The sequence below is a fragment of the Chrysemys picta genome, chromosome 22, assembly GCF_011386835.1.
Source record: "Chrysemys picta bellii isolate R12L10 chromosome 22, ASM1138683v2, whole genome shotgun sequence".
Classification (NCBI taxonomy): domain Eukaryota; kingdom Metazoa; phylum Chordata; order Testudines; family Emydidae; genus Chrysemys; species Chrysemys picta.
In genome coordinates, this window is record NC_088812.1 from 18,000,374 (window position 1) to 18,144,552 (window position 144,179).

The window sequence follows — 144,179 nt, forward strand, 5'->3', positions numbered from 1 at the left end:
TAGCTCAGATCAGACAAAAAAGCACGTGAAAAGAAGTAAATGTATAGTCCTAAGCCAACAGTTTTAAAACGTATCGTTTTTCTTTGTCTGCGGTATTTAATATGATCTTTTTAAAGTGTGGAAAGGGCATCATAGCTCTGGATTTGGTTCAAAGCAGTATTGCATGGAGAACGACTTTTGGTTTGGACACCTAGGTTGAACCAGGTTTGAAAAATTTAATATGCAAGTTGTAAAAAACAAACTAATAAAAAATCTCCTTTGTGGTACTGTAAATTAATATTTCAACAGGGAAAAGGCTGATTATTGCTCGTTTTAAGTGTAATTATTTGACATTAGTGCTGTGATAATTGAATGATTTAAAAGATTCATTATATATATACATATATATACATACCATTTCGCCTTTTCTGTATTAACAATTTGCAGATGTTTATCCCTTTCTTCTAACAGCATGTACAAGAAAAAATATCTATTCTGTAGATATTAAGATTGATTTTATACCAAAGACTACATCCCTGTAGAGAAATAGAAGCCTGAAGTTAATATATGTTTAGCAACACAACTCCAGAAACGCAATAAAAGTTAAAACCTCCCCTACTGTTTTTTAATTATGATATTAGATCAGAAGGCATGAGGATGTGAATTTATTGGCTTTAACAATTTTGTGTACATTTTCCTTATTTTTATGTAAAAAACATGGGTAGTCAAAAAGACACCACGCTGTTCGCGTTCATCTCACTTCATATAATTTTGTTTGCTTTGTGGCTAAACATGCACGCACTTTCTGATGCTGTTATTATCAGGGTAAAATATTAGCAATATTACTATATGCTCGATTGTATCATTTTTCTCGCCAATGTTTATATAATGCTCTTTCCCCAGCAGGTGTAATTTTAAAACCTGAAGGCTTTGTCTGTGTGTCTCTACGGGTTCCTATGTGTTTTATTCTTTGCTGCTTCTGGTGATTTTGTGGTGCTTTAAGAAAATACCTCCTGGGGAAGAAAAATATATTTAGAGGTTAGTAGGAGCTTGTAAATTCGTAACAGGGAGGCTAGGGTTTGGTTATAGGCTCCTCCATTTTGCTGCAGTTCAAGAAGTGAAGATATATATATTTTAATCCCTCCTTGTTTCAGTTAGCCGTTTGCCTCGGTTGAGCTTGGGAAATTGCATTGAAAGCTTAGCTTTCACTAAGATACGTGCCTGTGGTATGTTTGAAAAATCATCTGGAGCGGCTGTCTAGAATTTTCTGAATACTAACAAATCCCTCTGTTAAGGGCTGTTATGCTTAGGTGTCTTGGATTCTCACACAGTCACCATGTTATTTAACCAGCTCTTGGGGTGTGCAGATGATCTTTACAAATGATTAACAGAATCAAATCAAGGCTATGTGTGTGTGTGTGTGTGTGAGGAGTGGGGTGGGGAGGGAGGAATATGTGGTGTTTGATTTATTTTTAAAGAAAGTTCACTCTGTTGTAGAGCAAGACAGGTTAAGAGGTAGGTTGGTATGGTCAAGGCAGGTATAATTAAACAAGGCCCAGAGCTCCAGTGGTTTATATTCAGATGCAAGCCATCGCCTTCAGCTGGAACACCCCCTTTTTAATAAATAGAGTGAAGTTATTGTCCGGTTTGTGTCATCGTAACACCTTGGATTTTCCTTCATTCTATCTGGAGTGCATCTGTGCAGCCTAAACCATAGAATTTGCAGACAAAAGTTGCTGCTTGGAACTATAGTTATTTATGCTAATTACAGGGTGTCTGACAGAAACATAATAAATGTAGAAGGAGACGTATAGAAATATGTTTCTTCAGGCAGTATACAGTTTTACTCTTTGGGTTCAGGCTTGTTTTCATGCTGTTCTTTTAATTTACTTCTTTTTGAAATGTTCCCCCTCCCCTTTGGTTGACCTGTACTTCATATCACACCCCAAACCAAGATAACCTAATATGCCTTGGAGATTAGCATTTAGTGTAATTTAGAGATTTTTTTCCCCCTTCGGTTGCTCTAGACAAGCTTCCATCTGTGAATGTTTTTAATGGGATTCGTCTAGTGGAAACCTGAAATTTTGGAAAGACACCATAACACAGTTAAATAAATTGGTCCTGGGCTTTAATTGCGCTTCGGAATTTATTGTCTATTACCCCTACCTTCTGACACTAAGGAGTCTGGAATCCAAAGTCATAACTTCTAACAAAATTCTTAGCAACAAAGCGGTGTGTGTTTGTGTGTGTAGGAACACTTAAACAGGTAAAAACTTCTCTAGAGTAATTTTTAAACTGAATGCTCATTTTATTTACCTGTTCCCCTTTCCTCCCTTCATTTTGGCTTCAATTTAAATATTATGTCCATATAAAGGCACCTTTAGACAAGTCTCATCAGTAATATGTTGTTTTGAAGATCCTTTCTGTCCAACATGTTAAAAAAACCCAAGGAAATATGATATGAAAGTAGCCAAAGAAAATTGGAAAACAAAACAACAGCTAGCTGCATTGCTATGGGATCCACCAGTAATAGTTTGCTGAAATTGGCTTTTTTTTTCATTGAGTGGCTTTAAAAAGGTAAACATGAAAAATAAAAGACATGTAGGAGATCAGGAGATATTTTCTACTGACTTCAGACAGTCTGCTCTACATTCATGCAATCCAACCCATTGTGTACTCTTTTTTCATAAGAGAAAGGGGGAGGGTGTAAAAGAACAAAAGAAAGAAAGAAAAAATTTGGGAAGGCAGAGGAGAGGCGAAAAGAATGAAGGACAAGGAAAAAAATATAACAAGAGAAAGACATGCGGGGTGGGAGATGAACTTTATTCTGTTGAGGGATTAAAATCAAAGCGATATTCACTGCTCCTGTGTAAATTAGTGCTGTCTGTATGGTTAGTTTCGTTTTGTTTATGAAGAGATAACACAGCACGGCTTCAGATTGCTTCGATGCAGGATGTGTGTGTGTGTGTGTGTGTGTGTGTGTGTGTGTGTGTGTGTGTGTGTGTGTGTGTGTGTGTGTGTGTGCAGGGGTTAACCAGAAGGGAAAAGTAGATTATTAATACGAACTTGACAGTGTTAATTGAACCAAGTGGAAGCGGGGAATGCGTTTTTGGAGTCGCTGTTTGTCTGCCTGTCAAGGGTGGAGTGTTGTCTGCTAATCCCAAGGCCCGCACTGGAGTTTGTCGATCAAACCCCTTCTTGAATGTCTTCCTCTGGTAGCCAGTAACCCACAGAGAGTTGCTATTGCTATTTATAAAGAGCACCGCTTTCATCTTCCACACAGCTTCAGGGTGCAAATCCGGAGAGCTGCACTGGATCCCTGTGTGGAGCGCTGCCTAGTGTTCTTCAGGCCTTGAATTGCCACAAGGAGGTGGTGGGACTTGTGCATTTATTTATTTATTTATTTCCAATTGCTGTGGGACTCCAAACTAGCCTTTGATACCGCTAGTTTGTTAAGTTTTTTTTTTTTTTAAATTGCAGTGTCACAGAGCTGAAAAGACACGGTCCTGGGCTTTTTTTCTTTTGCATCTCCTTGAAATCAGGGAAAGATTATCAAAGCGAAACTACAAGATTGAGGGAATAAAGGTCTGCAGTTATGTGCAATCAAAACAGAGAAGGAATGGATTTCTGCAAACTGCACACGCTTATCTGATGCACACACACACACACAGACACACACACATACACACGACCAAAGTGACTGGAAATAATTTCGCTCCAAAAGGTGTCAAAACTAAATGTGTCAAGACGGTGATCAATAAAATAAACAATGGCGTTCGCTTTTTTAACGTCACATTTACAAATCTACATGATTTTTGTTGTATTTCCCCCCCAAAATTTGATATTGTTTATATTTTGCAGTGATATGTTGGTTTTGTTAAATGCACAGAAGTTTTTGCTTTCAGAATAATGGGGAGTGGAGGAGAAAGAGATATTAGACAGCCTACATGAGAAATGATAGTTCAACATCATTTCAGTAGAGGTAATCTTCCATTAAACAAGTAGCGAGGCATTTATGGAAACAGAATCATATCTGTTTAGAGACTATCTAGAACGTTCACAAATGTTGCAAGATAACCTTGTTGGGATTGATTGTGGAGCAAACCTGATTTTAATTCTAACGTTTACCTCCGGTTGGAAAGACTACTCCCTAAAATAAGTATATTTCAAAATATGTATTCATTTGCCCTGCATTGCGACTCGACTTTATTCATGAAACCTTACGCTTACCCACGTAGAAGGTTTGATGTGGACAAAAACATAAATGAACATTATTTTACTTCGCTACAGACTCAGAATTATGTTATGCAATTACACAGCTAAATGTTCTGATAATATTATGCTAAGCCATGTTTTTATTTTCCTTTAAGATGAGCTGCCTCTCTCTGTTTTGAACTGGGTAATTTCTCAAAGCATGCTGCTCCTTGAATGAAATAGGCTGGTACTGCAAACGTTATGATTCTTAAAAAAAAAAATCCTATGCAGCTCTATGGAGAGTAAACAATTCTATTTAATGAAAGTTTCCGTGTAAATAAAAGAAATCTTGGCCAGCAATGTTTTCCTTTGTGTAACACTAGAAATACACCATTCACAACTAAATTAGTGACCTTGTCTGCTTGTGTTAAGGTTACAAGAACTGTTTTTACTTATTTAAACCCTGTGTTTTTATAATCTCTGCTCGTTATGTATTTCATATATTGTATATTTTGTCATTCCCCCCCCCCAACATTTTTCCACTAGTCCTCCTTTGCACTCACTGCTTTTCTCTATCTCTCCCTCTGTATATAAAGTCCTCTCTCTCTCTTTCTTTCTGCATATATGTCCAGAGCCAACCATTCTTTTGTAAGGCTCCATTTACAATAATTCAGCCATGTACCAAAGACAAGATTCCTTTACACATCCACGTTTTTACATCACAGCATCTTAGCAATCTTACATAGTGAGTAGTCAACAAAAATGGAAATAGAGAAAGAATGATGAGTATAATTTTTTCCCTCATGAACATAAAAACAACCGTCACTAGAGACTTTTGATTGACAAATAAATTGAACTCAATAGAGGCCAAAGGGGACATTATACTCCTATAGGAATATTTGCCTTTAAGGACTCACATAAAGCATAGGATCTAAAACGGAATGAAAATAAATTCTGAGAGAGAACGAGATGATGACTTCAGATTTCATAGACTCTGTCCGAATTTGGATTTTCATACACACAGAGAGATCAATTTCTATTTAAAGTGGTCCTTTGATATAATTAAATACATTTCTAACAGAAACTAGGACAGACTTGTGCATATTTATTAAGAACTTTGGAATTAAGGTGCAGTCTTAATCTTTTCTCAGTTGAAACATGGGCTGTAAGTTTCTAGGGGTTGGGGGCTTTTTAAGCAACATCATATATTAATTCATATTTAGGCATGTATCTGTAGCCATCTGCTTTTTCTTCATGTTCAAATTTCCTATGTTACATACTGGGAGGAAAAGCATTCATGTCATGTGTGTTCACGGGACTTACATACACTGTCCATAATATATGTCACTGGTGCATGCTGAATCACTAACGGGCATATGCCCCTGTCTTTCTCTCTTTCTCTATCTCTCCTTGTCTATCTGTCTCGCTCTGCGAGAAACCACCATAACCTTCTGAGACTCCACTTTTCTTGTTCTTGCAAAATTTTGAGCATTCACCTTCATCCCACTCCAGTTACTATGAAATTCGAAGTGAATTGCCCTTCTCAGCACTAGATAATCCCCATTTTTGTTTCTTTTTTTTTTAAGTGGCTATTCTGTGTAGGTTATTCTTATCCTCCTCTTCCAGAGAAATCAACTAACTCCATTCTTCCAGAATCCAATGGGCGTGATCTATTTACCTACCTGCCTTTCTCTACAAAGGGAAGGTTATTTCTTTCAAAATGCAGACCGAATGTTAGGAATTTAAAACAAAAAACAGAACCCAAACTATTTCAATCGATTTGGCAAAAAAAAGTTTCCATACATTAAAATAATAATAATATAAGTGTCAAGTGTCCATTGTTGCTTGCTGTAAACATTCAGAAGGTTTTCCCGTTCCCAGCTACGCCTTATAGCCGAAATTCACTCTTACAGTTTTATTTAATGAAAGACACATTTATGAACAATCAAATGATCCTCGTAAAAATTTTATTGAAGGACATAAAAACATCCACGGCTACTAGCCGAACAATTCAGAGAGAATCTGCAAAAGCTGTCTTTTTGGGGGAGGGGGGCGGTGGTGGTGTTATTATTTTCCACTCATGTTTTACAAGGTTATCCTTTCCACTCCAGAAGACAGTTATTAAAAAATAGATATGCATGTGACCAACAGATTTCTTGCCCTAAAGCAGGCTTGACGACTATATTTCCCTGTAACAGATGACAAAAAGTCCATTTATTTTTAGGCTAAAAGAGCCTAAAATCAGATCCTTCCTTGGGTGGTGCTGAAGTATGATGGGAAACACACCTCTATTACACTTTGAACCAGTCCCTTTTTACTGATATTCAATTTAATGTATCCATTATAGAATACAAGCTGCAGAAGCAAAGGACAGACAGAGACAAATTACGTCAAGAAATAGTTCCTGGGATACCTTACACACATACCTTATAGGCTCACTAGCAGGACAGCTTTTTATGCCAGACATAGCCACCTCTGGCTAATGAAATGCAAAAGGAATAGCTTCTAATATCTGCATTATTTCAAGAGTTTTATGAAAAGCCAGGTCGCATAGTCTCTATTTAAAAAAAAAAAAAAAAAAAGACCTGCGGATTGATCCACACTGTATTTTTGGGTAAATACAATCACGTGAGAGCTGAGAGCCAATAGCAAACTGGGAAAGGCTGAAAAAATAATTACCTGCCCTGATTGTTCTATGAGAAGATAAAAAGTACACATACAGTTCATACAATAATCTTATGAATGTAAAAGAGGGGGGAACATGTCGGCTTCTGGTCCCATAAGCAACTATTATGTAGATTCCTTGATAAGTCATGAAAATGAAGAGCTCTTGGCATCAAGGTTCCCAGCCACTGGCTCTCACCCTGCAGCAGCTAGACCTTCAGGATTAGTACCGGACTGTGCCGATTTTCCATCCTGCAGTTTTGCCCCTAAACCGGCCGTTTTTACTACTTCATGGGCTCCCGTGCATTCTCAGTCTTCTGTGGTTTACCATCCGTATACCCACCAGCCTCACATTGGGGCTGACACCAGGTATATGCGCACTTGGTTGGAACCCATCTCAGGCGCTGTGTCCTTCCCTGGCTTCCCACCCAGCAGCAGGCATTACGGGCTGAAGCCGGACGCTTTCCCCGGCCGAAGGGCGGAATGTGGCCCGGTGGACGGGCGTAGTTATCCGGATTACATGTACGGATCCCCGGGTGATCTCAGAGACCGAACTCCGCAGACTATACCCTCTCCGGAATCGGAGGCAGTCGCTTCGAGCAAACACAAAGAAGAAAAGAACGAATTAGACCCTAGTAAGTTGAAGTCATTCTTGTTTACAACCGGGGAGGCATTACAGCCTCTAGTACAGTACTCAATAAAATGAAATTACCTTAGAGGGCCCTGTCCTAAAACTCCAGATATACAGGAAGACCTGGGTTTAAAAATTCCCCTAGTCTAACTTCAGGACAAAGTAGTTTCATTTTCATTTAAAAAAAAAAAACGATAGGGGGGAATCTATTTGTTTCTTTGGTAAAATATTCATAACCCAGCCTCCCCACCAAAGCTCCTGCCTCTCAGATATTTCCACTTTCAGTCAAGAAGAGTCCCTTCTAGTTGAGAGTTAATTCAGTGATTTGTGTGTGGGGGGTGGGGAGAAAAACACCTAGGGATAAATAGAGAGAGGTATATACATGTCTTTAAAAATGCCCACCTATGTAATTATTCATAAAATACTCCAAACATGTGGGAAGAAATGGAAAGGTGGTTGCCCTGAGAAAAGTGTTAAGGAGTGTGGATTATGGGAGGCAAAGGCATACAGAATCTATGGGCTAGATAAAGGCGAAAAGCAGCTTTAGGCAGGATATTGGACCGAACACTTGAAAAAAAGCCCATCTTCTTTAGTGCAAAAAACTTGAGCACTGTAGGGGATCTGATTAGCCAGATGCCCCTTGCACCATTACAAATGTAACCGGTCTTTTCCACTCTAAAATGTTCATCTCAGAATGACCATATGTCTCTTAAATGCAGATAGTTGCTTCTGACAGTATAGTGAGTGCATAAAGGCAACGCACATAGAGCAAAATAAAGTGTGATTCCAAATCTAGTGGAACTAGAATAAACGTCCAGTTAAGTCTGTGAGTGTGTATGCCTGTACACACACACATGTACACACACACACACATACACACACATACACAAGCATGCCATGTGTTTATTAAGACTTCTGGCCTAACAATCTGATGAAATGGTGATTTATAAATTATAAATTGTGAGTCTGTGGGTGTCGATGTATCCCCATATGTACCTCTATATGTATGCATTCATAGATATAAGTATCCATATGTGACTATATAAAGTAAGTCTGTGATAAAACAAGTAGTAGGATCAGGGAAAACATTCTCCTTTGCTGGTAGATGGCTCTATAAAAAGCCTACGGTTGGATCAAGGAGATGATTCTAACGATAAAACAGTGTATTTTTTTTTTCGTTCTAACAAAGTGGGGATGGGGTAGCAGAGAGAAAGGTCTTTTAGGCTTGAAGACTGTATTTTTTGGAGCCAATGGATTTATTCTGTGGCATCCTCCAAATATTAAAAAAAAAAAAAAAAGCTAGTCATTCCAGGACTGGTCTGGTTATAGAGAAGGTATTGGAGAGCAGAGGCTGTAAAGAGAGTTTATGGGCCTATAAAATGGTGGGAATTTTTACTTTTTATGACTATGTTCTTAGATTACTCCTGCTAGGGGATGATTATTATTTTAAACCCATTGCTACGGTTTTATTTACTGAAACTTTTATCTGAGAGCAATAGTAAAAGGAAAGGAAATGCCCCCCCCCTCCAAAAATAAACACATTCATGCCTTCTGAAGGTCACTTTAAAATATTTACCTACTTCCTAATTAAACAAGTTTATTTAAAAAATAATAATCTGGGTGTGAAGAGAGGGGAAGCCAGCTGTTGAAATTAATGATATTTTTTTAAAAAATCTTCTCTCTCAGGCAATCCCGTCGCAAATTGGATTCACGCACGTTCCACAAGGAAGAAAAGATGTCCTTATACAAAGTATCAGACCCTGGAACTGGAAAAAGAGTTTTTATTCAATATGTACCTCACACGGGACCGGAGGTACGAAGTAGCCAGAGTTCTTAATCTCACTGAACGCCAAGTCAAAATCTGGTTTCAGAACAGGAGAATGAAAATGAAGAAAATGAATAAAGAAAAAACCGATAAAGAACAGCAATAAAGTTGGCAAAGTCAAATCAATGCAAGAGAAAGGAGGAGAGGGGAGGGAGGAAGGAAAAGCCGTTTCTTTGGTTCGAAATGTTTCTGACTTTGAATGTGCTGATCAGTGTTTAGAATTAGTTAAACACAGCCAAGCTTTTGGGAGCACCATGCTTTTATAAAATGCAACTAAAATAAAATGATTTTTTGTCCTTTTCAGAAAACATAAAAGAAAAGTACTTGAATTTTTTTTTAGTATTTTATTTCGTAAGTTAAACTTATCCAGTGTTTTATTTTTTTAATTTCATGACTTTGTGAGTGCATATTTTGTACAAAAGAAAATGAGAAAAAAGGCTCAAAAATGTTCTGTCATAGTGTTGGTCTGGTGTACTTATTTGTGTATTTTATTCCTGTCTCAGACCCGTTCTGTAATATTGTTATGTTTGCTATAGTAGAACAGCTCTATGTAAATATATACTTAACGTTACAAAAAGAAAAAAAAAAGAAGGAAAAAAAAAAACCTTATCATGCAGGTGTCTTTTATTTAAACTCTACTTGAGAAACAACAACCAGAGTTTATTTTTCAACGGTATTCAAAACTATGTTGGGATTCTTAAAGGAGACACCCTCCTTGCACCAGTGAATTTAGCACTGATAAAAATCGCAGTCTGTTGAAATGGAATTTGAAATATACCTTATTACAGGAAGCAAATGAAGATGGGTGGAAAGAAAGGACGCTGCTTCCGCTCACAACATTTTGTATTTAATAGCATAATCATAAAATGCGTTTAGGTAAGGGTTATACGTGCCATAAATTTTTAGGTTTGGATAATTAATTGTAGTAATTTATGACCCCGGGCAATCGAAGTATATGTAAAAGATTAAATATGTATGCTGGAAAGGGGTGCTTGCGGCAACATTCCTCTGTTTGACATCCGCCTATATTGCAACTATTCTGCGTTGTCAATGAGATGCCACGGCTTGTAGGTTTCTTCATCTCCTTGCACCTCAGCTGACGTTATGTTGCAAAGTAAAATATAATCGATTGGGGAGGAATGTTAAAAAAATAAGAAAACAAGAAAATGTGTGTGTGGGGGGGAGAGAATTTTTCGGTCTAAATGAAATACGTTTCCCCCCCCCTCAACCTCCCGCCTCCCTTTCTTTCTGTACAGAGGTCTGGCTTGTCTGCTGTGGTAGGTAGGGACCAGTGCTACCAGTCTAAAATGGGTAGGAAGTTTCTGTTGTTGTAGTGGTTCGTGACAATTTTAAGTGGCCCAGATGGGTGAGAACAGGCTGTCACAATACATTTTTAGCTTGAGGTATAAATTGATGGGTGCTCAGAGGCTGCTCAAAGAGAGACAAGAGGGGGAGAGAAAGTATAAAAAATGATCAGCGGGGGATGCTTAATCATCCAAACTTGTTATAAGGTGCCTTTCTTTAATGAAATCAGGAGAGCAGGGTTCTAATCTTTCTAATCAAAAGCAGAGCGAGGTAGTAGGATATGCTTGTCGCCTTTGGCTTCTCAGCCTTCTCCGAAATAAAAAATCTGGAAGCCATTACCCACTGATCTTATAAAATATTGTCCTTTAATATTTCTTTCTTAACGTTTTGAGGTTTCCCCCCCTTTACTGATTTGTACTCTCGCTTTTATGGCATCGGGGCTTTTATTTAAGGTGGTATGGGTCCACCACAGTACCTCAGCTCGAGCAACATCCTGGAAACAGTGGCAGCTAACAGCTCAGTTCATTCAGAGCCCAAGTCCCCTGCTCTTTTTATGTTTGGAACGTCCTAAGGAGCCCACTGAAAAGTGCAGGTTAAAAGGCATTTTAGCAGCGCCAAGAAGGATGGGCCAAAAAAAAAAAAAAAAAAAAAACCCAACAGCAACAACAACAAAAACACAACCACCACCAAAACTGAATCCAGTCCAACCCAACCAAAAATAGTCCTGTCATTTCGTGTATATTTTCCCGTTCTCCTCCCCTTCTAAATCCGTCTGCGTGAACTCGATTAAAAACAAACAAACCACTGTTGGGATTTCAAAATGGATTGGCCACCTCATATTTGCAATGGAGAAAGTTCATCCCTTATATTGGACAAGTTCCCACTTTGGATGGGACTTTTAAATCAGCTTCGGGCCCACCTCTCTGGTGGCTATGTAATGAAATGCTTTTATTAACGTTGAAAAGAAATGATCCATGCGTCTCAGTTTTGAAACCCCCACCCCTCATTCAACCCGATCTCATTTCCAAAGAGACCATAGGTCGCTTACCCTCCCCCCAGCCCATCCTGCAGTCTTTACTCCGGCACAAGTCCCATTGGAGCTTATGGGCACGAAGGGATATGGCCCCTTTTGTCTCCGTCGAGGGTTTTCTTTTGTTGGTGATGGGCTGTTTTGTTTTAAATCCTGCTGCAGTTACAGTTCATGTGCAAGGCTCTTAACTGCAGAGTTGCCCCATAATTTTAAGTGTCACTTGGCCGTTGGGTGATAGTGGGGAATAATAACTGAGCAGGCATTGAAATGCTCTGCAATTGGAGAGTCTTACTCTTTCGATAAGAAAAAGAAAAGATGCAACGTGACTTAAAAAAAGAGAGAGAGAAGCACATTTTCAGAACCTTGCGGTGAGTATTGCTGGTCATGAATGTAACAATAATACTCAAATGGAGGATCTTCCTTGGGCATATGGTTTGCATCTCTGTGTATATATATTCCTGCTTCGTTTAAAGATGGCCCTTTTGTAACGCACACAAAAAAGACAGGATACTACAGCTTTGAAAGCTGTCCATAGGTACATTTCCGCAGGGGGGGAAAAAAGCCAGTTTTACAACTCTGTTTGTGTCACTGCTATGTGTGCTGAATAGAATTGAACAAAACAGGACCACAGAACTGGCTAGACGTCTGGGTTTAATTGTTTTATGGTTTAAATAAGGTGGGTGCTTTTCTCTTTGAAACCGGATTATTGGAATGTTTTGTCTACAAACTACAAACAACAGACCCCCTTGGCTCAGGGGAGAAAAATACCACCCTAAATTAAAACTGATAAAAGCACTGAAGGTTGAAGGAGAGAGATGGTACGCTGCTGTGTTTGTTTGTCAGTGTGTATACACGTTGTGCTTTTTTATAAGTTCCTTAGCAGAAAAAGAAGAAACAGAAATTATTTGTGCAAAAACACTACCCTCTTGTTTTTGAAGAAACAGTCACTATCTCATTATATTGCTAAGGCGGCATATCAAGCTCTCTGGGAAATCAGTAATTCGTGTAATTATTGGTTATAAAATGCCTTCTGATAAGCTCAGTATACCCATAGCCACTTCACAGTTTAGTCAATCATACAGTTTTCTTTGGCTTTATATATATATCTATATATATCTTTATATATACATCTAAATCAGATTATATATATAGATATAGATATAGATATATAAAATCTGATTTAGATGCTGAAGAAACCGCTCCTTTTCCTTTTTGACAGAGGGATTTCTCTCTCTCTCCCTCTCCCTCCCTTCCTCCCTCTTTTTTTCTCTCTCTCTATCTTGGTTAAAGAAAACGCAAGATGGCGCTGTTGTTCAATATTAGAAGTCGTTTGGCCCATTAAGTTACAACGCATCCTATTACACCTTTAGGCCTCTAAAAGGTTGTAAGAAAAACAAATCAAAACAAATATGTATAAATTCCCTCACCTATGACTTGTAAATTAGCTTATAATGTGTATCGGAAAAGCAAACACATTAGAAACTGTCAAGGTGATAGCAAAGCTCTGATTCTTAGGTAAAATAGTCTTTCAATAAATAGATTTTAAAAAAATATCAGTTAATTATATCTGATGAGACACAGAGCCCCTCAGTCCAGCATCAACTAGTAAATATATAAAATGCTTGCGGAGAAAGCTGTTTTGTTGAAGTCTTTTTCTTTATTAAAGCTAACACAAGTTACACCTTTTCAAGAATATGTTTCTGAAAAAAAAATGAATCCGTAACATTTTTTTTTGGTAGTAAGATCAGAACATTAACTCGCACCCATGACAAATACAATAAAAAAAATCTAATCCTACAATACAGACAAATTTATAAAGCTACATTCCGAAGCGTGGCGGCACACACACACAAACCAAAAAAACTGTAGACAAAGAACAGTACTTTCACTGGACCGTAAATGTCAAGATATTTTTAGGAAGATCTGAGAGTTGCACATAACTGATTTAATGAGAATGTTTTTTGCATGGACCTTGAAGGTAAACATTTATTGTTAAGCCCTCATACGGCTTGATAAATAGTCTGCATTATTTAGTGTATCTTTAGGTATCACACAAATGCACATTCGGCTAAAAATGCAGCTAATGTTTCAGTCACATAATTTAATTTCAAGAAGAGACTATCTGAATTCTCAGTCATTAAATATAAATCCACCGCCATGTATAGAATGTTTAGTTATTGGGTATTTAAAAGTAGGAATTAGGTTGATCATATCCCTGTAAAATGGTTACATTGACTATTAGCTGCTAATTAAGGCGTTTATATCCCCAGGTGCTTATTTCCCCCTTTAAATTGTTTTTAGGGGTTTAATGAGACATAACATTTTCTCATGTAAAATTCGACATGCTAATTCTACCCTGTTTATAATTATTGTTAATGTGTGGATAATATTTGCTCACCGCACACGTATCTTTTCATTTCAGTCATAACCTACGATATGGTTGGAAAATTGCTCTCCGTATATATATGTATATATGGGGAAAAAATCCAATCTGTGAAGCTTTTTGAAAGAGAAAATACAATCGTTTGTTTTATTTGGGGACACCTAATAGACATGGGAAGGTTGTTTTGTTTTCTCCCTCCTGAAAAGATGTCTACTTAAAAAAAAATACACCTAAATGCCAGTCTCACCAAATATTTTAACTAGTTCATGCCACTAAAATGAAGAATTGGAACCCTGGAAATATCTTCGTAAGTTTGCGTTAAAATGTATTTCACTCTTCCACACTTCAGAACAGTTGGCATTTCTTAGGTCTTTTCTGAAATTAATTAACTTGCATTTTCAAAAAGAACATGGGGGAAAATTTGAAGCGATCGCTGGAAATATTTGAAGGGAAAACGCTGACAGTTAATATCACTCCATAATTTATAGACGTGACTTTGATTTTTTCACTTTTAAAAAGCTGCAGAACAGCACAGGAAGGATTAATTTGCAAACCTTTTTCCCCTTCAAAATTTTAAGAGGAAGACTGCTGGCTTATCCTATATTTAATGGTCTGAGTTCCTTAATGCTATCATAAAATGAAGTGTCTCAAGTGAAAGGTTTCAATGAATGGTCATTTATAGTGAAGGGAAACTAGAGGGGGAAATAGGTGCTTTAGCAGCATCTGCAAAATTAAAACATGGAAACAACTGTCTGTGATTTAGAAACATGTCGATTTTTAAAGGCAACCCTAACCACACACACACACACACTGACACCCACCCACCCACACAGACACCCACACAAAAGAGAGTTCATACTTTCTGTCCCATTTTTCCTCTCTTTCTTCAAAAGTAGCTTTCTTAAATGCATTGTTTACTTTATTTCCTTGACATGATGCTTTCCTGTTATTTTCAGCGGTGGGTTTTCAATGGTTGGTCCAAAAGGAAGAGGAAAAAAAATCCCAGACTCTTCATTCATTTATTTATTTATTTTTAAAATAGGGCAACAATAACCAACCAATCAAACCAATTGTCTCCTATAGGGGCAGCTTCTCTTTTTGTTCTGTTTGTTTGTTCCATTTCGATTTTTCAACAACAAACAACAACAACAAAAATAGGAAGAAGGGATGCCAATGAGCTGAATAGGGTGCCGACTCATAACCCTACAGACGTAGTGTCAGAAGAGAAGAGACGAAAACCTCGCTGTAAATACGTAACCAACACTCAGTTGGTTTCCTGTTTGTCTTTAAACCCCATCAAAATATCGCCACGAAAATAATATTTCTATTGACACCGAATTGGTCTGGCTGGCGTTTCTTTTACCTGTTGAGGTTACCTAAATTGACCTCGCTGGCGCATGTATTTGCTGAGATAAGTGAAGAGGCTCGCTTGCAAAAAAGCACCTAAAGATATTAATGCGCACCTTTCATAACCCTCCTTCATTCATTAGATATGTTTTTCCCCCTTCCCCTCTGAAGGCTGGTTTTTCCACGTACCCTTCACCCCCTTCAAGACCCCCCAAATCCTTGTCATTTTCTTTCTAGCCTGTCTTGGTGTAGAAGAGTGATGAGTACAAATCGCGTGTGAAAGCGCCACACCATCGGGATTTTGAGGAATTTGCCTATGGTGTTAAAGGGAAGGAGCAACTTACAGACAAACTGAGAGAGAGCTCTACCTACCGACAGATACAAGAGAAGTCAAGAGCATTAAGAGGCATAAAGCAGCCGTATACACACTCAGGCACTATGAAACGTCTTTGAGAGCTCATAAAAAAAAAAAGCCACTAAACTCAGGACTTTATACAGTCCAGGGAGAGCCTAGCACTAATCTCCTAGAATTAAAGACTTTTTTTTTTCATGCGAAAGTCATGAGTTCCTACTTTGTAAATCCTCTTTTTTCCAAGTACAAAGGCGGTGAATCGCTGGAACCAACTTACTACGACTGCAGATTTCCACAAAGTGTAAGCAGGAGCCATGCTCTGGTTTATGGTCCGGGCGCTACCGCTCCCAGCTTCCAACACCCTTCACACCATGTCCAAGAGTTTTTCCACCACGGAACCTCCAGCATCTCTAACTCTGGATACCAGCAAAACCCATGCGCCTTGGCGTGTCACGGAGACGCGTCTAAATTCTATGGATATGAAGCTCTACCAAGGCAGTCGCTTTATGGTGCCCAGCAAGAGGCGACCGTTGTACAATATCCTGACTGTAAATCGTCTTCCAACAGTAACTCTAGCGAGGGACAAGGCCATTTAAATCAAAATTCGTCTCCCAGTCTCATGTTCCCATGGATGAGACCACACGGTTAGGACATTTTTTTCTCTCCTCCTTTAACTGTTTTTTCTTTATTTTATATCTTTATATCTATATATCTATATATCTATATATGAAAAAAGATAGACATAGCTGTAAAGTCTGAAAGAAATGAGCAGTTTTGTAATAATATTTCTTCTTCCTAGGAAGTCCTTTGAAAGCAAACAAGCCAGCAGTTACTAGAGAGACAGCAAGGTGATACTGTGCAAAGGGTTTAAATCACAATAAAGTAAAACTTGTTTTTTATTGCTTGCCTTGAGGATAGGCAATAAGATACAGCTCCCACGAGGTTATTTGCATGTTGATAATACACTGCTCTTTAAAATGTCATAGAGCCTTTCTTAACCGTTTGGAGACTTAGACTAAAAGGTAGGAACTTGCATAAGGAAATTATTCATACTTTACATATGTATGTTCATATATATATATATATATAAAACATTACACATATATAGGTATATATGTAAAGTATTACTCTCTATATAGCTATCTATCTATATCTATATCTCTCTCTCTCTCGCTCTCTCTCTCTCTATATATATATAATTAAATACAAGTTAAACTTAAAGGGGAACTTAGTTCAGAGCTGGGTGGGATGGAGGGAACATTCTACTGTCCTGGACAGGAAAAGATAAAGGGAGAAAGGAAAATGGACTTAACAGAACTTTGTTTGATGAAGTAAACTGCAACCATTCCTCATTTATACAGAATCCTAAATACTTCAAAGTACAAGTTTCTCTCCCCTAGCCTCAAGATTGTATATAATGCTTGTTAATTCAAAACATATGAAGGTTAGACTATCGAGTGCTAATTTTAAAGGACAATCTAAGCAATAAAGTTTCCCCCAGCCCCCAAGAAGACCCACTTGCCTTGTAAACGCTTTTAGGCTTTGGCCCAGAAAAGGCTTAAATTAGACATAAAGTGGGAAAACGTTATTTATCAAAACTTTGATTTACAGGCAACCACATGTCATAATTTCGAGCTATAAGATATTTTAGCAAATCTATGATTTTTTCTCACCGAGTAAGCACTATGCAGAAGGGAGTGTAAGGAGTCAGATTCAGATACATAAGCCCTTTTTCTTTTGTTGTTGTAAATGTCTATTTATGTAACTGTTTTCAATACACTTCCTGTGTATGTATATACATATACATATGTACACATCTCTATATGTGTATACACACCCACACACACATTGACAATACAAACACACAAGGGAGAGGTAGCTTATCCAACAAAAAGGCAGGTCCTCAGGGCTCAACTATATTAGGAAGCTGTGAACATATATTTAGTGAGCTACATTTGCAAAAGGAAACCACAGTTAGACATTTTGCAGAAGAGGAGTGGGCTGGGAGAGGTTGGATTAGTAATAAAAATATTTTTTAAAAACATAATTTGTTTAATTTGATTTAACACCACAGCTAAAATCCATCAAATATTAGGAAGCTGGGAGGATATATTTTGTGAATTACATTTGCAAAGGGAAACAAGAGGTGGATATTTTGCAGAAGAAGGGTCTGGGGTGGGAGGGAGCATGATTAGGGTTTATTATTATTATTATTATTATTATTATTATTATTATTATAAATAAATAGTTTGTTTTATTTCGGGGCTGCAGGCATAGAGAAGGGAAGACCACCAGTGTCTCTAGGAAAGATCAGGCAAGGAGTTAAAAAAAAAAGCACAAGGAGAGAGCTAACAAGTTATGTTGTTTGTGTTCTATAGCTCCCGGAAGGCGCAGTGGCAGGCAGACTTACAGCCGGTATCAGACCCTGGAGCTAGAAAAAGAGTTCCTCTTCAACCCTTATTTGACACGGAAGCGGCGGATTGAGGTCTCTCACGCCCTGGGACTGACGGAGAGGCAAGTGAAGATATGGTTCCAGAACAGGAGAATGAAATGGAAAAAGGAAAACAACAAAGACAAGCTCCCGGGGGCCAGGGACGAAGAGAAAACCGAGGAAGAAGGGAATGAAGAAGAGGAAAAAGAAGAGGAGGAAAAAGAAGAAAGCAAGGACTGATTTCTCAGCTCCTTGAAGTCTCGTTTTATGGCAGATGATAAATCGAGATGTTTACGACGGTCATTTGCTTTTATAGAGTATAGAATGGAGAGCCTCACACAGCAGTAACTACCTGTCAAACAGTTGTAGCCTTTTTTATTGTCATAGAACAACTTCCCCTACTTTTCTCTCTATATATATATATAGCTGCATTTTTGGTTTCATAAATATATAGTTGGCTTTATTACAACAGCAGGAGGGGGGAAAAAACCAACACAAACCAATCATTGAAGCAAATGCCACATCTCCAAACAGTAGATTCCCCCTACTCCCACTCCTATCTATCTAGATAGAGATATATAGATAGATATATAAATGTATGCATCTTATGTATTTGTTTTAATAGGTTAGAATAGTATTTCTTCTCTACCTTGGTTTTCCCCATTCATGATCCAAGGGGAAGTATGATATTGCTTTCTGGTAGTCTTAGCTTATTTTTAATATCTATATATATCTATATATCTTCAGTGCTAATACCCAGTTATCATTTAACTTTTAGCTGCCTGTCTGAATTGGAAGATTGGTGGGTGACTATAGGTGACACCACGCACATATTAGCTATATATGAATATATCTGTATGTAGATAATACCTATACGCCTATGTCTCGGTAGGCCAAAACATGAAGGCTAAGAGCCTAACATTTCATGATTTATATAGGCACTGTTTACCATTTCACTGTGTGAGCACTCGAAATTCTTAATATACTACCTAAAGGGAAACCTGCAATAATAAACAAATCTATTATCAACAAGGGGCTTACATATCCTAAATTTTACTTGGTCAGAATTTATTAAAGGAAAAGAGCGAGCGAGCTGCGTTTTGCCCTGATGCAAGCTACTAAGTAGCATAAAATAAAATGATAATAATAAAAAAAAACCTTGTAATGTACTTTTCACTACCTATAGAAGGAGTCATGCTTTCAAAGTATTTGTAATGCGGTTTTGTTGTATTTGTTGCTGCTTATTTTCTTGGAAAAAAAATTCCCAACAACTGAAACTGCCTAGTTGAGAACGCACAGTATTGTATTATTTTATTGTGCTTATAAAGTAGTGTAGAACTAAATTGCACTGAATGTATAGTTATCTATTTGTCTTGACTTATCTGTTAATGCAACATGCTCGGAAAAAAAGTCATTTGTTTTATGTAAAAGCATAGTTCTGCGTGTTCAAACTCTGAATGTAGCAATTTCTGCCAGAAGCCAATTTCTGGACACCGTGGATTTGTATTGTATACGTGAGACATTACGTAAATAAATAAATAATAATAATTAAAAAAAGATTTTAGAAGGGCTGAGTTGCGTAAATTGTTATGCATTAATTTAAAGCCATTCATACACACACATACACAGTTAGGAGATGCCAATGAGTCCCAAGTAATATTTCATACATTCAAGTTACTGGTCCCCATGCTCGCACAGTTCAAAACCAAGAGCCATCTTTAAGTTGCAAGGAAATCAGGATGTCTGACTCTTGGCACAACTACAATAAATGTGGGTAATTAGACATGGTGAATAAGCGGGGGGGGGGGGGCAAATAAAACCTGGTATTATCATTACCAATGCAATATTGTTTACTGATATGTAGTCTTAGGGTTTTTTTTTTAACTCCATTTTCAAGTTGCAAGCTTCCAGAAATATTCATTGTTAAAATTCTTCTCTTGGTATGAAACATGCCTACGCATGTCCACATTACCCTATAGTTCTTCCTTGGGGTGGATGGGGGAGGGGGGGAGAGGAGAGAAAGAACAATGTATTAAAAGTAAATAGCTTTATTTTACTTTCCTCAGCTGGGAACTTCTACTGAAAGGTCTCAAAAGTGTAACATTCTAGTCTTCCATAGCTCTAAAGTGCAGCAAATCCTTCACTCTTTCTTTCTTTGCTCAAAATGAGGTTACAATAACCCAGAAGATTCAGAATTTTTCATGTCATACGTATGTGCAATTTGCTACTTGCAAGCGATCGTTATAAAGCGATTGAGAGATTGGAAAGAGATTATGTATACATTAAAATGTGCTTTAACTACGTTGTAGAGATATTCATAAGCCATACTTGGACTGTATGCGAATATAGTTAACTAAGTGAAACCCTTATAAGCATCTTACGAAGAAAATTGTCATGAAAGCAATGAATAGCTTTTTCAGATGCAAAATCAGAAATTATTTTTATGAATAAATAAATCAATCCCAGTTATCTCTCTTGCACCTGAAGATGTCCAAGTGACACGACACTGAATCTCTTCCAATAAAACCTGAATGTGATGACTTCAGTTCTTCCCTTTGTAAAATAGGAATATTATAAATATGACCCTCAGCGTCATTTTGTTAAACCATATATACTGCTCTCGAAAATGTTTCTTTTTTTCTTGTCTGTTGATAAATGGACTACATCATATAGTCGTAGTGGGTATAAAAGTGACGGGTTGTTTACAACGATAGTATAGATAAGAAAGCACAAGATTCCTAAGATACATCCTGATGCCCTGAACTATGTCTGGAGAAGAGACTGGGGTTTGGGACATTCTTAACCCAAAACACCAAGATTAAAGGATTTAAATGCTTCAAATAATTGAAAATGTTGGACACTGCTCAGGAAGAGTATACAAGGAGGAAGAACTAGTTTATTACATATTAAACCTATACTGATATGTATAGCCATACACCCCCACAGATATAATGCATGTGTCTGTGCAATATGACTATGTGTAAGTGTAATTCTAGATTTCTCGTACCGTTTATGTGTGTATGCATATATAAATGCTCAACACACACACACACAAGGCATAGGCATATGGAATATGAATCTGCGTATGTTTCATTCTAGAAACCTAGTGCAGATTGTATGTCGTGCATGTATTCACGTTCAAAACACAAACACAAACAATGCATATGCATATGGAACAAGGACGGGTGACTGTCTCATTCTAGAATTCTAATGCAGATTGTATGTGTGCCTATTATTCATGTTAAAAACACAAACACAAAATGCATGTGCATATGCAATAAGAATGTGTCTATATAGAATTCTAGGGCAGATTGGGGGGTGAGGTAGAATTGGAATATCTATCTATCTATCTATCTATCTATCTATCTATCTATCTATCTATCTATCTATCTATCTATCTATCTATCTATCTATCTATCGAATTCTCAGTATACACTCCCTCCACTCCCGAATTCTAGAATTATACACAAGCGCACACACACTTCTATGTTATTGCACATTCTAGAGTGGACATAATATATTCATGCACTCATTTTCTCCATTAAAGCGCTAAACATAATACGGATCACTATAGGCTTTTCCATTTCGAATGTAGACACTTAAGGTAAACTGTTTTATTAGGCATAAAATAGGCTGGTTTATCTCAACAGAGGTATACTCTTCAGGGTTATTCATCTGCCATTTACAACACCGTAGTTTTCTTCCGCTTGGTTCAAGAGAATGGATCTATGCTCTTCACACCTTCTATAGCAATGTTAAGGAGCCTTTGCAGAAAGCAGCGTGTGCTATTTCTATACTTTTTTTAAAGGTCTTGACGAACTCATACTGTTCTTAGAGAGGTTCAAAGAAGAAAGATAACTTATCAAAGTGTTCTGTTTAAAATTGTTAAAAAAGCTGTATGCGCAGTCTATCCATCATATTTAAATCCACATCTCTAAGTAGTTTTATATGAACGAATATCACATAGCGACACTCATCTATCAAAGAGTTAGGAGTTAAATTATTGAAACTACAAGTGAAGCAGTAACTTTTGGGGTAAATGTTTATGCTGTCTAGTCAACACAACAGAGTCGCATCTTCAGTTGACATCCGGTTATTTTTGTAATCACTCCACCATTTCAAGAGAAAAGGAGAAAAGACCATTTTATGGGGTAAAGTAATTTGAAAGAAGATACGCTGTTCACAAAGTGGCTTATTCAGAAACAATCATTGCTTCAGTATTACTGAAATTAGACTCATCTACCCGCCTGAAGTGAGAAATATCCTATTTCACGCTTTTTATTAGCCAATCAAATTTCCTTCGGATCTCCATTTGTGATTTGTGAAAAATGTAATTCCTTAAAAAACTGAGTTTGAGCATATTGCTCATTTTGCCTTAATTTATTATTCTAATCATAGCAGCAGCTACATGACAATGCAGCCATTAGGCTAAAAAATTCGTTTAGATTTTATACTCGAAATGGGCAAAGATTATATTTTAGAGGCAACGAATTTCTCGGGCATTTATTTTATTTTATTTTATTTTATATTTTTTGCACTGCATGCAGATAGGCAGGAGGATGGGTTGAAAAAAAGACGAGGATGAACACGGAAAGTTTGAAAAACAAAACTTGGAAAGAAATGAATCCTTCCACATTTTCTAGCTGCCATATCCCCCCAACCCCCACACACACTTCTTCCTAGATTTGATCCCCTTTTACCTTTTCCAAGGGGTGTGGGGAGGGGAAATGATTTCGCGAATATTTAATTCAAGGAAAGAAGCGAGAGGCTATTTTTCCAGACAAGGCTGTTGGATAAAGGGAATGAGAATTAAATACTGAAGTCATGGGCCCTAATGTTTCAAGGGCGGGGGGAAATGTGTCGGACAGGTTACCCTCTGCCTTGCAGGGATAAAATTTCCTGTTCACTGTATGGATTCTATTCTCTGGTCTACTCGTTGGAAAATGAGGAGTCCATTGTGTTCTTAGAGCTGTTGTGGTGGTTGCTTCCCCCTCGTAACTTTTAACTACCTGTTATAAAATTTATTGGTGGTTTGTAAAGTGAATAAAGTAATTTCCCTTCCATCCGGTTGTATTACAACCTTTGTGTTGTTCGGATAGACAGACAGACAGACAGACACACTTAGCAAAAAAAAAAAAAGAAAAAAAAGAAAAAAAAAAGAAAGAAAAGCAAGCAAACCAGAAGTACCTGCAGAATTGAACTCTGGAAATACGGGAGTATGGTATGAAAATGCATGACAAATGACATGTTCAGTTATTGCGACAAAGTTGTATTTTTCCCCCAAAGCTTTCTGCCATGCCTGGCCCTGAAGCTAGGAGTTGGGATTGTAAAATGTTTCTGCAAGGGGAGAGAGGGGGGAAAGTGTAGCATTTAATCTAAACTAGCAGATCTGGTCTTTGCGGTTGTCTATTTGCAGACTTGTGGAGGTTTCCATAGGATCAAAGCAGGCCTGTACCCGACCAAAAAAAAAAATCTTTTGACTCCAAATCAATATTTTCAAGTGTTTGCATAGGCCCCAACTAAAAACTCAAAGAAAAATAATATCGCCTGTTATATAATTCATGCCCATCCAATCGCATGATTGACTGAAAGGACCAGACTCTGAGATGTTTCCTTGAGAACTAGTATTAGCTGAGATTTCCAATCACAGAGTGATTAAAAAAAATCCCTCCATGAAACTGTAAAATTGGATCGGAAGCTGTTAATTTAAAAAATCACACCAACATTTATGTTAAAAACGTGGGAGTTTATGGGTAAATACCGCATCAACTGCTCAAGTTTTGACTATTATTTGGAGAACTTCACTCGTTTCAAAATCTTAATATCCCAGGACAGGGTATGGAGTTTGGCTCATGCCAAAGAGCAAAATTATTATAATTTAGAAAGCCAAAGACGGGTTGAGGATAGCAAATTTGTGTTGAGCTTGCCAAGGAAAGTGGACACACCCTTTCCTAAGAATATTGTGTTGCAGACACGGTTTAATTCGGTTAGCTGGAGGAGCTTGCAGACACAAATAGTGTTATTTAGCTTTTCCTACATCCTGAAAATTAACACGGTTTTATAATGTTTTTATTTTTAAACCCTCCAGTTCACCCCTTTTCTTTCCTGCCTCTTTAAAGTCCACCCTTCCTCCATTTTGATCTCTCTAAGTAGCCCAATTAATTAGTGATAATAAAAATAAAAAACATTATATTGTGAAGGCCATATCTCCCTGGTCAAACAAAAAAGGCTCCACATTAAGACAGGCACTAATGCTCAGAAATTAAAATCTAGTGCGGGCGCGCGCGTGTGTATATACATATATAAATATATGTATTTATATATACCCAATATTAATTTGCTTGCTTTAATTGGGAGGAGGGGTGAAGAGAGAAGAAAAAATTACTAATATTAAAAAAAAGAATTGTATAAACATGGCGACAGACGAGAGCATTTGCACTCGTCACAAAAATGCAACGCATTCCTGGTTGTTTGCAGAAAATTTACAGCTAAGCAATAAAAGTTTACGACTGAATCACAAGTTGGATTGGCCACAGGAAGTCATGTGGACTCCATCCATGAACGTGAACTTTTTATTGTGGTTTCTCTTATGACTCTTTCACAGTAGTCCTCCCTTTAACAGTCCAAGCAGTGCCAGGGATAGGATGGTATTTTTCCCCCACCTAATTATTAGCATTATTATTATTTTTTTTTAAATCTAGATTTTTTTTCCCTCCTTGGGGTTGGAATTGTTGGTTGCTTTGGGCATTTTGGGAATAATGAGTTTACTGCTGCGTCTTGTTGCCGCCTCCTATTCTCCACCCCTAGGGGCAAAACGCAATACATTGCCTTTGGAGGATGCAATGATGAGGGGCACAAGGAGTTGTAAATACCTTTTTTTTAAGAGAAAAAAATAGATGCCTTCCCAAGCTTCCCCCCACCCCCTGTCCAACCAGAGAAGAATTATTTTGCTTTTGTTTTCCATCTTTTTTTTTTTTTAATCTTTCTGTGGAGCTGAGCTGCAGCGTCAGTGGAACAGAAAGAGAGAGAGAGAGAGAAAGAGAGAGAGAGAGAAAGAGTGGGAGAGGGGGAGACAGGCAACATTGGTAAGTGTTCCCTTATTGGCTAAAATGTGTAACTAATGATCCATAGCAATGGGTGTTAAAGATAATGATGCATCGTTTTGCGAGCGAGGGGTAGGCGAGGGGTGTAGCTTGGATATGATAGAATATGGTCAGGATCGGCACAAATGTAGTTAATTCGGTGAAAAAAGGGTTTACGGGTGGTGATGTCACATCGGTGGGGAGCTGGTTTGCTGGAGACAGACAGAGATGCGTGCTGCAGTCTGCCTTTCCATTTACAATGGGGCAGTGTTAACAGGGGTGGTGCTGTGGTGGGGAAGGGGTGGGGGGGGGAAGAGACATACTGAAAGGCCTAAGAAAAACATCTGATCTACTGGTTAAACTAAAGGAGCCGAAAGGGCTCGGTTGGAACCTTGGGGCGGTGGGGGGGTGGGAAGAGAACAGAGAACCCGGAAGCGACATTTTCCATGGAAATAAAAAATAATCCCAGTCCAAACTTTTAATAAGAGGCAATCATTGACTATCTAGCGCACATGCGCAGTGTAGGCAGCCAGCCGCATCCAGGAAGCGCCGGAGCAGGCTTTTTAGTGCCATTTTTAATGAGCAATTATGGGTTTGCTTCTATTTGTGTGCATCAGACACAGACTGGCTCGCCCAGCCCCCACGGGTTTCAACAAATGATTGAAATGGAGGGGGAGATGCCGCCTTCCCCCTCAGAGTTTTTTTTATTTTTAAGTACTTTTTAAATTTCGAGATCGTCCTTTATTCACAAACTCCGCCTTCTGGTCTAAATAGACTTTAAAAATATGATTACGGTGATTACATTGTATTCTTTCGTCCCAGAAGGAACCATTTCAAATATTTATTCCACCCTCTGTTTTTGTATAGTAATAACTTTCTTCTGGGATATTTTTATATTGGTTTTCATGTTGTCATATTGTTATAATTATAACTTTGTTTAAAATGACGCTGATCTTTACATTTTATGCTGTCTTCAATTTTTCTCCTGTCTTCTAATTTCTCGAAATAATTGTTGTTCAGTTACAACCTATGTAATTTAAATTATAATCTCTTTCCCTATACTTCCCCCCTCTTTCTCCTTCTCTCGCTCTCTCCATTCATTTGTTCACTCGTTCCAGAGAGAACAATATATGTGATGTGTATTGGTTTAATTTAAGAATGTATGTAATGTATTAGCTTAATTTCCTCGAAAGTATATATCTCCTTTCTTTCCTGACATGACAGCCCCTCATGAAAAAAAGCATCTATAGATTTGTAGTAGAAATTCCTGTTGGTAAAAGTTACAGTACAAAACAATGTACCTAAATAACAACATGAAGTAAAAGATAAGCCAGACATTGTTGTGACTAAGGGTGGGATGGGGGAGGGGTGACAAAGACAATTCTTGCTTCCTGTCTCATTATAAATTACTACTGTCCCCCTTTCCATATTAATACAATATGTGGAAAAAGGCATCTAGAAAGGACTCTGCGTTAAAGTTGATTTGATTGATTCGTAAAACTTGCCACTAGTGAAGTATTTAGCATTTTCTGCCCTTAAATAAATAAATAAATAAATAAATAACCTCTTCTGTATTTCAGTCTTTCAAGAGACTACATAGGGGTTTATTATTACCTAATGTGATAAGTGTTTTGGAAGTTACCAGGGGATGATTCTTAATTTCATTTCTATGTTTCTATGTGTGACATAGATTGCAAAATTTTAAAACATTAATAATATGTTTATATCCTACTGTCCTTCTAAAATCCATCTATCTATGCCTGCATTTTATTCTGAAAATTATCTTCTTCTTTTGGTCTGTTTAAACCACACCACTCTCCTCACCAAAATGCTTTCGCTTTTTGGTAAGCGCAAAGAGGTATTTTAATTTTTTTTAAATGCTTCATAGAGACAATTTCTGCGGCATACGTTTCGGAGGCATTTTTTAAAAGGAAGAATCAATTGGATTATACTGAATTAAGATTTTTTTTTAAAGTAAGAGATACAATTTTGTGTTCGGTTTATTCACTGAAAACACATTGTGTCAGCCCTTGTCTGCAATCCGTATAGTCATAAAGACATTTTCTGAGCAAACAATGACTGTTTATTGGAACCAGCTCATTACAGAAGTAGTATCTTTTAGGGGTTCCAGTCTAAATACATCTGCATTCTTCTCTTGAGTTGTGGTTAATGGGACCAAAAATCTGTTCCCTTTCCTTCGATATATTATTGCAATAGTTGCATTTACTGTTTACAATAACCACTGTCAGCTCTGCAAGGCCTGGAATTGGGTATACAAAACAATTTTTGATGTATTGATTTTCTACTTAGGCTGACGGATTGTCATCGTTCATATACTGGCAATGCTGAGAAACATTTTAGTACGTATAGGAGGAATAACGTAATGATTTATATTCTCTGAGTTTTACAGACTAAAACAGAGGAAATAAATTGCTTCTTTTATCTATAGCATCACTACACAGGAGGGATTATAATAAAATCACCACGTGTTATTGACATATACTTGAAGAAAAATAACAGCTTTCCTACAGATAGAGCTTGTATAAAAGTGCAGGATTCTACCACATTCTTGAAATGTAAATTATGTTGTTGTAAATGTTCATATTTTATTATATTATAAATATATCAAATATGAGCATTTAGGCTCTATAATTAATATAATGCATAAGAATGTTTGGGATAACATCATTTGTATTTTAATAGAAAGACTTCACATTCTTAACTATATGTGTATATATTTTCTCATCATTTTATCTAAGGATAAGATTATGATAAATCTTATTTTTATATATTTTATTTTATATAATGGTAAAATATATAAAGACAAGATTATGAGCTACATATAAAGATTATGCTAAATGGGTGTGTATATGTGTGGGTGGGTGTTGTTATGCAACGCTACAATGCTAAAAATATGTTTTTATTATAACGTTATAAACATACAAGTATAGTAATACTTGTAAAACAATTTACAAACTTTTGAAAATGGTAGCAATTGGAGTAAGTCAATGTACGACGAATCAATGTAGCCCACACGTTATCCAGAAATAGTATGTGATATAGAAATATATTATAAATTAACATTTGTGTTCAGTGTAAGTCCTGTCTGTGGTAATGTTAAGTACGATTTTCAATGGGGTTTGTATCTCGGTCATTACTACACGAATAAATGTTATTTTTCACTATATTTATGTTCGAAATTCTGTCCAGCAAATGCTTTTGAGAAAGAAATACGTGAGGCTAGTCATTTAAGATCTCTTTGGAGCAGACAAAATTAAAGCTTTAGTGAAAGTTGTGAGATAAAATAATTAGAGAAAAATCATATATATATATATATATTTAAAAATGCCTAATACTGAGGTATCAAGGAATTCCTGGTCTTACCGGAGGAAAGTTAGATCTCTCGTTACTAACTCTACTAAAAAAGAAATAAAATAGAATAGAATCTCTTGCAGATTTCAGTTTAATCCTATGAATTTAAGGTTTGATCACAGAAGGCCTTCCTACATTTAAGCAGTTCCGAGCTTTGGGAAACAAAGTGATGCTAGAGACAATGTATCTCTGTAGATAATGTGTCCAGTTTATAGTTAAATAAAATACAATACGGTCATAGCGCCAATAAGTGTTTAGACAGAAATGTAGATCAATAGATTAAAGCTAATATGATTGCAAGGATATATGATAAATATCTTTGTCAAAGTTTATGTACAAGCCAAGAAAGACCTTTAGACATCTCAGTGCGTATTCAGTTATCAACAGAAACCAGAAGAAAATAGCTGACAAGCAAGAAGCTCTAAGAGAAAGGTAAAGGGATGTTTAAAGTCAGATGAATCTGAGATTACATACAGTGTTTCCAGTTTCTGGTTTTGTTTTTGTCTGTCGCATGTGGACACACCTTTCTGGAAAAGTCTAACCAAGAATCTGATTCGGTTTGGTCAGATTTAAGACCGTTGATTTCCAAGGGGCAAAAACCAACCCAAACCCACTGTATAATTCTAGCGTTGAAATAAGATGCGATTCCTAGATCTATGTTGTACAATTGCTATTGTTTCCACAGGTAGAGAATTTCTTTCCTCCTTTCATTCTGAGCGAGTGTTTAAATATCTGCACGTTTTGTTTACTTGTTTTGTATACTGCCACCAAGTGACAGAAACTTGCAAACCAGCAATTTTGCAATTTGGTGCCTTTTTGTGGGGGTGGGGAGGTGGGGTGAGGTGGGGAGGAGTGGGCAAAATACCCTTACTTGAGTAATGCTGGACTACAATAAAGGCCGGATTTGCAAGGAAGTTTTAGTACCTTAAAAGAGTCAGCAATGTCTTCTCTCCCCACCTCCCTTGGAATGTCCATAAACGGCCCCCTATTAAGGTACTAGGCTGAACAGTACTTCAAAAAGTTTGGCTTCTAAAACCTATTTGAAATTCCTCCGTTGCACTTTATACCCATTCACTAGAAGTTTTCTTTTTTCTTTCTTTTTTAAAGCCCCTTTCGTTCCGTGTTACCGTGTTTTAAATCATTCCAATGTACGTGAACTCATAAAAATAGATAAGGCATGTCAACTTGGGAACGATATTTCCCCTCTTGAAAATATGAGTGTATTTAAGCAAATCCTGGAATATTACATTGTAGCTCGATTAAAGACAATGTTAATGTATAAATTCAACAAAGTGCGTAGAGGTTGTCTCCAAATATATAGTTTAATTCTGTCTAAGTGATCGCCTCTGAAAAAGCATCATTAAGGCAACTAATATTGTTTCCTGAATTATTATTTTTTACTTGCGACCTAAGATTAAATTTCTGCTTTAGAATCTGCGAACAATAAAATATAAAGCTGCCTATAGTTAATGACAACAATTTTTCATTGTTGAGTTATCCTTCCAGAACGCAATCAAATTGTATTCCTTTTATTTTTAATCCGTACACCGAGCATAAATAGTTGTGTATCTATATCTATCTATCTATAGATATAGATACTCTTAATAATTGTAGCTAGTAACCATTGCCCGCGTCAACTCTGTGACGTCATAAATGCAGCTATCTTAAATGTAAAAAGCAAGAAAGAAAGAACCCCACCAAAACATGATAGTAGGGGGTATTTTCACGCAACCAGACAGAATAACCAAGCTAAACAATAGTTTTCTGAAATGCACAGGGTGTTAGGAGTTTGCAGTGGTACCTGGCTTTAACATGTAAGGCATGACATACATAAGATGCAGTCTGATGCACTCATTCGTCAAACTAAATAGTGGCTGAGAAATACATTTTCCTGGATCAAATGGAATATGAAACAATTGTCCGTGCTTTTGTAAAGGAGATTATAAAATGGTGGGGGTTTTTTTTTTTGGAATTACACAATGTAACACTCAATTATTTTACGTTTATCAACACGTTGGGGTTTCCCCAGCACTGAGAATGTTTATTCATAAGTGCATTTAATTAGCAAACATTTGACGTAATGTTACATTGAAAATTGGAATATATCCATGCATTACTCATCATTACATAGCATGTGAAGGTGCTGAAGCTAACTTTAGCAGCAACATTGTTACTTGGCAATTTAAGACAAAGAGAAGTTCCATTTCTGCGGGGAGGTTTCGATTCTGGCTTCTTTTGTTGGGGTGCGGGCCATCAATAAATCTGGTAAGGAAAAATACATAAATCCACATATTAGAAATAGTAGTTCAGGCATAATAACCATCTATTTCAGTTGCAATATGAATTCAAATGAATATAAACAAACGCTCAACAATGTTAGAAAGAACTTCAAACCTTGGTAGAAAAAGGGAATAAATTAAAGAGTGAAATAGATTAATTTATCTTCTCTCCCCCCCCCACCCCCGCCATCTCCCAGTTTCCTGTTTATGAGATATGTGTTTTGACAGTTTCCAGAATTCTGTCTTCTTTTTTTCTGGCAATGCGTGCAGTGATTACAGAATGGCGGTTGCAAATCTGAGAAAACTATGCTCCCATGTTACCTTAGAACTATTATTTTTCAATTTTGGAACTAAAGGTTAAATGTTCGCACATGAAACTTTTTTTGTGTGGTGAGGATGAGGCGTCGGGCAGAATATTTCTTTCTTTCTTTCTTTCTTTCTTTCTTTCTTTCTTTCTTTCTTTCTTTCTTTCTTTCTTTCTTTCTTTCTTTCAAAATAACAATACATTTAAACTTATTTCCATCAGCCATGCAACCAAATTAATAAAATGGCTAGTGCATAGCAATGAATCTTCCTTCTAATTATACCAAACTTGGATTGCACTTTATGGTAAATATAGTCTTTATAACCTGTCTTTAGAGATATTAGACACACTTGCATACAGGACTGAAGAAATAGGGTTTATGTAATAATAATAATAATAATAAAATAATAATAATAATAATAATAATAATAACAATAATAATAATAATAATAATAATAATAAAGTCTTCTAGGAAAGAGGTGAAAATGTAAAAAGAAAGAGCTCTATTATTGCTAATTATTGCTCTGTGCGTCTTTGTCAAGAAGATGCCTTGAAGTGGCAAATAAACCTGCCAAATAGGCTGCCTCTTTCAAAACTATCTGTCTGCGACATTGAAATAAAGTTTAAACAGTCCATCAAGCGCTGAATAGAAAGTATGCAGTAGAAGGATAGATTTCCTCTTCTATTTTAATCAGAAGCTGCCAGACTCTTCGTCCTAGGGTTTAATTACTGCAATATAACTAAGGAAAGAAGCGACTCAAAACAATGCAAAACATTTCATGTTGGGAAATAGTGGCCCATGGCGCATATGTGCCAAGTAATCCTCAAACAGATTTTCTTTTTTCTTTCTTTTTTATAAGAGCTATTTACAATAAAAGCGATATTTGACTAGGAAAGACCGTGCAATAAAAAAAGGGATAAAAAAATAATTAGAAGGCAAGAACTCACGTGCGCACTACATGTCAAGTTAAAAAAAGACCGAGATAACATATATGAGGTGAGATCAGCTAAAATCAGGAAGATATTTAATGACATCACGTGTTTACATCTACCAACTACAAAATATTCAGCTCAGATATAAATACACACCACCACTCTTTATATAGTTTATATGTTATATATGTGTAAGTGTGTATATATGCGTATTGATACATTCATATTCTACATGTATGTATAGGTATGTATGTGGAGAAAGAATTTCTAGTTTGACTATACACATTCGTTTTATATAATGTATATATAGTATACATAATGCATATGCATACACACATACACATATATAATTAATATATATTCAAAATATAAACTCTTTGTACACACACTCTCCTCTCTCTCTCTCTCTCTCTCTCTCTCTCTCTCTCTCTCTCTCTTTCTCACACACACACACACAAACAAACACACACGTGGAATTCTAATATGTGTGTTGAAAATATAAACACTTTCTCTCTACTCCCACATACAGAATGCTAAAATGTATATTCATACTGCACAGGAACATCAAGTAAACACTTCTGACCTATATTAACTTCTGGTGCATGTTGAAAGCACCCAGACACAACCTGTATTTATGAATAAGCAGATTTCTACATCCAGGCAATGCACTGGCTAACAGTGTGATTGCTTTTGACTACAATTGTATTATCAGCCTCAACTGGTCATTCTGACTGTACCAAACAACAAACTCATTCCCTCTTAAAACAAACAAACAGACGTCTGAATTTGCATTCAGGATCTAGGCAGAATAGGAACATGACAGTAGCATTTTATTAAGTCTGTAGGGTGTTGCGGGGGGGGGGGGGGGAACGGGACGATTTGGGTTTGTTTCCTTTCAGTAATTAGTGGGGATAGAAAACACATGTGTTGGGATTGCATTTTTGAAGCCTTTTTCTAAATCAGTTCATCAATTCGCTAATTATAGCTGGGAGAGAGAAAAATTCTCCCTATACATATTTTTTCTTTTTTCCCCTGTAAACATCAGAGTGGGGAGAGGGGTAAATGTGTGTGTGCATGGGGGGAGATATAGCTTATAAGAAGTGGATGTTATTTCAGATTTCTGTGGGCTTTTTATTTTCTGGGAACAAAGAGCAACTGCTATTAAAGAACTACTCGAGGACTTGTGCATATTTCCACTGCTGTGTAGCAGTTTTAATAAAACATCTGTTCTTGCTTCTGCTGATGAGTTTACATAATTGTTTGCAGACCAATTTAACCAGAAATAGCCCTAGATATTTCCCTGTACATGTTTTCATGGGGGAAAATAATAAATACCTTTTGCTAGTGACATACCTTGATTAAATACTTTCGAGAAATCCCAATACTGTTTAAAATATAAATTGAATAAAAATCTAGTGCATTAAAAATGCTAAACAGAGGAGTGCAACCAGTAGAACATAATCTAATGGTGCCTCGTTTATATTTGCAGGAGTTTTTCTCCCAAGAAATCTGATTTTCAGGAGGGAAAGCATTCTATTTTAAGTTTCTTTACGGCAGCTGTTTACTGTTCACTATAAATCGACCAGACTTTTAAGCCTTGCCCTCTGTTTAGAGAAGTAATAAAACACTTAACTTTCTCCACTCCTAGTCGCACGGGTATCACACAGGTCTTTAATACAAGAGCCCCGGAGCACCTATACAAAAATTAATCCCTCCAAGCCAAGACTTTTCCCAAAACTTTAACAAGACTGGGATTATTATAAATGCATCTTTTTAGGTGAAAGAAGCTACATGAATCACACCCATATAGGATCATATCTGTATATTTTCCAAGGATTCCTGCTACTTTCAATTTACACTCCAAGTACATTTGGACCATAAGTAATACATAAGGTAAGGCAACATATCAGGAGGAAGCAAAAGATCTCCATTCATTCATGCATGCATGCATTCATTCAGTTTATTGTACATTGCCCCAGTTTCATATCTGGAAGCAGTGCAATCGTTGGTTTCCAAAGTAACCATGGTTTCAAATGAGATTATTCCTATAGGACATATACATACATACATATATTCACAGTTATAATCTATCTAACATATATGTATATGCAGACACATGCATCTGCATGTGTATGTGGCTGGGTGTGCAATATGTCAACACCAGGGGGATAGCATATGTAGCTTTTTTGTTCCGTTTTGTTTTGTTTCCATAAATCCCCACGTATAATGGCTGGGGAAGAGGGAGAAGAGTGGGGAGACAAGAAACCAAACTAAACTTCGTTTTTTTTAAATGCCAGTAAATCTTCACATTGGGCATAATTCGTATATCTGTACTAGGCTGGTCACAAGTTAAACACTGTAGAGTGGGAGCCAAACTATGGTCAGCAACAAGGCACATGGGCTAAATAACATGGTGTGTACTTCCAGCTATCTTCTTTTTTGGTTAGAAACTTTATTTTATTTTCCTAGTGACACTCAAGGGAAGCCTTAATGTTATAGAAGATGAATACACGAGCTTTTTTTTTTTCCAGTTGTACTCTCGTTTATGGCTTTATTGCCACCATTGATTACTTTGCTTTGTTACACAGAGGAAAAAGATCATAAAATCCTTTGGCATCCGGGTTCCTGTTATAGCTAGGGGGGAAATATAGCTTTCCCCCTCTTCCTTGTCAACTAAAATCTTTTAGGGGAGACATCGCTAAAAAGGAATTAAGTATATTGAGTAATAGCAAGAAAACACCTTCAGATGTTCGAATTTTTACCCTGCAACTTTGAGCCTGCATCTCACCAGACCACTCTACACACGTCCTAAATTTAAAATAAAATGTGTACGTGAAGAAAAAGGCCAAGGGTTTCCTGGCATAATTGAATTTTTAAATAGCAAGCCTCGAGAATGATGAATATACCTTGCAATATTTACAGATCAGCAGGTATGTTTTACATTTAAGGAGCAATTTATGAGACTGGATTGAAATTAAAATTAGATTAGCTGCCTTCATTTCAATTAGTTCTAGATGCAATTCACCAAGAGAAGAGATAATATAATCCTTTTTAATCTAACTAAATATTTGCAAAGGAAGTTTCCTAAATCTGTTGTAAATATCTGAAACCATAAATTTCTGTAAACGTAAACACGAGGTGCTGTCCTCAACCAATACCTCAAAATGTACATAAATTGCAAATAGGAAAAGTATGAGTTTTGTTGTGGTTCCTGTTGAAAATGTAAATATATTCTAACAGTACCAACCATTGAAAATTACAAGGGAAATATTCAGGACAGGAAAGTCAAACTGCACTAAAAGAGAACATCTAACTTCCAGACTAACGTGAATTCGGAATGTTGTCTTTTTTAATTGCAACTTCCTTCCAAATCCATAGTTCAGGAATGCTCTAAAAGCCACATTATCAGTTGAGCAGTCGCCATGTTTTTTTTTCTTTTTGCTCCCTTTATGTGATATTTTCTCATAAAGAACACAACCACTTGATTCCATAATATTGACCAATGCTCCATGAGAAAACGAAGAAAGATGGATAATTTCTGAATTAATATTCTGTGGGCACCTGAGATGTATTACTTTGAATTCTGGGCTATTTTGTTATCAGATATCAGGAAACCATAAAAAAATTCTGTGCTTCAAAAGCTCAGTGTTAAAAAAAAATAATAAAAGAGAACGAGCGAGAGAGAGAAAGTTAGATTTGGTTGTGAAATTTTCAAATTTAATTCAGATGTGGTTTTTCCCTAAGAGTCCCCCCCTTCAAAATCTCCCCCCACGCACTTAATATTTGCTCTCCTTCTTCTAAGCCATCTTATATTTAGAATTTTCAAGACTTACTTTCAATGCATACTTAGTTTCAACTGGGGAATCAACACAAGCAAAAGCAATTTTTCCCTTTCTTGACATCTAGCTTCCTATTGGCTCAAATCAGGTCAGCTGACTTTGTCATTTTGTCTGTCCTGGAGTAGAGCCTTCCCTATAACAATCTAGTTCAGACTACAAACTGGAGACAGAAATAAATATTAAAGAAATCATACACCCAGGTATAGAGGAAGATATGAATTCCTATTTTACAAACCCATCGTTATCTTGCCATCTAACCAGTGGCCAAGATGTGCTACCCAATGTAGCTCTCAATTCAACGGCTTATGACCCCGTCAGGCATTTTTCTACCTATGGAGCAGCCGTTGCTCAAAACCGGATTTACTCTTCTCCTTTTTATTCACCGCAAGATAATGTTGTGTTTAGTTCCAGCCGAGGACCATATGACTATGGATCTAATGCTTTTTACCAAGAAAAAGACATGCTTTCTAGCTGCAGGCAAAATTCTATGGGACACAATACACAGACTTCAATTGCACAGGATTTTACCAGTGACCAAAACAGGAACACTTCGCAAGAACAAAAAACTAGCATTCAAATATATCCATGGATGCAGCGCATGAACTCCCACAGTGGTAAGTTTTACAGCTTGGAGATATAAATTAAATAAACTGAACCATCTTTACGACCATCTCCCTAGCAGAACAGCCTCAGCTACTTTTTATGGCCCCATAAAAACAATAATATAGCTCCTTCACAGTTGCCGCTACAGGCCTTTTATTTGTTAAGTTGTTGCAAGCAAATATGGCTTGTTATGCTCTTTCTAATTAAAAGACTTCGAGAGTGTAAAATATCTATAATAAAGTGCAGTGAGCTCTGCTTTTGAGTTAAGTACAAAATATTACTTGGGTAAAATAAGTTTTAATGATAGGTGAGTAAGTACATTTTTTATTGGGACGGGAGGTTATGTAAAAAGGATCCCTCCCTGTGACAGATTTCTACATGGGGATTTATGAAATTGTGTTGCTAACACAAAAGAGGAAGAGTCTATTTCTAGTAATTAAGGCAACACTTTAGGGGGAAACCCTAGTTTTCTTTTCTCCCTCTCTGTCTCTCTCTTTAGTTTTTTGGGGGGGAAATAATTAAAGCAAGACTCTCCAAAGCTTTGCAAGGAGTAGCATGCCTAGATTAGAAACCATTTGTGCTGCAGGGGCTGAGTGTGATAACTTGAATCTGGGTAAACAGGAGCTAAGAACTGGGGACGGAGTGGGGGGGTTGACAATAGGGATGTAGGATGGAGGGGAGGGGGTTGAAGGGGAATCGATTTTGTGATTGCAGTGATCAAAATAGATATATCTTCGCTAAGGTATATATATATTACTAATTAGTTTTAGTTTGCTTTGTTTCTGAATCCCTAGGAGTCGGCTATGGAGCGGATCGTAGAAGGGGTCGCCAGATCTATTCCCGCTACCAGACCCTGGAACTGGAAAAGGAATTCCACTTCAATCGCTACTTGACAAGGCGGAGGAGGATTGAGATCGCCAATGCACTTTGCCTAACGGAGCGTCAGATCAAAATCTGGTTCCAGAACAGGAGGATGAAATGGAAAAAAGAAAGTAACTTGAGTTCCACTCTGTCTGGGGGAGGCGGCGCAGGCGCTGGGGCAGCTGCAGATAGCTTGGGTGCAAAGGAAGAGAAGCGAGAAGAGACAGAGGAGGAAAAGCAAAAGGAGTGAAAATTGACGGCTCAGCCCCTCATGCCCCCCCTACTCCCCACTCCCACCCCTCCCCACATACACTCTATATTTATCACTGGCACAAGTTATATGTTTGGCTACATTAAAAAAAAATAAGAGCCAAACGTGGACATGAAAGACAGACCTTCCCCCACACTCACCCCCCTCCCCCACACTCTCCAATATTCAGTTCATAACTTGCTCCACAATCCCTTTTAGGTTTTGGCTATAAACCCTCACCTACTCCCCCATCTTGCCTATTTATCTAACTTTGAACACAGTTTTCTTCCTAAAAAGAAATTGGCTTGCAGAAGGCAGAACACCCTGTAGTGTTGCCTAGTTGTGTTGGGATGATCCTTGTAAGATGGACTCTATGCAGTTGTTTTATTATTATTATCCAGAAAACGAGTTTCCCACCATGTTGAAAATAATTCCCTGAAATCTCTTTCCACGTAAATATAGCATTTTCAAGAGTAACCTAATTGTATTTAAACACTACCTGGGCTCATCATTGCAAACTGTGACAGTTTATGTGTGAATATTTTTAGCTGTATTTGTGGTATCTGTATTTATATTTATGTTTAGCACTGTAATGTTCAACAGTATAAAGTGAATGGAGGTCTATAGCAGTAGAAAAAATCTTGTGTTACACCCTCTCATGTATAAAGATCATGTCCAGAGGACTATTGTTGAGTATTTAATAAAACTGAATATTATTTTTAAAGTTTACAGACTGGCCTCTGAGATTCAATTGGAACCCCTCATGTTGATAACAGCCTGTTAGAAAGTTCACTTATTTTCTCTGTGTTTTTCCTAACAATCAAATTCCTTTTTCCTTCCCCCCCCCCTACACCTTCTCCATACTTCTCTCATTCAAAAGTATTCCAAAAGGGGAAGTATACATTTTGCTTTGTCTCCTTTATTTAGTCTTGTTACTGTATTGTTAAAGGGCATCACAAATCTGTGCCATACCTCTCGCTTCCTGATTAAAAAAATGGATTTCCAAAGTTCAAATAGTATTTTTATTGCAATCCTCATTAGGCAATTCACAGGTCACAGAATGTTTGTTGTTGTTATTCAATAAATAAATAAACACATGCATTTGAAATTGCTGATGAACACCCAGCTTTCAGCAATCACACACTTTCCCAGACTTACTTAGACCATTTTTATAGAAAAGCTGGCACTCAGTAGAGGGTAACTGACAATATCATACTATGAAATAAACAATGCTAATATTACACTACGGTGTATTGCAGACTTATATAATATGTTAGGAAGGCTTGAACACAACTTACATTTTATATCCTCTGTGGTATACTCAGTACAAAGGCATTTACCAGTGGTACGAACATTCTGTATCGAACACATATGGTGGTACGTTAGGGGCATATCTTTCCTGGAAGCCCCACCAAACTCTTAGAGTTTGTCTTAAACAACCAGGATTCGGTTGAATTCGGTTGAAATAAAAAGATCAGGGGCGTTTTATAATCCCATAATTTGCTTATTTTCCACCTCCGCTTGTGTACGTTACTTAAAACGGCATAAGAAAGGAGAGCAAAATATGCATTTACCAAACAATAGTCTTGCTACACAGTAAAGAAAACAGGAAAGTTAAAAAGAAATAAACAAACGGTTGTTTCCCTGGTCTGCATTTTAATAGAAAAATTAGAAGTGTATGTATATGAGCTGTCATAACATTTAAAGCAACAAACCTTGAAATAGATTGTAATGGTTGTCATTGTGTGTATATTACAACACGCACGTATCCTAGTCTTAAGGCAGTCTAGCAAAAGGAATCATATTTTAATGCAATCATTTAACTAAATACCCTTGAAAGGAGATTTGATTTTCAGTAAGCATCAAGCACAGGACTCCCTACTTCTTCAAGCAGTAAACTGCAGTGGTAAAGGTAATAGAAATTGTAAACTTTCGGTCATTACTGTAGATACATGACAGAAACAGCCCATGCTTAATACTTAAGAGCTTTTTTTCACATATACCGAAGATAAGGCATTGTACGTGTTTGTTTCATTCACCTAAGCCATGAAATATTTATGGGGAGGTAACTTTATGGGATTCACTGACACTGAATACATACACTGATATTAACACATAACATAACGCACACAGAGAGATACACAGAGCTAGAGTGTGTATCTTTATATGTATATATTTAATATGCAGCTATACACAGCAGATGTGAATATATATATTCAAATCTGCTGTGTATAGCTGCATATTACAGGAGATTTAGATGATAAATCATATGTGTATTCATATGTATAATGTATACATATATGCAATGTATACAGTATATATTATATATGTAATATATATTACACACAATACATTACATATATAGTATATATATGTGTGTATATATGTATGCACGAACTGATATATTATTATAACAAAATAAAATATAGCGACTAACAGTTCACACTAACGCGTTTTGGGAATTAGAAATATGAAAGCGTTTCGGTCTACAGTAAATACACAAACATATCTATAATAATACAGATGTGCATACACACAAATATGAACCCCCCCTTCCCACCCAAATACAGCTATATACGTGTGTTTCTCTAAAGGTGCATATAAACCATACGTTGCTATTATAGCCACATAATATATGCACAAAGAAAATAAAGAGAGACCATATTATGACATTTGTATCTAAAGATATTTCGCATCACTGGCTTTATCCCACACAAAGGCAAGAAAATATGTCCATGTCCGCCTCTGAATCTCTGTCAACACATAATTAGCCAAATCTTCTATTTCTTAGAAGGCAAACGACTTTTATATGTTGGCCATTCTACACCCAAGCCCAATGTATACACTGAGGGGGCATGGGAAGCCGTATTTTATGAAGCGTTGTACCACAAGCCTAGCACCAGGTGACGCTACAGTCTCGTTGTCTTGGTTTTTACTTGGGGCCTTTAGTTTGCTTTGCCAACATATCAGATACGTTTCACAGGCTTCCATCAATAACCTCCTGGGGTCATCAAGCCAAATTTATGACTGGCCAACACAGTCACGTGATTCTATTTAAACATGCCATATTTGGGCAGCGCACATAGAATAAAGAAAGAAGAATCTCCACCTATAAATTCTGCACTTTAGAGAACAAAAAACCCCCTGAACTTCAAAGGGCCACAAATCAAGCCTAATCAAAAGGGTGCAAAAAATCCGACATGAGTTCTTACGTAGCCAATTCGTTCTATAAGCAAAGTCAAAATGCTCCTGCCTATACCATGCAAAGTTATGGGAATTATGGATCTGTGTCTGAGGTTCAGTCATCCAGGTATTGCTACAGTGGGCTGGATCTAAGCATCACATTCCCATCCTCTGGTTCTTCCAACTCTCTGAACGGTTTGGACATGTCTTCAAGCCCTAGAACTAACCCCGACCGACCTTCCTGTACAGTCATGGGTTCTTCAGGGCACTCTCTAGCCAGAGACGACCAGACTCCTCTAAACCCAGGAATTTACAGTCAGAAGGCTGGTAACACGGCGTTGGAGGACAGATCTAAGAGCACTGGCGAGATCAAAGCGGAGCCGGTGCAAACTACACAACAAGGAGGGCAACAACTGCAGCAGCAGCAACCACCACAAATATATCCGTGGATGACCAAACTACACATGAGCCATGGTAAACTTTCACTTCTTGATTTTGTTTCACAGGATTTGCCTTGGTTTTATAGGCCATACGGGGCAAATAATAAAAAAAACCTAAGGTCGTAAATTTTACGACTAAGGCATCAATTGCTCGTAAAACTGTCCACTAAAAGGCTTAGAGGCTATATACGCCCAAATTTATGACAGCATAATTGGATCATAGAAACAAAACGTGTATAAAAGGCAATATTCCAATTTTTTGGAGGGGGTTTTAAAAATACACACGTTCTTTTAGGCTTCTCTTTAAAAATATTAAATACAAAAACATATAAAAAAGTCATCCCGTCTATATAGACTTGGCTTTTCTCCTTCCACCCTCTCCAGGAGAGAAATCCAGCCCATGAAAATATATTCCCCTCTTTTGCACACTTTTTTAATGGTTAACAGGGAACAGGTTCTCTTCTGGTCAGTCTGCAAACGTTTGATCTTTAAAGAAAACCCGAACAAACTTTAATCTCAAGGTGTTTATAAAAAGAGAAGCTACATGTTGACCCTGGCCAAACCTTGATGTCCTAGGCAGATACAATTGTCCTGGGGATAACCAAGCGGACTTATTTATATTCTGTTGTGTTATTATTTATTTTTGAAACATAATTGTTTTGGCTTTTCATGTGCTGTCTTTTATTTTCCAGAAACAGATGGCAAACGTTCCAGAACTAGCTATACTCGCTACCAAACTCTGGAACTAGAAAAAGAATTTCATTTCAACAGATACCTCACACGCCGGAGGCGCATTGAAATTGCCAACAACCTGTGCTTAAACGAAAGGCAAATCAAAATCTGGTTTCAGAACCGGAGAATGAAGTGGAAGAAAGATTCCAAATTGAAAAGCAAAGATTCTCTCTAAGGAGAAGGATGACTCTCTAAAGAGAGAGTCAGTAAATATTTACACGAGTTTTGTTGTAATCTACCTTCAGAAAACTTTTCTTTTTAGGGTGGGGAGGGGGTCGTATTGCTGAATGGACTGTGTTCATACCCTCACAAATCCATCAGACAAAGGAGTTATCTTATTAGTATGCAAAAACCTGCTCTTCGCTTCATGCAGAATTTAGTGTATAGCTCTTTAGATTGTTACTCAATGTTCTAACCTGTACGTTCTGGGGGGCGGGAGGGGCTTTAGTAATTATGTTGCTCAAAAACAATCCGCAGAACTAATGGGTTATATTTTATCAGTGCTATGATAATAATAGCAACAACAACAATAATAAGCTGCCTAAGGGAGAAAAAAAGCAAAGTAAGTTGTCGAAAGTCACAGAATCTTCCTTAACTGTCTGCTTAACCTTAATAGGAGAAGGAAAAATGCTGATATATTTTACTGTATGTAAATTAACCTGTGTATGCTGGAGTTCTACGTAAAAGACCTGACATCTCCACTTTTACTTTCTGAAGTCTAAAAGAAAATTGTTTACCTTGTACGTGGATTGGATATATCCACAGCTTATTTCCTAGATGCACTTGTCCTCAAACATGGCAAAAACTCGGAGACGAGTTGTTTTTGTTTGTTGGTTTGTTTTGTTCGGACTTAGAATTCATTATTTTTTATTATTTGCATATGAAAAGAAAGGAATGGACTATGAAATAATCGGCCTGAGCAATCATCCGAAATATCTGTGCAGAAGAGTAAAGCATGTGGGGAAAATGAATTATCTGGACCTAATATTATTGTGTATTTATTTGTTGCGTAATTAATGTAGATTTGCTAAATGCTAAAAATATATAAAAAAGCAAAAATTTGTACATCTTTGTTTAAATGTAGTCCATTTTAATAACTTGTTTTCAATAATGTACTCCGTATATTTATTGGTTGCAGTTTCATATGTGAAAGATCATGGAACTTATATTTTGTCATATTAAATAAACACTAAATAATACAAAACTTTGGCGTGCCAGCTGAGATAACCCTTTTGTGCTGATTTTCCTTCTTAGAGTTGTATTCAATCCTGCTTCTAGTTTGCTAAAAAATCTCTCTGGAGATAACAGGGGCAGAATGAGGGGTCCATTTCCTTACTGTACACTTATCTACCTCGACCCAAAGAAGCTTTGAGTTATGTGTGCTTTTCAGTGGTGGGGTCTTCTGATTGTAAAGTGCTAGATAGAACCAGCCTGAATAAAGTGCAGCACTGCTGTTACTTCCAACATACAAATAAGATGGCAGCTTTGGCTTCTTCTTAAACCAAATGAACTCCTTTTTTGAGTCTATATTCATTTCCCCCAACTGACAGATGGCCTCTTCTGCCAGGAATCTAGTTTTCAAAGACTCCCCCAAATGTATAGTTCAGAGAAAATACCCTTCCCAAAACAGCCCAGTTTATACCTCTAAACACTCTTTAAACAGGTTGGGAAGCAACTTAAGAATACTCAGGCACAACTCCCATTGGTTTAAGTGGATGTGTTGCATGAGTTGGGGTCTGTACAGTGATATATATGCACCGTACCTTTTAGTGGCTATAGGCCCTATCCTATTCCCATTGAAATCAATGGTAAAACTACCATTTACTTAAGTGGGAGCAGAATGAGGCCCGTATTCGAATAGAGGTCCAGGGTGAAATTCTGGCTCCACTGAAACCAATGGCAAAATTGCCATTGATTTCAGTGGGGCCAGGATTTCACCCGCAAGGTTTAAAGGGGAAGTTTAAGGTAGACTTTTTAACCTGCTCTTTGTGAAAGTTACTTTGTCTTTAGGATGCCACAAGATCTGAGTATAACATGACATTTTCTTTGGTAATTAAAAACTTATACAGGAAAACTCGATACTTTAAAAAATGTATTTAGAACCACTGTTTTCCGATCCCCTGATTATTGTTATTGTAATTATTATTATTTAACGTGATTGGCCTAGTTTAGTATTCTTGAGGTTTGTTTTGTGAATCTATCTATCTATCTATCTATCTATCTATCTATCTATCTATCTATCTATCCTCATCCACCCCCTCTATCTATCTATCTATCTATCTATCTATCTATCTATCTATCTATCTATCTATCTATCCTCATCCACCCCCTCTATCTATCTATCTATCTATCTATCTATCTATCTATCTATCTATCTATCTATCTATCTATCCTCATCCACCCCCTCTATCTATCTATCTATCTATCTATCTATCTATCTATCTATCTATCTATGCACACACATGCATACAGACAGACAGATATACATATACACACATATACAAACACATACATATATACAATTATGTGTGTGTGTGTGTGTATTAGTGTGTGTATACAAACATATATTTGTCTATTACTGTGTATACACAAACACTACACGTATAGACAACACACACTACTAAGGTCATCCTTGATGTGTCTTGAGAGCTATTTACAGTAGAAACAAATGCTTGAAGAAGCCAATAGCTCCATAAAACTTTATAGCATTTCCTTTACACATTTCAAACAATGGAACAATTTCCTGAACCTGGAAACAAAAGTTTCTTTTCGTGGTAGCCTGGAAGTCTTTAAGGGTACAATTGGTAGAGCGTGCTCAAATGTGGCGTGTCTATATGGCGTTCTTATTAAATATGGAGGTAGGACCCTACCTCTTCCTATAGTTTTTGTTTGTTTATTTATTTATTTATTTATTCATTCATTCATTATTAGGCAAGTTACAAATATCAAACAGTGCTTTCATAAAGGCTGTGACATTTAATTTTACTGTCATTTAACAGTCCATTGAAAATTCCTTTTATTTTTCTGGAAGAACTGTCATTTTCCCGTTCGTTACAGTGAAATACTGCTAAGCAAATCAAAACTAGGTTTGTAAATTTCATTCTGCCTGAACCAGTTTTTGCTTAACGCTCTGGCCCTCTGACTATGTGGGCCTTGGGTAATTACAACTAGAATAATAGAGTCTTTTAACTATTCCTTTTAGGTTTTTATTTTCTACCCATGCTGTGTAAATCTATTGAGAAATTGCTCAAGCACAGAAAATAATTTGGCGTATACTGGTGGCTGTTCACTAACTAAGTAGTTCTGTATCTAGTCTTATTCTCCTTTCTCTTAAACACTGTATTTGTTAAATCGTCAACAACATCTTTCCTTCCTCCTTGAGCGGTAAACTGTCAAGAAACAATTAGACTTGACAGTTAAGGGTTAACAGAATCAGATCCATTTTTGCTATGTCTAAGGGAGGAGTGGGTTTTGCTGGTTCTGTTTTGTTGTAGTTGCTTCTTTTTTAAACCTAACACATTCAACTCCAAACTTTTTCACTGCCGTAGTGCGAAGCAGCAGTGTAGTTATTTATGATTAATTAGGTTAATCCTGACTTTCCGGGGGGGGGGGGGCATGGATTTATTTCAACCCCTCTTTTTTTTTAAAGAGTCATGTTCCAGGACTGATTCATTTTTGATTGTTGTTTTTGCTGCATTCTTGAGAGGTTTTGTTTTTCCTGTCTGTCTCTCAATCCTTTCCCAAAGATCGCTGTAAAACCAAGAAGGAAATAAAAAATGACTTACCTTTCCCCTGTCATCCGTGTCAACCCAGTGTGAACTTAAAATGGCCCCAAAAAAAAACCACAGACCAAAGTTCCATTTTTTAAAAAAAAATCCCGCATTATTATTACTATTAACATCATCATTATTATTGAGCAAAGGGCTTTTAGTTTAACTGAGAACATGAGAACATTAGCAGAAATACTCATGGCTTCTATGTGAATTTAGTAGTTTAAAACTTTTGAAGGTTATTTATGTGGATGGCCCTAAGCAAAAGCCCTGAATGGCTCTCAGAGAACACGTGATGTCATTAAACTAAGTTTTATGGTTTGGGGGAGCTGACAAACCCACAATATATTTACATCATATATAATCTTAACTGTCCACCATCACAGCTGCTAGAGCTGTTTAATGCTGGGACAGTGGGACAAGGCATTTAGTGTGGATTACGGCGTCTCAGACTGCTGTTAGTGAAGGTACATCTTACCAAATGGATCCCAAGCGATCTCAGTAAGTTAATTTCCCCCCCCCTTCTCTCTCGCTTTCTGGGGGGAAAAATCCATTGCACCCAGTGAGTCTTATTAAAATAGAGCGTTAAACTCGGAAGGGCATGGAATTCTGTAGATACTGTGAGGGGGGGAGGGCTTTGCTTCTTTTACTGTATGACAAACTAGTGTGTATGCCGTTTTAAAGTAATATAGAAGGCGTAGAAGGCGAGCAGCAGTCAGGAACCTTATCTAGAAGGAATATCAGACACCCCCCTCTTTCCCCAGGGCTTGTGGAAATTAGATAAGGCCAGAAAGCTCAATATATTACTGGTTAAGCAGAGACATTTCTCCCCCCACCCCTGTCCTACCCCACTCTAGCTGTAGACAATAAAATACTTGAAGAAAGCGAAAGGTGGAGGATTGGGGTTTTGATTCTCCTCCCCCCTTTGGTTTTAAAACTCTGATCAGATAGTTTCGGTTCCTGCTTGAGTTGTTGTTGTTGTTTTTTTAAATCTTTTTTTTAAAGGGCCACAGTATAGAGTTTGCTTTTTTTTTTTTTTTTAATGTTGCTGGGTGGTGAAGTGCATGCGCATTGCTGTGGGGGGGGGGAGAGATTGAGCTGGAAAGAGATCTGGAAGTCTGACTTCTGTACTCCTTTGATGCTGTTGGCAGGTGTGTAGAGGAAAGCATGAACTCAGAGCTATGCAGGGATTGGAACTAGGCCGAAGAATTTGTAAACTCCCTGTCGCAGATAAGGACTAAGGCTAGAGACGTGGCATTTTTTTTCTTCATAAGAATGATATGATCAGATTACACAAGGAGCCATCAATGCAATCCCTATTTCTCTCTTTTTGTATTCCCCCCTCCACAACCAGGAGATGTTGCTCTTATTCCTCGTGTGTCCTTGGGTTAATGTAACAATATACCTCCAATGGATAGGTTTCAAACTCGAGCAATGCAGTCTCGAAATGATCTATCGAAAATGGGGCAGACCAGAGTCCAAACACCTGTCTGGAGCACTGTTTGAATGTAGAAAAATAGATTGGTGTTTGGGTGGTTTGCCTTCAATATTGTTTGCAACACTCCTAGGCAATGGTAGTTTTGGGAATGTAGGGCCGGGGCTCATATCTGAAATCTAACCACAAAGACTATATTATATTCAAAGTTAGAAATGTCATATTCAGTGAATGGGGCAAAAATCAGGAAATGTAGCAATGACTGGTGAAGACGTAAGAATCCCTGCCCCTGATACTGCGTGTGTTGTCTCAACTGTACTTCCAGAGAGCGTCTTGGTTTGTTTACATACCACGTTTCCCCCCCAGTTCATACAATTGCCTACCTAGCACTGAGTTCTCTGGCTCTAAGAGTCAAGAGAAGTGTGTAATCCCAGAAATAACTGCTACTCGGCTTGTTTTATTGGAGTCCAATTCGCGATCAAACGACCCTCGTGTTAAACAGCGAAGTGAAAAGAGGATTTCTCTAGTTCAAAGGAAAAGGAAGGAGGGGTGTGGGGGGGATCTGTCTGTGTGGGGGACGGGGTGTGTGTGTGTGAAGATATAAAATGTTTTGTTGTGCTTAAAACAGAGACGGTGCAAGGTGAAGGTATAGGGCCAGATATCCCAAGAGCTCAGCTCCCGTTTAGACGCCTAAATGTAGGAGTTGGACTTTCAGAAACGTTCAGCACCCAGTAGATCCCTTTGAGAACAATGGAGAATCACACACACAAACACACACTTAAGAACAATTTGAGGAAAACCCATTATTCTTAATAAGAGTTTACTGGGAGTTGATCTCTGACCCAAAGAGCCCAATTCTGCATTCTCTGCAGCCCACAAGGAAACCAGTGGAGTTTTTGTGAAGTTGGGGAGAAAAGGAGGATCCTGCCCAGTAAGCTTTAGAGTCTTTGTCCTCCAAACTTTCATGAAAAAGGTGTTCCTGGGGAAAATGAGGAGTTCCTCCAAGCAAATAGCCTTCATTTTCATTAGTGATTTGAAAATCAGGACACTCTGTATACTGGGAGGGTTGTAAACTCTGTCCCTTTTACAGGAAAGCAAGCAGAATTGTGACCATAGGCCCCTGTGTGTATACATAGGCCAGATGCCTTCAAGTGGGTGCTGCTGCTGTTACTTATGGTCTTTATAAGATGCTTCCCAAGCCTTTGGTCTGAAATCCAGCGTGTACAACTCAGCGACAACACCCCTCTAGACTTCCAGGAGATTCAGGCCTAAATACTAGTTGTTACCTAGTTATTTATGTTGGGATAACGATTCAGCCTGTTTCAATAAACAGCAACACTTGCTGAGTCCCTCAGTAAAGTTCTCAATTAACTTAACACACTCATCATGGAGCCAGATTCTGTTTCCCTTCACACCAGAGTAAATGATGAATCATTCCGGATTTGCAGTGTGCAGTGGCCAGAGCAGAATTCGACATCGTCCGGCTGTTTGTACACGCTGTAGACACTCCTTCAGATAGGTTATTCTTTGTATAGGCATAGGTGAAATTCTGACCCCACTGGAAACATTCCTTTGACTTGAACGGAGCCAGGTGTGTGCTAAAATAAACCGAAGTGTAATACTTTAGTTAGGGGAAGTTCCCATTGAAGTATATGCTAATTTTGCCTGAACAAAGACCCCTGGGTGTAGAGTATTTAAGTTTGTGTATAAGTAGATACTATGTACATACATGAACCTATAAAGTACACCCTTCTTGTGTATCCAGCATATAAAGTGTCATACAAAAGATATACACAGTGATTTGGTGTATGTATAGAGATCGATACATACTTATTAACTATAGAAGATACATTGGGCCTAATTCACCCTGGGTGTAACTTCATTAACTTCTGGATGTTACAACATGGGACTGATATTTGTTGCAACCTTCTGGGGTATTTATTATTATTATTATTATTATTAAAGATTTGACCAAATTCTCCACTATGGGCCAAATTTTCAAGAGCCCTGTACCCACAATTGGGGCCAGATTTTCCAAAAGGTCTCCGAAGCCAGCAGCTCCCCAGTGTTCCCCTTATGGTTCTTTTCCCTAAAGAGCTGCGTGTCCAGCCTGCACTTCCAGCCATATGTGTATACATCTGCCCCTCCCCCTCTTCTGTCTAATACTGGGTGAGTTCTTGGGCCCCTTAATGGTGCCACGAGTTCCTTCTGGTGCGAGATCTCTCTTCCGAGGAAGAAGGTGAGCTGGGTTTGGCCTGCTCTTTGCAACAAAGCGTGAGCAGTTGCGACAACGAGGAAATGAAAGGTACAGTGGTGTGCCATAATTTCTAAGTGGGATGGGGCAGGGGGAGGACCCAGAACAAAGACAGTTTTTGCCCACCCGATCCTTAATTTCTTCCTCTCCAAACAAACCAGTAGATTGAGATCACTTCTGCTGTTCACATTGAACCGGGAGTCGCAGCATCGGATTGGTGTGTCACTGTTTTAAGTCTGGGCGCGGTGGAGTAGCCTCCTAGAAATGTGTGTGTGTGTGTGTGTGTGTGTGTGTGTGTGTGTGTGTGTGTGTGTGTGTGTGTGTGTGTGTGTGTGAAAAAAAAAAGACAAGAAAAGGGATGCCCTCTTAGCAGAAATAAATCGCAACCGCTTCCCCAGCTTTCTTGCCCTTTGCGAAGCAAAATGCGGCCCTGCTGCAAGACTAGTCTCTAGGCGCGGTAGCTCATAGTTCTAGGTTCGCTGGGGCGAGTGCCTTGGTTCCATGCTGCAAAGCGCGGAGTGAATTTGGAAGGTGCGAAGCTGTTTCACTTGCAGGTGGCTTCGATGCAAATCTAGACTCCAGCCCGCACGTGGGCTTCCAGACGGTTGTTTTTCCTTTTTCTTGCCTGACCTCCAACTTGTTCCAGGTTTAATAACCATATAACAATGGGGGTGCAGGAGTGAATAGACTGTAGAGTTAAGGCTTAAACTAACTCAGGCTTCGTGAAGATAGAAATGCATATACAAACATCCCCCAATTTCTCCATAGATAAAGGTTATTTTGATATTTAGTGTGACCAATCCCCTACTTTGCCAGGGGAACACACTGCCAACACTCTGTGCCTGAACAGAAGCTTTAGCGTTTTGTATCGCAAAGCGCATTTATCTTATGAACGAAGAACCCAAGGTTTCAATGAATTAAAAAGTTTCTTCATAAAGAGAAGTGGCATTTTTCGAAAACAGTCATTTTGGTCGTGATGGCAAAGAACAAGCCCTCTGGATTTCTTGGCGCTTTGTCTCTTCCCTAACTCTGAGTTTCAGGGGGAAAAAACCTCGCTCACACAAATAAACTGATTCAATTGATTTTCACCTTGAAATCCTATTCATAAAGCCCATTATTTGTTTGTGCTTCAAGAACAAGATCGATCTGGCGCAAGAGTTGCTAGTTCATTTCATCTTCTCCAATGGGGAAGTTCTTGCCATCTGCAATCGTCAACTTTTAATTTAGGTTTCTCCAGAGCTAAATATTTCTGAGATGTTATGATAAATGTAATGTTAGTGTTTCCATCCCTATGACTCTTCTCTGTATTATTATTTTTCTTAATGTATATATGGTTGGCTAACATTTCACCACGAGAAGATGGAAAGTTAGCTTGGAAGATTTGTGTACTTTTATGGCACCCAAAATAGCCCAAGGATCCCACCAGGCATGCGCAAAGTAGAGTCAGGTGATCACTGCTCTCCAGGCAAGAGAAGGGGGTTGCACACACCCTAAGATATATTAAAAAACAAACAAAAAAGAATTAAACATCTTTTGATTAGCAGAAGCAAATGTGACATTTAGGCAAGTTTGTAACTATATCAGTCATCTCCCCTTCTCCTCCCAACAGGTGATACAATATTAGCATGAGCTTGATATTTTACCTAAGATTGCACCATTGTGGGAGGGTTTTTTTTTTATTGGAACATAAATACAGTCCAACTTCTGTCACAGTATTGAGGATAAATCACAGGGCTCAACTATATTAATCTTTGTGTGTTGTCAGTTGGGATATTTGAGATTCAGAGGCATTCTGCTTAATTTGGAATTAAAATGGAGCTAAAACCTACTTCGCTGAAATTACTTTAGCTGCAAGCTATTTACAGGTAGCATTTTAAACTACCTGTTTTGGGAAAGTAGGGAATATTACTTTAAAATAACAGCGCTTCCTGGCATTTTAGTATCTTAAAATCGTACATTTCGTACTGGGAACATTTATGTTAAAGGTGAACAAACTAAATACAGCAACAATAACCAAGAAAACAGAAAATCATGAGCTCGCAACTCCAAATTGCAGCCACTGCGAGTCAATGTAATTGGGTTACATCCTATTATAACAGTGGGAATATTTTATTATCTATCGTAAGAAACAACCAACATCTGTGCTCGCCTTGAACAAGACTTGCAATTGAGAGAACCTCATTCAATTTTTTTTAAAGGTCGGGTTATAACTTTCTTAGTCACTCTCAGAAGATTATACACGGAAAGGTTTGCAGTGGGCAGTTGCCAAAGATATGCTATATTCCAAAAGTAAACATTTATTCGGCCCTTTACATCCACCATATTTGATGTGCCTTCCAAATAGGATGCCAAAGCGAAGAGAGAGTTGAGAGGTTTTACATTAGGGACAGGATCTGATTATTTCCAAGCAATCCTTTGCAAAGCAAATTTAAGGAAAGAATATTTTCCAATTGTTCTCCTTTCAATGAAGAATCGAAAGGTGCTTTAGTTTCAATGCTACATCCATAATGAAACATAACCATTCAAGGCATCTAAAAGCACGTTGCCGAGTATTGCCAAGGGTATCAAAAATAAATATTTGTATTGAGTACAGGCTAGAATGCTCTGAGCTTTGTTATGGGTACTAAGAGATTTAAGGCACTGCATGTCTGACACAGGAAGAAAGTTTTGGTGTGACTTGAAATGTAGCTATATTCTTTCAAGAGGGTCTTTCAGTGTCTAACTCTTCCTTCGGTTTTAGGTTTCATTATTATTATTTTTTTTTAAATCAGTGTTGTAGCTGGCAAATTATTGTCATTTCCTCAGCAGATTTGGCAGCTTTGGTTTTTAGCTTAAATAACATTTTTTGAAAACTATTTCCATTTCAGGATCAATAAAATAGCCATATTCAAAATTCTATTTGCCACCTTCGTACCTTATGAATTAAAAGGTTTTTTTTAAAAAGGTTAATATTAAACATTCCTCTTTACAAGAAAATCATTGTGCATATTAATTACCCACGTGAGCGGAACCATAATGCCTTCGAACGTAAGTTTAGTGTGGTGCTGAATCCAGAAAAATGGGCTAGCGAGAGGTGGAATGAAGAAATCAAAATATCCCGCTAAGATAAGGTATCCTCCAAGGGTGAGATTCACTTTTGTTTCAGCTTGCTGATCTCCGTTATTCTCCCAGTGGTTTTTAAACATCATCTCCCCCTTTTCCTCTCTCTTTTAAGAGCCACGGTGCAGAGATCTTCTGCCTATGCAGATTGTACTGATGGAGTGATTTTATTGATTTAGTATCTGATTCTAAAAGAGCATTCCTGTCAAATGATGTTTTGATCTGGGTTTTCCCGGTCAAGAGTTGAATTCCGAGTTATCGATTTTTTTTAACTTGCGATTTCCCTTTCTCCTGGCAGATATGAATGTAGTTTCCCTTATTACCCCTGCACGAATTGGAGATGCCTATCCGTTCACCATATCACTTCTTCATTTAGAAGGAGTAAGCCTTCCCCAGTGCGAACCCCCCTCCCACTTTCGCTTCATTGTTCCACTGATCAAGATTGTTGGTTATTATTTTTTACATTCCATATTTGTTTTCCTAGCCAAACCGAAACGCGAGAGGATTTGAGGCAACAAGATAGTTTGATAGAAATGAAGACATATCATGTTATCCCCCCCCCCTTAGAGTCTTTATTCTGTATCCTATTCATTTTCTCCTCTCCCTTACTAGATATATCTATATAGACATTATATATATAATTCTGTCTTGGCACTCAACAGATTTCTCTAATTCATGTCTCAACAACAAAATAATCACATGGGAAGAGAGAGCTGCTACTGTTGACCTTTCTATTTATTTCTGTCCGCGGCAGGATTAGAGTTTGCTTGAGTTTAGGTAACATGAACTGGAGTGTAATCTGCAAGGAACTGTAGTCAACTTCCGAAGTGCACATAGCTAGAGTTTATGGATGATCCTGTAGGGCATAGCCTGTATGTATCTTTCTTTAAAAAAATGAAACTTTCTTTTCTGTAGGTTTGGCCATGACAAAATGGAGAGAAACAGCAGTAAGTAATTTTCTTTCTTTCTTTCTTTCTTTCTTTCTTTCTTTCTTTCTTTCTTTCTTTCTTTCTTTCTTTCTTTCTTTCTTTCTTTCTTTCTTTCTTTCTTTCTTTCTTTCTTTCTAAAACAAAACCAAAATCAATGTCCTTGTTTTTGAGACTCACAAGCCGTGATTGCATATATTTTGTTTCATCTTTCACAAAAGGGATGGCTGACTAGACTTTTATTACAGGAGGTTTTTTTCCTGTCAGGAAGGGAGGGGGCGGGGGTTGTAAACGCAGGTAGGTGTCCGTTTTGATCTGTCGCTAATCACAGGAAGTGAGGGGGTCTGTGTCTTTAAGGTTGTAAATTCCACAGATCTGCTTTGACTTACATTCTCAAAGGTACCTCCGAAAATATTTTTGTTTTTAAATAATCTCGTGCTATGGTCTGGAAATTGTCTATTATGCCCAATATACCTCTGCCCTGTTATCGTTAAAAACAAAACAAAACAAAAATAGTTGTATCTTTTGCCTGGAGCCCCAGCCTAATCTGAGGGAAGACATGGTGGAAATATTTGGAGCTGATTTTCTGCTAAGGCAATGAATAAGATCTAAAGACCCATTGGTACTGGAGATGAATGCACCAAGTAGCTTCCTAAAAAAGGTCTTCAAACCTCCCTCTCCTTGTTAATAATATTTGCCCTAAAAATATTGAACTTATTTTGCTTAAACATAGCCCGAAGAGAGGTCAACTGAGCGTCTCCTATGGGGGAGGACAGCTATTATTATTATTATTATTATTATTATTATTATTATTATTATTATTATTATTATTATTATTATTACTTGTATTATGGTTCTGTTTCGTATATTCCACTAGGTTGATAGGCTTATGTAATTAAAGACAAGTTAGAGGTTGGTTGTTGTATTTTCCTCCCCTTTTCCTTCTGTTCTATATTGTGTACTTTTGTGGCTGTGATGCATAATATACAGCAGGAGAAAATCATACTTTACAAAAATGACTAAGATTTGTGATCTAACTAGGCTTCGCAGTAATAAAAATAGAAACACACAGACACAGACACACCACACCCACACTAAACAGCTTTCCTTGGAACTCTGAGAGCTAAAAGGTTAGGGACATGCTCAGTAGGCATATAGGCAGAGTAAGGCTTTGGGTATGCTTTCTTTATTGCTACATCTGATTAAATACATTTAAGTGAAAAATTAACAGATTATCAAAGAGATCCATTTTCGACACCCACAAAAAATGATCTGAACCTATGTGTGTATATAATCTGTGCTGAAGGCTAACTTCTTTCTGTAAAGTAGCATTCAGTCAATCCCTCTCTCTCTTTCTCGCTCGCTCGCTCTTTTTTTCTCTCTCTCCCCGGTATGGTGAAAAGTGACCTCTTTCCATAAAATAGCATTCAGTCTCTCTCAGTGTGTGTGTGTATGTATGTGTGTATACACATTGTGCTGTTTTTATAAGACAACATTCAGTCGATGTACGTTGTAAATGAATTATCTAATAGACATTCTCCAATTAAAAACAAAAAGCCTCCATTATTTTTGCTTTCCTGACAGTTTGGCTAGGAATAAAACATTTGACTGTTGGGGGCGGGGGAGGATCTTTACCTATAGACACAACCTGACACTTTACATCTGTCTCTGCTTTCCTTGGGTACCTGTCCCTGTCGAAATTAATTCCCCATAATACTGTGGAGAACAGAAATATAAGCTTTAAAAAAAATAGTCCAGTCTCAAAGTTGCTGGGTCATGTGTAAGCGAATAAGTGGAGTATGAACAAACCTATATTTTATGTTAGTTTCCTACCATGCTGCACTGGCTGATGCACTATCCCTGAACTAATATCTAATTCCTCTTAACTTATTCCAAATGGATGCTTAAAATAAGATTTTCGGATCTAGAGAGTCTGTTATTATTAGTATTAGCTGGCATTCTGTTCTGCCCTCATTTCATCCCACCTTCCACTTTTTCACTGAGCCAGTCCCAGCTGCTAAACTCTGGATGGAATCCAAACAATCTGTTGCCTTTACAGCCGCGTTGCAATCTCATGTGGGTACATTTCTGGTCCCCTAGGTGTTCACCTTTCCCTTTCCCCAGGTTCCCAGGTTTTGGGGTGAAAACCCTTTAGCCTTTCCAGGAATCGAACAATTATTCAATGCATCCGAGGCCCAACTGAACAAGCTTAGCCATCTTTTTGCAACAAGGCAGCCGATTTCTTATCAGGTTTGAATTGATGCTAGAGGCCTGGTTCTGTATATCATTCTTGAGATTTCTCTTGTCCAACTACGCGGCTCCTTTTGCTTCTGTAGGCTTGACTAATGACTGTTGCAAACGACAATGCCTGCAGAATTCTAATCGCCAGGATGAGTCGGGCATCATTTATACTTCTAAATTTATTTTAAAGTATTTTACAGCAGCCCAAGTTTAGTTAAGTTCTGCCTGCTGCTCTGGAGGTGCAGCTACAACCCTCGGAATTACTGAAACTAATAAACGTTTTATTAAAAGGTTTTGATGGATTCACCTTTGGGATTAACTAAGATAATAGTTTATTACACAGTGAAAGATTAAACTGAAAGTACCCTAGTGAAAAAAATAAACATTATAGATAACAGAAAACTCCTCTTCAACCATTATAGTCCATTGTTGTCATTCTCCACTGCCCAATGAAAGTTTTTTTTTTTAACAAAATCAAATACCTCATTTGGTAGCTGAAGGCAATTAGAAGGTTTCTCCAGAACTCCATGTCTCTTGTTCGCTCATTAGAATACACATGGTTCCCAGTTTATACTCTCTATATTTGTACAGAGTGCGGGTGATCGACAGAAAATCGAGATAGGTAGGAATATCCAAAGATAGGAATCGTAGGCAGAAGAATAAAGTAATCACACTAGATAATTTTTCTTCATCAGTCCTAAATAACTAATTCCAGTACCTTATAGAACTGTTTTCATCACCTAAAACAACATTGATACACACAAACCTGTGTGTCTGTCCCTGTGTGTATATAGATGTGTGTGGGTGTGCATATATGTGTTCGTTGTGTGTGTAAACATGCACTCACATACAGAGATATGAATAGATACACAAATACTTTAAAACAGTTTTAAATGGGGAATATGTAATATTTACACTTCAAAACATAATATATCTGATATATGGTTATAGTATGCATATATATGTACAGTACACTGTATTTGATATATATATGTACATACATAAATACATACATATATATTACAACTACAGTGTACTGTACATATATATACAGTGTATATATAATATGTGTGTGTGTGAATCCTGTACATTTTGAATATAAAATCTGTATTCATTAAACTGGCTAGGAGAATTGATATCTGTAAGGTTTTAATAACAGCTATTGATTCAAGCACTCACCAGTCTATAACCTATATGGAGGAAATCTTTGTACATCTAATCTAATTAGACACTCTATCACATATATGTATGGTAAGAGCAGTTGGGCCATTTGAAACCCAAGGCAGAAAGGGTGCTCTTTTGCTGCCCTTTGCTTAAAAAGTGTCCAGTGATTACTTCACATCCCCAGAGAAAGCCAGCACAGAATTGATTTTAAATTGCAAAGGGTGTCAGTACCGACCAGAAGTGCCTGCAACCTGTGCTGCTTATTTCCCCATAGACTCCGCTTCAGAATGAGAATCACCCATCGGAGTTTTCTCTTTGCCATTTACACGCCCAAATGTTCTGTGGCGAATGTCACACGAAGTGTAGCCCCAGTTCAACTGGATTATTTACTCTTGCGCCAGCTAGGAAGGGAATCCAGCGGAAAGAGAAGGCATTTAGCAGGACGATATGAGGCAGGGGGGCTCTCTCAGCAACACTGAAAATGAAGGCACAGTAGGGTTTATCAGAGTTACCCTAAAGTTAGTTGCGGCTCAGGACAACGTAGCCAACTCTTATATTGACCCTTCAACCTCATGAGAGGTTGGTATGACTTTCTATTCCCCTGCACGATTTAAAATAACTAATATTCTCATTCTGACCCATTACGCTGTCTCAGTGGCTAAGCCCAAATCCTTTTTTCATGGGCATCGGCTTTCAAAGTCCTTCTCGGGAGTTAGGTGCTATCACAAATAGAATCAAACTATAGAAGTGCATTCTCTGTAATTATTAATATTATCACTCTGGGGGAGGATTTCAAGGCTAAATGGGTTAAGCTAGTAAGTGCCACTCAAGAAGAAGCTTTCTAGGATAATACAGAACAAGAGCTGTCTAAAGTTTGTATATATTTCCATAGCATACAATAACATCCACCTAACTTCCACTGAACAGTTCTCTCTGCAGCTCCCCCCCCCCCCATCCTCGTAGAAGACCAATGTTTTCTTTACAACGTAACCTATGGTTCAGCAGCATGAGATGAGTCATTACAGGTATTGTTTGTGTAGAAAAAGTCAAGGAGAAACCTTATAGCCTGTATATATGTCACTTAAAAGGATCCTCCATCAAAGTTTTTTCTCCGTGCTGAAAAGGATAGAGCCGTCAGACTCAGAAAATATTGTATTCAGAATTTATTGATTATAACTAAAATACATATTTGCGGCCTTTTAAATAGGGTTGAAGAGGCTAAAGGAGAAAACGGAAGTGATCAGTTGTAGTTATATGGACCATTACAGACAAGTATATATGGTATAATAAATAAATAAAACTCTACCGATCGCAGGTTTATTAGTTAATTTCAAATCTTTTAAATAGTTATTCTTTAAGGACCATCTCTAACAGGTTTGATTTGCTAGTTCTCAAAGCTGCAACACATATATTTGCTTTTCGAGCTAAATGAAATCACATGAGAAGTTATAAAGAATTGAGACATAACTCGTTTACCCATCCTGGCTACTTTGATCTATTAAAAATGTAATCCTCTTTTAAAAAAAAAGTAAAAGCATGTTTCCTACCAAGCAGGAAGTTATTTTTAGGCTCCCGTGTAGGTCAAGTCTTGAAGAGTTCATGAACTGAGGCTCCATTATAAATAATAGTAATAATAATAGTAATAAAAATATATTTGTAATACAGATTCAAATCTCCTCGCAGCTAAAAGGGGTTCTTCGCCAAAACCAGATTTTTAAGGGGGGCTTGGGGAAAGGTGATATAAAGAAAACCAACAATTTCTCCAGCATAAAAATGAAACATCAAATTAGTTTGCCTCTGGGCTTCATTTTTCCCCTTCTACATTATAACTAGTTATTGAACTAGCTAGAAGATCTAAAGGCCATTTGTGAGGAGACAAATTTCAATGGAGTTCCCCCATCAATAACTCCTTGGCAGTGACCTATTGGATCAAGTCAAACAGTTGAGGTGAAATTCAGGTCACGCTGTCTAACCAATATTAAAATGCGCCCACTTTTTAAAAAGCCACTTTCAACGAGATTTGAAGAAAATTGAATTCCTGGGTGGGGTAGAAAGGGGGGGAATAGAGAAAGAGAGAGAGATTGAGAAAACGGTTTGCATATTTTTTACAAACAAACAACAGGAATTCATCTTTAATATCTTAGAAAGAGGGGGTAAATATTTACATTATTACAGATTCGGAGACTAAAGAGGCTAAAAAGAAAAATGTGAAGGGTAGTACTTCTCCTGACATGCTCTGGTTATTAAAATCGTTTTAGGCCGATTCATTACTTTTACTGACAACAGATTTAAGAAAAAATCAATTAAACATTTGCATATTTCTTTGCATAAATTAGACTTGTCTATTTGCATTATGAAGGAACAAAAAGGAAAGGTCTTTTTTGCACTTACTGCTTTCAAGTTGTTAGAAAAATTAAAATTTAATTAATTACATGTCATTGCATATGTCACAGAGAAACCAACTATTTTTTTCTGCAAGAAACTATCTGTCTTCCCCCCCCCCAGCACACACACTAATGTAACTTATTGTATAATAATCACCTTAAAATAAACCCTTAAATGCTTTGAAATAAAACTCTACTCAAAAATTTATTTCCTGCCTATGAATCTCAAGAAGAGATAGTTCATAGTGGGAGGTTTGTTGTTTTATTATTATTATTAAACATTGAATAACAAAACCCCAGTAGCTAGGTACTTCATTTTCTAGGATGCACAGATTGCTAATGGCTTGAGGTACAGGTTACCAAACGGTCAGTATGGTAATAGCTAAGACAATGAATCCGCAGGGACAATAGTCACTTATTTTTCTTCAGTACTGTCAGAAAGGCGCTTTGTACTCAAAAATGTTCTTGAAATGGTAACCAGATCTATATTTTGCAACCTGATTCCTGGGTAGAGAAGGAAATAAAGACCAGAAATTATTTTTCCGAGGTGCTATATTTCTCTTGGCGTTGTCAGTCCAAAACTGTTTGTCGACATTGTTGGGCTGGCTGGGGAAATTGAGGCGAAAGAGAGGGGTGGGAAGGAAGGTTTATAGACAAAAGAGCCAGATTCTTGTACAACTATTCTTCACACGTCCTTGCAGACTTATTTTATGGAGACAAAAATTCTGCCAAACACTTAAAGCAAAAGACACATCTAAAAACTCCACTAAAAAGACAAAAAGAAAAAACCAGACAAGTGAGGGGGGAAATATATTTGTGCACTGCTTAGATATAATGTGCAAGAAACTAAAATAGAAGTCGGGGGTGAATTTAGATTGACAAGGCAGGAGGGCCAGGCGCTTCTTGAAATAAAACCTTTTTTAAAAAAATATTTGCAATTAAGTCCCAAAGCTATAAGAATAACAAATCATTGAAATAAAATTGCAGTTCTCTCTTGGCCATCTGGAACACTGAGCGAAAGGCTTTTTTAAGCCTTCGAACTGTAGGTCAGTAACTCATTGGTAGAAATTGGTTTGGGTGACCTTCACGCCTGGGATTTTTGAACTCTTTAGTTGTTGTTGTTTATGATAACCACCGAGTATGTTCTTAGATAACTACCTGTGGATATTTTTTTAATGCCTCTCCTCTGTGGCTTACCGAGATTCATCCATTAAAAAGACATGCCTAGGTAAAATTACTTTATTAACTCTACATCTTTATTCAATATCCCCGCAGCCTCGGGAAAAAAGTTTTTTGCATCAATATGAACAATAAATGTCAAAATCCTGTCTGAGTCCAAGGTGTTTGGACAGCATGAGATATAGCTAGTGAAAAGGAATTTATTGGACAGATTTGAATCAATGTTTTGAATACCAGAATACATTTCCATTCATGTCTTTTGCATACTCTAGATTCTCCCGCCACCCTCCTTACAACTTTTCTTTAGAGAGATAGAATTCTACTCGCTTATATCAAGAGATGGAACATATCTAACTTTAATAACGTTCATCTTTGTCAAGCCACTGGGTAAGCAATTAGACAGGCCATGGAAAAAAAGATGCCAATAAAACCAATAAATGCTAGATAATAATAAAAATAGCAAATGAGTTTCCACATGTAACAGTGCCAAAATATATATGGGACTGAGTCTTTGTGTGAGGTAGTACAGGCAATCACAAATATGCAAAGCAAACCATATCTGTAAACATCTTAAGCAACATGCTGAGTGAGTGGCCTTTGCATGCTCTCCAACTTTCTTCCAGCCAGAAAGCATTATTCTGAAGTGCAATCCTTTCCCTCCCCACCCCTCAAACCTCAACACCACAAGTGCCAAATTATACAGTCGTCTATATGTACCCTGTAGAATCGAATTTGTGTGAATATTTGAGAGTCACAAATTCGTCTCTAGGGGAGTATATGGACGATGCCAGAGCCTTGTAAAGTTCTGCTTTCCTTTGATTCCCTTAATTGCAGCTGTTCTAATTAAATCCTCAAATACTGGTTATGTCATTTTAAAAGGTAGTTATTCAAGTGCAAAACACCCTTAGCTTCTGCCAGGACAGCGTGGGGGTGGCTTGTTAAAGGTAGACTGAATAATAATGATGATTGGGGATGAGGATCATAATAATAATAAAATCACATTATTACTTTTCATATAAAGAAGAAACAGCAGAAGTCTCAGCCAACAGCACAAAAAGCCCCAACCATTTCATGTGACTGATTTATGGCGTTTTACAACCCCATAAAAGCTGTAACAACGAGCCAAAAGCCTCCGACACCGCTGGCACGTTTAGTCTAATAAATAAAACATAAACAGTTAACTTTATGTGTCACTTTTATTGTTATCAAGTAAAATATGGCAATGCCCTGCAAGCTATGATTTCCAACTATAATTGTTATCAAGCAGTACAAGGGATTAATCCGACTCCCTCTGCCCCTCTGTTTAGTGCAAGCTATAGATAAACCCCTTAATTGCAATAACTGCACTCTCCAAAATATTTACATCGATTTCCAGTTTCTGTACTTGCACAGGGGGTCTATTTGTCCTGACATCTGGGAAAGGGAGCCATTTTTATATATGTTATCTCAACCTTTCCTCCCGCCCTCTATTAAAGCAGCTAGTTAAATGGGTCTTTTCAATGGACGTTGCAAGAGAAACTAATTCTCTGGCTGGATGTGGAACTATGAACCACATGTCTATCTATCTATCTATCCCCATCCACACTATCTATCTATCTATCTATCTATCTATCTATCTATCTATCTATCTATCTATCTATCATCTCACATACATGTATGCTTATTTAAATGTATGTATGTATGTATGTATATTATATGGAGCTTTGGCAGACTGGAAAGGGCAGAATTTTGAATGACGAAAACAAAGCATAATCACCCTGTAAAAGCCAGTAGGAATAAAAATACACAAGTAGTTTTACAAGTATAGAATTGTTGTCACTCCAAAAGCATTCCTGCCTTCTGAGTGGGTGGAAAGGCTGTGTAGCTATGATCTTTAATACACAAATAGATCCTATCAGTTTCCAAGGAAATGAGATATCTCTTAAGCAAAGGTTGGGAGCATTTAGAGAACTCTAAATTACGGAGCCATGATTTGCATATTCCCTTTTACGTCTCAGGTAACTTGTTTCCTTCCCTTCCCTCCCCACCCCCCATTCAATTATGTATGTTTAACAATATTCCATTTTGGGTGGGGGAAACAAATTTACTAGCAAGGGCACTTAAACTGCCCTATGCTACTTAGGGGTGAAAAGGGGGGCAGTTTTGTAACCTAGCATTTATTTAAAGTGAAAAATTCAACATATTCTGAGCATGTCTTATTCTGTGCAGGGTAAAGTGATAGTTAATTTTCATAATTAAGGCTTGTTCTGTTGTTGATCTGCAAGATCTGGGGGGAAGTCCTACCACGGAGACATTTCTAAAATCCAGCCTGCGGCGGGTTGGGGGGGTATTATGAGGAATATTCCCCACATGTTCCCTCACCCCCTTTACAAAAACCGGTAGGATTTTATTCTTTTATTTTTTCCTTACACATATGTCTTTTTCGGCGGGTAGAGGAAAGGGGGTCGGTTGATCCTTCTCACCATCCTGACTCTTTTGCTCCTAGTTTTGAGATCACACAAACAACAACCAACAACAACAACAATGCACACACATACACACACAAATTGGATACATTTTGAAAAAGCTTTTGGTTCCTTATCCGGGGACTAGGCTGGCTGGTGTGATTGGACAAGGGAGTCACATGGTGAAAGTAACTTTACGGGGTCGCCAGCTTGTAGGAGGGCTTTATGGAGCAGAAAAACGACAAAGCGAGAAAAATTATTTTCCACTCCAGAAATTAATGATCATGAGCTCCTATTTGATGGACTCTAACTACATCGATCCGAAATTTCCTCCATGCGAGGAATATTCGCAAAATAATTACATCCCAGACCACAGTCCGGAATATTACAGCCGGACAAGGGAGTCCAGCTTTCAGCATCATCACCAAGAATTGTACCCACCACCAAGACCAAACTACCCAGAGCGCCAATACAGCTGTGCCAATATTCAAGCTCCCGGCAACCCAGCCGCGCACCAAAGGGGACATGGGCAAACTCAAGGAGGCCACCACCTCTCAGAGAAACCGCAGCAGTTGTGTGAGCAGACTGCTCTTTCCAGTTCCTCCACCTCTCCTTCCCCAGCCCCTACAGCCTGCAACCAGCCAAACCCTGAGCATCTTAACAGCACAGCTTCTAAGCAACCTATAGTCTATCCATGGATGAAAAAAATCCACGTCAGTACTGGTAGGCAACTTTTTTTTCTCTCCCTCTGCTCTGTCTTCCTTCCTATTTTCACACCATGCTCTCGCTCGCTCTCGCTCTCACTCGTTTTTTTTTTTTTTTTATTTCCTTCCCTTCCATGAGAGTCTTTGGGTTAGCACAATTGAGCTGGATTTACGACTCGGAATGGGTAATTACACCCACCATAAATTTTATAGCCAAGCTAGTCTGGGCAGCCTTAGCCATGTGGTTCATTCTGTTATGTATGTGTGAAACTCCTAAAGCTTTGTAAGGGGTGCATAAATAATTCAGTCTTTTGAGCCAGGGAAACCCCTTCTTATTAGAATAGAAAGTCTTGGGCTGCCAGAAGTTCTTTATAACCCATTTAGCTGATTACTTTTTCCTGAGCCACTCTAGATTTCCTGTCTCTGTCTCTCCCCCTCTCCCTCTCTGTTCTGTCTGCTTCTCTCTCTCTATTCATGCTAATCTTTGCTTTTCCAGTGAATCCCAATTACAATGGAGGCGAGCCCAAACGTTCCAGGACTGCGTATACAAGACAGCAGGTCTTGGAGTTGGAAAAGGAGTTTCACTATAACAGGTACCTGACAAGGCGACGGCGCATCGAAATAGCTCACTCCTTGTGTCTCTCGGAAAGGCAGATCAAAATCTGGTTTCAGAACAGGCGGATGAAATGGAAAAAAGACCACAGGCTGCCCAATACCAAAGTCAGATCCTCGACTCCATCTAATTCATCGGCGGGCACCATTGCTGCTGGTAACGCGGCCCCCAGCGAGGAACTATCACCGAGTACAGCTCAGGATCAGCGAGCAGAGGATATCACAAGGTTATAAACAATATCACACACACACACAAAATTGACTCTGATTATTTATAGAATCTAATATATATATATATATTTTGGTTCTTTTCTTGTAGTTTTCCTGTGCGTATAAAAAACAATGAGGTCTTCTGTAAGACCACAGGCTTAAATGCATGTAACATAGCATGAAGCCAGGTGACCGAGTACCTGCAGGTTTTTTTACGCCATTTCAGGGTTTTATTTATTTTTTAAGGGGTAAGGAAGGGGGGGGAGAGGTCAACGTTCTGTTAGATGAATTTAATGAACAAATAAGAATAATCAAAAAGAAGGAGAATGTAGGTATTGTACCCCCTGCATTACAAATGCACAATGATCTGCCGAGAATAAAATGGAGCATTGAAATTCTTTTGTATAAATGTGAAAAAAAGCTAAAAAAAAATCATGATTCAAAAGAAAAAAAATCACACAAACCAGGTTGAGCGAGTAATTGGTTGAAATTTTGAGAAGCGGGGAAAAAAAGAAAAGGGAAGGATAGTGACATATTTAAAAAAAGAGCAAGGTTTAAACAAAGTCAGTAGCTAGGTTTTTTGTCGTGGTTATTTGTGTTTTTGGACTGATTTTACATGATCATTGTAAACTTGCAATAAAGCGTTTTAGTGTGTATGTGAAAGTCCCAGTGTTCAATAAACCAGTGAGTGTGAATTAGTTTTACTTTAATGTCTGGTGGCTTATTTTACTCTCTACATTCCCCTTGCCCTAAAAAAATAGAATAATAATCCTGGGATTGTGGCATTAATTCCATGTGCAGGAGTTACTGCTTAAATTAAGTCTAAACAAACATAAAAATAACTCCGTATTTTAGATTTTATGACATCACAACTTGGTCAATGTATTTCAATCTCTGATTCTCTTAGTCAAACATATACTGGGAGGGGGGAGAGGGGAGGAATCTTGTTTTGAGAAAGGAACAGTGATGTGTGTTTGGGTTAGAATATCATTCATCTGTCTCTGTTTCCCCCCTATTTAATATAAGGGTTTTCTGGTTTTTTCCCTTTCTCTACACTTCTGTTGTTTTGTTGTTGTTGCAAGATTATGTGAACTGGTTCATTCATAAAAGCCAATAGGTTTCTTCTAATCGTCTTCCAAAGACAGTAAAAGCTTTGGCAAAAAGGCATTCTTGCTCTTGGACTTTGAATAAATGATCCAAACCGAGAGTTACATGCATAGTTTAGCAAGAAATTTGTCCCACAACTGAAGGTTTGTTTACTTTCCTGGAAGGATGAGATAACTGTAAGAAAGAGTTGTGTGCAAATGGGGAAGTTATACATAGCTGTTTTCTAGGCCCCAATCTTTTGCAACTTTGCAGCATGTTCCTTTTCAGAACTACTGTCCCAGTCTGAAATAACATAGGGGTGCCAGATTTTCAGGTAGGCCTGTTTAAAGACATTTATTCTTCAAGCATTTAACACTATCCCAATGTCTTGCATTAGGATAGTTGGCCAGTTGATTAGATCTCTTTAACCCACCCCAGAATAGAGATTATCAAATCTGAATGAAGGGGATTAGGATAGGGGAGCTTTCTGTTACCTTTATTTTTATTTTTATTTCATTTGTTCTTGTTGGCTCTCAGAAACATGTATAGCCTTCCCTTAAACAAATAATGGTCTCAGAACCTATTGTGATAGCTAGTGAGAGAGATCCTGAAAGGGGAACATAGATTATTATTACTATTTATAATACATCGTGTACCTGTGAAGCTCATCAGTTCTTTACATTCCTGCTGATCGACATTAATATAAGAGTGAGAATGGAGAAAAATGTTGCCATAGTAAATAGACATCAAGTCTATAGTTCTCTTTAAACATTTCCACCTCCAAGCAGAGGAATGTGTTATGAGTTGGTTGTAATTTTTTCTCTCCCTCTGATTCCTTGCCTGTAACAGACAATCTCACACACTTTACCAGTAAAAAAAAAAGGCATTTAAATTCTTTTTATATATAATAAAGTGAATTAGCTAGCTAATCTGTAACAAAGCATCCTCCAAAGGGAAAAAAGAGAGCCTTTACTCGAGGTTAGAGACACTGGCTTCAGACACATCCACCATGCATATACATTGTAAAGAAAACAAAGGCTAAAAGTCCTAACCTTGTAATAATGGTGCTGCTACAAAGTTGAACTGGCAATTCATAGCCAAGTAACGTGTATGTGTTCATCAGTAGAAACCTACATGTGCTAGTTCTGCAGACTAAACTAAGGCTAGTGGGGGTGGGCTGGGTGGAAATATTTCTGTTTAAAGCTTGATCCACTCCCCCCCCCTTCCCTTTTTGCAAAGTGCATCATAACTTGATGAATTATAACGGGGTGTTCTGAGAGGGCACTGGCTCTGAATGCGATAAGACTTTTTTGTTGTGTGTGTGTTCTCTCTCTGAGTGTCTGATGAGGAAGCAAAGGAAACATTAATCACATTTTCAACTATATAGTCTGCATATTCAGTAATAAAAAAAATCACATTTAGGTATATGCCTTTTCGTTCTTGTACCTACTTTTCTGTTCCAGTTCTTTGCTCTGAGACTAACTTTACTTTTTCACCTCTTCTCTGCATTATGCTGAGTATTATTTAGCATCTTACTTAGCCTTTAGACTTGGCCATGACACAATTCCTGGCATGGAGGGAGATTATGAATGCATTATATAGCCAGGCAGCAGGGGGAAGAAGAAAAAAATTAATGTTCCTAGCTACAAGCAGCCTGCACCATAGTCTCTTTTTAGCCTCTTGACGCCTCCATGTTGGGAGCCTGAAAGATACTTTATTGAAGTTCGGGTAAATGGCAAAAATGGGTTCACTGAAAGGACAACTTTTCTATCCCATCAGCTTTATTCTAGCCAGGCAGGGTGACCTCTAAGCCCCCCTGACCCGGGTAGGTCTCACAACGTGTACCTTCTGTGTCTCTCTACATAGATTTAGCGGCACCACTACTGTTTAGCGTCTTTGTAGATTTTACCATAGTAATGGGGGAGAGATGGGGCAGATTCAATGCGTGTTATCGCATTGTGTTGTCACCAAAATAATCCAAGAGAAAGGAAGAAGGGTGAAGTTACGGCCAAATCTCTCTTCTCACTTCCCGCCTTCCCATGGTTTATTTCCCAACTGGCTACTACCCTATGACCAGATCAAAGTATCCAACGCCAAGTAAGTAGCTTTGCACTTTAAAAAACACGGGGGAAGTTTGCAAAGCGATGATTCAAATCAGGAGGTAAATGCAATCGAGCGAGAAGGGAGAGAATTTTTGTATCAGAGGGGAAACAATAGTTTATTCTGGTTAGGAGTGCAAAATGGTCCAGATATACCATGGCACGTATAAGTCTGGTACACGGGGCTGCATTACCCCCACTCCCCATCATCCTGTGTTCGAAGATTAGAAGCTCTTTAATTTCAGTGCTCTATGTTCCAGATTTACGTCGGCACATATAGATTTGTCATCATGTGGGGGTATGTTCCCCCTCAAACTGTGTATTTCATTGTTCGGTGATTGGATATTATCTCTACTTATATTACTGGGCTATAAAAGTAACATCATCAACAAAAATGTTTCTCGAGGATCAAATTAACATCTCAGGTCAGTTTATTTTAACTCATTTTCTTCTAGTCCAATTTGCTTGAAAATGACCCGCTTATTTATTTATTTATTTTTTTTTGTTTCCCCTCACAATTAGATTTTTGAGGATTAAGATTCTAACATGAGTGAGAAGCAGTTTACAAGGCTTTAACGAGCTATAAAAAAGACGTTAGAAAGCCCTTGTATACAGACCCTTGAAGGGACCTCTGTTAAATGTAGTTCAAGAAGCTGTGAAACTTAGTTTCCTGTATTGCCTGTTAAAAACCAACAGCTCCAGAGATGTTTGGGGAGATAACTTCCCACAAACAAGGGCCTTCAGGCGTTATCTAAGTGCCTTCAGTTTTATGAAAACTTTTCCAGTATATAGATACACATGTTTTCCCCTTTTGCTCTAGGGCTAATCCACAGAAGTGGCATAGTTTAACTTCCAGACTCTTCAGTTAACATAATATCCCAGGTCTTTACAGCCACTTGTGTCCTTTATCCCTCACATAGTTGGAAAATGTTCGTCTGCACTGTTAATTGTAATTAAAAGACAAACATTCAGCCAGGCTTAAGTGAATGAGTTACGGGTTTGCAACCATAACTGACAGCACCTCGAACGTGTAACTTACATTTATTGTGGTCTCGTATATCATTATCCAGAGATATAGTTTTATGTACTTCCTAATCTGTCCTTATGATTTATTTTGATGGGCAAGGTACCAAACCAAACATTTTGGGACTTTAGTGAAAGCCTAGTATTTCCTTACAAACAGCCAGCAGCCGTTATGGTAATGGTATTAACAGTTTCTGGCAAATGACACCCTTTTCTGTTTGTTTGTTTCATTGGCTATGGATTGTCTTCCTATGAGGAAAAGTATTTTCCCAACTCAGCAATAGATAGTTTTGAGTTGAGAGAGAGAGAGTGTGTGTGTGTGTGTGTGGGGGGGGGGGGGGGGGGGGGGGAGAGAGAGAGAGAGAGAGAGAGAGAGAGAGAGAGAGGCTGGTTTATTTCTAGGTAGGGAGTTAAATATTGCTTTGTAAATTATTCACTTTTCCTACATTATTTTTTCCCATTCCTAAATTAAAGTTTCCATTGCTACCTAATCCATCATATGTATTGTATATTTCCCTAAACCATACAATAGATAGATAGATAGATAGATAGATAGATAGATAGATAGATAGATAGATAGATAGATACTTTGCTTTAAAATAAGAAAGATTTTTAAAAAAAAACAATCTTTGTATTAAAATCTTTAGCTGTTTCTGGAGTTCATTTTTCAGGGATATTTTGATCATTTTATTTTCTTCACTTTTTGTCTGTACTACGGATCTCACAGCTTCTTCTTTCCTCCTCTAAAGGATCTATTTGCTGTTCTGGTGCTAAATGTTATACACTGTTCAGTAATATTTTTTCCTTTGTGTAACTCTTTCTGAGAAGCAAACAAGCAACCTATAAGTAATTGCGGGGTAGCCAAGAAAAATAACTCTGAATATATATATAGTGCAATGTATAAGTAATATACACATGTTACTGAGTATGGAGAGAGATCGGTGTTATTAAAATTACTATTTCAAACTTTAGGGCTTTTTCATAAAGTTTAATTCTGATGCGCTCACTGTGACAGCTGTCACTCAATCAATTCTGTTTGGGTCTGTTTAGTCACTCATAAATATCTGTGTTATTACTTTTTCAGCTAAACAGTTTCATTTCTCTGGGGCTCAGATGTTAACTCCCATCCATCCCCCCACCCCCCTCTGAATGATTATTTATGCCTCATACTTATTGCTTCTCAGGAAAAGTGAAATTATTAAGGACAATATACCTCTGAAAAAAAAATTACCCCAAAGATAGCCAACCTCTCTTGGAAGTAGAGCAGAATATAACTAAAGTCGAGTTTCAAAGAAAGAGGAGTGTATAATAAACAGTCTCCCAAGACCATAAAATACCAATTGTAACACACGCAAAAGGGTATGCTCCAGCACGGGATAAAAGAATTAATTTATTACAAGGTATAAAAATATTTAAGGTAAATCTTTCCCGATACTTCTCTTTTTAAAGGAAGTATATTGTTTTAACCAACCCCTTCCCCACACCCAAGCTCACTCCTCCATAGAGTGCTCCCCTCTGCTTACTACTTGTGAACCTCACTGAATCACACATTAATACATTTATTTTCAATTCATTACATTATTATTAAGCAGAAACTTTAACAGGCTTAAAGGGCTTTGCAGCTTTTGAGTGCAAGATTCCCTTGAGTAATAGCCTTGCAAATTAAAAGTACACACAGAGAATTAAAAGTAAATGTATATACACATAACCACACACACGGAGAATTAAAAGTATATGCACACACACACATAAATACATACAGAAAGACATCCACCGGCATATATATGGATAATTAAAAGTAGATGCTTACACACAAATATACATACACCCACGTGTTTATGCTCATGTGTGCCTTTTACATATACATTCGTCTGTACAAAACCTCACACATATAGAGACAGAATCAAAACGTATCAGACTCCCACACCCACACAGCCTGGAAGTTGGTTAACCTTCCGAAACGCTGCGAGACCCCAAAAGTAGAAGCAACCTGCTATCAGGATTGTCCATGAAATTATGGTTATTTTATTTGCAATGACTAGATACAGTTTGGCTTACTTCTGGGGCGTGCATGCAGCAAAACGTCTGTCTGGCTTCTCTGAAATCCCCCAAAACCAGTTCCCCTGAAGTACCTATAAATATTTAAAGAAGACCCAATAAAGTGTTTACTCGCAGGTTTGCTTTGCATTAGCTAGGTCATGACCCCAAGTTTGGACAGCAGGACAAAGGAGCTTTGACTAGGGTCTTGAAGTCTCGTGTTAGGGAACGGCATAATCCCAAAGTTATTGTTTGAACCAGCAGGTTAATTTACTTGTTTGGCAACAGCTCTGAAGTCTGGATGTATAACTTTATCTAGCCCATGTCTCTAGCCTCATCAAGGGCTACTTAGACTCCTCTCTTATTAAAGTATCCAGATTAGATGATTGTTAAAGCGTTACAATTTACTTCCCATTAGAATCCAAGAAGTTTTTTTAAAAAATATGGGTCTAAACTGCATAACAACAAATAATCCCCTAAAATCCTATGTTAAGGAAAATACCTTCTATACACTTTCCAGGCTATGGAGGTCCTGGCAGGTAAAAAATTCGATCCCTCCACGCGCCATGTTCATTTCAATGCTTAAATACAGATATCCTAGTTTGTAGAATACTTTCAATAAATTGGGGGGCGGGGAGGCTGAGGGGAAACAAACAAACAAACAAAATCCGCAAGTCAGTGGCAAAACCCCATTGATCTCGCTGACTCAAACTTAAGTCCTAGGTATCTCTGGTGCAGAGGCTATACCGCACTAACTCATTTTAATTTAACAATTTTTGGGGGGGAAATTGTTAAATTAAAATGAGTTAGTGCGGTATATCCTCTGCACCAGAGATACCTAGGACTTAAGTTTGAGAGGGGAGAGGGGAGAGAATAGTAGTCTGGCATGATCCCTGGACAGTTTTCCCAACTGTAAGCATGTAAAATAAAGCCTATGCTGACGATGTGAACTGTAGCTAGAGAATTATTTTGCCAGCACCCTATTTGAAAGCGTGCACTAACCGTGTTCTTATTCTTTTTTTTAAAGCTTTGGTTTAGATTCTTTTCCTTCTTAAAACCAAAGGAACAGATGGTAAAGCTGAGTTTAAAGTTGTATAAACTTCACCTCAGTGCTAGAATGCCGTTTGCATGGGCCTCTATGGGCAGTGAATGTATAAAGTTTGCTCTTGATAACAATATTTATATATTCAGTATACAGAACTGACCCTGGGTGTATATACAGCGAGATAGCTTTGTAAAAGGGGCATGAGCCTGAAATGCGCTAAATATTTTAGGACTTGGTTTTAAAGAGACCTGACTTCTTCGTGGGCATATTTAATAAGGGTAATGTTTTTTTTTTTTAAAATGCTGATGATGTGAAGGAAAAAAGGCAAATCAGAAGCTAAACCCCATATTTGTAAAAAAAAAAAAAAAAACCCCAACAACCTCTCAAGTAGTTTATTTCAGATTTTTATTTTCTCTCTTTTCACAAAACTGGAGCTGCTTTCAGAAGAGAGAAACATAGGCGGAAAAGTGGGAATAACATTGCTGTCTGGGAAGAAAATGACCAGTGATTTGGATAGTAATGGCTTGATGCTACTGAGAGGCTTCTTTACCTTGACGATCTGCCTTTTTATGGTGAATGTTTTAATATCAAGTTTACAATATAAATCTTGGGTGGCATAAATCGACCGATACATACAAATGTAGTCGCCCCATGCTGGTCATCCTAACCTTTCCTTTCCTCTCCAAGTATTTTCGGAGATTTAGAAAATGCTGTACTGGTTTGCTGTTACTATCCGCGCCACTCGTGAAGAAATACAGTATTGCGAAGTGTTTATACTCCCCGGCGCGAAACATCAAGACCTGTATTTTTTTTAATCTAAACAGTTCTCCTCTCTATCTGGAAACCATCTTTCTGGGTACGAAGAAACTTTTTCCCTAATATGGGTAGAAAAGTCTTAGAACCAGCAGCATAAAGGTTATTGTGAAGATAAACCTCCAATGTGAGTGTGTGCTTGTCAGAGTGTTTTTGTGTGCCTTCATGTCTATATGTCTGCTGTGTGTGTGTTTGTGTGTGCTTGCCTCTCTGTGTTTGTGTGAGTGTATGTCTGTGTGTATCTATGTGTGTGTTTGTGACTGCCTCTGGGTGTTTAGGAGTGTTTGTGTGCCTGACGTTGTGTATATGCTGTGTGAAGGTGTCTGTCTCTATGTGTGTATGTGTTTGGGAGTGTGCATGTGTGTGTGTTTGTATGTCTGTATCTATGGGTGTGTGCTTGTGTTTGCACGTGTGTGTTCTGCGTTTGGAGGGTGTCACAGAACAGAGCCAAGGTTTGGCCTGACCATTGTAAAGAGGGAATTCCTTGAAAAGACTTCACATGGGTATCTGGCAGAGGCAAGCTGTAAATCCAACTGTTTTATAGCCCTGGCAGCAGATGTTTTAAAGCGCACTTTCCCCCCTTGGATTACTGTTTATCACAGAACTTCTAGGCCTGCAATCTATCGACCTTTTATTCTTGGGGGTAGTGAACTGGTTTGTTTTGGTTGTATTCTTTCCATTTGATTGCTAACCCCTTTATCAAATGGCTTCTTTTAAGATCTTTACCCTAAAACAGCCCCTCTTGGTCACTGCGGATGGCGATTAACTACGGCAAGGGATTGCCTTCTTCTGTCCCTGCTTTCCATATTTGCAAATTAAGTGCTCCTGTGATCTGATCAGACCTTCATTACCGGGGGGAGAGGAGCGTTTTGAGGAGGGGGAGGGGAGAGGGAAGGGTGTGGGTGCCTAAAGTCACATTAGTCTCCATGGGGAGAGCAACCCTGGCTGACGTGTTATGAAACAGCTTGAACGTGCTGTGTCTATACCCTCCCTAACCCATCCATCCTCCTTTGGCTAGCCCTCTCTTTTGTTGGCGGAGCTGGGATGGACCCCACCCTTGTAAATAGAATCCATGTGGCCAAAAGAATCCGAGGCGTTTTGCCTTGGGGGTTAATAGGGGAAGGCGGTGGATGTCTGATGCCCCTGTCCTATCAATCCGTGGCTGGTAGGCATGGCAGAGAACCCGTCTCTACTGCTCGCTCTTTTAAAGCTTTAGCATATGCCAGGCCTGTTTGGAGACCGAGGCTTGGAGATAGCTGAGGATCATTAGGTTAAATTGTGTGTGTTGTGTGTGTGTGTGTGTGTGTGTGTGAGAGAGAGAGAGAGAGAGATTGTAGAGTCAAATTTAATTCCATTGTTTCTTATCACAAGGTTCCTTTGGAAGATCTAGAAAACGCCCCACCAAGTAACCAACAAACAAAATAATAACACTGTGTCTTCGCGTCTATTTCCTTGTAACATATGGGGCTCTTCGGCTTAGCTGTATCCATCACCGCTTCTCTTTCATTCTGATAACTGAGAGCGATTTTCATAACGACTTGCAAGAGGGTTGTAAAGAATTATGAGGGCTCAGCAAAGTCCTCCGGTGAACTGTTGGCAAGTGTCACTTTGCAAGCTGACACCCACCGCAGTAAACGTGAGGCTCTGCTGTCCGATTGCAGTTCTCCAAGTTTGCGTGAGCCGTACGCGCTTATTATTTTTGGCTAATAAAACGCAAGACTGTTAGACACAAATACCCAATTAATGTAAACAAGACACTCGTGGCCTCAGTCACCATGACAATTAGAATCCGTAGCATCTAAACACACACCCTGCTCTCTTTGAGAGGTTATATAGTTAGTGGGAGTGCTAAAACCCTACGAGGCATTCTGTATTTATCTTGGTTAACCCTGGTGCTTTTATTAACCCTGGTGCTTCCAAGGAATCTGAGACCCCCTCCACCCCCCAGTGAATCGAACTGGACAAGAACAGAGTTGGTTTAGATTTCACAGCTGATGTTTCTGTTCAAATACTTGGAAAGGAAAAAAAGAAAAACAACAACCCGACCCCATAATACTTACAATAAAAGCTTTAAAATCTAGCTGGGTTTCTTCTATTTAGAAAATAAACAGAAGCAACCAGCCCAGTGTTTGAACCTATCCGTTCAAGAGCAATGTGATTATACGTGTCCTATGAGGACTTTACTCTCTTAAAGTTAACTTAAGACAGGTCACTTTCTGCCGAGGGGTAGCCAAGGGAAATGCGAGCCTAGAGAAATCTACGGTGGAATCACTTGAAATCTAAAATCTTCGGAGAAAAGGCGAAATGCCTGGCCATCTATATGGGCTAAAATACACACACAGAAGAACAGAAGAGACAATTGTTTTACTATTAAAAGCTGCTGGATGCTCAAAAAAAAAAAGGCTGCATTCATTTATATGATTCAGTGCTGTTTAAATAATAATGTGGTCTTGGCAAAAAATGGACCCCATTGCCAATTTTCTCTTCTCACCCAGATAGAGCGAAATGATACGATCTCTGTATTTACAGTTCAATGGCTTGAATACTTAATTTAGTCTATTTTTCGGAACACTCCGTATACCCATAAATCTGCCAGGCTTTCTCTGTTACAATGCCATCAAATAAAGAGGACATTGACTTCCAAAGCAGCTACGGTCCAAATAACTAACAAAGATAATCTATAAAACTGATTTGGAAGGAAAGGGATGAGTTGAGTTCCTTAAGTCTAATCACCCCGACACTATAAACAAATGGCTATAACCTTCGGAAATTAAGTTTGCTTTAATAACCTTTCATAAACAGACTTCTGTCTTGGTGGCTGCAGAAATTATCCTGACTGGGCATTTCACGCCATACATCATACAGTGGGGATCGGGGAGAGGTTTCCTGCACTCTGTAATTGTATTGGGGTCTGTATCTGGACCGAAAGCTTGGCTTTACTCAGGCAAGTAAAACCGTGGAAGTCAAGGTTTACTCTTCTTGTGAGGAATGTGGAGCAGGATTTGGCTCCGACTATTTGTACATCTGTGAAAGAAAGAAAGAAAGAAAGAAAGAAAGAAAGAAAGAAAGAAAGAAAGAAAGAAAGAAAGAAAGAAAGAAAGAAAGAAAGAAAGAAAGAAAGAAAGAAAGAAAGAAAGAAAGAAATCCCCTGGTATAGTGTGACTGTTTGTGAATAAAGAGTCATAGGTGGCTGTTACCTTACCCCTTTAACTCTAGACATGATCTCAATCTATTGAGCACCAAAAGAGTAACGTGTAGCTTTTCCATGAGCAACTCCCTAGGAATTAGATCCAAGCAGCCAGATCCTGGATTCACCTATGTGCTGAAGTATACCAAACAAAGGGGTGCTTATTTCAAAGGCATGAACATGCATAATGGTCAGATGTTTCCCTTTAGCCCGTGTGTTTTTGTGTATGACTGTGTATGTATTGGAGATGACTCTCAAAAGCTTGCATAATACACATTATGGAAAGAGCCCCTTCGATCTGGGCCCCTAAACAGTGGCTGTTCTGCTTAGGAGATAGCTTCGTATTGGTCAGTGGTGATCTGTGAAATGGGGTTTTTTATTTTAATCCTGCCAGATCTGCCCTAACCCAAAGGTCAGAATTTAAACACGCCTTGAATGAGGGCCAGCTGAAGATGACACTTGGATGTTGCAACTTAACTGCGGGCATTCTTCCAAAAAACAATTTCTTCATCATCTCAAGTTTCAACAAGGCCTCTCTTCTCCCCCGCCCCACCCTTAGATAGGAGGGGGGGTGGAGGGACTCTTCTCTTTGGATGAGATGAGCACTGTCCTAGGAAGAGCCAGAGATGCTGTGGTGAGCTCTTCCCCAGTCCGGGGCTTTGTCTGGCTGAATACATTAAACAAAGGCACCCAGAGGTCATGCACTAGTGGAGCAAGCTCCATGCTTCCAAACAAATCCATTTCCACTGGTGTCAGAGCTCACCACTTCAGGATGGGGGAGGTGGGACTGAGGCTGCAGTACAGGTCTCTAAATGCAGCGGGGCTGTGGGGCGGTAGATTTTGCCCTCCAGGTTTCAGGATTGGCATCAAGTGGTAGGTCCTGCATGAAGGCAAATTTGCACTCTTGGCTTAGGCAACGACATCTCCATTGAAGTCAAAGGGAGGTTGCTAGGAATGGCTCAGGTTCAGGTGCTAGAATATTAAATTGAAATGGCTATTGGTATTTTCCTGTTCCATACACAGCTTGCCTAGATGCTCCCCACCCCACAACCAGCCAACTGTGTCCTCTTTTTTGCATGTAGGACCCTCTATTGCAAACTCTTACAGGGCAAAAGGTCAGCTATGTATTGCAAAATCAGTGTTTAAATGCTGCTGTGCACATGTGTGGTTGTGTATGGTATGGAGTAGATAGGTGTCTGAATGTGTTTGTGTATGGTCATGTGTGTGTTTTGGTACTTGTGTATGTTTTGTGTATAGACTATGTATTTGTGTATGGTGCGTATGTGTGTTGGTGTCTGTGTAGGTGTTTGTATATGTTATGTATGTATATTTTTGTGTATATGGGTGTTTACGTTTGATGTATGTATGACTGTGCCTGTGAGATATATATGTATATGGGTTTATGTATATGTGTGGGGAGGAGTATGTGTGTAAGAACATAAGAATGGCCATACTAGGTCAGACCAATGGTCCATCTAGCCCAGTATCCTGTCTTCCGACAGCGGCCAATGCCATGTGCTTCAGAGGGAATGAACAGAAAAGGTAATTATCAAGTGATCCATCCCCTGTCACCCATTCCCAGCTTCTGGCAAATACAGGCTAAGGACACCAATAGCCATCAATGGACCTATCTTCCATGAATTTATCTAGTTCTTTTTTGAACCCTGTTATAGTCTTGGCCTTCACAACAAAGAGTTCCATAGGTTGACTGTGTGTTACATGAAGAGACACTTCTTTTTGTTTGTTTTAAACCTGCTGCCTATTAATTTCATTTGGTGACCCCTATTTCTTGTATTATGAGAAGGATTAAATAATACTTCCTTATTTACTCTCTCCACACCAGTCATGATTTTATAGACCTCTATCATATCCCCCCTTAGTCGTCTCTTTTCCAAGCTGAAAAGTCCCAGTCTTATTAATCTCTCCTCATATGGAAGCTGTTCCATACCCCTAATCATTTTGTTGCCCTTTTGTGAACCTTTTCCAATTTTGAAATTCTGTTTTGAGATATATATTTGACATGTATATTTATTTATGGTCCATGGATATGGATGTCTGTGCTGGTGTCTGCAAATGTTTTGAGTATGTGTGTGTATTTGTGTTCAATGTGTATGTGTAAGCATATGTGTTTGTGTATAGTCTGTGTGTGAGTATATGAATGTGTGTATTTGCTTATGATGTATGTGTGCATGTTTGTGTGTTCATGAGTATGTGTGCATGGTGTAGATGTGTGTGTCTGGTGAGTGTATGCTTATGGTATGAGCGTGAGAGAGAGTGTGTGTGTATGTGTGTGTGTGTATTGTGTGTGAATGTATTTGTGTGGTGATGAGAGTTTGTGTATGGGTGTGTGTGGTAAGTTTAGGCAGGCAGTGTAGGAAGCAGGTAAAGAATTTTGTCTCCATTTCAAGATAATGTTTATCACTAAAGTTACCATCTAACTATAAATTTCCATAAAGCTCCATTTCCGACATACGCCTTTCCTATGGAATTTATGTCAAAAGAACCCTGAAAGCAAAACTACCTGTATGGGCTGACAGACTAGCCAGACAAGGTGTGTCAGTTCTCTGTGCATGGGAGAAAAATAATTAACCCAAACCCTAATGAGATTGAACTAAACTATAAAACTGTATAAACATCCAGATTACTGAAGACAACACCTTTGATCTCTGGGCCCTTTCACTGAAATTTACCATTAACCTCTTTGATGCACTTCTTCAAAGATGTGGAAATTTCGGGGTGAAACCCTGGAGCCATTGAAATCAATGTGAGTATTTTGCCATTGACTTAAATGGAGCCAGATTCCCCCCCCCCTTATATTTTGCAGATGTTTGGGACCATTAGATTGAAAAGTACTTATGCAGCCGGTTTGATTAAGGAAAAAGAAAGGCCACATTCCATAGCTAATGTAAATCAACATAAATCCAATGGAGCCATGCTGATTTCCAGTGACTCGCATTCTGTACTGAAGACTTGGTTGTATAGAATTGGATTTATTTTACTTGAAGTTAAAAAAAAATCCAGAATATCTTTGTTATGGCCTCCCCCCTCAAGAAATTATTAAATGACAAGGCACCGCTTGTTTGCACTTTTGTAGCCGCGTTGGCCCCAGGATATGAGAGAGACAAGGTGGGGGAGGTAATATATTTTATTGGACCAACTTTTGTTGGTGAAAGAGACAAGCTTTGCAGCTCCACAGAGCTCTTCTTCAGGCTCCGTGGAGCAAGAAATCTTGTCTCTTCCACCAACAGAAGTAGGTCCAGTAAAAACTATTGCTTCACCCACCTTGTCTGGCTCAAAGCACCATTTGTTTGAGATATTGTATTCACTTCTGGATGGGGGAGTTGTTTTTTAATGTAGTCAGTATTTTCTGAACTAGTTTGGAAATCAGAGGGGAAGAGCAAGTGAATGAATTGAGTTCATTGTGTTGAATGATGAAACAAAAGAAATACAGACATTTATTGTTATTAATATTGTTGCTGGTGTTGTGCCAACAGTTCCAAACAGTTTACAGTCTCAATGGCCAAGAGGATAGGAGGGGAAAGTGAGGCACAAGGCGGTGGTATCACTGGGCTGTTTTGCTGAACAGTGACTGCAGGACAGAACCCCAGCTTTCTGTGAAAATAATGGCATTGGCCCTGGTTCAGGAAAGCGCTGAGGCACTTGCTTAAGTCCCATTGATTCCAGTGCATTTAAGCACCTGATCAGAAATAAGCACCAGCTTAGGTGTTTTACACCTGCTTAAGCGTAAACCCACACTTATGTTCTTTGTTTTATCAGATCCTTAGAGAGTTAAGGCGGTAAGTAAGTGACATTGTCTTGGCAAACACATTTCAGCTAGGCATGCCTAAAGCCATTTGACCCCTAAAGTCATCTCATGCTAAGAAAATATCCAGGATTCTAAAGAATGGATGGGGGGGGGGGAGAGAAATGAAATACCTGGAAAGCAGAATCAATTTTTAACATTCATGTCACAGCATTTACACACACACACCGATGCACCTACAGACTGTCCATGGAGAGTGAAAGAAATACTAGGAAAATAGAAAAACTAGGAGGTCGAGAATGCCTGCACTAGAAAGTTACACACCATAATAACTTAGCAAATGTAGCGTCCCCAGCCAAGCGTTGATTTCTTTAAGAGCTGGAGCCAAGGATGCAGTAAACTTGGATGATAAAAAATTAGTATGTAAAATAACAGAGTGAAATACAATTTCCCTGAATACCACTTCCCTTTCATTACCCTTTGACTGGCTGGGACTTTAAAAGCTGTACCCCAGCCATTTTCTTTAACTGCTTCATGATTCAGACCTAATGAATTTGCTTTGCTACCAATAAATCAGAATCAATGTTTTCTCTTCAATTTTGTATTCCTAATTTCTTGGGGAGAGTCACCAAAGAGTGCGACTGCCTCAAGTTAGCAAAGTAACACGCTATTATTTGCAATCAGAAGACTTTATAATGTTACAGTGCACCATGGGTTTTGCAGCTGGAAGGGTTTGCAAATCACAGATTATATTAACTGTTTGCTGTGTCCTGTGAAATGTGGAGCACTGCAAGATTTTAAACTGTGCTGTATATATATGAAGCTGCTAAACAAACAACAGCGATTATTTCCCCCATGGGGAACATAGCAGAGGGGCCGCAGTGCCCTTTGATTAAAAGTAACTTCAGTGGAACAGAATATGGTGATCCTTAGAAATTGCTTCCTGACATTTTCCTGCCTCAGTGGAATCTGATCAATACAGTATGTATGATGAGATTCGTGGATTTCCCACATCTGTTTCCATAGCTGTCTTAGAAACGCCATGGATGCTATAGATATGTGCTGGTGGTGGTGGTGGTGGTGTGTGTGTGTGTGTGTGTGAGAGAGAGAGAGAGAGAGAGAGAGAGAGAGAGAGAGAGAGCGATCTACTGGTTATTTCCCCTTCCAAAGACTAAGAGGGAAGGAACATGCAACATACCATATCAGAGAATGGCATTTGTAATTCTCCTTACGTGTGGAAACCGAATTTGTTGAGTGTGCATTTTCTTTTCTTTCTCTCTCCCCCCACCCCTTTTTCTTTTTTCCTTCTGTGCCAAAGCTGGTTACTGATGTATCCTCTCCATGACTTCTTGCTGCTTGGCTCCCACTCAGATCCTGCGCTGAAGGCATTTATCATTTTACATCACAAGGTGGCTCCTCGATTTAACTTCAGAACCAGTTCTCTGGGGAATATTTAGGGCATATGTAGTGTGTTGGTGTGGGGGGGCTAGCCACATTTTTTTTGTTATCTTTATGTAAAATACATGTACAAAAACACCCCATGCCACTGTCTAACATAAACAAATTACTTTTATAGTCCCATGAAAACAACCCCCACAGGATCAGAATTTCCTGGGACACAGGGGGTATTAAAAAGAAGGTAATGCATCCAAAGAAAATACATTGTGCATTAGCTCAGATCTTTTTATGGAAACAAAACAATAACATTCTGTGACGGAGCAAGTTTGCTGTGAAAATAGGCGCATGAACAAATACAACAACGTTTATTGAATTTAAAAATGGTCTTTAATGAACACAAGCACATAAGAGGAGAGAAAGCCGGTTTCCATCAGCTCCAAAACTTTGATCAGCGGCGAGGGCCTGGGAAGGAGATTTTTTGCAGAATATACACTTCATTTCTTGCAAAGAATCCTCTCTGAAGAATTAGCAGACTATGCATTTTTTTTAACCGTCCAAGATCCCAGTACTCATGCCTATACATCCTTTACAAGGAGCATAACAATGACTTACTAACACAATCTTTGGTTGTGGTGTAGGAATTTACTTTCCAAGTGCAAGGAAATAGAGGTGAAATTAACCAGGCTTTCAGCTGAGAATTCGGGATCACGTGAGCAGAGAGAGCACGGCCGAGTTCCATAAAGTGCCTTAGGGGAACAGACTCTTGTCCTCTGGTCCAGAGTCCCCCCACCCCCTCCCGTAGCCCAGATCTTGAGAGGAGAGGGGAGACTTCCCTCCTCTGGATGCTCTGAAGCAAGAGACTACCTCTCTGGAAGTGTCCGGAGTGTAGAAAAGACTGTGAGGTATTTAAGGCACTCCAGACAATTGCTCATTCTGTAGTGAGTTATTATGCTACTGAGCCAAAGGTCATTAGAAAGGATAAGGGCAGCCATAAAACCGGCACAACTAGCATGCTTTTCCTATAGAGATTATCATTATTGGCTTATTAATACACGATAATTTTGAATTATACACTGCAATAAATAGGAGAGGGTTGACTTGTGGCTTTAAATATTTTATGAATCTCAAAGCGAACATTTTAAGCCACACCATGTGCCTCCGAATGATTAGAAGGACTCAACTTTCTTCTCTGGTTCAAGTTTTTTTGTTTTCTTCAAATAACAAAATAGAAGTGGTTTAAAGAGCAATCGAATGGAAGTTTGCAATATCTGAAGGGGGAAAGAAGTGTATTTAGGAAACTCCAAAATTAACGTATTTGGTCTTAAGTGGTTATCACTCCCTGACTGAAATCCTGAAATCAGATGCAAAAGAGAAAAAAGAGAGAGAAATCACTCTATAGTTGCATTCAAAATGCAATTTGCAATACACTCTGTCATTTCAAAAATCGGAGGCGATTTCAGTGTTAAAGCTACCCTTTGATCACCCACTGGCTAGGAGGAACCAAACGAAAATAAATAGATGAGCTGTCCCCTCATTTTTTTAATCCTAAGAATAAAAAGTGTAGCGTGTGCCAACGCTAATCACATTTTAAAAGAAACACCCCCTTTCTGGAATATTTTGGTAAGTTTTTCGATTCAACAATATCAAAGATCAGATTTCTAATTTATATATTGCTTTCTGACATTTAAGAGCCCTGGTGATGAAATATACGTCCTCAAATGCCTCCAAGCACCATAACTCTGCCAAAACACAAAGTTCATTCAGGGAAAAACCAATAATAAGAACAATAACAGTAAGTAGAAACTTAAACAATATTTTAAATTCAAGTTCACATGCATCAATTCTTCAGTAATCCCCCCCCCACACACACACACACCTTTCATTGAAATATATTTGAGGGGCTTCATTGAGTACAAAATAATATCCAGACTGCCTTTATGTGACACAAATAAACTTAACGGTCACGATAATATGTCAGTAAAACTGTACATATGCACTCGACAGCGAAGGTAACATTCAGGCACGGATTGGCCTGCAGAGATCAAGAAATAGTGTCTAGCCAACAAAATCTTCAGTATGTTTAATGAATGATATGCTTAAATCACATAATTATAGGGGAAAGCGTATTTTTAAACAATCTTAATTAAAATAGAATTATTTTTGCACAAATAAATCTGACACAGTTAACATACATATTTTCCCCTCACCCATCCTAACCTCATTTTCCCCAACCCAAAGTATTTGCGGCAAAATTATTCTTCCAATAGTAAATCTTCTTCTAGAGATGAACAGTATATAGAGGGACCTTTCCTTTCAGTTTGTAATCTTCATTGTACACAACGCCCCCAGCACCCCAGAGCGAATCCTGTCCAAAATACTAGAGATTTAATATATTTTAAAAATACATTCACATACAAATTTTACCAAACTTTCTGGCCTTTCCTCTAGAAAGCGATCATATACAAATACCTTTAGCCCAGCAATCATAAATATTGTCGTCTTTGTAAAACAAGCATTTCCTCTTATTCCACCATCTTCTTCCAAGCAATAAGCACTCTTTGCGCTGGCACAAGAATAATTTAATCAACAAAGTCGAATCCGAACCTAGGGGGGAAAATAATAGAAAATTAGCTTCTTAGCTCTACTCATGGGATGCAGTATCTTCATTGTTCCTTTGTTAGAGTTTGCATCAGCGCGAGAGGAACATCTCTTTCCCCCAAAACGAAACTTTTTTTTCCCACCCCCTCTCTTGTGCTTAGGCTCTGAATCCAATCATTCTTCATCATCTTGCTGTAGGAGTTGGAACTCTGCTTAGCTTTCTATAGAGTCTTTTGTGCGTGTGTGTATGTGTGTGTGTGTGTGTGTGGGGGGGGGGGGGTTAGCCGCTGTCCTCTTGACTGAGGCGTGAGCAAAGAAATAACAGACACAACCCACAACACGAGCATTTTAGGAAAAGTTGCAGACTTGGTAGGAATCTCTCTCCTATAACCTGGGTTTTTAAAAAAGACTCCTTGATGTACTAAGTGATGCAGAGACTAGGGTGGTTTTTTTTCTTCCTTCCCCCTCCTTGTTTACAGCTACAGAAGGCAAAAGAGTCATAAATCTTAGGGCAGCCTACAGAGACAAGTACATTGGTATGCATCGTTAGAACTAGCTAATACCTAAACCCATTAGCAGACCGTGTAGAGTTCGAGTTTCCGGTGTACATTAACTTACAGTTAAATTCTGGAGGAAAGGGCATTGTGAATTAACATAAACTATATCCATCATATCGTTTGTCATATTAGATTAGTCAACCATGGATTTTTGTGTGTGTGCGTGTTAAACTTTTTTTTTTGAAGCCTTCCAGCGCTGTGTTAATTTCAGACAAGGGGTTGCCTTTTTTGCATAACTGCCATAAATCATAGATCAGGATCTTTTTAAAAAAGTACAGGCACCCCAATTACTGTGCATATTAAACAAGAAATCGCAGTGATGTGGGGGAGAGTGAAATCAAGAAATGTCAATGAGGAGATTGGACCAAGAAAAGAAAGACTATCTATCTATCTATCTATCTATCTATCTATCTGTCTGTCTTGGGCCAGTCTCTCTCTCTCTCAACAAGAAAGTAAGTCCTTCATTGACAAGAAGGTGGGGTGGGCTTCAGAAAAGAAATGGATCCTTTAAGGCAACACACACTGGAACCTAATGGTAGAAAGGGCCAAATTATGAGACCAACACACAAGCAAAACCGTAATTTTTTATATTATTATTATTATTATTATTATTATTATTATTATTATTATTATTATTATTATTATTTGTAAATTCCTTTCACCATTAGTAGATGGGTTCCATTGCACGCAAGGGACCTTTTTCCCTGAGATCCATTATGGTGCCTATTTCCTTCCACTAATCAATGCTTTTGTGTCTTCTTTCCACTTGCCCTGGCTCCCCATCTTTGCTCTCATGACGCTGGGTTTGTTCACATATTGCTGCTGACACCCCTCCCTTCCACCCCCACTGCACCATCATAATATGCACCATAGACATAATGCCACCCCCAGCTTTGCTTTGAAAAAACCCCTCTTGCTTCGCCTATATGAACAGATTCCCCCGTCCCTCTTTCTTCCTCCCTCTCTCGTCCTCAGCCCCCTCTCCCCCGGGTTTGGGTTGCACATAGATTATCTGAACTTTTGTTGTTCGCTTTTCCTCCTTCGCCCGTGAAAGCGTTAAAGGTAAGGGACTGGCACTCGCGTCCAACAGCAGGCTTTTGTAAGGATGATTTATTGCCTCAATCTTGGTTCACCCAGAGTTCACATGGATTTGCTGCTGCTGAGGGCTAAAAGATGGTCTCCCTTGACAAGTGTGACTATTGGAAATGCCTCTTTTCTCTCCCTCTCTCGCCCTCTCTCTCTGCTGGGCTTCTAAAGTGTAAAATGGTTTATAATTGAGAATGAGACTGGAGTGTTTTGCTTGTGTGTGTGTGCGTGCGTGTGTGTGTGTGTGTGTGTGTGTATTATACACCACTATGAATATCATTGCAAAGCCAACACGATCTGCATGGGAAGTCTGCTACCTGTGATCCCATTTTTTTTTTAAAGAATAAGCGCACATATCTTTTTTTTTTTAATGGGATCTGTGCCCAATCACAGGTAGCAGACTTCCCATGCAGATCGCGTTGGTTTTGCAATGATGTTCAGACAAAAGGCTCTTATTGCTGTTTGATGCACGCGCACACACGCCGTAGAAGTTGTGGCCTGGTGTTTGTGGGAGAATGAGATTTCCAAACCTTCTTTGTTGGGGGGGTTGAGGAGGAATTGTTACTAATCTGGACTGCGATGGGGGTTAGTACGGTTAATCTAGTTGTGATTAGCCCGAGAGCCCTTGTAGCTCTTTATTTCAGAGGAATTACTCAGTTAACAACAACAGCAAATCCCCTCTTCTTCCTTCTCCCCCATCCCTCGGTTTAAAACAAGTAAAATAATTTATTAAATGCATCGAGGTCTTAAATTCCTGCAGACGCATCAACCATAGATTACACAACGTGACCTGCCTTCCAATGCTCCTGATCCCCCCCACACACCAAAAAGAGGGGAGGAACAAAGGGAGACCCAATCCCCTTTTATAAGGCACCTCTTTCTAATCCCCCCTTTATATTTGCAGCGGAAACGTTATTTTTTCTATATCGAAATTTGTTTGTACTTTGAACATCCGCCTGCATTTGCCTGTAAAATAACCCTTGTGGTAATGCTAATAAGATGCAAATTTTATAGAGAGCTAATCGCTTTTTCTTAATTTATACTTCAAGGAAATGAGGGGCCTTATCTAAAAACGTTTACATAGAGCCAGCCAGGTGTTTGGTATTTCTAACTATCCCCTTCATCTGTCTCTGTATATCGAGATGGGTATGGGTGATCGTGTTGTGTGTGTATGCTGAGAAATTTTATAGAGTATAGACTATGTATAGTTCTATGTATTTAGATGTATAAGGGTGAATTTGGGTGTGTATATCGTTATACACTACATAGCGACTATATATAGTATAAAGAACAGGAGTACTTGTGGCACCTTAGAGACTAACAAATTTATTTTTGTTATAGATCATATATATTTATGTCTCTATGTCTAGATATATGTGAGTGATCTTGTGTGATTGTGTTTATTTATAATCATAGACTACATAGAAAGAGATTTTATATGTATAGAACATAGATTATGTATGTTTATGTCTACATATCTAGGTGTGTATGGGTGATTTTGTGTATGCTTTGTGTGTGCATATAATCACAGGCTATATACAGAAGTATGTATGGGACAGAGACTGGATATCTCTCTCTATATACAGATGTATATGCCTGGTTGTATGTATGTATATAGTCAGAGACTATGCAGAGAGGCTATATATATACACTATATATCATATATCTTCATTTTATTAAAAGCCATTTGGAAGCTCTTTTAGATGGTTGTACTTTTCTAAAACGTGACTAGCTTAATCTTTCAAAGTTGTGGAAGAATCACTAGAAAAATGATAGACATATTTTCAATGATATATAAATGAACAACCCAGACTAGGCTAACTTCTCCTGCTTATTGATGACATCAGTCCTATTCCGGTGAAGTTTTATTCCTGGAAAACATAATGAAGCATTAACGCGATTTCAATATTTTTAATTTGCCTCAGCTAAATCTTTAGCAAAGAGGTTGAATCTGGATTTGTACCGAAATTAATTTTCAGGATTTATTTTTAAAATATTTGATGCTCAACTTGACGTTCTTCATCTGTCCTTACTTTGTCCCAAACCATAATTATATTCACTTCTGATAAATAATTCATGCCAATCTCTTACCTTTGGATTGCCTTGTCTTCAAAACAAGCCCAGATATGATTCTTGAAAAACAGAGTTAAATGTAATTTAATAGAATCAAAACGGAATGATTTGTCTTAAAGTAGACATTTTTGAACCCGGGATTTAAAAAGTGAACGTTTCTTGAACTATTATCCAGCCTAAGACGGTTTAGTTAAACCCATGGCAGTGCAAACACCAGAAATGCAAATATTCCTGATAATAAATTTGTAAGGAATCCATAATGGTGGATACATTGATGAGTTCCTTAAACTGTATAGCTAGTCTGGAGGTAGATAATTAAATAAACAAATCACAATAAAACGCATTAACTTAGTGTGTTTTAACTGATGGTGTCTGAATAGAAAGACGCAGAGAGTTGCTAGGTCAAATTCATCGCTAGTGTAACTCCAGTGACTTCAACAGATTTACACCCCAGGGCTCAAAGACTAAATTTAGCTCAGTGGCCTGTAAATCCGCCGGATTTAAATGAAACTTTAAGCAGCTAATGAATATACCAGAAGCCGAGGACTCACAATGATATGCAGCGATGTAAATATGTTTTCAATAAACACAGGGTCTGTACAAATCCGGAATCGTTTAGCTAGGACTGGGATGTTTTTGGAATGGGTAATCTGAACTGCACTCAATCCACCGCCCCCACCTTTTATTACCCCCTTTAAACACCCCCAGTGGAAGGCTATCGGATTTCCACACCGCACCGACTTGCCATTTTTAACTGGCTGACCTAGTTAATGGTGGATGTTGATTAATTTTTTATTTATTTATTGAGTTTGCCTTCAGTTTGGCCGTGGCTCAGTCAAAAATCGAAGGGCTCATTACATCCCTCTGCCTAGCACGCTGGATACTCCGCAGCGCAATTTAAAATTGCGCGCAGGTGAGCGCTCCTAAGGTTTCGTCCCGCAAACGCCTGAGCGCTTTCGACTCCCCCTGACTGCCCTGGGAATTGAAACACGCGACCCTCTTCATCTAGTCCGGTATGTAAACAGGGGCCTATTTCGGCCAGTATATGTGAGGGTAGAATTTGGCCGCAATTCTTTACTTTGCGGATTTTTTTTTTTTTTTTTTTTTGCGCGTACGGATTTCTATACAACACTCCCCCCGTATTTAAGACTTGAATATATATGTAGGGGGGCACTGCCTGTATATAGGTGCACAGTACTAAAGCACCATTAGCAGTGATGCACATCACATGCAAACAAACAGCCCAGGTCGACTTTCGTCTTGAACTTTTTGCTGGGTGGAAAGAAGGAAAAGTTATACATCGGATACATTTCCCAGTCCACTTTGTGGTGGCTGGGGTACAAAACAATGAACAGAGTGAGATCGCTTTGTAAACAGGACAGCAATCCCACGTCCACTTCCATTCAAACTGGGCATTAACATTAGAGAGAGAGAGAGAGAGAGAGAGATTTCTGATCGTTTGGAAGTCTTCCACCATACAAGGGAGAGAAAATCAGATCTTTATCCAGTTCCTTTCTGAAACAAGGGGGGAAATTAAACTGGCAACATTGGAAAGGAATATGATGGGTGTGGTGTATGTTATGGAAAGTTTGCACAACAGTGAAGTGTGTGAGAGAGTGAGAGAGAAGCTAGAACCCGCATCCTTAGCAGCCCCAATCAACTTGTTTGTAATTGTATATGGCATTTTAACTACAGCCTCTTCCCCCGTCAGACAGAGATCTGACACCAAACGTCTGATCAACTTAAAACAAACAAGATTTGTGGGGGATTTCCAGTCATAAATAACCCAACAGTCTCTCTGGGTGGATTTTACCATCCGGGCTGGTTTGTTAGTTTAGATTGGTTGGTCTGTTCTAGGCACACAGTTAACGATGGAAGGGGTTGATCGCTGGCTGGGGTACATGCACTTTAGCTGAGGATCTCCTCCAAAGTTACTACGAACGATGCCGCAAAGGCAGAGAAATCATGGCCCCGTTGAAGTCAATGGCAAAACTTTCTTTGGCCTCTTTAGCGCCACGAGGCAACCCGCGCTGCTGGACCACAACAGGGCATATCCTGCCCTTTCCGGGACGGGGGTTTGCAGCTGAGGTTAGCACAGGAGGTGTCTTTGAAACGCCTTTAATGAGACTCTGAGACAACAACGTTTATAATTATAATTATAATTATTCCTTGTTGTTGCTAATTTCGATTTATCTTCCAGGGCTCTTTTGTATGCCTGTCATTGCCTGTATAAGCTAATGGTTTTGCCAATAGTCCTTGCTTGTCTCTTCCCAAAGAAAATCGTTTGGTTTTAAACAAGAGCTCTCGACTGCAAAACTCCCTAAGAGGAGCGAGAACAGGGGAAGACATTGGAAAACGTCTACGGTTAATTTCCATAAACTAGTAAAAATAAAGATGCGATTATAAACACACACACATTGCACTGACCAGGGGCCAAGCATTTCTTCAGCAAACGTTATTATGTTTACATGAAACAAGCCATTACACCCAGCACGTGCATCAATAGCTTATTTCAAATAAAGACCTACATTGCAACATGACTGCCTCCATCATGCAATTTAAGCACCCTACATAATCTGTTGTGTGTTAAACAAGATTTAAGATCTGCTGTCTCCAGGGCAAGGCTTCACACACACACACACACACACACACACACACACACACACACACACACACACACACACACATATCATGGAGGTGATCACAAAGGTGCAAAGCCAGAGGACATCATTGTTTGGATCCTCAAGTTATTTTAGTTGTTTTTTTTTAATTTAAATTAATTTTATTTTTTATCAGCAGGTTTGGGCCCTTTATGCACAGGATGGCTGGTGAGAGATGTTCTTAAGTGACGTGGGTATGTTGGTTTAGAACGTTTGCTCTTGAGTTCTAACTCTGGTGGAATCTTCCTCAGAAGAAGCCATTGGAGATATGCCCATGACTGTGATCCACTGAGTCCCTCTCCTGTGTTGAGTTAAAGATATCCAGTCCCCCTTCTTCCCCATCCCACCAGCGAGAAGAAACTGGAGATGCAAAAAGCTGCTCAAGACCATAGACTTTTGGAGGCTGTCTTTCCTAAGGTCCCATTACCATGAGGTGTCAGTCAGCAGCCTCTCCCATCTCCAAAGGGACACCAGCCTCACTGCTGTCTGAAGCCAGAAACATCCATGACTTCTTCAACAAGCCAAAGACTTGCCTTGCAGGGCTTCAACAGGGCTCTGGGGTGCAAGGATGATCAGACCTCAGAACCAGCTCCCAAGGTTCCAGTGGTCTCCTCGGCCATTCCATGTGACCTCCCAAAAAAGGCAGAAGCTTTCTGGACCAATGACCAATCCTAACCCTGGTGGTAGCAGCAGAGTTCACCCACAAACAGGGCACAACTCTAAGCAAAAAACCCAACCTACTTCCAACAGGTATGTTCCATCTGATCCCAGTAGCACTTTCTTTTTACAATGTGTGCACTGTACAGACAATGGGTTTCTTAGCAACTCCAAATGAGTGGTCACCAGTAGCCCTTTGATAGAATTTTAAACAACTGTATAAATACTCATGACTTACTCCAGAAAATTTTGCCCTGCATGCTTGATGTTGTTCTCACAAGGTTATTAAAACAATGCTCAGTGCTAGAAATGATTTTTAATCCAATAATCCTAAATTCTGCATACTTTATTGTCCTAATTTCTTGTGCACTAGCCATTGCATTTTGATGCAACTTTGTTTATTTGTTCATTGAGGGACAAAGAAACAGAGAGAGAGAGAAGGATGGATGGAGGGGTGGAGGGGATGGTAGGATGGATGGATGTGAAATTACCCAGGCAGACATATGAAGAGATAGAGAGAAAGAGAGATATATGTAAAATGACATGGATAGAAAGATAGATGTAAAGTTACCTAGACAGAGAGAGATTAAATTAGAAAGAAAGAAAGAAAGAAAGAAAGAAAGAAAGAAAGAAAGAAAGAAAGAAAGAAAACCAGTACGTATCTCAACACTGGGTAACAGCAGAACACTTTGAAATTGTCTGCACAGGTTCTATCGGAGCTTGTTAAAAATCCAGACTTTTAACTGAATTTGGATATTGTCTGTCCACCAATGGGACATTTCAAATGACTGCAGTCAGTTTACTGTTTGCAGTTATGTTACTGTCAACTGCTTCAAAGTTCAGATGTTGTACGGGGTGTGGGACTGGGGGGGTGGGCTGCTGCAAGGGCAGGAGCAGATGAGATGGTGTGGCCTTTTATTTTCTAGGTCCCTGCTGAGGGCCGGCACGCTTTATACCAATGTCCAGATGGAGAAAGAATTCCAAGTTATCAGGTATCCCTGCTGACAGTGGAGTGTGGAATTGGCTCAGCGGCTCAACCTCAAGCTCTGGTTCCAGATCTGAAGGATGAAGGACAACAGGAAGGAGGGAGCTGAGAGCCTGTCCCCTAGCAGAAGCCCCCCAGTGAGCTCCCAAATGGAGGGTGGGTAGGATGTGCCCAGGAGCAAGTTCTACAGCAAGGCCCAAGGAGATGTGTGGGTTGGCAGCCTGTCTCTGACAGCCCTTGTGCAGCTGCCCTGGAAGTTGGATCCTCCTCTGTCTCTGCAAGGGAAGTGTCATTACCGATCCCCCTAATCTGCAAAGGAGACGAAGTGAGAAAATTACCTGGAAAACGTGTCTGGGGCCAGCTCACTCTTCAGCCACAGCTTCTCTATAAACTTGGACCACAGCTGTGCTGCTCAAATTCCCAGTCAGCGCTACCTTGGGGCCCTGCAACTCCCATCTCACCTAAACAGACTTAAACACCACATCCTGCACCTTGGGGAAGTCCTCCGGAACCTGCAGTTCTTGTGCATTTGTGAGGGCTCTCTGCCATGGAAACTAAGCTACAGTCCTATTATGTCATTAAAAAACAAAACAGAAAAAACCTCTAAGTGTAACCAACAGTATCCTTTGATTTCCTTACCCCCTCTATTCCCAATTACCTCCTGCGTATTAAACTGTACAGAGATCTGTGTACAAGGCAGCTAGGAACTGGTGTGTGCATGTAACCCAGCCAATAACAGGACAAGTTCTGTGTGAGCTTATAACACGCTCCATGTATTTTATTAAAGTTGATTTTACTCAGCTGTTTACTTTGTCAGTTACAAAGGTGTCAACAGCCACCCTTTAAATATCCTTACAACCCAATTAAACTTCCTCCAAGCCTAGGGCAACATTTTTTGAAAAGCAACTAGTGATTTTATCGACCTCACTTTCTGGGGGGCATATCTTAAAAGGCGCCTGATTTTCAGAAAGGGTTGAGTTCTCCTCCTCTGTAAATTAGGCCCCTTTAAGGTGCTTCAAATTAGGCACCCAGAGGTTTACTCATGAGGGTGGTTTTTCCTTTAACCCCGCACATTCCCCCTACCAGGAAATAACGTAGCTGTGGCACTTCTACTGGCCACTATCATTATCATTTCAGCGGGTTATTGTTTGATAAGCAAATGTAGATGTAAACATATTTGAACCCACTCAAAATCTGACCCTGCAATAAGTTAGCTTCTTACTGTAATTTACACATTTTTTTTTCTTTTTAAAAGAGATCGATTGGCTCTTGGTGTATTTTACTGTATTGTTGTGGTTTTCAAAATAAAGAGGCCTTTTAAAAACAGTGCTGGGCGGTTTTCTTGGCTCGTCTGGGTTGGTTTTCTCCAGGAACACTGCTCTGTTGTTCTTAAAATCACTTTGCCATCTTGTAGTTTACTAGGGGTTGGGCTTCACCCTTCTCTCACCCCCATTAATCACGGAGACAGCACTTACTTCAGTAGGCCCCCAGCCCTTTTCATCTCCCAGTTAGTATGCAGCTCCGAAGCCCTGCCTGCTTGTGACTTTTTTATAATGGCCCTTGCCTTCCCTAGAAACTCACCCATTCCTCTGAACGGAAGGTTCTCTCCTCTGCTTTGCAGGCATTTGTAGAAAGGTACATTTAGTCTGAGATTTTCAGCGGGGCACCCACAATGGGTTTCCTCTTTTAGTAAGATCAGCAGTGTGCAGATCCACTTTCAGCCCCACAGTGTTTAGGGCAGGAGCTGGACAAGTCGTGGCTCATTTTATAAGTTGAAGTGTAAAGTCTTGTTGAAATTGTGTGGAGACATTGTGATCATATGGGCTCTGCCATGCCTTAAAACCAAACAAGGTAACAACAACAGAACCTACACAGCTTTAAGTCTCCTGAAAACAATCAGAGGGAGCTTTGTGCACAAAAATGAAAATGTAGCAGTGCAGATAAATGTAAAACACATTGCAGACTGGTTGTTCCCATGGCCTCAGGCAATTATGATAACGCAACTTTCAAGTGTATTTTATTGTATCCCGCCCCCCCGCAAGATTAATTACCCAGCAACTAAATCTACATATTGTAATTAACTGATAAATATTTAATAATGGTTAGAACTTTATCCATTTGGTCTTTCCATCAACAAACTTTAGGAGGTAAACAGGCAAATTGAAGAAGACATTTTCTTGCCTTAGAAATTTCAAAGCTTGACTCTCTCTGCAATTTGTTTTTCTTTTTTTAAGTAGAAGAGTCTCTGATTGCAAAGGAAATGTTAATTTAAAGGAACCTGTTATGAGAAAAAAATAGTTTTGATCTGTAATAACAGCAAGATCTTTGTCAATTGCAGAACAAAGGTTGTGTTGTGCAGAATTCTTTTCTTGCTTAGGAGAAGTGTATTATCTTGTGTGTGTGCATATGCTTGTGTGAATGGGTTTGTGTGTGTTTGTGTGTAATGTGTCTGTATTTATGAATATGTGTGGGTCTCTATGAGCATAAGTTTATATGACGATGCCAGTGTGTATGTGTTTGTATATGTGTGCATGAGCATATGTGTCTGTGTGAACATGTGTGTGTGTGTGTGGGTGTGTGGGTGTGTGTATGTGGGTGTGTCTGTGAGCTTAATCTGGCTTCCACTGAAGCCAAATGTAGAACTCCCATTGACTCCAATGGAAGTGGGAGCAGGCCTTGTGCTTTTAAACCATAAATAAGATTAGCTGGAGTTGCCTGATGCACAGAACTAACGGATTTCAAAATGCCTCATTTGTGGTGTCCCTAAGGAAATGAGCACTTGAAGGCCTTCCTGGAAGTGTGTCTCACCCATGCCACCAACCCAGCCCTACTGCAGCCCTGCAGGAAAATGGCTGTGCTATAAGCGAATTACAACCCCATTCCTGGAATTAAATCAAAACTCAAAGCTAACTCAATTGTACCTAGTATGGCAGAAAGGTCAAAAGGGTTTCTTGCTCCATTTACAATAATTAATGTAGCCCAGCAACTTCTCCCCTCACCCACCCACTAATGGGCAAAGCAACACCCAGAGACCCGGAAACCGGGTTAGAGAAGGAGCGATGCCCGCTTTGAGCCCAGCTTCTTCCGCCTTTTTAACAGGTGGAGCCGTAGTTGGTTACATATTTCTTGATCTTCAGCTGTGGGCTAAGGCAGCTTATTGACAGGGGAATGAATGCGGTGTAAAGGAAGGAGAGTGCTCTTGTGAAAGGGGTCTGTGTGTATTTGTATGTGTGTAGGAGAAGGGCTCTGTATGACCATCTTTGTGTATGTATGTGTATAGAATAAAGTCCTCATAAGACCATCTCTGTAGGATAAAGCCCTGGTAGGCAGTCAGTGTCTGTGGGTGTATTTATATTTGTGTATGATAAAGCCCTTGTAAAGGAGTCGGGGGTATTTGTGTGTGTGCGTGTGTGTGTGTTTAGATTAAAGCCCTGTAAGAGAATCTATGGCTGTTCTACACCCAATTTTTGCACTGAGGTAACTGGATCAGTAATGTATTGATAGGAACGCTTTTCAAACAATGGAAGTATGTCCACACTAAGGGGTTGCTGCCGTTTAGCTAAAATCAAAGAGTTAAATCAGTGCAAAAACTGTGTGTCGACAAGCTCGCAGGGTATTTGTGTGTGTAGAGTGTTATAAAACCCGTATTGAGGACAGCTGGCCTGGAGGGTACCCTCCCCCAGTACTTTAATGTGTTGTTTGTTAGTATTAACGTTCGTTTTAGTATTGCAGTAGCTCCTAGGAGTCCTAGTCATGGATCAGGTCCCCATTGTATTAGGCACCGTACATGATAGGTGCTGACTCCATGGGTGCTCCGGGGCTCAAGTGCACATGGAAAAAAAATAAGGGGTGCTCTGAACCCAGCAGCCACAGTGGTTCTGCAGGGCCCCAGGGCTGGCTGCTGATCAGCTGTTTGGCAGGCAGGGGGAGGGGGATGTGACAGAGGGAAGAGAAGGGGATAGGGCAAGGGACAGTGGGAAGAGAAAGGGGGGTGGATCGGAAAGGGGGGTCTCGGGAGAGGGGGCGGAGGGGGGCGTGAAGAGGCAGAGAGAGGGCGGGGCCTTGGGGAAGAGTGGGGGTGGTGCACCCACTGGGAAAAACAAAAACCAGCGCCTGTGCTGTACATTATTGATTAGCTACACTACAATAGCATCTAGGAAGCTAGTTATGTGCCAGGACTCCATGGCGCTAGGTGCTGTACAGAGAAGAAAAAGCTGGTCCCTCCTCCAAAGAATGTATTTGTCATTTTCTGCCCAGGCAAATCTGTTCACTCATCAAAAATCCCTTCATGATGAAATTTGCCTCCGGACAGGCATGATATAAACCTTACCCAGATCACAGCGATTGAAGAGTCTGTAGAGAAAGGCATGAGTTAAATCAAGAGCAGCAATAACTCCTCAGGGACCTCCCCCGTCCATCCTCAATTTCATCACAACATACACCTAATATCCATCCCCCCACCACTAAGATTTTTGGCATCACCTCTTCACTTGCAACTACAGGGGAACTAAGGCCCAGTTTCTCCAAGGCATTTAGGCGCCTACCTCTCAAGGGGAGAATCTGGGCCTCAGGCTCTGACTCAAGTTAAGTTGTCAGCACTTGCTCAAGTCCCCTGGATTTCTGTGGAGTGACTCCGGCTTTTGGTGTGCTATCTGACAGCAGGTTTTGTTAATCTGGCAACACGGCGCGAAGCGTGTAAATAGAGCTATTTGCTGGATATTATAATTCAAGAGTGGTCAAATTGTTACTTTGTAAATGCTCTCATGCTATACGCCTGCACAAATGATACAGTCATCCGAGAATGAGCATCACTTAGGATAATATGCAGTGCAAGAGCAGGTCCATTTAGCATGTCGTAAAACCCCCTCGCTTTGTGGAGCGCTGCTGTGGCTCGGAGTTGGGCCACGGGAGCTGTGCGAATGCTGATAAGAGCAATAAGAAATAAATAAACAGACAGACAAGCATTTTATAAAGCCTCCTATTTATTAACGTGCGGACCTCGGTTTCCAGTTAAAGACCTCACTCGGCAGTGCTGCGCAGCCACTTCTGGGGAGCAGCCCCATGTGTCCGGCTTGCCACCTACCAACGCAAGTGCCCATAAGTGGAGTGGGGGCCTTGGAGTGGATTTCAATGTAGCATTCTAATTCTACTATTACTGTCATAAATCCATTTGTCAAATGCCCTGGGAGACTCCATGGCCGTCAGCCTTGTAATACTTTTTATTGCCAGCCTAATCTTTACAGATCGAATTAAGACTGGGGGACTTTATCAGCGGAGCGAGCTAGGTGAAGGGTTATTTGAGTATTTCATTTGTTCTACTATCAAAGGTGCATAGGCCTCTACCCCTGTCTGCCGCCATCAGGGCAAAAAACGCCTATTACTGTGTAATCAAATAGCCTTCAAGAGGCTTGCTCAGTGGGCTGATGTTCTGAATAAAGTAAGATGAATGTGGCATCTTTCCCCCAGTCTGAAGAGCAGGGGCGATAGCCTTGCATCATGATATTAATTCCCTTATTAAATTAAATAACACTAAGGGTTGTGTTGCTTTCATTAAGCATCGTGGGCGAATGAGCTGTCCCTACAGTCTCTCTTTCTCTGTACCATCCTTGTAACGCCACACTAATTAGCAACAAGCTGGCAGAATGTTCTGCTGCCTCCCCCTCCTGCTTATTAATCGCTTTGAGTAATAAATAGACTACTCAGGACGTGAGGCGGGGAAGGTAGGTACCATCAGCTAAGACAAGGTTGATAAAAGAAAGAAACTTCCGGCCTTGAGTAGCATCGGGCTTGGTTCGGTGCCCAGTGAAGCCAGTGGAAGGACTGCCAATGACTTCAGTGGGCATCAGGTCAACTCCGTAGGCCCAATACAGGAAATTGCTTAAGAGATCATATGTTTCATAGTAATTGCCAGAATGGATCAGAGCCAAGGTCCGTCTAGCCCAGTATCTCATTTCTGACAGCACCCAGCACCAGACACCGCAGAGGAAGGTGTAAGAACTCTACTGTAGACAGATGGGTTTCACGTAGACTTCAGCCTGATCACTAACAGTTAGAGACTAGTTTACACCCTGAAGCAGGAGGATCACTATCCCTTCCAACATTTGTTTTAATTAATTACGGTAACTCTGGATATTCCTGATAGCCATATAAATGTCCAATCCCTTTTCAAACTTTGCTAAATATTTGGCTTCAACAACTTCATGTAGCAGTGAGTTCCACAATCTAATCACACATTGTCAGTTTTTAGTGTCCCAGTTTTTAATTTCATCAGATGTCCCCCTGTTCTTGTGCTTTGAGACAGGGAACAGAGAAGCTCCGGATCTCCCTTCTCTCGACTGTTCATTATTTTATATACATTTATCATGTCCCATCTTCTTTGTTTCTTTTTGAGTCCCAATCTTTTCCCTCTTTCTTCATATGAGATTTTTTTCCAGGCTCTGGGTCATCCTCTTTGCTCTAAACCCCCTCCAATTCTGCAAGGTCAAATCCATCCCTATTCAGAAATGCACATAAGTCCCAATTTGGAACAGCATCCCTATTCAAGAAGGGCATGTAAGCACATGCTGAACTTTAAGCATGTGCTTATGTCTAGGGCTGACTGAACATTCTCCATCAAAACTTCTTTTATGATGGAAAACTGGGTTTCCAACTAAATTTTCATGGAAAGTTTCATTTTTCATTAATTTTTTGGATTTTTCATCAGAAAATAAAAATATTTTTGTCCATAAGTGTGTGTGTGTGTGTGTGAAATTCTTCAGATTTCACTAAACATTTTTGGTTTTTAGTTGCTGGAAACTAATAAAATAAAATAGCTTTTGTTTTTTCAATCAAATATTGACATTTCCACTGGAAATTTCAATGCAACCAGAAAAAATGTTTTCACCCAAATTTTCCGGTGGGGAATCCAGCCAGCTCTAGTTAAGTCCCGAGGACTTCAATGGAAGGTGCAGATGCTCATCACCACTAAAAATCATGTCACATATGCTTAAAGGTGCTTAAACAGGGATAATTTGCTGAGCCCCAAGCACCCAAGTTTGAAAATCTGGGCCTCGGAGTTTGTTGATAGAGTCAAGTGAGCAGCAATGGGCCCAAACTTTGCGATGCAGCACTGAAAAGCTTTGGGTGAGATTCTCAAAGCTGGAGCTGGATACTCCCATTAGCATTCACAAAGCTTTGGAAAAATTTCAGCCTTTCGTTTATAAATGAAACAGCTTAATGCTATTCGGGTGGGGGCAAAATGTGCATGTGTTTGGAGGGAGGGCATGCCAAAGTTTGCTCAAGCAGTGGCCCATCTGAACTTTCCTCAGTGTTTATTCTTTCCTGTTAATAAGCAGCGGACACTGACAGAAACTGCGTCAGGAGCTGTGGTTATCTCTTTATCTGTTGCAAACCGATCGCTCAGCAACTTGTCACCGATGCTCCCTTCTTCGCACCAAGGACGTGTAGGTGAGGAAAGACGAAGCCGACATTCCTGAAGGGGCTGTGGAGGGAGGTGCCTCGGCCCAGGAGCTGTGCAATACCACCAGGCAGCACGGGCCTCCTTATGATGGGCTCAGCTCAAAACAGAGCCGAAGAGCTGGGAACTGCAGCCGATGGGGTCCTGCATTCTTCAGCGGTTGCCTTTTGTTCTTAGACCAATTGCTCATACTGTGGGATTGTTCTCCAAGGAGAAGGCCAGGACCTGCTCTAACTTAGGGCTTGTCTACACGTGAAATTCTACAGCAGCACACCTGCGCAGCTGTAGCGCTTCAGTGCACACGTTACCTGTGCTGACGGGAGGGGTTCTTCTGCTGATGTAAGTAATCCACCTCCCCAAGAGGGCGTGGCAAAGTTGACAGAAGAATTCTTCCATCAACATAGCGCTGTCTACACAGGGACTTGCACACTAAGAAGAAATTGACCTCACTGCGCTGAGCACGGAAAGGGGGAAATGCCTTCTGCAAAGGTATCCCCGAAGTTTCTTTTCTTCCATTTATTAGTCACAGAAGGAAAGGCAGTTCCATTCCCCTCCAATAAATATAGCAGAGCCGTTAATTCTGTCTGCAGAGCCCTCAGCTCACTCAACTTTCTCCCTGTTTAGCTCCTGCCAGAAACAATAAATAGATGAGCTCACATTTTCGTTCACCATGTCCTAATTCATCAGCCCATCCTTATTCAACAAAGCACTTAAGCCCATGCATGATGTTAAGCATGTGCTTAAAGTTAAGGGTATGCTTGAGTGCTTTGTTAGATTGCAGTACTGACAACCTCAACCATGCAAAAATTTTGAGATTGGCTTAAACATAATGAGATTTATTTTATAATAAATTGGAGGGCTCCTTTGGCTTAGGGCTTTTGAGCATTTAGGGGCCTTTTCTCCACAACCAGGAGGGTGGGAAATTTTTCTGTTGCAATTAGAGTAATGATGCTCATCTATTCACCTGACTCCTGGAGCAGGGGCTATTAAAAAACACAAAATATCACAAGACTCGTGAGAAAATCGCAAAAGATTGCAACTGGGGTGGATGGAAGCACATGCTGAAATACTTTGCTGAATTAGGTGCAAGTCACTTTAATGGGACCAAGCTTGGGCCCTGTCTCCATAGAAATCCAATGACTTTGCTTTGTACTGACTCTATTTTCAATTGTGTGCATGATTCCCCTTCTGGGCTTGCGTGCCACCAAAATACCTCGGACCAACTCCCACCCCTCCTCCCCATATTTTGCAGATGCAGCTGATTCAAGTGCATCAGTAAAAGGACTGGATTTCTGAACTAGATGTGACGCCTTACTGGCATTGTATATAAGCCTGAGGTTTCCCCCAAATAAGAGCAAAGTATCAACAGTGCCTTCTGTTTCTAAATGTGCTGCTGCCATTGGTTGATGGACAGTTATTGAAGTAACTCAGCAGTGGGATTTTAAATGGTTATAATATGAACCGCTCTCAAGGTAACCATTACTATCTCTTAAAAACATTTTATTACTAGGGCAAATGTATGTTTTAGCAATGCTCAGATGGCTACTTAATGTCATGTTTATCCCAGGCCAGAAGCTCCTTGAAATAAATGAGAGTTTAAGATCCAGTTTCCCTTTTTGTGTAATGGAGCTAAAGTTGTTTAAATCATCGGCTTCCTTATAAACGTTTCACTTTAAAAAGTCGGCCTATTCTTCTCCATTAAAAGTTCATTCATCACAAGTGGGGAAAGGGGAAACTGTGGCAAATATCTTTCGGGAAAGATTGATGGCGATTGAGAATGGTCTCTTTAAATCATGGCTCCATGCAGCGTTAGCCTCTAGTCCTGAGAATGGGGCAGATTGAGAAGGAGATTGTGACATAGGATACAACTATCCTGCAAATGAAGGGGTGATCATAGGTATACTCATGTTAGCTTTAATCTAGCTATTGCAAGTAACAATAGTTTTGAAGATGTGGTGGCATGGACTTCAGAACAGGTTAGCTACCCAAGTACATACTCAGGGTCCCTGGTGAGCTTATACTGGGGTGGCTAGCCCATGTAGAAGCTGTGCCATCACGTCTACACTATTCTTGTTACCCGCACTAGCTAGATTAAAACTACCGCAGCTACACCAAGCCATGCTACAACCACATACATTTCAGTGCAGACATACCCCTAGAGTCACACAACCTAGCACCTGATTCTACCCCTACCTGTTCCAGTCACTATATCCCCTGCCCTGTGCCCAGTGGCAGTGATCATCCCCTGACACACTGGTACAGCTGCTTCTGCTGGTACATGTGGAGGGCACAAGGGGGGGGGGAAGGGGCTTTTCTGTCCACACCCAGAGGCACAGGAGAGCAGAGCAGTCCCAAAGCAACTGCTCTCCTCCACCCCATGCTGCTTCCACACAATGGGTAGCCAGCGTAGGAGATTAAAGAAGAATCTTACACTTCCTTACTCTACAGGGTGGCATGTAAGATGGGCCACAAGCCAGACTTATGTTTTTTAAAAGAGATCAATTTATTATTTATTTCTTCAAATGTGTAAAATAAAATATAGATCTACTGGAATGCGGCTATCTCATAGAAGTCACACTTGTATTAAAGTTCCATTTATAAGCAGTACATAAAGGATTAACCGATGGGTCATAGCTATCTCAATCAATTGTTATACTGCCCAGGTTGTGTATAATTAAGCTTGGTAGAGTTTTTTTTTTAAATATAATTTTGACAGATAATGTCAGTGTTTATTTTAAATCATTTTTTCCCAACTGTTATTGACTTAAATTTCAACAGTTGCAGGAAATTGTGAGGGGTGTCAGAAAATGATTATGTAATGGTAGCACGGATGTAGAAATTCAAAAAGTAAAAGCTTTATACCCACTAAGGCACATATACAAAGTCAATATCCTCAAATCAAACCTGAATACATCCTCAATTAGCACTTTTGCCTACCTGTACATTTCGATTATTAACATTGGACATATTTTTTAGTCAGTTTGTATGTGTGTGGTGAAATCAATGTTTACCAACATTTACTGATAAAAATTGAATTCATAAAAGCCTACCGATAATCATGGCTAGTAATGAGATCTATAATACCTTCTACTGATGTGTTTATAAACCATCAGTAACGCAGACTACTCCAGTCTGTAAATACGTGTAATCAAATATGCATAGTCCCCTAATGACTGCTGTGCCAGCCAGAGTGACTACAGTTGATGATGTCACACCAGACATCATGTAGTGAAGTTCCCAGATCGGGGTCAATCCTGTGAATCCATGAACCCATTGAGTTCAATGGAGCTACAAACATTTACTCCTGCTGCAGATCTGCTCTTGGGGGTGAGATCCTGGCTCCATTGCAGTGAATGGGAAAACACCCATTGACTAGAGTGGAGCTCTGAATTCACCCCATGGTCCTATTGTGCTAGGCACTGTACAAACATGTAACAAAGAGCTTACAGCCTTATGTAAACCGGTTATAAATGGAACTTCAGGATAAAGTGAAGAGGGAGGATAGTCTCATGGGTCTGGATTGTGAAAAATGTCATGCTCTGTGCAACAGAGATAGGTCGACCTAACCCCCACTGTCGATGCAGCCAGGTTGACAGAAAAAATATGATAATAGAGTGCTGTTCAATCTAGCAGAGAAAGGTTTAACATGATACAATGGCTGGAAGTTGAAGCTAGACAAATTCTGACTGGCAATAGAGTGTAAATTTTTAACAATGACAGTAATTAACCATTGGAACAACTTACCAAGGGTGGTGGTGGATTCTCTGTCATTGATCATTTTTAAATAGGGATTGGCTGTTTTTGTAAAAGATCTGCTCTAGGATTTCCTATGGCCTGTGTTATACAGTAGATCAGGCTACACGATCACAATGGTCCTGTCTGGCCTTGTAATATATTAATCTATCTATGAAAAAATCTAATTCATTAACAAAGCATATACACAATCATACACACGCACCTTTTAAAGGATCCCTCCTTCTAGCAACAGCCTTACTATTTCTTCAGATGGTTCGCAGTTGTTCTGTGTTATTTTTTCTGTTACATCTATGTATAAGTACAGGACGTGTACAGATTGCAAAAACATTCAAGTTGCTGTCTTATGACATATACTTTCGTATCAATTAACCTGTGCTTTCCTATGCAAAATAAATTTCATTTATAATAGCTCCACGTAAGATTTTCTTTGTGTGTTTGTGTCCTAACTCTAGTGGGGTGGTAGCACTTGCATAGTTAAGGGTGAGACACAGCTGATATTTCTAAGCTCTCTAAAATCCACCTGCTGATTTAGATTGTCTTCAGTAATCATAGGAACATGGGACTTTCCAGACGGGACTGTACCTGAGGTCCATCTAGCTCAGTATCTCATCTCTGACAGTGGTCATCACCAGATGTTGCAGAGAAAGGTGTAAGAACTTGGCAGTAGTATATGTGGGATAATCTGTCACTCCCCTGAGGTCTCATCCTGGTCTCTGTGGGTATGTTTACACTGCACTGTGAACCCAGGGTTAGTAGAATTCGAATTAGCAGATGCGGGGTTTGTTAACCTAGAGCAGCGGTTCTCAAACTGTGGGTCGGGACAGCAGAGTGGGTTGCGACCCCATTTTAATGGGGTTGCTAGGGCTGGTGTTAGACTTGCTGGGGCTCAGGGCTGAAGCCAAAATCCAAGTCTCACCACCAAGGGCTGAAGCCCTCAAGCCTCGGCGCCCCCCAGGATGGCAGGGCTTGGGCTTTGGACCCCTAGCCTGGGGTGGTGGGGCTCGGTTTCACTCCCCCTTCCCAAGGTCATGTAGTAATTTTTGTTGTCAGAAGGGGGTCACGGTGCAATGAAGTTTGAGAAACCCTGATCTAGAGCTTCAGCATCTACACTCATTTGTAACCCCAGGCTACAAATTGTTGAACCCTGGGTCTCAACCTGGGGCTCTAGTGTCTATATTGCATTATGTGGGCCTGAGTCCAATCACCCAGACCCTAAGACCACCAAGCGTCCTCCCAAAATGTGGCCTCTCTAGCTTTTGTTCATGGTGCAGTGTGGGAAAACTTGATTCTTCACCAAACTTGACTGTCCAGAGGACAAAGAAAGTTGGCCCTTGGGATTGGGGGATGCTTTTGGCAGACTCCAGAAGCACAAGTCCAGTGGAGCTGTGTCTACACTGCAAAGCAATAGGACTTGAACCCTGGGTCTCGGTTTGACTCAGGCTCAGACCCATCACCCCTGTGGGTTCCTGGGACTCTGGTTCCAAACCCTGGGTTAGCACAATTTGTGTCTAGATGGAAAGGGAGGGGAGGTTAGACTTGAGCCTGAGTTTAAACCTGGGTTTATATTGCAGTGTAGACATACCCTAAGAATCAGAGACTGGCTAAAACCCCAGAGCAGGAGGTTTAACATTCCTTCCCAAACTTTTGTTATAATTAATTATGATAACACCAAGTGAGGACTCTACAAAAAACGGGTCTGTTTGTATCACGTCCCTATTTTTCATAATGTTTAACAGAAATCATGGCAAAGCTGAGTATAAGCTGTCTTCACTGGCCTTAATCATGCAGAAAAGGAATGAAATGGACATGTTCCTAAAACAGTGGAAGACCCAGAGACAGCGAGAAAGACTGGAGGCAATTACAGACCCCTGTGTGAACGCTTCAATATCTTTCATTATATCCGTAAAATTAAAACACATGGAGCGAACATATAAAATTGGCTGGCTAATAACAGAAGTAAAAAGTTGTTAATCAGACACGTGACCCTATAAAATAAAGGGAATAATTGGAAAAGATATCTAATTTATCTATTGAATGCCTCTAACATGCTCTTTATCACTTAGATGGACAGAATATAATTGGTACGGTGAAAGCCATCAATCTTAGGAACTGGGCTTCCTGTACAGGGTACAACTATTACTGTCATATTATGACACCATAATATCAAGATCAATGACATTTTAAATGCACTCCAGTTATGGGCAATTGGTGACAATAAAAACAGTGACAAATTGATGAAACAAGCACCAAATGATCTGGTGTCTAAAATAAACCATAAATAATCTTCTTAAAAAATATGTTCACCGAATTCACAGTCACTGGGGGTGGGGGGTATCTGACTTCCCCAGCTGATCAATTTCCTCCAAGTGTATTTTCGAGTGCTGAATTATCCGATGGACTGCAATTTTCTTGAAGGGGAAATTTTCTGATTTGATTTAAGGGTCATTCCCATGCCACTTAATAATACTATCATTAGCATAATTGTGGCCATAAGAAGGAATGGTATCATTTAAAAATGAAAGCCTCCAAGTTAGTCTCTGGCTGAAAAGTCAACACAATTGCATGGTACACATAATGCATTTTAGAAAAAATACAACATCCGGATAGCATTTTTTCCTGCTGTGTTATGTCCCTTAAATAATAATAAGGATACTTAACTCTTGTACGGTGCTGTTCATCTGCAGATCTCAAAACTCTTTGCAAAGGAGGTTAGTATCATGACCACAGTTTTTACAAATGGCGAAATGAGGCACAGAGAGAGGAAGTGACTTGCCCCGGGTCAGCCAGCAGGGAAGTGACAGATCTGGGAATAGAACCTAAGTCTCCTGAATCCCAGCCCAATGCCCAGTTCATTGGACCAAAAGAGTTTGAGACTGAAGCTGAGATTTTTTAAAAACCACCCATGGAAACCGGACATTCAGATCCATTAGGCAGTGTTGAGGAGTTCAGTCTGAGTGATCAGTGCATGAGGAAGCATTGTCTAGTAGTTAGAGTAAGAGACTAATGAATTCTAGGTTCTGTCATGGATTCACTCTGGAGCAAATCACTTCCCCTCTCTAGGCCTCTCCATCTGTAAAATCAGGACAATAATACATGGCTAGCTTACAGGGGTGGGGTTCGTTGTTGGGGCTCCACTGCACGAATCACTGGGGGATGTTCTTTGGCTTGTGTCATGCAGGAGGTCAGACTAGTTCAGTGGTTCTCAACCCTGGGGGTACATCAACTCATCTAGATATTTGCCTAGTTTTACAACAGGCTACATAAAAAGAAGCAGTGAAGTCAGTACAAACTAAAATTTCATACAGTCAATGACTTGTTTCTACTGCTCTATATATTAGATCAGCAGTTCCCCAACTGTGGGTGAGCTGGTTTTAATGGAGTCAGCAGGGCCACCATTAGACTTGATGGGGCCCAGGGCCGCTGGGCGGGGCTGCAGCCGGAGTTTTTAAGTGAGGTGAAATGGGGTACACAAGACAAATCAAACTCCTGAAAGGGGGACAGTAATCTGGAAAGGTTGAGAACCACTGGACTAGATGACCACAATATTCCTTTCTGACCTTAAAAATCTACAGAATCTATGAGATCATAATGTGACAAATTGAAAGTCTAGTTTTATTTATTTAATTTACTTATTCAGTTGGATTTCTACAAGCTACAGTAAAAGAATATCAGAAAGTGTAAGATTCTGGGATCCCTAGCCAGCCCTTTAAAAATATATCAATAAACTGTCTCTTCAATTACCCTGATCAACCACATAACCTAGCAGATACATGCAGATAAGAGCTAAAGACCTCCTCCTTCACAACTATCCAACCCCACCCAATACCTGTCCCTTCAAGAGCAATGGAGAAAAGGTCAAATTTGCAGCTGACCCCAAAGGCTAACAAACATAAACCAGTAGGGCTTTACTTCTAGCCACGAGCTCTCCGAATCTGAAGTCCTCTGAAGTTACTTGGCCATTTGCATTAACGGCTGAGAGAGGAGAGAAAGCCGTTTTGTTATAGAAGGCACATAAGCAGCACACAATTTACAAACTTCTGCAAATGAATAATACTTTACATTCCTCAAGGCCGTTTGAACACTGCCTTATGGAATTGGGCTCGCAATAGCTCCCTCCAAAGTGCTTCCGAGCCCACCTCTTATTCCATCTTCTTGATGAATATGAAATGTGAGCGAAAGTTGGGGATTGTGAAACTTTGACAGTTCCTTTATGATCCCAGAGTGCTTTTCTTTGAGGTGCTAATAGATTTTCTTTGGTATACATATTACGGCAATATAAAAAAGCAGGCTAACTGCTTCATTCTGGCAACTCACAGGCCGGTAATGAGGAAACATTTTCACAGGGAAAGAAAAAAAACCCATGACTGTTTCAATGTTTCAATAAGAGGGACAGCAGCGACTCAGTCATCTGTGAATGAGCATGGAGGGGCCTGAATTGCTTTTCTTTCAATATGGAGCAGGGACATGAAACTGATACGCTTTATCTTCATAACTTCCCAGCCTAAGACTTTTCTGCAGAGGGAAAAAGGGAGAGATTTTCTTTCCTGCTGTAATTTTAATCAGCAGGCAATGGGACTATAGAATCGCCTGTCACCATTTATAAAATATTGCCTGGTGGAACCTTTGAAAAAGGATTGTCTCGTGGTAACTTGGATTATCTACCCTGAGCACTGAAAGGCCCACGCTTCTTATTTATTTAGATGTAAACTCATAAAGAGAGGCCTGAGCAAAGCTCAAAGGTAACATTTTCAAAAGTGCCTCTGGGCAAGATTTTCAAAGTTATTTAGGTGTCTAAAGACGCAGCCAGGTGGCTACTGGAATTTTCTAAAGCACTAAAGCAAGCTTACTCCCATTGATTTCCATGGGAGTTAGGTACCTAAATACTTTTAAAAATCTGGCCCTAAATGCTTAATCTGTTTAGGTGCTTTTGAAAATCCCACTAGACACCTAGCTGCATCTATAGGTGAGCAAATACTCTTGAAAACCTGGCCTTAAATCCCTTAATAGTCTTAGGGCAAGTCTGCACTACAAAATTAAATCAACCTAAATTATGTTGACGTACAGCCACCTCAGTAATGAAATCGCTTTTGCATGTCCACACTACGCTCCGTTGTTGGCGGTGTGCATCCTTACCGGGAGTGCTTGCACTGATTGAACTGTCAGTGTGGGGCATTGTGGGATGGCTTCTGAAAGGCAACAACAGTCGATGTAAGTGTCCACGCTGAGACGGCAATGACCTAACCCCTTTGACCTAAGTGCTATGCCTCTCATGCAGGTGGAGTTATTCATTCAGTGTTGTGGGCCAGTTACATCGGTGGGAGCTAAATTTTACTGTAGACACTTAGGCCTGGTCTACACTCGGGAGGGATCGATCTAAGATATGCAACTTCAGCTATGAGAATAGCGTAGCTAACGCATCTTAGATCAAATGAAAATTACTTACTTCACATCCTCGTGGCGCTGGATCGATGGCCGCCGCTCCCCCGTTGACTTTGCTTCCGCCTCTCGCACTGCTGGAGTTCAGCAGTCGACGGGAGAGCGATCGGGGATCGATTTATCATGTCTACACTACACGCGATAAATCGATCCCCGATAGAGCGATTGCTAGACATACCCTTACAGAGTTAGGGTGACATGAACTGCCTTATGTTGACCTAACTCTGTAGTGCAGACCAGGCCTGAATCCCATTCTCAGAAGTAATTTTTAGGCATTTAGGAGCCTAAATCTCCTTGAAATTTAATGTGATTCAGGCTCCTAAATCCTTAGGCCATTTTGAAAATGATATCCCAAGTGCCCTAACAAATCATTAACAATGCATACATACAATGATATCCCAGCAGCACCACAGAGATCATCCCAGCAGGATCTCAGCCTCAGACATCCACAGAAACGTCACTTCCCCTCCTCATCCCTTCCCCCATCCATCATCAGTGTCTTTCTGCAATTTTTAAAGTGGTCTGGAAAAGTGTGTGTATGGGAGGGAACATCTATCCTAATCTGGGATTTTAGGCACTTTCTTTCCTTTCTTTCTGGACAGAATACTACAACTGACTAAAGACTTCAGAATTTCTCCTGCTGTCTCGAAAACCGTCCATGATGTATCAGCTGTGACCTCGGTAATATAGCTGGTAAAAAAAAAATCCATCACAACTTCTTTTCCGGTGGAGAATTGGAGGCTTGGCTAAATGAAAATTTCCTCGGAAAGTGTCTGCTTTCCTCGAACAGTTTTGATTTTTCATTGGAAATCCCCAAACCAAACATTTTTGGCCGAATACTAATTTTTTTTTTCAGTTGTCAGAAGTATTTGGCCAAAAATTGGAAAATATTTTGGCTTACTTTTTTTTGACGAAAAGTCAAAATTTTCTGTGGAACACGCCTCCCTCCCCCTTTTTCAGATGATGTCTACTGACTAGTATTATAATCAGAGGGTTTAACTATTAGAACAAGCTACCAAAGGAAGTGGTGGATTCATCATTGATTTGAAGGCTTCAAAGCAAGACTAAATGGAAGACAGGCTTTAGTCTTGGTGAAATTCTATGGCTTGTGTTATACAGGGGTCAGGAATAGATGATTTAATGATCCATCGGCCTTATAATTCTCTATACCTGGTCCTGCCTCAGTGCAGGGGGATGGACTAACTGATCTCTTGAGATCCCTTCAAGCCCTACATTTCTATGATTCTATGAATCTATAATTGCATTTCATAGGCACAGAGTTGCCAATTTTAGCAATTTTATGAGTCTTGTGACATTTGGCATTTTTCTAAGGGCTTGTCTACACTTGAAATGCAGGGCTTCCGCAGAGACACTATCTATACCGACGGAAGCGGTTCTCCCATTGGCATAGGTAATCCACCTCCCGAAGAAGAGGTAGCTAGGTTGATGGAAGACCTAGCGCTGTCTACACTGGGGTTAGGTCGACTTAGCGACTCTGGATTTTTCCCACCCCTCAGTGGCATAGCTGGATCAACATAACTTTTTAATGTAGACCAGGTCTAAAAGCCCCAACTCCTAAAGTTAGGTGATTACAAGAGACTCACAGCTTTCATTTAAAAAATAAAGTTTCTAGCCCATTTTTAAGCCAGTCATGTGGTTTTTGACCATTTGTAAAAATAAAAAAATATGGAGAGAGGCACCTATCTGATAGAACTGGAAGGGACCCTGAAATGAGTCCAACCCCCTGCCCTCACTAACAGGACCAAGTACTGATTTTTGCCCCAGATCCCTAAGTGGGCCCCTACAAGGATTGATCTTATAACCCTGGGTTTAGTAGACCAATGCTCAAACCACCAAGCTATCCCTGCCCCCTAGAAGTATCGTATCAGGACACTGTTGCATTGCAAACCCATGTCTACTTCGGTGACTACTCTCAGCTTTAAGCCTCTTTTGGCTATTGGGATGTCATTGAATATCTGTATTTATTTTTCCTGCAGGTGTACTTTTAAAAAATCAAATATGATTATTTAAAATCTCCTGCCTACTTTACCATTTCTCTGTCTTCTCTTCTGTTATTTCATTGTCCTTATTGGTGTTTGCAACTCCATAATACCACTACTACTATTACTACTAACAACAATACCTAGTTCTTACTTATTCATCTGTAAAATTCAAAGTGCTTTACAAAGGAGGTCAGTGTTATTATCTCCATTTTACAGATGCGTAAACTGAGGCACAGGGCAAGGACCTGACTAGCTGACAGTTACCCAGCAGGCCACTGAAAGAGCCACTCACTTGCACACATTATTAAGTTGCCATTATTTCCTCTTACAGTTTGATATCCTGTTTCAGACAGAAGCCACAGTTGGAGCCTTCTGAGGCAGATTTAAAACTGTAATCAATGGGAGTTAGGCACCTAGGCGATTTTGAAAATCTCACTAGGTGCCCATCTGTAACTCTAGGCACATAAATTCCTTTAAAACTCTAGCCCCTAAATACCTTTGAAGTTCAACTGGGAATAGAATTGGTTGAAAATCTTCCAAAGAAAATGTGCATCATTAGAATTTTTTTGATTTTTTTGTTTGTTTGTTTTCTCTAAATGTTGGCGAAAAAACCCTGGAAAGTTTCATTTCAAAATAGTGTCCCCCCACCTACATTTTATCAGACTTTTGGACTGTTACCCAACTTTTTCAAGTTGGGAAACATCAAAGAAATGTGAAAAATGAGGGGTTTCTTACATTATCCCACCTTTTTCACCATTCTTCCTCTTTTTCCAATGGAGAAAAAAAGGTGGATAAAAAAAAAAATAGAGAAACCCCAAAAAGGAAAGGAAAAAAAAATGAAAAACTGGAATTTTTCATTTGTCAAAATCAATACAAAATGAAACTTTTTTGTTTAATTTCTAAACGTTTCAAAGCAAACACACACACATAAAAGGATTAATTTCAAAATGTTGTTTCAAAACAAAAAAGTCCACGGAAATCAAAATATGACTTAAATTTTAATGGGGAATTTTTCCTATGAAATTTCTTGTGGGAGAAATTCTTATATGCAACCAGGTCTAGTTGGGAGTTAAGTGTCTAAATCCCTTGGGAATCCTGGGCAGCAGTTATATTCTAGCTAGTTTAACTATATTAGTCTTATTCAATAAAGGCTTGGAAGGATTAGATTTTTATGTTGATTTCACCATTTACACACAAACCATCTTACACACATCATTTAAATACATTTCACCATTTTTACACAAAAAATATTTGCGTCGCCAGTAACCAAAATTTACAGATAGAGAAAGTAGGGAAAATGCTGCTTGAGAACTTATTAGAGTTTAATTTAAGGCTAAAATGTTGACATATGAGGTTGACAGTTTGTATTTTCACGGTATAAAGCTTTAACTTTTTGTATCTCAACATGTATTGTCATTAAATAATTACTGTATGACCCCCTCTAATTTCCTACACCTGTGAACATTTAAAATGATAAAAATGAAAATAAAGCTTAAAATCCATAATTTTGCACAATTGTGAAAATGTAAATGGAAAAAATGCTCAAAAATAAACATTGATATTATCCGTAAAAATCATTTAAAAATAATCAAATTCTGCCAAACCTATTTATATAACGGTAAATGGTTCTTTCTTTCTTTCTTTCTTTCTTTCTTTCTTTCTTATTCTATTTAAAAGTACAGGGGATGTCTCACAAAATAGATTCTGAGCTCTGTTCTCTCCAGTATTCTCAGCTGTTCTTCATTATGGGTCAAAATCTTAAAGTCATGCCTAAGTCATTCAGAATAAAACTTCCACTGACTTTTCATTTCCAACAGGAATGGGTTATGAGACACGGGGACCTTAAACCTGTCACTGGTCGAGGATTGAATGCTGGTTATCCTGGGCCTGGAGCCAGTCCTATGTTGTGGGAGGATTCCACATTTTGGGGAAGGCAGGAAACATTTCCCTGACAGGTTGGGGGGGGAGGGGGGAGGGTTGTTAAAAATGGCAGCTGTTTGAAACTGCTCAGAGGTTTGGAATGTTCCAAGTAGCCACATTGGAGATGGATTAGTAGACAAAATGCAAGTGAGCAAAGCCTTTAGGATTTATCCCCCAATTCACTAGAACTCTCTAAACTGAGTCACTCAAGGGGGATAGCCTGACCTTAAAGACTAACTTCAATGCGGGTTGCAGTGAAATAAAATATGGCCCTTTGAGTTGATTTTTCATGATTGCCATGTCAGAGCTCCATCTGGCTGTCCATCAGAAAAACATCATAGTGGGCCAGATGATCCTCCATCCTCAAAGCCAGATTTAGGCACAGGCACCAGAGGCCCATGCCTAGGACCCCTGGCTCCTGGTGTCTCGCAATGAGATCCAGTATCAGAGGGGTAGCCGTGTCAGTCTGGATCTGTAAAAAGCAACAGAGAGTCCTGTGGCACCTTTAAGACTAACAGATGTATTGGAGCATAAGCTTTGGTGGGTGAATACCCACTGCATTTGACGAAGTGGGTATTCACCCACGAAAGCTTATGCTCCAATACATCTGTTAGTCTTAAAGGTGCCACAGGACTCTCTGTTGCTTTTTACAATGAGATCAGAATCTCAGCTTTCCTTGGCAGAAGATAAAAGCAAGTTACTAGCTCTCATGGATGCAAAGAAAAGCTTAAAAAAAGAGCAAAGTAGAACTTGCTGTCTGCCTGAGTCTGCAGACAGCCTGAAGCAATAGCTCTGTGAAGTGTGGATAGCCCCATTGATCTTAACTCTGAAACCTGCTGCCATCCCAAGGAGGGGTGAGGCCACAGCATAGGGGTGGGGCTACGGCATGGAGATGTGATTGTGGGGCCTCATGAGAGATGAGCATAAGGCCTCAGGGAGTATGTATACACTGCAGCTGGGAGAGCCCAGCGACACAGACTCACAATAGCTTAGCTTGAGCTAGTGCGCTAAAAATAGCAGGGTGGCTATTGCAATTCCAGTGGAGACTTGGGTTCCAGGGGGTTAGGTGAGTTTGAACTGCTGCCAAAACCCACACTGCTATTTTTATGCACTAGCCCGAGTCTGTCTACCCGGGTTGGGAGGCACGCTCCCAGCCGCAGTTTACATGTACCAAGATTGGCTTAATCTGGCTTTGCTCAGCTGGTGTAAATCATCATCTTCACTGATATTAATGGAGCTACACTGATTCACAGCAGCTGGGGATCCGTTGTATCCTTGTTAGCCTACATTAGTGTCAGGAGCGCCGCCAGCTTTTCTGCCTCCCTAGGTGGCGGAAGGTCCCACCCCAAAATGCCGCCCCCCATAGAGACGGCGGAAGGTCCCGCCGCCGAAATACCGCCACGGTCGCCGCCCCCCAAACTGTAGTGCCCTAGGCGACCGCCTAGGTCGCCTAATGGGTTGCGCTGGCCCTGATTAGTGTTACCCCTCTTTTGGGCCATGCTGTTAGCCAAAATTGTGAGTCTTGCGGGTTGTATCTGTTAGGATGAGAAATTGACAATGGAGTCTGGTATTTCTTTGGTGCAATCTTCTTTAAATCCAATGGATATCCACACAGTCCTACTTCCCTGAGCACAACAGGAATCCAACAACAGGAGACAGTTTCTTTGCTCATAATTGCAAGCCTCTTCCTAGCTATCACTCTGCCCAGAATGCTCTCTCTTTTTGCTTTCTCTCAGAGTCATGCTACCAGTGCTTCCCTTTCAGTTTCCTTTTTGGCTTTCCTGCTGTCTTCTCTGTAGACTGCTTCTCTCTCACAGACACACAAAATCCCACCAAACAGTACCCAACCTCTGCTTTTGCATTCAGACCCCAGGGGCAACCCCTCACCTCTGAGATCACAGGACTCAACTCCAATAATCCAGCCTTGCCGAGGTGCCTCCTATTGCTTCAGTGATCACTAAACAAAGGGGGTATTTAATTGCTCCCTCATTTAATCTGAATGGAAGGCAGCTATCATGCCCACTGGCTTGTGACTGTCCATAGATCAGAGACACTTCCTGGGAGCCATCCAATTTCCTCAATAACTTTATAGTCCAATCAGTGACAAGGGGAATCGTTGCCAGGCCTTTCATAATATTTGTTTCTATGGAATGGCATAAATTCATCCCCGGTGCTTTCCCACTGAGTTTCATGGAGTTATACACCACAAATGATTCTGGATTTGCTGTTCTGGAGCTGGTGAGGTAGGAAGGAGGGAGTAGGCAACTGACATTTGGATGTTTAGACATTAAAGACAGAGATTTTCAATGTTGGCTATGGGGTTTAGATGCACATCTCCCATGTGCATCTCAATCCCTATGGCAGCTTTGAAAACTGTAAATGGGGACAATGATGCTGACTGGAGCTGTTAGAGCATTTTCATTAAAACAGTTTCCCACTGGAAAATGCTGTTTTGATTAACTTCATTTAGGGGGAAAAGGAAAAAAAGTTTTGAAAATGTCAAAATGAATGAAATGTTTCAATTTTTCATTTCAAAATGACTTTTTATTTAGAAATGGACTAATGAGAAATGGAGAAAACTCGAAACGGTTGAGGCTGAAATGAAACATTTTAGGTTCATCAAAACGGTTTTATTTATTTATTTTTTGAAATTTTGAAGGGTGAAAATTTTTGAAATTCTGGCTTTCCCTTCCATTTTCGGATTGAAAAAATGATTGAAATGGGTCACCCAACACTGTACGAGCAGTTAGAGTGGAAGTCATTCCAAGGCAATAAAACTTTTCCAGTCTGGGTCCCCACGTTGATCCTGACCTTTTTGTTTTATTAGACAGGCTTTGTCGTAATTATACTTGCAGATGAGGGCCAGATTATGGCCTGTCCTGTAGGCCTGAGCAAGGAAGCAACTTCTCTATTGCAACACTCCACAGGTTTCCCAGACCTGCTTGCTTGCGTGTGTGTGTGTGTGTGTGTGTGTGTGTGTGTGTGTGTGTGTGTGTGTGTGTGTGGACAAAACAGCCTCAATGGGGTCACTACTGGGGTTGAGTGGGAATCAGAGTTTTCATTTTGTGGGGAATTCCGTGATTTAAAAAAATACATGCTATTCCGAACTGGAATGGAAACAAAAACATTCAAAATTTCCCATTGTACAAAATTCCCTCCCCAAAAATATTTCTGACCAATCAAAACATTTTGTTTCAATAAAATGGAAACATTTCATTCCAATTTCAACTTTTATTTTATATTTTATATTATATTCAACAGTATAAAATTTAAAAAAAAATTAAATGAAAAATCCTCTTGGAAGGGAAAATCAAAATGGTCCATTCTGAAATGGTCCAACCTAGGGTACACCTCCACTGCAGCTGGAGATGCACACATACTTGTTTTGATCAATCCAGAGCACTTAAAAGTGCAGTGTAGCTGTGGCAGAATAGGGTCGCCACCCAAGTACAATCCCATCCAAGATCCTAGGTATGTACTGCGGTGGATACCTAGGTGTCCATGCCACTGTGGTAAGACTGCTATTTTTAACATGCTGCCTCAAGCAAAGCTAGCACATGTATGCCTGCCTGAGCTGGACATTACGCCACTAGCTGCAGCCTATATGTCGCCTTGCAGAATGTTGCGATCCTATCAAAACGCTCTTTTCAAGTTTTCTATCTAAATGAACTTTTATTGAAATCATCACGTTTCCACAAAACATTTCACTTTCCACCAATCGGCATTTTCCGAAGGATAAACGTTCTGCTGGAAATTTTCCTAATGCGCTAATGACTACAACCCCTTCTCCACATGTGAGCAGGAAGAAGATGAGAAGGAGTGGAGAATGGGGGCATTCTTGGTGTCAGGTTGTCTGATGTGGCTTATGACTGTGCGTGCCAACCTCAAGGCAGACTGTCAAGGAGCAGGGTTTAAATCCCATATTGGTTGTATGTTCTGTAATTAGATTTCACCAACCAACTAACGAGTGTGAATTGCAAAAGCGCTATAACAGTCTAACCTGGTCTACTCTGGTCTATCGTGCCACCCAGGCAAGCCTGCCTTTGTGATAGGTCAGGGGTTCTCAAACTGGGGGTCGGGACCCCTCAGGGGGTCGCGAGGTTATTACATGGGGGGTCGCGAGCTGTCAGCCTCCACCCCAAACCCTGCTTGCCTCCAGCATTTATAATGGTGTTAAAAATATAAAAACGTGATTTTAATTTGGGGGGAGGGTTGCACTCAGAGGCTTGCTATGTGAAAGGGGTCACCAGTACAAAAGTTTGAGAACCACTGTGATAGATGGTCCCTTACACCAAAAATCGCAGCAATATTCAGGTTACTCCCAGTCGCAAAGGACCAGTCACTTACTGAGTGTCAATTGTACCTCAGATCTCAAACCACAGACAACACTTGTAGCCAATCCTATAACACTAGCTAAAGATTTATTAACCAAGAAAAAGAAATGAAAGTAATTCACAAGGTTAAAGCAGGTATACATACATACATAAATGAGATACAGTCTTAAGTTCCAAACGGTAATAATAGTTGCTATAATCATAGAATCATAGAATATCAGGGTTGGAAGGGACCTCAGGAGGTCATCTAGTCCAACCCCCTGCTCAAAGCAGGACCAATCCCCAACTAAATCATCCCAGCCAGGGCTTTGTCAAGCCTGACCTTAAAAACCTCTAAGGAAGGAGATTCCACCACCTCCCTAGGTAACCCATTCCAGTGCTTCACCACCCTCCTAGTGAAAAAGTTTTTCCTAATATCTAACCTAACCTAATCTAACCTTCCCTGCAGCAACTTGAGACCATTACTCCTTGTTCTGTCATCTGGTACCACCGAGAACAGTCTAGATCCACCCTCTTTGGAACCCCCTTTCAGATAGTTGAAAGCAGCCATCAAATCCCCCCTCATTCTTCTGTTCAGGAGACTAAATAATCCCAGTTCCCTCAGCCTCTTCTCATAAGTCATGTGCTCCAGTCCCCTAATCGTTTTTGTTGCCCTCCGCTGGACTCTTTCTAATTTTTCCACATCCTTCTTGTAGTGTGGGGCCCAAAACTGGACACAGTACTCCAGATGAGGCCTCACCAATGCTGAGGGGAATGATCACGTCCCTCGATCTGCTGGCAATGCTCCTGCTTATACAGTCTAAAATGCCGTTCGCCTTCTTGGCAACAAGAGCACACTGTTGACTCATATCCAGATTCTCGTCCACTGTAACCCCTAGGTCCTTTTCTAATATGCAAGCGCTGTCTGTCCTTTAGGGCTAACCCAAGCCATGCAGCTGGGGTTCCCTTGCTTATGCTTAGAAATCTTCCCCTCTCTGAATTCCAAGCAGCACAGTGGTAATAACTCCTTTGCAGGGATTTTTATGTCCTTCCCTCAGCATTCAAGCTGTGATGGGATGAGGGCTTGATCTAGAATCCTCTTCATGGGTGTGTGGGGAGCAATCAACAAAGTCTTTTGTCCACTGATGTTCCATAGTGGCTTGGCTGGTGTCTGTAGGCCTTCTTCTGTTGTGGAGAAGAGAACACCTCTTGTGGTAAACTAACATTTCCCACTTGGTAATGTTTTCCTGACTGTGGGGTTTAACAGTTGTAGCAAACACTTTTATAGTTACAGAGCAAACACTTAACTATGATTTTAGCCAAATGAATACCGTGCCTTGGTAGGTAAATAGTATAATGGCCAATGAGGGTCAGGCTGGAGACTCTTGCCTACATGCTCGGGGTTTTACTGATCGCCATATTTGGGGTCGGGAAGGAATTTTCCTCCAGGGTAGATTGGCAGAGGCCCTGGAGGTTTTTCGCCTTCCTCCGCAGCATGGGGCAGGGATCGCTAGCAGGAGGGTTCTCTGCCAATTGAAGTCACTGAGCCACAGGATTTGGGGACTTCAACAGCAGAGTCAAGGGAAAGGGTTGGGACGGCTTTGTGGCCTGCGACATGCAGGGGGTCAGACCAGATGATCATAATGGTCCCTTCTGACCTTAAAGTCTATGAGTCTATGAGTCTATTATTTTATAACATGGGGTACATGTAAGAGTAATACATGCAACATCCCACAAGCATTTCATAAAGTCTAAACACTAAACACATTCTTATAACTCTAATACCTATTTTAACTATACTAGCACACTGGTGAGCCAGACTGGTTTCCAGCTCTGCATTTGTCAGTGTCCACTGAGGCCCAGGGGCCGTGGCATGAGCTGGCACCTGGTCTGCCAGTGTCACACTTGGCTCACCCGGTCGCCTAGGGCACTACAATTTGGGGGGCGGCGACCGCGGCGGTATTTCGGCGGCAGGACCTTCCGCCACCTAGGGCGGCAGAAAAGCAGGCGGCACTCCTGCCCATTTCCCCATGCAGTAGTCAATGAAAACTAAGCATACTGCACTGGGTAGAGGGCTAGTGAAGTGTACTTCCTCCCTACACCTATTTAAAAGGCTTGTCTACATGGGTTAATCCAGCTGGAAAATTAATCTGAATTAACTAAAGGTGTGAATTTGAAGTGGATTAGTTAATCCGCATTAAGGCCAAGCAACTTGCCACCAGACCTCAGGGCTGGCATCTGTTAGCAGGAAATTGGTGAACACCTTCATTCAGAATTAAAGTGGCCTGAATTTCCTTTAATTTAATTTGCTTCCAAAGTGAATTATATTAAACTGAATTAAATCCACTTTAATTCTGAATGAAGGTGTTCACATAGGGCGGGTTAACTAATCTACTTCAAATTCCCACCTTTAGTTAAATCGGATTAACTTTCCTAGATATCCCCTTGTTGACAAGCCCTTAGATCAGGAGTAAACTGGGAACTAGACCATGATTCTGAGAGTATGTCTACCCTGGAGCTGGACAGTATAATTTCCAACTGGGGGAGACATACCTGGGTTAGCACTGATCAAGCTCATGGGCTAAAAATAAAAGCATAACTCTGGGAGTGGGCATGCAAGAGAGGCTAGCTGTCTGAATACATGCTTAAGGACTTGGACAGGATTACTCTTGGGGCAGCTAGCCCCTCCCACCATTCATGCCGCCTAGCTACACTCTCTACTTTTAGCACTAGGTTGCTCAGAACTTGGGTGGATATGTCTACTCCAGCTGGAAATCACACCTCCAATGTAGACATACCTGAGTCCCAAACTGGTTCCCAGCCTTCTCCTAGGGTCATACAGCCACTGGGCTAGCAGAACTGCAATTTAGGCCTAAGAAAAGAGGCATTCATGTAGTGATAGAAATCTCCCCTTCAAAAGGGGCAGGTTGGTCCTGGTTGGCAGGGACTCTTTTGTTGGTTTGATTTGGATTTAGTTTCTCTGGCAACTCCTCGCTGACATCTGGGATGACCGCCGGTAATGTACGATGCACAGCGAGAGAGAACACCCACTTAATTAAAATACAGGAGATATACTGCCTGGGACGCAGACACTAACAACTTCACGTGCAGCTGCATCTTATTTGAGGCATCTTTCATGCTTGTGATGATAGTAAACGGCTTTAATATTGAAATATGTGCCATTTACTAAACTCAACCCATCCCTGTACAAAAAATAAAACGACTCGTAGCTTGATGAAAGATACACAGAGTAAATACATTAATAGGAGGTAATTGAAAACTCATGGGCAATCTTTAAGCAATCATGCACTTGCATACGTCTGTATGTCTGGGAGCATCTCCTACTCTGTATGACATAGGGCTGCCTGGTACAATTTTACAAATCACAGGCCTGGTGTTTTATGGTGCGAGGTCTCCAACTGTATCAGCAGTGTCATATTTAGATTCTAATTATATTTCGAGATGCTTCAGTGGCTTCTCCTGCCGTGCGGCATCCACAAGGATCTGTTCTCCTCGCTGAACAAAGGGGGAAATTGTACAGAGGATCAAACCAATCTCAATGCACAAAGAAAGAGATTCATAGATTCCAAGGCCAGCAGGGAACATTGTGATCATCTGGTCTGACCTCCTGTATAACACAGGCCATAGAATGTCCCCCAAATCATTCCTAGAGCAGATTTTTTAGAGAAACATCCAATGCAGAGCCAATGGGGAATCAGCTGCCTGAAGGGAAAAAGATGTTTCATTTAGTTTTCCTTACCTGGAACCTGAATATTACTATTATGTGATAATGTCTGGTACCCTAACTGTACAGATGATAAGAATTAAATTTCCCATTGGGTATTTTAGTGATTCCAGCTTCACCTTCCTGGCTTATATTACAACCAGTAACCCTGGCTTATATTACAACCAGTAACCCTGCAGAAATAGTGTCACACGTGGAAAGAGTTTATTTTCATTCTCTCACTCTTTTTCTGTCCCTAGTTCAGCAGAGTCTTGGCCATGGGTTTAAGGGTACATCTACGCTACCCGCCAGATCAGCGAGTAGCGATCGATCTATCGGGGATCGATTTATCGCGTCTAGTGTAGACGCAATAAAATCGATCCCCGATTGCTTTGCCGTCGACTCCAGAAGTCCACTGCGGCGAGAGGCGGAGCAAAGTCGACGGGGGAGCAGCGGCTGCCAACTCGCCACAATCCTCACGGTCAGGTAAATCGACCTAAGATACGCTGACTTCAGCTACGCTATTTGCGTAGCTGAAGTTGCGTATCTTAGGTTGACCCCGCCCCCTCCCCAGTGTAGACCTAGCCTAAGAGTCACTAACTTTAATGCAACTTAAGAACATGCCTTAGTGCACTGCAGAATCAAGGCCTATGTAACATTCTCAATAGCACCTAAGTGACTTAGGAGCCCAAGTCCCATTTTCAAAAGTGGCGTAGGCATTTGGGTCCCAGAACACCAAGAGTACTGAGGGACCTAACTGCCTTTGATTACAACAGGAGTTAGGCATCAAAATACCACCAGAGCCTTAGGAGCCTAAGTCTCACTGAAAGTCATTCAGATTTTGGCACCTCACAAACCAGATTTACAAAGGTATTTAGTCAGCTAAAGATGCAGATAGGCACCAGTGGAGCTAAAATCAATAGGATTTAGGCACCTAACCTGCTTAGGCAGTTTTGAAAATTTCACTAGACATCTATGTACCTCTGTTAGCATCTTTGAAAATCTGGTCCTAAGTGCCTAAGTCACATTTGAAATTGGGTAACTGGCTTCTAAATCATTAAGGTGCTTTAGAAAATGTAATACCGTGTGTGTGTGTGTTTGTGTGTGTGTGTGTGCGTGTATAGAGTACATTATGTTTAGTCTTCTTCCTTCCATCCACTTTTTAAAAACTTTTCTTTTTTCATTAAGAAAACTATTCCCAGTTAGTTACAAGTGATGTTAATAAATAAAATAAATTATTTAGTATTATTAATTGATTATTAATTATTATTATTATTAACAACAACAACTTGCCTCCAAATGCCCTTCCATCTAACCTAACTAGTGTGGGGGAAGAGGGACCATTGTGGGCATATTTAATTATTGATTTTAAACCTCTCAGGGCTTAAAGATCAATGGCACAATTTGGCCCAGGATTCAAGTTCTTCCCATATTGATTTTTAAAGATTAGGTAATCCTGTGGGGGACCAGGCATAAATTGAGAGCTCACAGGTAATAATGCATTAACAAGCAATGGTGCTTTCAGGTGATTGCTAGGAATTCTTATAAGACTTTCCTAGATAAACTACCTACCATAAATACATTGATTCCAGCCTTTCTACTTCCCAACACTATGGTTCTGTCTAGAGTAGATTTGTGTTCTTATGATTTCCCGCCACTAGTTAATACTATATTACAGTAGCACTGAGATCAGGGCCCGATTGTGCTGGAATTTCATAGACACACAGCAGGAGAGTCCCTGCCCCACAGAATTTACAATCTAAACAGACAAGTCAGGCAAATAGTGCTAGGGTTAAAATGACTTGCTCAAGGTCACACAGAAGGTCAGTGGCAGAGATGGGATTTGAACCCCCCTCTAGTGTCCTACCTACTAGACCACACTGCCTTATCAGTGTAGGTCTATGAGAGCATGAGTGTAGACTAGCTGTTGGGATGGTGTCTAAACCTGTTCAGAGCAGGTTTCGGTGACATTGTTCTTGACAGGCAGGTGCCTGACCCTCCACTTCTGCAGTTTCTGCTGGTGCTGAAAAACTTTAAGAACAAACACCTTATTGTAGACGAGGCTCAGGGGGTGCTGCAATTGGAGCTGGTCCAAACATTTCAGAAATTGTTTTTCCAAATTGGCATGAAAACAAATATTTGAAGTTTCCTGCAAACCAGAATTTCCACACACAAAAATTCAGCTGTGGAAAAAGTTTGTTTGGGAATTTTGAAATTTTATTTTATGATTTTTTTCATTTATATATATATATTTATTATTTTTACATTATGTCGTGCTATAATATGACATCATACAATAGTGGAGAGTTTATTTTATTTTATTTTAAGAAGATTAAAGCTGGCTGCTACTTAGTACTAACTGGAACAGCTTAGCTGCTTTTCTAGATCAAAGTCTCTCCTTTCTCTGTTGTAAATTAAACAGTTTCCGATTTTTTTTAATTTTCATCAAAATTGACACACATTTCAAAGTGTTTCAATTTAGATGAAAATGGCAGGTTTGGCTGAAAAAAAAAATCATTTTGATGGAAATGGTCTGACCTGTTGCAGCTGCAATGCCAGCTTTCCCACGGGATGACTGGCACGTCATTTTTGGAATGAAGTTGGCCTTAACAATGGTCTATCCCTGTAGGGTGCTGAGCATCAGCTGAGATCTTCTGAGCTGCTTCAGCTTTCACTTCGCACCCCCACCTCTTGTTGTTGTTGTTGTACTGATTGAAAATTATCAGTCTACTTTTCACTGAGTAGGCTAGATTCTCAGGCCCCTTTTCAACCTCTTAGGTGAAATCCCCTTAAATCTTCTGCTAAGGATGCCCCTGGTGTGGGACCCCCAACAGGTGTGAAGACAGCAGAAAGAGCCCGTTCCGATTTCTCCCTTCCACAGCCTTTGGCACAGGAGGCATATAAGGGGTGAGAAGGGAAGGTAGCCAGAGCACAAATTGCTCCAGCAATCCCCAGCTGATGCATGGTCCCTAGGAGATCATAGCTAGCTAGCTCAGTAAGAGCAGAGCAGCCCCCAGGCTGCTGTAAATTGCTCTGAGGACAGGGCTGGAGACAGTCATACAGAGTTCCTATTGGCTCCTCAAAGGCAGCCTTTGAGGTTCTGAGTCTACGTACCTAAATCCCACTAAAATTCTCTTTTAACTAACTCCCTTTAAAAAAGCCTAGACTCAACTCTAGAGCCAGTAGGAACCATTTCTTCTTGCCAAAAAGAGATTTTTGACAGAAAATAGCTTTTGGCCCAAACCAAAAATTTTCATTTTAGTCCACATTTTCCATGTGTTTCAATGACAAGATGTTTAGATGAAAAACAATTAGACAGTGTTAGTGTTTTTGATCAAAAACCAGAACCCCCACATTTTCAGTATGTTTTCCAAGTTTTAAGTAAAAATAACAAATTTCAGAAAAGTGAATATTTTTACCAAAAATGATTTTGACGACTGTTCTTTTTCGTTGAAAAACTGAGAAATATTCTGAAGGGGAGTGGGAAGTAAATATATTTATTAAAAAATTTCCCATTAAAAGTATTTAGCAGGTGTCAACCATCTCTATTAAGCACCCACCCACCCTCACTCAGAGAGACACATACTTGGCAGTTTTCAATGAACCGTAATACACACACACAATTCTTCTCTTGGCTTCGTACTCCGGTCTGTGCTCTGTTTTCTATTATTCGCCTACAGGAGAGGATGAACCCAGAATCACCTAAAACAATTTCAAGGAGTGATGTTTTCACCCTGCTTAGCTCTTCTTAGCTTTTAAAAGCCACGGGGGAGATTCTCCATAATCCTGCACCTTGTTCATTCGTTTATACCAAAGTGAGCAGAGCGGGATTTCCACCTTTTTGCATTTCCCAATGCTATTCTTTGTAATCTGAACCCTGCCTGAGGATTCTGTCACCGATCTGGAATTTTAAACTGCCGGTTCACTTCTAAAAGCCCTGGCCGTAAATTTCATCCCCCCATAAATTAGCACATTCATAAATTGTTATGTAGAAACAGAACATTTTTAGGTGTTGCGGTCTCCATGTGGCTTGCTCGTATTTCATTTGGAGGGAATAATTGATGGAAACAGGGAAAGATACAGGTGAGAAATGTCAACCCACCTAGGGTCAAAGGGCAACTGAAAGCTTACAAATTCAACTTTCACTGGCACATCCATCTTTGGAACAGAACTCGACAGAGTGAAAGGAAAAGAATTTGGTCTTTTGGGGATTGATTCTGATTTCATCCAGTTTTAGACCACGATAACTACCTTGGCTTCAGTGGAGTTTAATAGATGCATGGATTTTAAGATCAGAATGGACCATCAGTTCTGACCTCCTGTACCACACAAGCCATAGAATTATACCCAGTTACTTACCCCTGTATTCAGCCCAATAACTTGTGTATGATCCAAATAAACTCCTGGTTTACAGCCAAGGGTGATCAAAATCAGACCCTGAATCAAATAACTCCCGCTTTCGTTTTCCCCATGCCACTCCATGACCCACATCAAGGCCCACATTTTCATAAGAGACTTGCCCCACTACCATTGGAAATGCCTTTTTGGGTGTCCAACTTGAGACCCCCTTTTAAGGGACATCCTTTCTGATAATCAGGCCCCTTTAAGGTGTCGCAGCCAAAAATGGAGGGACCCAAAATCACTAGTTGAACCAATTTCTCAGTGAAAGTCAATGGACAGGAACTCCCATTCAGTAGGAATGTAACAACTCACTGGAAAACTCCATGCCTAATATCCCAATCTAACTTCAGAGAGAGAGAGATTATACTTCTTTACAGGGCACATTTTACCTCACATAATTAACAAATTACCAAACCCACTAGACTATGGGCTATTCTGGTGCAGGGCTCTCTCAATCTCTCTTGTTGAAGCTGTTCCACTTTGTGTTAAACATGCAGTGGGCAAGAAAGAGCGCGAGAATGACTCTGTGGTCAGGACACTCATCTGTGAGGTGGGAAACCCCTTCTCCCCCACAGACAGAGAAAGGAATTGAGCTGGGTTCTTCTACATTCTGTAGAAGAACCCTAACCACTAGGCTAAAGGTTACAAGGCTGGTGTCTTCGCCCATCTAGCCAATGTATGTGGAGTTAGGTATGCTCTGCACACGCCTACCAGATCAAATCCCACAAGTAAGATTGATAGTGGAGGGGCAACTAGGGTGACCAGAGGTCCCAATTTTATAGGGCCAGTCCCGATTTTGGGGTCTTTTTCTTATATAGGCTCCTATTACCACCATCCCCTGTCCCAACTTTTCACACTTGCTGTCTGGTCACCCTAGGGGCAACACCTAGCTTCTCCTGATGTGAGCATCAGGCTGGGGTCTAGGCGTAAGATAGGTGTATGGGCGCCTGCCTGAGGCACAGTGCGCATGTCCCAAGGCAGAAACTTATGTGCCTAGGGGGCTTTTACAGCAAGAGTTTAGGTGAGTTGAGGTGCCTACAGGGTTAGATGGCAGCTGAGACGGGGTTTTGTGGATTGAAAATAGCACCTAAACCATGACTCCCACTCTAGTACTTTCTTCACTAGACCATGCTGCCTTCCCAGACAGGCCATCACTATCAGTTTGGGCTTGAATTGAATCAATGACTGGAACTGAAAGATTTTATACGCCATAAACAATCTTCAGGGACAGCCAGTCCTCAATACATATTAAATTAGCAAAGCAATGCTTAAGTCAATCTTCTCTATATTTAAGGAAAATGCCCCAGCCTTTATTTTGCATCTCCTGAGTTTGCTTGGTTTGGAATTAGGGCCTTCACTTTATTTAAATGTCCTCTTGCATTTAGGAGCGGTGCCAGGGTTTTTGCCACCCTAGGCAGGGGGCCTTCCGCGCTCCTGGTCTTCGGGGCACTTTGGCGGCGGGTCCCGGAGCAAGTGAAGGACCCGCTGCAGAATTTCCGCCAAAGACCTGGAGTGCGGAAGGACCCCACCACCACCGCCGAATTGCCACCGAGGGCGGCAAAATGCTGCCCCCCAAATCCTGGTGCCCTAGGCGACCGCCTAGGTCGCCTAAATGGAAGCGCCGGCCCTGCTTGCATTTCATTTCTTTGTGGTTTCTTTTTATGCAAAACCTCTTGCGTGGTGCAATTTCCTGACTCTGAGTTCTGTGGCTTCGTTCATCAAATGTATTTCTGTGGGATCGGGATGCATAGTCCAGGACGATCTTTTGCTGTATATTCAACTGGAGATTCAGCCTTTTGAAGTAACGTTTGACCGATTATTGTAATAGGAAAATGTCGTTGTGTTGTGTTTTCCAGTAGACCATAGAATGCTGTGTACTATGAACATCCCAGAATTTCTGCACGGAGGATTTCTTGTACTGTATTCTAATGGCCTAAAACAAAACAAATTATGTATAGCTTGGTGTCTCTCAGCTAGACATCTGTATATACTAGACCACTTTATACTGGAAGGAAAAGGGGATGTGCCTTGTTTTCTTCCTTTTCCCAATTTCCCTGCTTAAAGTCCTGATCTAGCAGAGCACTTAACACTAAACATTAGCAGTACCATTGACTTTAATAGGATTACTCGTGTCAAAATTAAACACAAGCTTAAGTTCTTTTTGATCAGCACTTGTCAACAAAAATATCACCTCTTGACTGCATCGCATTACAAGATCTGGCATTTATTGTGGACTCCGGCTTACCTGCCTTCCATATAACCTTGTTATTATCTTACCAGGGGGCTAGAGCAGGACTCCTGGGTTCTCTCTCAGTTCTATCACTGACTTGTTGTGTGACCTGGTGCAAGCCACTTAACCTCGCTGCATCCTTATTTAGCCCGTTGTAAAATGGGCTATAATTCTAGGTATCTACCCCATTGTGGGGGCAGCCAATTATGAGGCTGGAACGGATTAATTGAAGTTTGGAAAGTGCTTTGAGATCTCATCTTTTTCTCTGATTAGTGTTATTGTTCCAACTCCTGAAGCCTTTACTCTGTTTCGTCTCGGTATTGACTCAAGCAAACTCCCACTGAATTCAAATGGAAGTTTGCCAAAGTAAGCAGTGAAGTAAACCCTTAGTCAGGACCTCAGGAAGTACTTTATGATTATCATGACTGCTATTTAAAGAGGAAGTGTGGGTGAGTAGCCCCCCTCCCCCAGCAGGGAAATGAAAAGATCTGGGTTCTATTCCCAGCTCCTCTAACCTGATGTGTGACCTTTGGCAAGTCCCTTCTTCTCAGTATTGTCTATTAAGACTGTCAGCTTTTGGGGGCACAGAATGTCTATGCAGCACCCAGCACTCTAGGGCTCTGATCTCAATAGAGACCTGTAAGTGCTACCACTCTTCAGGTTAATAATTACTATTTGAATTTAGTGCCACAATGTGCATGGCTTTCTACAGAGAGGAAATCAAATCCCTGTATATACTAATGTTATTATTGTTGAGCCTTATAGGTTGCAGAGGTATGTACATTTCAGTGTGGCCAATGCCAGTTGTTCAAATCATGGCTTTAAAATCATGATATAGATTTAAACACACACACACACATTCTGGGTTCTTTTTATTTGCCTTCTGTTTTTTGAGCCTTTAAGGTATGCTTGTGTTGCATTTCTAGCTTTTATCTGCAACTACTAGGGCTAGCTATGCCCTTTTTAAATATAAAATCAAATTAAAAAAAAATTAAAGCTGGGATTCTGACATATTCACGTGAAGTTGACTTACAAGGCTCTCAATGAAACCCGGAGAGTAGACAACACCAATTTTATTATTTTTAAATCGCATCCTGTAGAGAAGGAGGAAAGTACAACTACGTTTATGCTTTGCCAAGGCACATTCCTCGGAGCTGCTATGAACAATAAAACGCAGAGGGGACCGTAAAAAAAGATATCAGACGTACCTGATGGAGCTCAGACTATTTCATATTTTGTCATTCTAACTTTCAAACACAAAATAAATAAATAAAAAGGCAAATTGACGAAGTGCACCAAAGGGAGGGCAGATTGCAATGGATAGCTTTCGAAACACAAAGGGGATATTATGGCACTATGCAAAATGCATTACTGTGTGCCTTTTGGCCGGCCATACGCTCCATCTTCTTATATAAATAATGGAAATTTATGGCAATTTCCCCCTCTCTCTGTGCTGTATTTTGCCTGCCTCTTTGTAGATCCTGGGGAACTCCAGGAATAGATATAGAAGGTGATTCAAAGTTTACTGACCTTCCTAAACACAAGAGAACAGGTTTTTCATTGCAACATGCTGGATCGTTAGAGCTGGATCTTTCTTCCTTTGCATTCTTTCTATTTTCAGTGTTCAAAGAAATAAATAAGAAAAATTCTTTTCCTGGACTTGGAAAACATCCCATGGTTAGCCCAGGGTCAATGTCTGGGCTTGTTCTATCAGTGACTTGGTTAAAAGCTACCCTCATCTAAAATAAACAGAAAACACATTTCAAAAGCTTGGGGAAAGGTGCAAGATTTGGTGCCTGCATTTGCCTACAGGATTCTGCTGTGGCATTTTCCTAGTGTCTAGGAGAGCATTTTAAAAGGAAAAAGTGTTTGCCTGTAAACCAGAAAAACATGCATATGCAGGATTTTCTTCTGAAATGGATTTCCAATGTTTAATAAATAATAATAATAAATGTATAAAATGTCTCACCTATCTCCCTTCTTGTTCATTATTAATAGAAATTGGCTGAAGCCACAGCTCTTAAATCTGAATCTGAATTTAAAACACAAAGGCCTGCTCTACACTGGTGGGGGGATTGATCTAAGTTTCGCAACTTCAGCTATGTGAATAAAGTAACTGAAGTCGACATACTTAGATCTACTTACCGTGGTGTCTTCATTGCGGTAAGTCAACAGCTGACGCTCTCCCGTCGACTCCGCCTGCACCTCTCGCCCCAGTGAAGTACTGGAGTCGACGGGAGAGCGCTCGGCAGTTGATTTATCGTGTCTAGACTAGACACAATAAATTGATCCCTGCTGGATAGATCGCTGCCCATCGATCCAGCGGGTAATGTAGACAAGCCCTTCAGGCCGTGTGTAGAGTACAGACACTGCATGCCCAGATAAAATAGTTAAACAGGTGGTGAAACATGGCTTAGGGGAGTAGAGTACAGTAACTCCTCACGTAAAGTCGTCCCGGTTAACGTTGTTTCGTTGTTACGTTGCTGATCAATTAGGGAACATGCTCATTTAAAGTTGTGCAATGCTCCCTTCTAACATCATTTGGCAGCCGCCTGCTTTGTCCACTGCTTGCAGGAAGAGTTGCAGCTAGCTGCTGGGGGCTGGTAACCAGGGTGTACCGGCAGCCCCCCTATCAGCTCCCCTTATCAGCTCCCCGCTCCCCTAAGTTCCCTGTGCTGCAGCCACCCAGCAAGCTATCAATCGGCAGTTCAGCTGTCCCTCCCCCGACTGCCATGTGCTGCTCCTGCCCTCTGCCTCGGAGCTGCTCCCAGAGACTCCTGCTTGCTGTGCAGGAGGGAAGGGAGAGGCTAATGTCAGGGTGTCCCCCTTCCCCTGCTCCTGCTCCCCACTTACCCCTTCTCCATGTAGAGCAAGGAGGGGACATGGACGGAGAGAGACAGAGAGAGCTTGGGGCAGCAGCTGCTGTCTCAACTTCCTGATTCACTTAAAAAGACAATGCACTTAAGAGTTGGTCAGCTTACTTAAAGGGGCAGTGTGCATCTCTCTCTCTCTCTCCCACACACAAGGTGTGTGTCTGTCTCTGTCTGCTATGCTGTCTTCCCTCCCTCATGTTCGTGCTGCCTTGTGTGAGAGGCTACATTAACAACAATGTGTTAACCCTTGAGGGCTCAGCCGAGTGCTAGTTCATCATTTAGCAGTAAGGCATTCCCTGGGAAATATCCCTCCCTCTTCCACCCTCTAACTTCACCACCTCAACCAAGCTTTTTTCAGGAACATAACTACGTTAGGCAAGGAGTTACTGTAGTGTGTTCTACATGCCTGACTCCCCCAGGCTAAGTACTCTACGCACCCAAGCAGTCCTTGCACATCTACACTGCTGTTTTTATCAGTGTCGTGTTCCGCTGCCTCCCTGCTGGGGAGCTTTGCCCACTGCGGCCCCACTGCTGGAGCCTTTCATGGTGATGTGTAGCTACACATGTCATAAGTGTAGCCCTAGCCTACAGTTCAGAGATCTTTGGGCCTAGGGTTTTGATTTCAACCTATATCTAGATCCTGTGAATAACTCATAGTTTCATCGTGTATAAGGCCAGAAGGGACCATTAGATTATCAAGTCTGACCTCCTGTATAGCGCAGGCCATTAAATATCACACAGTTACCCCTATATTGAGCCCAATGATTTTAGGTAGACCAAAGCATTTCAGTCCTCGAGATACTAAACTGGAGTGTGCCATAGGCAGAGAACAGGAGGAGCCAAGGTGCCACCAATGCTCAATGACCCTGACATGGTAGGGAATTGCTTAGGTCAGACATGCTCAGATGATGCCAGCAGGCGAACTGCACCCTACCCTGCAGAAAAAGGTGGAAAAAAACAAACCCAAGGCCCCTGCCAATCTGACCTAGGGGGCGAAATTCAGTGTCCTCAGTTTCCACTGAGCTCAATAGGGGCTGAGGGTGTTCAGATTCTCATAGGATGTCCTCAAGGATCTGGGGGTTTTAGTGGATTACAAACTGAATATGAGACAACAATGTGATGCAAAAAAGACTAGTATAATTCTGAGATGTATTAACAGGAGGGTCATGTGTAAGACACAGGAGGTAATTGTCCCACTCTACTCAAGCTCCCAGTGTGACACCATGGCCAAAAGAGGTAATGCGATCCTGGGCTGCATAAACAGGGGAATGTCAAGTAGGAGCAGAGAGGTTATTTGATATCTGTAGTTGGAACTGGTGGTGTGACTGCTGCTGGAATCCTCTGTCCCATTCTGAGGACCACAATTCAAGAAGGGTGACGAGAATGGTTAAAAGATTAGAAAACCTGCCTTAGTGATAGACTCAAGGAGCTCAATCTATTTAGCTTGAAAAAGTAAAGGTTAAGGGGTGACTTGACCACAGTCTATAAGTACCTACATGGGGAACAAATATTTAATAATGGGCTCTTCAATCTAGCAGAGAAAGGTCTAACCCCATCCAATGGATGGAAGTTGAAGCTAGAAAATTCAGACTAGAAATAAGGCGTACATTTTTAATTGTGAGAGTAATAAACCATTGAAACAGTTTACCAAGGGTCATGGTGGGTTCTCCATCACCAACAATTTTAAAAACAAGATTGGATGTTTTTCTAAAAGATCTGTTCTAGGAATTATTTTGGGGAAGTTCTAAGGCCTATGCCATACAGGAGGTCAGATTAGATAATCACAATCATTCCTTCTGGCCTTAACATCTATGTATCTATGACTCTTGTGAGGATTCAGATGGACAACTGTGACCATTTCTGGACACCACACTTTAAGAAAGATGTGAACAAACTGGAAAGAGTCCAGAGGAAAACAACAAAAATGCTAAAATGTTTAGAAAACCTGACCTATGAGGCAAAGTTTAAAAAACTGGGCATATTTAGTCTTGAGAAAAGAAGACTGAGGAGGGACCTGATAACAGGCTTTAAATAAATTAAGGGCTCTTATAAAGAGGACGGTGATCAATTGTTCTCCATGTCCACTGAAGGTAGGACAAGAAGTAATGGGCTTAATTTGCAGCAATTAGGAAAAACTTTCTAACTATAAGGATGGTGAAACTCTGGAATAGACTACCAAGTAAGATTGTGGAATCCCCACCATTGGAGGTGTTAAAGAACAGGTTGGACAAGCATCTGTCAGGGATGGTCTAAGTTTACTTGGTCCTGCTTCAGCTCAAAGGGCTGGACTTAATGAACTCTCGAGGTCCCTTCCAGTCCTACATTTCTATGATTTTGTAATTATTTTACAGGACTGATTTATTAACAGATTGGGCCCCATCGCGGTAAGTGCTGGACAAACATTTCAAGTATTATTATCTCATGTAATGTTATCTAAATTGGAGGGTTTTTTTGTAATGTGGCCCAACAGATAAGGCAGTGTGCTAGGATTCAGAAGTCCCAGTGCCTGTCTAATGTGACCTTGGACAAGTCATCTTATTTCTCTGTGCTTTCATTTCCTCATCTGTAAAATTAGGGGTGGTGATCCTTAGCTCTCCTTTGAGATCTAGAGATGAAGAACCCATTAAAGGACCCTGTTGTTACTATTATTTCAATAACTGCACAAAATCTGGAATTTTCACTGTATGGGAAATTCGGAGAGTTTGAAATTTGGTTTAATCCCAAATTGGGATGAAAAGATGAAATCTCAAAATTTGTCAAGAAATGAAATATTCTGGAGGTATTTCCTTTTGATCTTATTGAAAAGTTTCATTTTGATATGGTCAAAATATTTCATTTTGACTTTTACCATTTCCAGTACTATATTAATAGTAATATGGCATAAACGTCAAAACAGTAAAGTCAAAATGAAATGGTCTGATCATTTTCTACTAAAAATTTCATCATAATTGACGCATTCCTGCAAAATGTTTAAATAAAAATAAATGAATGGAGATATCCTATCTCCTATAGCTGGAAGGGACCTCGAAAGGTCATTGAGTCCAGCCCCCTGCCTTTACTAGCAGGACCAAGTACTGATTTTTGCCCCAGATCCCTAAGTGGCCCCCTCAAGGATTGAAGTCCCAACCCTAAGTTTAGCAGACCAATGCTCAAACCACTAATTTCAATTACCTCAACTCAGCATTTTCCCATAGAAAACTGCTCCGTCAGAAAATTTTCAGCCAGCTCCAGGTATCAGTGCTCAACCTGTCAAAGCCAAAATGTGGAATGCACTGTGTGGCAAAGCCCCGAAATGAGGGAGGCACCCAAGAAGTGATTCACGCAAGACTCTGACCACACTGCAGTGCAAATCTCTCTTACGTAAATCTCAGTTTCATTCTTCATTTCTATGGCCTGTGTTAGGCAAAAGATCAGTCTAGATGATCACAATGGTCCCATATGAAATCTATGATGTCAATTTTTTTACCAATAGAAGGGAGATGACATAAGCAGGGAAGATTTATAACCTCAAAGTTAGCTGCGTGCTGCCCCTTTAAATGAAACTTTAGAGAGGCAAGATCCGAGCATTACAACTGACACACTTCAGCACCAATAACTACATGAATTTGGATACATATTTTGTCACTGTATTAAGGCTAGGAATTTTAAAAGAACCTAGGGCCTTTTCTATATGGGAAAGTTTTATCCGTAAAAACGAAGGTGTGCATTGGTGATACAGTGAAACCGTTGTAAACATCTGTATGAAAATTCTTAATTCAGTTTAAGAGTGGCGGATTTCAGTTTATATTAAATCCACTGGGAATAGATTAAAGTTAAACTGAAATCAACCACTCCTAAACCAGAAGAGTAGTGTCCATGCAGGGGTCTGCGCCAGTTTAACTCAATCAATTAAAAAAACAGGAAAATTAAACCAGTAAAACTTTCCCATGTAGACAAGGCCGAAGGGAGTTAGGTGCAGAACTCTCATGGACAAGTACAGCCTAAATATTTTTGTCCTTAATTAAAGCCAAGCTTCTCTACACTAGCAATTCCTGATTTTGTTTTGGGTTTTTTTGAGGCGGGGCGGGGGTCAATAGAGGATCCTGTAGACCTTACACATTGAGCTAGTTCCTCAGCTGTTGGAAATCCATGTGGCTCCACTGTTGCTGATTTATGCTAGCTGAAGATCTGGGGTAAATTTTTAAAGGCACCTAAAGGACTTAGGAGCCTAAATCATATTTTCAAAAGTGGCTTAGGCACTAAGTCTATATCTTATTGGTAGTCAGTGAGATGTAGGATGCTCCTAAGTCACATAGGTACTTGAAAATTTGACCCTCAATCACTTAGGGCAAAATTTTCAGAGGTGCCTAAGTCCCATTTTCAAAAGTGACTTAGGAGCCTAAGTCCTTTAGGGGCAGATTTTTTAAGGCATGTAGGCGCTTAAATATGCAGGTCGGTGCCTAAAAACCTTTAATAAGTGCCTTAGATCTTTTGAAAATGTTACTCCTGGCCTATGAACTCTGCAAGTTTTACCTACATAAGATATGCAAGATTGGCTTCCAGTTCCACCCACCCCACAAGCTAAAGACATCCTGGAGGGACTTCAGAGAAGAGAAACAAAAGATGATGAAAGGTCTGCCAAACATGGCCTTGTTAAGAAGGAAGGTTGAGTGAGAGAGATGGGCATGTTCAGACTAGAACAAAGATAACAGAGCAGAGACATGATTGCTGACTGCAAATATGCAAAAGGTTGCTACAAAGAGGACAGCGACCAATTATTCTCATTAGTAAATGGGAAGAGAGCAAGGAGCGGGGCTTATGATGCAGCAGGGAAAAATTAAGCTAAACATTAGGAGAAAGTTTATCACTCTAAGAACAGTTAGGACAGTGGAACATGCTGCCAAGAGCGGCTGGGGGGTTGCTTTTACTGGAGATGCTCGCGGCTAGAGACCCATTTGTTGAGGATGGCTTAGGAATAATGAAGTGATTCCTGTCATGATGGGATAAGCTGATCACTAAGGGGTCTTTTTCAACCCAAAATGGCTCAGCAGTTCTCTGTTCATGACTAAGAACTACTTGCACGACTAAAGACTACAGGAGAGGTAGTGTGGCCTATGGGATAGAGGCACTGAGGTTCAATTCCTAGTTCTGCCTCTCGTATGACCTTGAGCAAATCAATTCTTGTGTCCATTCCCCTTCCCTTGTCTATTTAAACTACACTCTTCAGCGCTGGGACTGTCTCTTGTTAGGTATCCAGCTGTCTCTTTGTTCTGTGTTTGTACACTACTTAGCACGCTGGGGTCCTGGCCCATGACTGAGGCGCCTAAGTTCTACTGTAATACACCTAATAAATACTCCTAGGCTGTTTCACAATGTCTAGCACAATGAGGTCCTGCTCCATGACTGGGGCCCCTATGCTACCATAGTACCCCTAATAAATAAAATACAGCACCTAGAGCAGTGTGTTTCTGGTCCATGACTGCAAAACAAATAAATAATAATAGAGGGGCCCTGATCTTAGCGGGGGAGTCTAGCTGTTATCACAGAATATGTTAGGTTGGAAGGGACCTCAGGAGGTCATCTAGTCCAATACATGCACAATGAGACCGTATTACTTTCCCTGCTGAAGAACTGAGGTTTGTAATGATGGGGTCTATGGTTTTCCATGCAGCTGGGCAGGGATAGAAATCAGACACAGACCCAAGCCACAAAGTTCAGATCCAAATTCAAACTTCTCCAGTAATGACTTCCACAATTTTGTTTCAGTACAATCTCTATTGCTAATGGCAGATTTGCATCGAGAGTACGTTGTGCCATTTAGATTGTCTGATATAGCACCAGGAAGGATTGGGACTTTCAGGGACAATTAGGGCTGGTCAAAATTTTTTCAACTAAACAGATTTTTAATCAAAAAACAGAGTCTTGACTAAATTAATTTTTTGGGATAAAGTGTTTGCTTTCTGCAGGAAGTTTTTGTTTTTCATCCAAAAAATGAATACCCCAAAACTGAAATATTTCATTTTGGAAGTGCCTTGTGGGAATTGTTGTTTGGTTGCCTCAGGACCCCATTTTCCTCTGTGAGCTGGGTTCCTGGCCAGACTATGGCTCTCCTGAATCACCATGACCAAGGTCTCCCATGATGCACTGCTTCCCCTTTCCCAGAAGGGAGACTATGGTGTATCATGGAAGATGTAGTCTGACTAGGGCACCTGGCCCCTAGAAGAGAATGAGACACTATTTCAGAACTGAAATATTTCAGTTTTCAGCCTAAATATTGTGGCATTTGAAGTTCTGCTGAAAATCAAAATTTTCTGCAGGAAAATGAAACGTTGTAACCAGGCCTACCCACAATAATCTTCGACTTTACATAAGGAGGCAGTGTTTCCTAGTAGATAGAGTGCTGGGCTAGGGCTCAGAAAACACGGATTCTGTTCCTGTCTCTGCCACTGGCCTGGTGGGTGACCTTGGGCAAGTAACTTCCCCTCTCTGTGCCTCAGTTTCCTTATGTGTAAAATTGGAACAATGATACTGACCTCCTTTATGAAGTGCTTTGAGAGCTAATGATGCAAAGCACTGTCTAAGAGGCAGGTATTATTATTATTAGGGAGACCTTTAAAACACCACAGAGAGGAGCTGAACTCTGGTACATTACAGCGAATGTGCATAGAACAAAACTCCATTTCCAGGAGCAGAATAAAAGTCCCCAAATCATCTCAATGCATTTATAATATGTCCATTTCCATCCCGGTCACAGCAACACCTCTGCTCCGAGGGAAGGGCTTTTTCCTGAGGGGGGCAAGGCTTTGCTATAAAACATTTCCACTTTAGCTTGCTTTTATTTTCTTCTCACTCTGAACTACTAGCACACCCCAGTGACCATGAAACAGACAACCGGCCGGCTCGAGGCTCATAATATGGGAAACAAAGCAGTTAGGGGCTGGGAAGAAAGTGCTTGCAGAGGGGACTGTAACCTATCTAGACCATGAGAATGGTACCTCTATCTAACACTCAGTTCCTAATGAGGACAGGAAGTGCTAACAACGTGAGCGGGAGCAAAGCTGAGATGACAATCCAGCATGCCAATTGGTGATGTTTCTTGCTCTAATCGCCCCCATAAAATGTATTTAAGCAGCCAGGCTGAGACTTTCTGATGTTTTATTTATTTATTATTGTTTCTGGCCTTATAACTCTTCTCTTAAAGGGCCAATGTCGGGTGAATGAAGCATATGCAGAGACAGGGAAAGGGGCTGCGGTGGGATCGTTGCATTAATTCATGCCTTAGTCGGGTGTTGTGCTGAAAGTTTCAAGTTGGACTCTGACTGCACTGCCAAAGGAGAGCAGCTGGGTTTTCAAAGGTGCTAGGAGAGTCAGGGGCACAAATCTAAGCCCATTTAAAATTCTCAGTTGTTTGATTTGTTCACTCTGCTTGTGTGTACTACCCCTGTGTCTCTCTTATCCATTTAGATAAGGGGCAGGAATAGGGTGACCAGATGTCCTGATTTTATAGGGAGAGTCCCAATTTTGGGGCCTTTTTCTTATATAGGTTCCTATTACCCCCCACCCCCTGTCCCAATTTTTCACATTTGCTGTCTGGTCAACCTAGGCAGGAACTGTCTATTGCTCTGTTCAGTTCCTAGCACAGTGGTTACTCTTTAGGCACTAATGCAATAAACACGATTATTAACCTTTCTAGCTAGTTTGGCTGCAAGTTATTATTTATACAAATGACTGATTTTCTTTCTTTCTCTCTGAACATATAATACACGTTGACATGGAATGATATACAATACAAAAACCCCACAACAAACCCTATGTTAAAAGAGCATCATTTTGATTGCAAAGTCAAGTGCTCCAAAGTTAGGAAATGTGAATTTTGCAGGACAAAGAAAAGGCTCTTCTCTAACCTGAGGGTTTCGCCTCTGGGAATTTCAAAGACCTGCTGCAAACCATGGACACATCCTAGCTGAGCTTCTCCGTTATGCAACCTAAAAATAGGGGTTGCTATCAGCTTCCCTTATAACGGTATAACTGCAAGGTGGAAGGATGGATACACCTCTCTCTCCCTATAGCAGTCCTATAACTTATATTTAATTAGACCCAGAGCATGATGTCTTTGTATTCGAGGTACCTATCTGTGGTAGGGACAACCTGGACAACATGGAAGTGATACCGGTGGGTGGGAGAACCCATCTAGAGGAGATGGTGGGTGTAATGTTTGCTCCTTGTAGGCAGAGTGTAGTACCTTTTGCTCTTTGCGCAAGAATATGGAAAAAGCCACGTTGTTTCGGAATAAGCTTTGCTAAATATATACACACGTTTATGTATTTTACATGTGACCTAGCTACTTGCGTGTGGTGGCTGTGATTGGGTTCTGGTGGCTTCTAAAACATAGTGAGCGCCTCTTGAGGGCTCACAAACTATCTAAAGGGATAATATCCTATTATTACACACTACAGATGGTTTGTCCATCTATCTATTGACCTGTACCACACAGCTATGGTGTTTCTAAGGTGCCTATCGCTTTAGCATTTCTCTTTCAATTCCTCCCCCTGCAGATTTTGGTGGACTCTTGTCATCCTGGCTTACAAAGTTATAGGCTAGATGGTGGTGAACGCTCTGGCCTGCGTTATGCAGGAGAGTCAGGCTGGATGATCATAATGATCTCTTCTGCCTTCCTCCCAAACCAACAGCCTAGCAAATTTGGAGCCTTTTAATTCAGTCATTTCTGGGGGGTTGCTCATGTAAGGTGAAAGACTATTTTGTTGCACAATCCTGGAGCTCAGAAATAGCTGAGTAACTTCCCTCAAACTTCCATAATAATTTGCCTCCGGGCTGCGCTGACTCCTGGGAAATTTCTGCCCAAAGGGAAAATGTGTTTCCCCCAAGATGTGAGCATGTGGAAACAGAGGCCTGTGCTGCAAATATCACCCAAACTAGAGCAGAGTTTGCTACCATGAAAGCTGGAGACCACACAGCAAGCTCTGCCATCCACTTGCTTACGTGTGGGTATGCTTAAAGCTTGGGTCAGCGTCAGCCTGAACCCTTTTGTCGTCACGTGCACCAGTACCAATGGAGCACAGAGCAGGTGCAACAGGTCACCAAAGAGTGCAGCCTGGTTGTCATTGACACTGCAGGCACTTGACGCCATTCCGGCAGTGCACACGGAAATGACGCACACACTCACTGGAAGGCCCCTGCCCATGGCCAAAGTGGTGCGAAGTTCTGCACTGTTCTATAATGGTTCTTAGTCTATAGGAACATAGGACTGGAAGGGACCACCTGGGTCATTGAGTCCAGTCCCCGTTACCAGAGGCAACCCTGTTTTAGGACCCCACTCATAAACTTACCAAGCTCCATCTTAAAACTAGTTAGGTTGTTTGCCCCCCACTGCTCCGATGGGGAGGCTGTTCCAGCATCTCCCTCCTCTAATGATTAGAAACCTTCTCATTTCTAGCCTAAATTTACCCCTGGCCAATTTATTCCCATTTGTTCTGGTGCCAATGCTGTCCTTTAGCTTCAAGAGGTCTTCTTGATCCCTGGTGTTTACCCCTCTGATGTATTTATAGGTAGCAATGACACCCACTCACACTCCTTTTTATTTTATTTATTTATTTATTTATTGCTGGGATAACAAAGCCCAGCTCTTTTAGTCTCCTCTTGTAAGATCGGCTCTCCGTTCCCCTAGCAACCCTTCATTGCACCTGTCCTGACTCCCAGGCTGAATTCATCTTTCTTGAACATGGTTGACCATAATTGCACACGTTATTCCAGATGAGGTCTTACTGGATGAGGCCTTGTAGAAGGGCATTAATACTTCCCTAGCTCTATTGGAAATACCCCAGATACACTCTGGGGTCACATTTGCCTTTTATTTATTTTATTTTTAATACAGCCGCATCCCATTGGTGGCTCACAGTCATCTTCTGATCTTGCTCCTAGGCCATTTAACATTTTTAATAATGACCTGGAATAAAATAGAAAATCATCCCCGACAAAGTTTGCAGATGACAAAAAATTGGGGGAGTGGTAAATAACGAAGAGGCAGGGGCGGCTCCAGGCACCAGCGCAGCAAGCATGTGCCTGGGGCGGCAAATGGCAAGCTTCGGTGGTAATTCAGCTGCGGGGACACTGAAGGTGTGGCACCGGCGGACCTCCCGCAGGCACGCCACCGAATCTGCATGACCAGTGGACCGCCCACAGGTGTGCCGCTGAAAAACGCCTGACTGCCGTGCTTGGGGCGGCAAAAACCATAGAGCCGCCCCTGCGAAGAGGACAGGTCACTGAGACAGAGCGGTCCGGATCGCTTGGTAAGCTGGACACAAGCAAATAATATGTGTTTTAATATGGCTAAATGTAAATGACTACACCTGGGAACAAAGAATGGAAGTCACATTCATATGCTGGAGGACTCTATTCTGGGAAGCAATGGCTCTGAAAAAGATTTGAGGGCCATGGCAGATAATCAGCTGAACATGAGCTCCTAGTGTGATGCTGTGGCCAAAAGTGCGAATGCAATCTGTGGTGCGTAAATGGGGAAATCAAATAGGAGCAGGAAGGTTATTTTACCTCTATATTTGGGACTGGTACGACCGTTACTGTAATCCTGTGTCCAGTTCTGGTGTACACAATTCAAGATGTTGATAAATTGGAGATAGTTCAGAGAAGAGCCATGAGAATGATTAAAGGATTAGACAACATGCCTCTCAGGAGAGACTCAAGGAGCTCAATCTATTTAGCTTAACAAAGAGAAGGTTAAGATGTGACTTGATTACAGTCCATAAGTAGCTACGTGAGGAACAAATATTTATTAATGGGCTCATCAATCTAGCAAAGGAAGGTATAACACCATCCAGTGGCTGAAAGTTGAAGCTAGACAAATTCCAACCAGAAATAAGGCATAAAGTTTAAACGATGAGAGTAATTAAGCATTGGAACAAAATCAAGATTGGATGTTTTTCGGAAAGATCTGCTCTAGAAAGTTTTTTGGGGAAACTCTATGGCCTGTGCCATACAGGAAATTAAACTAGGTGATCACAATGGTCCCTTCTGGCCTTGGAATCTATGAATTTATGACTGATCATACCATGCTCATCACCACAGTGTAGGATGACCAGACAGCAAGTGTGAAAAATCGGAACAGGGGTGGAGGGAAATAGGTACCTATATAAGAAAAAGCCCCCAAAATCGGGACTGTCCCTATAAAATTGGGACATCTGGTCACCCTACCACAGTGTCTGAGCACCGCATGGCCTTAGTGTAAATGGAAGTCAGTTTTACAAACACTTTGCACTCGTGTAAATGGTGAGACATGGTGCAGGGCAATGTCAGATCAGGGCCTATCCCTCTATCCAGCCAGGTTCTCAGATTGGCATCCATTGCTGTTGCATCTGAGAATCTTTATCCATCCATTCAGCCCCCTACTCATGTCTCTATCTCACATGTGTGATATATATAACAGGGAAGGCTATAAATAACCTATATTTTGTGTGTTTACACAAAGAGAGAGACTCCCACAATTTTTGTCTCCCTGTGCTAACTATAAGCCATGTCTATCCTTCCCAATCTATGCTACTTCTTATATTGAAGTGGGAAGCTCAATTTACAGCAAAAATTGCATTTAGAGGAAATGACAGAAATCCTGAGTGATACTAAAAGTCTCCAGAAAGACCAATTTTTTTTCAGTGCAGACTCATTTACCCAGTGAGGGGAAAAAAATGAAGAGAACCTTGTCAGTTCCTCATTGCATTTTCCACCAGCCTCTTCTGACACCTCCATGCACCCACTAGACAATCAGAACATCATGTTGGACATTGCACATCTTCCTTCTTCCAATCCACTGGGGGACTGAAGACTTCTTCATGTTCCTCATTCTTCTTTCCGGCAGATCTCAAATCGGATTGTGCTATATACTTGGAGTTGTGGAGGCACCTTAATGAAAATTGAAGATGACATAAAAAATGATAGTTGAGGCACAAAATATGTATGTGTGTGCGCACGTGTATGTGTAGCGTTATGAATTACACCATGCAATGCTCTCTTTAAACTTTTGGACTGTGGCTTTTAAAGTTTTTAGTGTGAGACTCAACAGCCCCTTCTACTATTCCATGCACAGTCACTCTTTCTCTCATGTCTCACCTATGCTCCTGTAAAAATCGGCAACACCATCACATGACCCTCCTTTAGGTCCCTCTATAAAACTCACCTCTGCAGTGATGCATATAAAAACCTCACAATAAGGGTAGGCAGCTGGTGTGCTGCAACCACTATCTATTGTGCTGACCATAGCATCTCATTAATACCTTGGGATCCCCCTCAGTCTGATGTATCCACATGTTATTCCCCATCTTACCCTGGGCTTGTCTACAAAGGAGAAACTGCCCAAAATGGCTGTTCTGGAATAGCTGCCCATGTGGACCCTCTCTTCTGGAATAAAAGAAATTTTATTCCCGAATACAAGTGACTTTTATTCGGAAATAGAGAGTCCACTGGGAGAGGTATTCTGGAATAGATTATTCCATGGTATCCTATTCCGGTCAATTTCCCCAAGCTGCTAGGCCCCAATCCTGCAAACACTTCTACCATGTCTACATCAGGAGCCCTTTACTAGGATAGGAATACCAGCATACTATACAGGCAAAGTGCTCCTAGTCGGGACGCAGCTATAACCAACAAGGCTGTGTTTTGTACACTATAGTAAAACCACCCGCCACGAGTGTAACAATTTATACCAGAAAAGGCACAGCTTCATTAGGAGGTTCTGTTGGCACCGCTATCGCTCTGGGGTCACTCCTCTTCATGCCCCTGACTGACAGCTATGTCAGCAGAAGTCTGTAGTGTAGATCTGGCCATGAGTAACCCCATTAAAGCTACAGTACTTATGGTAGTAAGTTAAATACTTGTGAAAGGCCTGGTCTATGCTACAGAAGTTGTACCAGTATAACAGCATAGGAGAGGGGTGTGATTTTTTATGGGTATAGTTATACAGATATGAGCCCTTGTGCAGATGCAGTTAGAATCATAGAAGATTAGGGTTGGAAGAGACCTCAGGAGGTCATCTAGTCCAACCCCCTGCTCAAAGCAGGACCAACACCCACTAAATCATCCCAGCCAGGGCTTTGTCAAGCCAGACCTTAAAAACCTCTAAGGATGGAGATTCCACCACCTCCCTAGGTAACCCATTTATCTCAGTATAAAGATGCCTTATACCATGGTAGCTTATTTTGCCTCCCAAAACAGAATATAGCTTATTCTGTCCACATTAGGAGGGGACGTGGTCTCTTTAACTCTACAAGCAGCCAAACTTTTACCTTATATCTGCAAATACTTAGGCTTGGGTTACGTCTACACTATGAGTGCTGCTGTAATTGTGGCGCAGTAGTGTCGTAGCGTAGATGCTTCCTAATGTGACGGAATAGGTTTTTCCGTCAATGCCGGGAATCCACCTCCCCAACCTAGCAGCACTTATGTCAGGAGTTAGGTCAGTTTACCAACAGCGCTCAGGGGCGCGAATGTTTTTTACACCCCTGAGCGATGTAGCTAGGACAATCTAAATTTTAAGCGTTGACCACAGCTTGGTCTACACTTCAAACTTATACTGGAGTATTGGTCAGAGGTGTGAAAAAAACAGACCCCTGGTGACATAGATATGCCAACAAACCATCAGTATAGGGCTTCTGTTGATGTAGCTAATGTCATTCAGGGCGGCAGTGTGGGAAGAAAACCCTTTTTCTGTTGGTGTACATGGAGGGCTATGCCGACATAAGCTCTGTAGTGTAGATAGCCTTACCCTCATGCTTAACTTCACTGCAATAGGTAGTCTCCATTGAAAGAACCAGCCACAGTAGTAAAGTTAAGCACATTTGTAGCTTTGGGATTTTACATTGCAAAATTTGGGGGAGGAGCCATCTTTTTTGTCAACTGTTTGTACAGCACCTAGCACAATGGGGGTCCTGATTTTTAAAATGACTTATTAATGAAAACAGGAAAGCTCATTAGAATCAGGAATGGAGGGAAAAACACCCACCACACATTTTTACTTTAAAAACAAAGCATAAGCCTACACTTCACACATCATGCACTCATAGAATCATAGAATATCAGGGTTGGAAGGGACCTCAGGATGTCATCTAGTCCAACCCCCTGCTCAAAGCAGGACCAATTCCCAACTAAATCATCCCAGCAAGGGCTTTGTCAAGCCGGGCCTTAAAAACCTCCAAGGAAGGAGATTCCACCACCTCCCTAGGTAACGCATTCCAGTGCTTCACCACCCTCCTAGTGAAATAGTGTTTCTTAATAGCCAACCTAGACCTCCCCCACTGCAACTTGAGACCATTGCTTCTTGTTCTGTCATCTGCCACCACTAAGAACAGCCGAGCTCCATCCTCTTTGGAACCCCCCTTCAGGTAGTTGAAAGCAGCTATCAAATCCCCCCTCATTCTTCTCTTCTGGAGACTAAACAATCCCAGTTCCCTCAGCCTCTCCTCATAAGTCATGTGCTCCAGATCCCTAATCATTTTTGTTACCCTCTGCTGGACTCTTTCCAATATTTCCACATCCTTCTTGTAGTGTGGGGCCCAAAAC

General features: G+C 40.2%; 5 protein-coding genes and 2 long non-coding RNA genes across 12 annotated transcripts in view; 5 read left to right on the forward strand and 2 right to left on the reverse strand.

Moving 5' to 3' along the window:
- The first annotated feature begins 5,741 nt into the window (after nt 1-5,741).
- HOXC9 (homeobox C9) lies at nt 5,742-9,749 on the forward strand. The gene is made up of 2 exons (XM_005307743.4): nt 5,742-7,472; nt 9,155-9,749. The coding sequence occupies exons 1-2, from the start codon at nt 6,935-6,937 to the stop codon at nt 9,397-9,399; spliced, it is 783 nt and encodes a 260-aa protein (XP_005307800.1). The 5' UTR covers nt 5,742-6,934; the 3' UTR covers nt 9,400-9,749.
- Nucleotides 9,750-15,916: 6,167 nt separating this feature from the next.
- On the forward strand, nt 15,917-19,698 carry HOXC8 (homeobox C8). The gene is made up of 2 exons (XM_005307709.4): nt 15,917-16,354; nt 18,089-19,698. The coding sequence occupies exons 1-2, from the start codon at nt 15,919-15,921 to the stop codon at nt 18,379-18,381; spliced, it is 729 nt and encodes a 242-aa protein (XP_005307766.3). The 5' UTR covers nt 15,917-15,918; the 3' UTR covers nt 18,382-19,698.
- A 5,017-nt stretch (nt 19,699-24,715) lies between these two features.
- On the forward strand, nt 24,716-38,393 carry HOXC6 (homeobox C6). 3 transcript variants are annotated; one of them, XM_065576017.1, is made up of 3 exons: nt 24,716-25,226; nt 36,356-36,564; nt 37,348-38,393. In XM_065576017.1, exons 2-3 carry the CDS (start codon nt 36,411-36,413, stop codon nt 37,662-37,664), a joined length of 471 nt encoding a protein of 156 aa, XP_065432089.1. In that variant the 5' UTR covers nt 24,716-25,226; nt 36,356-36,410; the 3' UTR covers nt 37,665-38,393. The 3 variants fall into 3 exon arrangements, with proteins under 3 accessions (XP_065432089.1, XP_023965645.1, XP_005307765.1); XM_024109877.3 differs by lacking the exon at nt 24,716-25,226 and having other exon boundaries at nt 31,648-36,564; nt 37,324-38,393; XM_005307708.4 differs by lacking the exon at nt 24,716-25,226 and having other exon boundaries at nt 32,977-36,564.
- A 2,311-nt stretch (nt 38,394-40,704) lies between these two features.
- Nucleotides 40,705-43,223, forward strand: HOXC5 (homeobox C5). The gene is made up of 2 exons (XM_005307707.4): nt 40,705-41,321; nt 41,980-43,223. Exons 1-2 carry the CDS (start codon nt 40,865-40,867, stop codon nt 42,192-42,194), a joined length of 672 nt encoding a protein of 223 aa, XP_005307764.1. The 5' UTR covers nt 40,705-40,864; the 3' UTR covers nt 42,195-43,223.
- Nucleotides 43,224-46,133: 2,910 nt separating this feature from the next.
- HOXC4 (homeobox C4) lies at nt 46,134-92,834 on the forward strand. 4 transcript variants are annotated; one of them, XM_065576016.1, is made up of 6 exons: nt 46,134-46,290; nt 53,493-53,524; nt 62,957-63,638; nt 64,116-68,051; nt 90,006-90,616; nt 91,450-92,834. In XM_065576016.1, exons 3-4 carry the CDS (start codon nt 63,095-63,097, stop codon nt 64,463-64,465), a joined length of 894 nt encoding a protein of 297 aa, XP_065432088.1. In that variant the 5' UTR covers nt 46,134-46,290; nt 53,493-53,524; nt 62,957-63,094; the 3' UTR covers nt 64,466-68,051; nt 90,006-90,616; nt 91,450-92,834. The 4 variants fall into 4 exon arrangements, with proteins under 4 accessions (XP_065432088.1, XP_042698165.1, XP_042698166.1 ...); XM_042842231.2 differs by having other exon boundaries at nt 64,116-67,624; nt 90,003-90,616; XM_042842232.2 differs by having other exon boundaries at nt 64,116-67,624.
- LOC112060294 (uncharacterized) lies at nt 81,257-84,142 on the reverse strand. Its single transcript, XR_002889617.3, has 2 exons — nt 83,634-84,142; nt 81,257-83,496 (listed from the first exon to the last, which is right to left on the reverse strand). It is a non-coding gene; the product is annotated as an uncharacterized LOC112060294 (long non-coding RNA).
- Nucleotides 92,835-139,454: 46,620 nt separating the features above from the next.
- The window catches only part of LOC122172367 (uncharacterized), a 9,135-nt gene continuing 4,410 nt past the window's right edge, over nt 139,455-144,179 (reverse strand). The window contains exon 3 of the long non-coding RNA XR_006172627.2: nt 139,455-141,527. This is a non-coding gene — a long non-coding RNA (uncharacterized LOC122172367). The remainder of the gene's footprint in view (nt 141,528-144,179) is intronic.

Coding starts and splice junctions, on each gene's coding strand:
- HOXC9 (XM_005307743.4), top strand. CDS start 6,935: ATGTCGGCTTCTGGTCCCATAAGCAACTATTATGTAGATTCCTTGATA. Junction 7,473..9,154: donor AAAGAACGAATTAGACCCTA/GTAAGTTGAAGT, acceptor CTTCTCTCTCAG/GCAATCCCGTCGCAAATTGG.
- HOXC8 (XM_005307709.4), top strand. CDS start 15,919: ATGAGTTCCTACTTTGTAAATCCTCTTTTTTCCAAGTACAAAGGCGGT. Junction 16,355..18,088: donor CCCATGGATGAGACCACACG/GTTAGGACATTT, acceptor TGTGTTCTATAG/CTCCCGGAAGGCGCAGTGGC.
- HOXC6 (XM_024109877.3), top strand. CDS start 36,165: ATGAATTCCTATTTTACAAACCCATCGTTATCTTGCCATCTAACCAGT. Junction 36,565..37,323: donor GCGCATGAACTCCCACAGTG/GTAAGTTTTACA, acceptor AATTAGTTTTAG/TTTGCTTTGTTTCTGAATCC.
- HOXC5 (XM_005307707.4), top strand. CDS start 40,865: ATGAGTTCTTACGTAGCCAATTCGTTCTATAAGCAAAGTCAAAATGCT. Junction 41,322..41,979: donor CAAACTACACATGAGCCATG/GTAAACTTTCAC, acceptor TTTATTTTCCAG/AAACAGATGGCAAACGTTCC.
- HOXC4 (XM_065576016.1), top strand. CDS start 63,095: ATGGTGAAAGTAACTTTACGGGGTCGCCAGCTTGTAGGAGGGCTTTAT. Junction 63,639..64,115: donor AAAAATCCACGTCAGTACTG/GTAGGCAACTTT, acceptor TTGCTTTTCCAG/TGAATCCCAATTACAATGGA.